General features: G+C 39.3%; 1 protein-coding gene and 1 long non-coding RNA gene across 3 annotated transcripts in view; one reads left to right on the plus strand and one right to left on the minus strand.

Moving 5' to 3' along the window:
* Positions 1-61,075: 61,075 nt before the first annotated feature.
* TRMT9B (tRNA methyltransferase 9B (putative)) lies at positions 61,076-118,674 on the plus strand. Of its 2 annotated transcripts, XM_007519961.3 has the most exons (5): positions 61,076-61,652; positions 105,728-105,908; positions 109,447-109,601; positions 115,101-115,274; positions 117,352-118,674. In XM_007519961.3, exons 3-5 carry the CDS (start codon positions 109,448-109,450, stop codon positions 118,338-118,340), a joined length of 1,317 nt encoding a protein of 438 aa, XP_007520023.1. In that variant the 5' UTR covers positions 61,076-61,652; positions 105,728-105,908; position 109,447; the 3' UTR covers positions 118,341-118,674. The 2 variants fall into 2 exon arrangements, with proteins under 2 accessions (XP_007520023.1, XP_060039225.1); XM_060183242.1 differs by lacking the exons at positions 61,076-61,652; positions 105,728-105,908; positions 109,447-109,601 and having other exon boundaries at positions 115,107-115,210.
* Positions 118,675-137,113: 18,439 nt separating this feature from the next.
* The window catches only part of LOC132536947 (uncharacterized), a 12,315-nt gene continuing 5,249 nt past the window's right edge, over positions 137,114-144,179 (minus strand). Inside the window, exon 3 of the long non-coding RNA XR_009548474.1 lies at positions 137,114-137,174. This is a non-coding gene — a long non-coding RNA (uncharacterized LOC132536947). The remainder of the gene's footprint in view (positions 137,175-144,179) is intronic.

The following is a 144,179-nucleotide window of genomic DNA, read 5'->3' on the forward strand; positions in this document are numbered from 1 at the left end:
CCTCCTCTGGATGGTCCCGCCATGCTCAACAGTGGCTTATGCAAAGCCCCACAGAGAAAAGGGGGGGCACAATTACAGCATAGAAGCTTCCTCTGATGAGGTGAGGACCAGGCTTGAGACTGGATCTTGCGCATAGCAAAGCAGGCACACGATCAAGGTAAGCAATGTACTTGGCTGGTTTTCATATATTTTAATCATAAATATCACTCTAATACCTGCTATGCTAAAATAATATCCTGTCTTGTAGTGGCTAACTCCTACTCAAAGATATTGAGCAAAGGTATGATAATACTACACCTAGGGAGTCGGGCAGGTAGCCAGCCCAGTGGGTTAAGAGCACCTGGCGCAAAGCGCAAGGACCACATAAGGATCCGGGTTCAAGCCCCCGGATCCCCACCTGCAGGGGAGTCACTTCACAGGCGGTGAAGCAGGTCTTCAGGTGCCTATTTCTCTCCTCCTCTCTGTTTTCCCCTCCTTCCTCTCTCGATTTCTCTCTGTCCTAGTTAACAACGACGACATCAATAACAACAATAATAACTACAACAATAAAACAACAAGGGCAACAAAAGGAAATAAATATATTTTTTAAAATACTACATCTAGGAGTAGTGCTTGGCGAAAATCTGCCCATAACATTTCCATGTTTCAAGAGTAACAAGAACATCAGAAAATTATATGCCATATCACTCTCTAGGCAGAAGTCTCAGCTAGTTTTAAAACAAAAGAACAACATCTAAAGCTTAAGGATACTAAACATATATCTACATTTCTCCATTTTCAGATACATAAAAATTTTTGTTGCATGAATAGTAGGGTATCATGCATCCCACTTTGTGACTGACTTGTAAGCGTCCTTTTACCACTTACATTTTTTCTAAGAGCAAAAGTGGATATTTACACGCCCACTTTCATAATAAATGATGACAAAAGAATATTTATCTGATGCTTCCTCTATATCAGATAACAATTTGTCTTTGCTAACTGAACTGCTATCTAAATTTTTTTTATAAAATCAGGCAGAATGGCAACCAAATCAAAACAGAAATTCTGCTAAGATAAATCCGTGTGTACATGTAATCGAACACATTGATGTTACATGAACATACATTTGTGTGAAGAACCTGGTTGGAGCCCCTGGCTCCCCACCTACAGGGGAGTTGATTCACAAGCCATGAAGCAGGTCTGCAGGTGTCTCTTACCTCCTCTGTCTTCCCCTCCTCTCTCCATTTCTCTGTGTCCTATCCAACAACAATGTCAATAACAACAATAGTAACTACAACAATAAAACAACAAAGACAACAAAATGGGAATAAATAAATCGTTTTAAAAATTTTTAAGTATATTTGTGAATACTCAAGCACTCTTATGCACACACGTGAATCTGTGTGAATGTATATAATATAACTGTGTCCTAGCTTTGCTCACAGAGAAAGCCCAGAATGAATGATAACCTCAGTAGCAATAAACAGCCTTGCATCCAAATCATGGTTTCTTAACAGAGATGTTTGCCCTTTCCTTAAACATAAGACTAAGAATCTAAAATTTATGGTGGTCCACTTAACTTTGTAGGTAGGCAGCTAATCAGGTAAAAACTTATGGCTAAGAAATGTGAAGGTGACAAAGACTCATTTAGCTAAACTGAAATTTGAATGAAGTTCTATCTTCTAACCCAGTCCCCAAACCATGAAACCTTGATAATTTTTGACAAAGGCATCTTTTTGTCTTGTTTAAGATCCACATGGATTATTCAATGTTGCCATATTGTGCAGATTATTAGCTTCATACTCAATGATATCTCACATTAACTATGAGCAACTTCAGTATCCCAATGATTTAAAAGAATGGGAGGAAGCAGGTATATAAAAAAATTGGTTTTGTTCTGAGGGTATTTCTAAAAGCAGCATTTTATTCAGCTTCTAAGAGCCTGAGGCTTTGCATAAAATATAAATCACAATCAAGAAATCATAAAATTAAGATAAAAAAGATTATTTTTGGAAATACAACAAAGCAGGTAGGGTTCAGAGTTTCTCCTATTTGTTTGTGAAGCAAGCCCTCTCACTTAAACCTGAACTCTAGATGCCCTCCTAAACCCCTTTGTGGGTTTCACGTGAGCAAGAAATAGATTTCTGTTAGGCAAATAAAATATTTTCAGGGTTATTCTTTGTGACATTTACTCCTTCATAATTAATACAGAAACGGGAAAGGTGAAAAGGGGAGCTGCCATAACAAAAATATCAAAAAATTATGAGTTAGCTTTTATCAGAGGGAAGTGGAGACTCTGTGGGCAGATGTTGGGTAACTTGGAGATCCAGGCTGTGCAGAGATAAAATATTTAAATATTACCTGGGAGGTAATCTACTAACCACCCACCTAAGCAAAGAAAGCTGAAAGTGAGGTTAGCAGAGCATGTGGGTAGGCACAAGCTGTGATTGCATAATAAGAGGAGAAAGAGCTGAGCTCAAATAATAGACTATTTTGTAAGCAGGAATGAAAGGGATGACCTAGAATGTTAAGAACTTGCAGAGTTTGAAAAGCTATTTTCTGCTAGACCTCAAACAGTGAAATAGAAACTGAGAACGATTTAGAGAAACAAATGTTCAGTAACACCCAAATTAATTGGACTTTATTTGATTTTTTTAATATTTTAACTTTATTTAATTTGATCATTGAGAGAGAATTGAGAGGGAAAGTATATAGAAACTGAGAGGAGGAGGTGAAGTCAAGATGGCTGCATGAAGACAATACTGAGGCTGACTCTCCTCGGGAAACCTCTTCATATCATGGCATCTTTAAATGAAAGCAGGATTTCTAGGGCAGCAGGAGAGAAACTAAAGATAAGAGAACAAAAAAGAAACCATGGTGGAAAATTAGAACCCATTTATGAACTGGCAAAAGGGTGCTGGAAAGGACAAAGGAAAGTTGAGCACTATTCTACCCATCTATTTCTCTCTTCAATTTGAACACAAAACCTTGCCTCTTCCAAAGAAAGTGGTGTCACCATTCGAACAACAGCTCCACTCACTCCTGATACACACCACAAGCTGACTGCCTTCCATAGTCCAGCAACCAGCTGACCAGACGCCACCTCACACCGGAACACCATACCCATACCCAAACAGCAACACCAAGGACACAAATTTCAAAAGACACCAAACAGAATGATCAAACAAACAAACAAAAAAACACTGTAGCAGTAAACCAGGACAGAAGTCTAGAAAAGAAAAAAGAAAAAAAAAAAAATCCAAACAAGCCAAGAGCAAATAAGAATGAGGAAAACATTCAAACATTAATTGATGCAGTAATCACAGGAGTGAGGAAAGTTTATGAATGGAATATTATCAGAAATGAGAAAACAATAAATGAGTCTCTGAAAGAAAACACAAATTATCTCGAGGTAATTAGAGAGCTGAAAACTGAAATAGCCAAGTTAAGAGTTAAGAGCCCAGGGGCCAGATGGTGGCTCACCTGGTTGAGTGCACATGTTACAGTGCACAAGGACCCAGGTTCAAGCCCCTGTTCCCCACCTGCAGGGGGAAAGCTTTGTGAGTGGTGAAGCAGGGCTGCAGGTGTCTCTCTGTCATTCTCCCTTCCCATCACCCCCTTCCCTCTCAATTTCTGGCTATCTCTATCCAATAAATAAATAAAGATGAAAATATTTTTTAAAAGAGTTGAGAGCCCAGTTAGCTGAAAAATCTAATACTGTAACTGAATATAGTAACAAAATAGCTGAACGACAGAATGGAGTTGAGGGAAATGAGAGCACAACTGAAGCAGAAAACAGAATTAGCAAGATTGAGGATGATTTAGAGAAAACTAAGAAAGAAATAAGATAATTTAAAAAAAGATATTAAGAGACACTGAAAACAACAACAGAGACATATAGTATAACATCCAAAGAAATAATATATACATCATTGGCCTGGCAGAGGAAGAAAAAGAAGAAAGGGAAGAAAGCAGACTAGAGATGATAATAGAAGAAAACTTCCACACTCAAAACAACAGAAAGAACATAAAGATTCAAGAATCCCAGAGAGTCTCAAACAGAATCAACACAAAGACATACATTATAGTTAAAATGGAAAGAAATAGAGATAAAGAAAGTGAGGAATATACAGTGGTGTCTGCAGCACCACTTGACCACTGATGAAGCACCCCCCCCCGCCCTCACAAAGTGTGTGTTGTAAATGATGCCCAATAAAAATTACTTATCAAGGCAAAAAATAAGGAGTTAAAGCAAGGCATTTATTAATTTATTCTTTTGCAAAAGGGCGTGCTGCCAACAGTGGCCATCAGGCAGCAGCGTGCCCCTTCACCCTTCTCCCATCTTTTATACCTGATGCAGAACTGTCTCTTCTTCCCTTAGGCTGGGTTTCAGAGCTCACAGTCTCCCCGTAGCCTAAATAAGGAAAGGAGGGAGAGAGTCTGAGGGTCTCTGCTGAGGGATTAGCAAGCACTGCAAGGAGCTGACCTAAAGAATACAAAACTACTGGACACAAGTGGTCATAGATAACAATTTGTAAAAAGAATTTTTGTACTAAACAGTTGTTCCATTCATATTATTTTGAAGAGAAGGCCTAACTATCTCTTACTGGTGGAGTTGGGGCTTGAATTCATATCCTTGCACACTTTAATGTGTGCACTTAACCAGGTTCACCACTGCCCAGCCCCTCAACTGCACTAAACAGTAATTAAAATAAACTTCTGTTCTGTCGGCCACTAAGTTTTGCGAACTATCAGAAATTGCAGTGCTGGTATATAGCCATTACAGTTAATCATTGGGACACCCATTTTCCCCAAGAATTCTATGTATATATTGCACGATTTGTAAAGAGGATTTATAAGAACTGTATCTTAGCTGAATGAAAGCGTTTGGTTTTTAACACTGTTAATGGTGCTATGTCTTGCTACCAGTGCCACTTAGAATTTAGTACTGAGATTGTTGTGACCCTTAATTTTAATATGCAACATCTTCTATTTTGAAATTCAGAGGCTCAGCTATTCAGCAATGTCATATATTCTGCTGCAGTAAAGAGAAAGAAATGTCATGTAAGTGGAAAAAATAATAATCTTCCTATTACCACATTTTATGTCTTTTAAACAAGATTGGATAGAACAATGGTAAATATATTACAAGAGAAAAGAAAGAAAAGACTTCAGAAAAGCGCACCATCAATTTCACTGTCAGTTCTGTGACCTTATGGCTCCAATCTGGCACTGTTTGAGAGATACAATTTCAAGGTTAAACATTCCTGTCAGGGTAGTTTTGCTCTCCAAGTTACTAATGTGAAAAGACTATTTTCTCATTACAGTGGTTTCTTCGCAGTGTGAGACGATGAAGCAATTTAGAAAAGACAGGGCTAATATGATCAATATAAATATTCAAACTGACAAACTATAAGATTTATTTATTTATTTATTTATAATGAAATTGGGGCCTTGTACACACTTTACCACGTCGGGATGCTTTTTCATTCAGATAGAGAGCCACAGTCAGAGAAAGAAACCAGGGGGAGAGCAATGGCATACCTGGTTCAATGCACATGTTACCATGCTCAAGGAGCAGGGTTTGAGCCCTGGATTCCTACCTGTAGAACAAACACTTCATGAACGGTAAAAATGGTCTGCAGGTGATGTCTCTTGCGTGCACCCCCGCACCCGTGCGTGCTTTTTTTTTTTGTTTGTTTGTTTCAGGGTTATCACTGGGGCTTGGTGCTGGCACTACAAATCCACTGCTCCTGATGGCCATTTTTTTTTTTTTTTGGATAGGATAGAGAGAAACTGAGAAAGGAAGGAAAGATAGAGAGGGAGAGGAAAAAGACCTTCAGACCTGCTTCACCAATCCCGAGACGTCCTTGCTGCAGGTGGGGAGTCCTTGAGCAGATCCTTGCACTTAGTACTATGTGCATTTAACCAGATGAGCCAATGCCCAGCCCCCTCATCCTCCCTCTCTATATCCGCAGCCCTTTCAATTTATCTCTGTCAAATAAAATTTTAAAAATAAAGTTAAAAAAAAATAGCTGCCAGGAGCCACGTATTCATAGCACAGTTCTGAGCTCCAGATAACCCTTTAGACAGTAAAAGAAAAGGAGAGAGAGAGAGAGAGATATCAGACCACTGAAACTTTCTGTTTGATGCTAGGACTGGAATCTGGGGCTAGAATCTCTGGTGCAAAGAGCAATGCAAGTACCCTACCCAGTGAGTTCTCTCTCCAGCCCAAAGGATAAACTTTGACTTTTTTATATATAATTAAGCTTCTCTCTGCAAATCAATATCAAAGCTCCCATCTATATTTTATCATTTTAATCAGGATGCGAAGTTGCAGTAATATCTTTATCCTAAAATAGTTATCTTTTGATCCCTCAGCTCTCTCCATTTACTGCTCCACTGCTCTGTAGTAGTATGTACAAAAGATTGGGGGAGAAAAGGTTTTCTATGATAACTATTCTTTGCCCCAAACACATGCTCTCATTAACCTACTCCAAATATGCTTTTTCTTTCATTTAAAAAAATTATTTATTTTCACCAAAAGGTCTGTGGAGATAGAGACACAGGCTAAACTTTGAAGCTTAGATTAGTCCAAATACTTTTTTTCAGATAAAGACAATTGTTTGTCATAATAACACAGTAAATAATTCAGAGACAGAAATATAAAAAGATGAATTTTTAAGTGTGTAAAAGAAAAATATTGTGGTCCGGGCAGTGGCACAGTGGATAAAGCACTGGCCTCTCAAGCGTGAGGTCCTGAGTTCGGTCCCCTGGCAGCACATGTACCCGAGTGATGACTGGTTCTTTCTCTCTCTCCTTCTTTCTCATTAATAAATACAATGTTTTTAAAATAATAAAAAAGTAAAAGAAAAATATTTTAGTAATTCTTTAAATAAAAATTATCTTCATTGGGACCAGGTGGTGACACACTGGTTCAGCACACACATTACAGTGTACAAGGACTCAGGTTCAAGCCCCTGGTTCCCACCTGCAGGGGGAGAGCTTCACAAGTGGTGAAGCAAAGCTGCAGGTGTCTCTGTCTCTTTCTTTCTCCATCTTCCCATCCCCTCTCAGTTTCTGTCTGTCTTTATCCAATAAATAAATAAAAAATAAAATAAATTTAAAAGAACACTCTACATTAAGAAGGCTACAGGCAGAAGCTGAAAACAAGATCAGAAGAGAAAACACAAGTAGAACCTGAACTGGAATTGGCATATTGCACCAAAGTAAAATACTCTGGGGTGGGTAGGGGGAAGAATACAGGTCCAAAAAGGATGACAGAGGACTGACCTAGTGGTTGTATTGTTATATGGAAAACTGGGAAATGTTATGCATGTACAAACTATTGTATTTACTGTTGAATATTTACTGCCGTGTGTGTATAGCTAGCTAGCTAAACTTTTAATGAAATTTGAACTTCTCCCTTATACAGTCCTTGCTACTGATAACTTTGCTTTCTTTTCCCCCTTTCCATAATACATTTTCACAGTCCAGCAGACTATCTGACTTCCTCATTATTGTTCCTACTCACATCCTTACTATAATGTAAGCTCCATGAGAACAGAAATTGTTTTGCTCATGAATCCTAAAAGGGCCTGGTCCATTGTAGACACTGAAAATTATTTGTGAACAAATGAAAGGGTTGTTTGACAATAAGCTTTTCCTTCTTTAGATTAAAATAACAAGTGTACCTCAGTCATAGAAAACACAGCATGTTTCCCTCTTTGTGAAAATGTGAATTATTAAAGCAAATAATTTTCCTGGTATCTTCATTTTATAAATGTTCGTCACTGGTTGTTTCCTAACTCAAGGTCATCAGATACTGATGTTCTTGTGTACTTGAGTTAATGAAAATATATGTGAGGTTCACTGGCATCACACTGATAATCTGGCCTTTTGATTTCATTGTGTTTTTATTTCATTCATCCTATTGTGGGTACATAGTGTTTTTAACAAGATGCTGATGAAGGAATATAACAAGATATTCTTATGGCTTGCAAAACTTTTTCTCCCATCCTGGTAAAATGTTTATTTGTCAGGTAAATGTCCTCATAATAACACAAAAATGATACTAGAAATGAGGCTCTTTGATACTGTTGTTTTGCTTCATCTCCTATTTATTTGTTAGGTTTCTCTCTTATTTATTCTTCTTTGATTTTAGGACTTAAAGTCATATATTAGTTTAATAATACTTGATTATTGATTTAACAAGAACTAACTGCCCATTTCCATATGTCCTCCAGAAAATCAAATTCAGTGTGATGTGTATGCATATTCTCACTTTGCTAAGAAATATAATCAGAAATTACATTCAGTAAAATGACAATATTAGGAAACCCAAAGCAGTTGTGTTTATATAACAACACACTTGGCCTCTATGAGAAGTTTTGAAAAGTATTGTAATGGCATAAGAAAGGGCAATAAGGTTCAGTGTAGCCTATAAATATTCCTTAGTACTCCATATTCTGAAGAAAATTAGAAAATATTTACATAAGTGTGTGTTTTTCTTTTGCCCACAGTGGCCTCACTTGTGCACCATTCCTCTGTTCCAGTAGACTGGCCTTTTCCCATATATATATGATAGAGAACCGTCATTCATACAGCTTCCCTTGGTGCCATTTACAGCAGGGGATGGGGGCTCAAATCATGGTCTTCCCTCATGGTAAAACACACACTCTACTGGGGGAACTAGCTTCCTGTCCCTTATGTTTTTTCATCTGAAATTTGTTTCTTCTTAGTTGGGATGGATATTGATTCTTTACTTAAATGTCAGCTGTTTACCAACTGGCGCTGATGCTGAGGAAGTGGCTCCAGATCTACAAACTTTTTTCCCTAGGGTCCGAATTTTGAGGAGATTGTGAGAATAGAACTGTTAGTAATGGTTGACTTTCTGCATATGCAGTGCATTCTGCTCAAGCTTGCCTATTTGTTTATTTTTTGTTATACTTCCTTCTGGCTTCTTTTACTATTTCTTCCTTTCTTTTTTTTGCCTCCAGGTTATCTCTGGGGTTAGGTGCTAGCACTACAAATCCACTGCTCCTGGCAGCCATTTTTTTCCATTTTACTGAATAGGACAGAGAGAAACTGAAAGAGGAACGGAGACAGAGAGGAAAAAAGAAGACAACTGCAGACCTTCTTCACCACTTATGAAGTGACCCCATTGCAGGTGGGGTTCCAGGGGCTCGAACTGAGATCCTTGTGTCAGTCCCTGTACTTCCTACTATGTGAGCTTAACCTGGTGTGCCACCACCAGACTCCCTCTTTACTATTACTTATGTTCTAGATTGCATTGACGATGAATTGTTACTAGTGTTCACTTTCATCTTGCTACTTCATCTTGCTATAACTGACCTACTATAACCAGATTTGGGTAGGTGAGTTCTCTTTGGCTGTTGTTGTTGTTATTGTTTGTTTGTTTTATGTTATTACTTTCTCTGAACATAAAAATGTACTACTGGCCTGAGAGGTAGTACAATGGGTAGAGTGGCACATTGCACACATGAGCTTCTGAATTCAATCTCCAGCACTGCATATGCCAGAGTGATGCTTTGGTTCTCTCTCTTTTTTTAATCCCTTTTTTAATGTATATTTCTTTTTTCTTGTAAATTTTTAAATCCTTTTATTATAGTTATTTATTATTGGATAGACTCAGACAGAAATTGAGAGAGGGAAAGAGACAGAGACATCTAAAGCCCTGCTTCACCACTTAGGAAGTTTTCCCCCTGGAGATGTGCTTTGCTTTTCTCTTCTTCATTCTCTCTCATAAAACAAGTAATATTTTCATAGGTCAGAGAGAAATTGAGGGGGGGAGAGATAGACGGACACCTGCAGACCTATTTCAACACTTGTGAATGAACCCCCCTGCAGAAGGGGATCTGGGGACTCAAACTGATACTAATTTGTAAATTACACTTTTTCACAATTATGTACATATAGAAAAAGATAATATACAGTTAGGGCTTAGTACTATATACAGTTGTCAGGCATTCACTAGAGTATAGGGCATGCTGATAAAGGCAGACTACTCTATACACATAAAATAAAATATTCTTTTAAATTTATTTATTGATAAAATGGAAATACTGACAAGACCGCAGGATACAAGGGGTACAATTTCCACCACCAGAGCTCCATATCCCATCCCCTCCCCTGATAGCTTTGCTATTCTTTAACCCTCTGGGAGTATGAACTCAGGGTCATTATGGGGTGCAGAAGATGGAAGATCTGGCTTCTGTAATTGCTTTCATGTTGAACATGGGTGTTGACAGGTCGATCCATGCTCCCAGCCTGTCTCTCTCTTTCCCTAGTGGGGCAAGGCTCTGAGGAAATGGGGCTCCAGGACACATTGTGGGGTCATCTGTCCAGGGAAGTACAGTTGGCATCATGTTAGCATCTGGAATTTGGTGGCTGAAAAAGAGCCATAAATTGTTGACTAGTCATGAACCTAAAGGCTGGAATATTGCAGATGAATATTTGGGGTCTCCATTTTGGAAATAGCTAGTAGGTCTATTTTAGGTATATTTCAAAGAGCCCATGAATATACTAGTTTTTTTCTGAGCCTGACATCTGACATGCAGGTGGACCCAAGTTATTATCTAGGGAGATGATGTCATGGCTGGAAAAAAGACTAGAAAGCTGGATCAGGGAAAAGAGTAGCTCCCAAATATGGGGAAAGTATATTAATATCATTGACTGTAAATCCCATCAATTTGATCTGGGGCCCATATTCAGCATAGGAGCCTATGTAATCTCTACATCTCTGTAGATCAGAGCTCACATTCTGTGGTCATCAGTAGGAACATTCCGAGTTGCAGCAATTTCAGGACCCATCTTCTTCAGGTGGTAGATAAAGTATATTATCCAATCCCCCCTTCGGAGGATGGAACATTCTCTACCATTGTTGATCCACTTTGAGGGCAAGGTCCTATGGGGGTCCCTAAAGGGATCCATTATGTTGTTCCTGAGGGAGATGACCAGTGATAATGGAGAGAGGGATCTATTTGAGGTCTAGACTCATTGTGTGTGGGGGGGAATCCCAGGACTCCCCGACTAGGACCCTAGCTGATGGGGTGGCCTGATAGTGTCTAAAGAGTCTCTTGCCCTTATTCAGCTTTTGTAGTCCTTACTTTGAGAAATTTAGTTTTGCAGTGACTGAGAGAAGTGTAATAGAAAGTAGATGAGGAGGGTGTCAAGGTCTAAGTAGAAACTATTTCATTATGTACTTTAAGGTGTTGTTTTAGGTCTTTCTACTTGTTTGTTTCATTTGTTGACTCACTGCAAGCTGTTGTGCAATCTTGCTTTAAGGTATATATTTTGCCCTAATTTATGGATACATGTGTACACCTGCCCTATCTCATGGGATCTGGTCTATATCTACGTTTTGAGGCTTTGTTAGGAAGTGTATCACCCAAATTTGAATTAAGGAGTCCTATAGAAAGGAAATGTCTCACCCGAATAATGGTGCTGAAGGGTTGACATTCCACGCCTGATGTCTCTGGACACATTCAGAAGTGAAGCATGCCGAGGTAGTACTCATTGCATTGAATAGGTTGGGATCAGCAGATGCAGTCCATACCAACTATGGTATGTATTGAGAGAAACATACTGGAAAGTGAGCCCCACCCTAGATGTTCCAGGACTGGGGGAAATAAAAACTCTATAGAGGAAGCAGAAGGTCCCTGCAATCTTAGGGTTTAAGAAGGCAGTAGGTAGTTGTTGCTATAATCCAATTATTTGGCAATTGGGTTGACTTTTAAAATCCCATTGTTAGGATTTGCTGTATCATACATGACCTCCCTATAACTTGTCCTTTGATGGTGTGTGTGTGTGTGTTTTATAAAATAAAGTCACAGGTTGCTTCTGCTCTCCTGGTCTACACTTTTAGGAGAGTTAACATTTCAAAGACTCAGCCTATGGTGTGTGCATTCAAAAGTTTGAGACATTCAATCAATTTTCCCCTCATATTAATTTAAAAGTGATTTATATTACTACAAGTTAATAGGAATGTCCATAAACACCATTCCCACCACCAGAAGACAGTGTCACTTCCCCAAGTGAAGCTGAGCATCCATCACCCTCACCCTCCACCCAGAGATTTTTACTTTGGTGCCCTACTTCAAACTCAGTCAGATCCTGCTTTGAGTTTCCCTTTCTTTTCTTCTTTCTCAACTTCTGTTTATGAGTGGGATCATCCCATACTTGTCTTTATATTTCTGACTTAGCTCACTTAACATAATTCCTTCTAGCTCCATCCAATATGGGTCAGAGAAGGTGAGTTCATTGTTCTTAATAGCTGCATAGTATACCATTGTGTATATATACCACAGCTTTCTCAGCCATTCATCTGTATAATTCTTTAGCCATAGAAAGGAATGAAGTGTTGATATATGCTGTGACATGAATGAACTTCCAAAACATTATGCTAAACTAAAGAAGCCATACGTGAAAGGCCACATATTATTTCCATTTACATGACATTTTTAGAACAGAAAGGTTACAAACAAGGATATAAAACAGACTGGCGGGTGTAGGAGGGTAGGCAAGAGGGACAGTGGGGAGAAAGTGCTTAATGAGTAAGCGTGTTAGAATGCAGTGATGGAGATGTTTTGGGCCAAAGTAGAGGTGGTGTTTGCACAATATTGTGAGTATTATGAAATGCCAGTAAATTTTTTGCTTTAAAATAAATAATTGTACGATATCTTATTTCACCTTTATATGTTATTTTTAACACACAAGTTAAAGTAGAAGTGGACATTTTATTTAGTTCATGGCCTCAGTGTTTGTTTTCCATGGAAGTAAAATGCTAGAAATGAATTGGCATCAGAAATCTCTCTTCAACTGTAATTTAACTATTGTCAGGCTTCATTCTGAACTTCTTTTTCCTTAGAGAAGTGAATAGCATTTGTGTCATTTGAATTTATCCAAACTAAATTAAAGTACACCTCTGTGGTGATAATTTTGTATATCAATTTGGCAAGAATACAATGCCCTGTTGTTTCATTCTGCTGTAAGTTTTTAGATGTGATTAACATTCATAATTAGTTGATTTTATTTTTATATGACTTTATATTACTGTTTTTATTATCTTTACTTATTGGACAAAGACCACTGAAAATCAAAAAGGGAGGGGGAAGATTGAGAGGTAGAGAGAGACAGACACCTGCAGCCCTGTTTAACCACTCTTGAAATTTTCCCCCTGCAGGTGGGGATCAGGGACTTGAACCCAGGTCCTTGGGCATTGTATCATGTACATTCAACTAGCTCCTAACTAGTTGATTTGAAATAAATTAGATTACCCTCCATAAACAATCACTGAATCAATCATTCAATTAGTTGAAGGCTTTAAAGACTGAATATTTAGTTTTCCTGAAGAATAAAAAAAAAATCCACTTCCAGACAGCATTACAAACAGTCTGCCTGTTTCTAGCCTTCAGAAAGACTATAATATTTATACTAAACTGAACATCTAAACTGTTTGTCCTACAAACTCGTGACTTCTGGGCAGGGGCACACCTGGTTAAGCACACAATTCACTGTGCAACAGGGACTTGGGTTTGAACCCCTGGTCTGCATTTGCAGGAGGAAAGCTTCACAAGTGATGAAATAAGGCTGAAGGAATATCTCTCTCTCTCTCTCTCTCTCCCTCCCTCCCTCCCTCCCTCCCTCAATCCCTACTTTCCTCCCCTCTCAATTTTTCTCTCTCTACCCAATAATAAATCAAATTTTTGCCATATAAAAAAGAGAGCATCACCAAAGGTTGATGAAAAAGCTCAGCAGACCCCTTTGGCCAAGGTAGTACACCATCATTCTTCCAAACATATAGGATGAATAGGAAAGACTAAAATTCAAATAAGTCATCTTCTTGCTCCCTTTTCTCCACATCTGCTCTTTGCACTGTATTTCTTACGTCTTCTGCTCCTGTCTAGTCTCACTTTCAAAATGGGAGGAAATCTATAGTGACTTATAGCTTCCATGCTAAAATGCATGCATTTTAATTATGGCTTTCAAAAATGAAAAGGCTTATCACTTTCACTGCTTTTATTACTAAGATCATAAATATTAACATACCAGGCATCATATAGTGGGAGAGCAGGCAGAGAAGGGTCTAAGGACAAAATGCATTCACCCCCCCACCCCAATCTAGAGTGAAGAGAGAGGATTATAGAACAAGAGTGTCTAAAAATTGTGAAGACCTAGCTCAAAGTGATCTACACCACCTAACAATACCCCCTCTCTGTTAAGTCCTTGAGACAGACTATCTCATGTATGAGCTGCACCTTTGGAAACAACCCAAGAGTTCAATAACAGAGAATAATTAAAGAAGTTGGGGCATATTTACACAGTGGAGTGGAATACTATGCAACTATAAGAAATGACAATACATTCTCCTTGCTACAACATGGATGGAACTAGCAAAAGATCATGTTGAGGTATGCCAGAAGGATGATTAATACTGCATGATCTCACTCACTGACAGGCTCTAAGAAACAAAGGATAATACAGGATGAACCCTCAACAGACTGTAGTCTATCTACTGCAGCAGATGCATGGACGGAGAAGGGGAAAGGAAGAGCACTAAGGTCAGGTTGGGGACCTAAGACCTGATGCTGGAATAAGACAATGGCTTGGCTAAGGTGAAATGTATGAAGAAGTAGCTCGGAGAAATGTAGAAAATGTACCCTTATGACAACAAAAATTTTGTAGATCAACATTTTCTCGATAAAATGATAGTGGAGTTGAAGAATAAAATAAAATCTCCTGCTATAAAAAATAAGTGCAAGCTGCTGCTAGAGATGTTTAATTTTAGCTTTCATTCTTTACTTTTAATATGATTCAGCCTATTTGTGTTTTGAGCTTTTGGCTTCAATTTAGGAAGCAGATGTTTAACCTCCTGCTCCCTGAGCTAGTAATCTCTATAATTAAGAGTTCTGAAAGAATACTGGAAGGGGTACAACCTAGTTCTTGGATAAAATTATAACTGCGTGGGAAATTTGTTTCCTTCCTATTGCTTTAATTATAATTTAGTGTCTATAGCATTTGTTTCACATTTAAATTCAAACAAAACTTCACTTGAAGAAAGAATCACAGAAATTCTTGAATGACTTCTCTCAAATTCATCTTTTATTTTCAGTTACATGTTTGCCACCAGTGGGTTATATGGATTATTTTCCAACTTTAAATGTTTAGCAGACTAAGCTAGACAACAGATCACCCTGCCACATGAATGGCTGATGCTGAGATGTTAGTTGATGTAGTCTGATAGCAGAACCAAAAAAAGTAAGGCATATCAGTTGTCTCTCCTTCATTTTGAAGTGATGCAATTTAGTGCACAAGGGCCCACATGGTCATCATGCAAAGGAGTGTTTGAGGCATTTTAAGGAACTTAAAGTGGCATACTTCACTTCCTCTCAGATTCTAGAAAAGGGCCTTACCAAGATCTAGCAGATCCTCTCCTAGGAATCTACCCAAAGAACACAAAAACACCTATCCAAAGAGATCTACATGCATCTCTGTTCATAGTGGCACAATTTATAATCATTTAAACTTGGAAGCAATTCAAATGCTCAGTGACAGATGAGTGGCTAAGAAAGTTGTAATCTATATACACAATGGAATACTACTCAGTCATAAGAAATGACGAACTCTTCTGCTTTTCCATACCAAGCTCATTCTTACTGTTGGCAGAATTCTTTGCCAGTACAGAACTGATGTCCCCCATTACTTTTCTGGTAGCCAAGTAGGTCTACTATTAAGCTCCTAGAAGTTTTTTTTTCCAGTTTTTTTCCATATGCCCTACTTATAGGTCACAATTTGAAGGTTTGCTGTCTACTAGGCCAACATGTATACACATGTCTTAGTCTTCCCTCTTCTAACAAAGAGCTCATGTGATTAGATTGAACACATCAGGATAAAGTCTCTATCTTAATGTCAGCTGATTTGGGACTTGAACTACATCTGTAATACTTCTGCAATACAGCAGTATATAGCTTAATATATGACTGAGTAGCCAGGAGACAGGAATCCTTAGGAATCCTTAGGATCCATGTCAGAATTCTACCTACTACAAAAATAGTTATTTTGTTTCATGAAAAAAAAATAGGCTGTTGGAAATATCTTTCCAGCTTGATAAAAACTGAATAGATGCTATAGAAGGCACACTATGAAGAAAGCATTGGAAAACAGAGGTGTGGTAATATGGAAATAGGCTGAAATATTATTGTGGTTATCAAAACAAGGTAATGTCACAATTTAAATTAAAAATATTTTATAATTTTATAATAATATAAAGGGCCCAGGCAGTGATGAATTTGGTTAAGTGTACCTGCTGCAATATACTAGGACCTGGGTTCAAGCCTCTGTTCTGCACTCAGCAAGAGGGTATGGGGGATCTTCATAAGCTGTGAAGCAGTGCTATAGGTCTCCCTTTCGCTCTCTCTCTCCCTCTCCCTCTCCCTCTACCCCTCTCTCTCTCTCTCTCTCTATATATATATATATATATATATATATATGTATATATATATATCCATTCCCTCCCTATTTCTCTCTGTCTTGTAAATAAAATATATTTTACTCTATATACATATATATTTTATTTGAAAATAGTTAAAGTAGAAAATTAGAACATTTCAGGGGTTTACTCCAAATATTAAGTCAGTTGTAGAAATTCAGGGCAAGTGGGTTTGCTCAAAAATAGATAATGAAGGAGAGAGAGAGAGTAAAATAGTTAATCAAATAACTTTCATGCCTGAGGCTCTGAGGCCACAGTTTTAATCCCTAGCATTACTATAAGTCAGAGGTCAAATAGTACTCTGATTAAATAAAGTAAAACAAAATAAAGAATAGATAATGAGTTTATCTTTCAGTATATTGATTTTGAGGTCTACTGTAGAGATTGTAACCAAAAAGTTTAAAATTTCGAAAATACACAGGGTCTGATGATACATATTCAAAGTCACCATAATGGATGAGATGTCCTAAATTGATGAATAGAAAACTAATGGAGCTGAATTAAGAATGATCTGAACAAGAGTATTAAAGTACACACAATGCCAAGTTAAATCCATAAAATATCTTACTTACTAGTACAGCAGATATTATAGTCAAATTTATCTTCATATTAAAGGATTTTATGAGATTGTGCCATGACATGCTTGCAGACTAACATAGAGACTTTGAGAATTGCATAAACATATGTATTTTAAGAGTAATTACTCATCATTTATTGTTAAAGGAATCAGTGGAAAAGGGCATTGATCTTGCAGGATATCTGAGCTTTTGCACTAAAACAGTACGCATACACACCTTGAATAAACAATGTCACATTACTTCTCAGCTCTCTGTTTCTCAGAGATATGAAAGTAACATAGTCTAAAATTTCTTTTACCAACAAAATTCTAAGAATTATAAACTGCACAAGGTAGAATTCATTTTTGCAAAGTACAGTTCTTGTCTTTGTTGTGTTTAACTACTTTTATCTGTGATTTGGGCAAGTACATGCTTAGCAATTATGTAGTTGCTACAAATCTAAGAGGCACAGATGGCAAAAATCAATATTAAATTGCTGGCAGGAATCTGGAAAGAAAAAAACAACAAATAATTAGCCAAAGCTATGACTAAATGAAGATCACTGTTAGAACTTCTCAATAAACATACTACAAAAGATTATAGTATGATTTTTAGGCCAAGCTCTGAGTCCTATTTGATCAATTCCTGAGTGTAATTTGCTCCTGCTCATATTCAATGAGGCTCCCTGAAGTGCGGTAACATCACCTACTATGATCTGAATGTGGTTGGTGTTAGTCACTCACAACTGGTCTCTAATCAGTTTCCACACTCTGCACATGCTTACTATCTCGTTTCTCTGCATGCTCTGCCTCTGACACTAACATTTTATTTTACAATTATCTCAAGTAGATGTTTTCTGAAAATATTTTGTTTTTTTTATTACAATTTGATTAGTGATTTAGCATTGGCTTAAAATTTAAAAAAATAATTCAGGGGTATAGTTTCACACTTGTTTATCTGTATGCACAACGTACTGCATCTACCACCAAAGTTCCTGCCCCAGTTCCTCCTGGTGACCACCTTACTTTTCACAGCCAAGTGACTATCTTGTTATCATTGTTTCCCCGGCAAACGCTAGAAGAATTGTTTGCCCTTTCTCTTCCTCCTCCTCCTCTTCCTCCTTCTTTACAATTTCATTTGCATTCGTTTTCTATATTGCAAATATGAATGAGACTATCTGGTATCTTTCAACACCACTTATTTCACTTAGCACAATCACCTCTAGTTCTAACCCTTCCCCAGGAATACAATATATTTTCTAGTTGCATGGTATTACTATTTTGTTTTTTAAATCTTTGGACAATCATGTAAACATGTTTGAAATAAAGTCATCAGTGCCTACAGTATTAAAAAATTTTTTAATTTTTATAATGAGAGACAAGTCCATAGGATAAGAAGGAAAGAATTACACACAATTCCCACCACCAGAGTTCCATATCCCATCCCCTCCATTATGAGGTACAGAAGGTGGAAAGTCTGACTTCTATAATTGTTTTTCCACTGGACATGGAGGTTGGCAGGTCAATCCATACTCCCAACCTTAAACAACTTTTTTTCCCCAATGGTAGAGTTGGGAAGTGAATTCAAAAGTCAGCATGTGGAGACAAAATGTCCTATAGTCAAAATCTTCATAGAAAATTCTGTAGGAAGACATAACACTAACCTATAGTTGTTGTGTAAGTCCAATATCTCTAGTCCCCTATCACTGAAACAGACTGTTGTTTCTTTAGTTAAGCAACAGATGAAGTGGTTGGCTTGCAGTCAGGGTCCATATTGAACTAAAAAATACACATCTTAAAAAACTTGAGACACTATCACAGACAAAGATTCTTTTTGTAAGCCACTTGGTCTTTAATTTTCACCACATCCTCATTATTAAAAAGAATATCTCTGAGTAATCTGTGACTGAAACTATTTGAAATCAGCATCTATCTCTATATCAAATGATCTTCTAATGAGATATCAATGTACAGGCAGGAAATTAAAGAAAAAGAGCAGACTAAGCAACTTTCTGGACCCATAGAAATGACATCATACACACACAACACAACACAACACAACACACACACACACACACACAACACACACACACACCTACCTAACCATTTCAAGAGTATATAAATAAGAAAGAAAGAGGAAGAACCACCCCCACCCCAAATGTCCTCTATTATATGTCTTTTCTTGTTACTGTTTATGCACAACTGTAGGCAGTTAATTTAATTCTATTGAATCTGTTTTCCTGCAGCTGAAGCCTGGAAGCACTACTGATATTTCCTCTCTGCCCAGTGGTGAGCCCCTGCTTAGTACAAAACTTCCCAATCAGAGAAGAAAGATGACTCAGGCCCTAAGTTTATCATCATGATTAGATTTAGAAATGAATGATTGCATTAAAGAAATCACAAATCTTTCCAATTACCTTGATTTAATCTCTTTTATTCACTTGAAAGAGCTCTTAGTCATGGGAATTAACCAGGAATTTTTGTCATTTGCTAATGACAAAAATTGTATCAAAAGTTAACGAGAAGACTATGACCCCAGTGAATGTACACAATTCTTGGGGCAGCATAGCAGCACAGTTTGATTAGTGCCTTTATAGACTTGAGAAGGAAGAAATGGAGGGAAAAATGGAAAGAGGAAGAAAGGGAGGGGATTAAAAAGAGAGAGAAAGAAAGAAAGAAAAAAAACTCAGCTCTTAGTCATAAATATTACTTTTTGTTGCTAAAATTATGCCAACCTTTTAGTGAAAATGTTTACAGTGTAATATCCTAGAAGCATTATCTTCCTAGACTACCCTCACTCTTTACCTCACACATGGATATGTCCTAGAGGGCTTATTTCTATATCTAGTATTTGGTTGAGGGTCCAAATAGTATGTTCACTGGACTTTATTATTATTATCATTATTGATTTAATAATGATTGACAAAATTGTAAGATAAGATGATTCCATATAACACCATCATAAACCCTCTTGTGGGCCTCAATGTAGAATAACAGTGGTAGAAATTATGGAACTCTAGTGGTGGGAATTTTGTGGAATTGTACACTTCTTATCCCTCAATCTTGTTGATCACTATTAAGCCACTAAAATATTTAATAATAAAAATAATAAACTTTTAAACAAAAAAATATAATTCCATGCAATTCCCACCACCAGAATTCTATATCTCCTCCCCTCCATTAGAAGGTTCTCTAATTTTTATCTTTCTGGGAGTATGGACCAAAGATCTTTATGGGATGCAGAAGGTGGGAGGTCTGGCTTCTGTAATTGTTCTTCACTGGACATGGATGTTGGCAGGTTTATCTAAACCCCCAGCTGGTTTCTATCTTTCCCTAGTGGAATAGGACTCTGGGGATGTGTGGTTCCAGGACACACTGGTGAGGTGGTCTGCCCAAAGAAGTCAGGTTCGTATCATGGTAGTCTCTGCAACTTGGTGCCTGAATAGTATTAAAATGTAAAGCAGGGTTGGTTAGTAGCACAGCAGGTTAAGCACACATGGTACAAAAAAAAGTAAGTATCCAGGTTGGAGCCCCTGGCTACCCATCTTGGGGGGGGGGAATCTTTTCACAAGTGGTGAAGCAGGTCTGTGGGTGTCTATCTGGCTCTCCCCCTCTCTGCTCTCCCAATTTGTCTCTGTCCTATAGAACAACAGCAACAAGGGCAATAAAATGGGGGAAATGGCCCCCAGGAGCAGTGGATTCATAGTGCAGGCACCGAGCCCTAGCAATAAGCCCTCCAGGAAGGAAAAAAAAAAAAAGATGTAAAGCAGGCAGAACAAAATGTTTAATAATCAGGAACCTTAAGGTAAGAGTATAGGAGATGAAATTTGGGGTCTTCGTGTTGAAAGAAGCTAGGAAGTCTGTTTCTATTTTAGGTATATTCCAATGGGCCCATGACTTTAGTAAATTTTGCTTGAACCTGACAGCTAACATGCAAATGGGCTAAGAGTATTATTTGAGAAGATGGTGTCATAGTTGGGAATAGGACTAGAAAGCTGGCTCAGGGCAGAAAAAAGCTCCCAAATATGGGAAAATATATAAATACCATTAACTGTAAACCTCATTAATCTGACCGATGGCCCATGTCTATGTATAGTTAGCACAGGAGGCTGTGTAACCTCTGCATCCCTGCCTGTCTGAGCTTGCAGTCCATGGCCACAGCTAGGAACATTCTAAGCTGCACTCATTTCAGGAACAGTCTTCTTTGAGTGACAGAGTATACTGAACCAGCCTCCCTTCAGAGAGTGGGGCAGTTTCTACCATTGTTGTTCTACATTGAGGGCAATGTCCTGTAGAGTCCCATAAGAGGGTTTTGAAGTTGTTCCTGATGGAGATGACCAGTGATGATGGAGAGGGGGATCTGTTAGAGGTCTAGGCCCATCATATCTATGCAGGAATCCCAGGATTCCCTGACTAGGGCCCTGGATGATAAGGTGGCCTGGTAGTAAGCAAAAGGGCCTTTTGACCATATTCAGTCTAAGAACTTAAGACTTCAAATTGGAAATCAGATTGAGTTTTGACAGTGGGTTCAAATTGTTAATACACTTTTAATAATGACTTTTTCGTTGAAATATTGTCTCCAAAATGCTTAGACCAGGGAGAACATAAGCAACTGGTGGCATTACTTTGTAAGATACAACTATATATAAATAGCATAAAAGGTAATAAATTATGGTGAGGTCTTGTATTATACAGCAAATCCTAACAATGGGATTTTCAAAGTTAACCCAAATGCCAAATGATTGAGTTATAGCAATAACTATCTATTCTCTCCTTCAACCCTAAGACAGCAGGAACTTTCCCTTTCCTCTATAAAGCCCATATATCTCCCAGTCCTAGAACCTCTAAGGTAGGGCTCACTTTCAAGCATGTTTCTCTCAAGTCATATCAACTGATACTGCATCTGCTGATCTCAGCCTAATCAATGCAGCTGGTACCACCTCAGCATGCTTCACTTCGGACTGCATACAGAGATGTCAGGTGTGGAATGTAAACTCTTCAGCTTCATTACTCTGGTGAGACCGTTCCTAACTCATAGGACTCGAACTCCATTTCGAGTGGCAAACTTCTTAACAAAACCTCCAAACCTAGACATAGACCAGGACCCATTGGACCAGGTCATATCCATTAGTTAGGGGAAAATATATACCTTAAAGCAAAAGTGCACACTAATTTGCAGTAAATCCAAAAATGAATCAAAAAAGTAGAACTAAAAAGACACCATAAAGTACCTAATGAAATAGTTTAAACCTAGATATCCTCCTCACCTATCTTCTATTACAAGTCCCCCAATCACTCCAAAGCTAACCATATTAGACAAAGTAAGAAGTGCAAAAGCTGAATAGGGGCAAGAGACCAGCATATCTTAATGATGACTCTTTAGTCATTATCAGGCCACCCCATCACCTGGGCCCCTAGTCAGGCAGCCATGGGTTTCCCACACAGACATGATGGACTTAGACCTCTAGTGGATCCCTCTCACCACTGTCACTGGTCATCTCCACCAGGAAAAACATAATGGACCCCTTTCTGGGCCCCTATAGGAACTCGCCTTCAATGTAGATCAAAAATGGTACGGAATGTTCCATTCTCTGAAGGGAGGTTGGACAACATATTCTACCTATTACCTGAGGAAGATGGGTCCTGAATTAGTGCAGCCTGAAATGTTCCTAGCCATGACCACAGAATGTGAGCTCAGACCTATGGGGATGCAGAGGTTACATAGGCTTCTGTGCTGAATGTGAGCCTCTAATCAAATTAATGGGGTTTACAGTTAACAATATTTATTCACTTTCCCCATATTTGGGAGCTACTCTCTTCCCTAAGCCAGCTTTCTAGTCCTTTTGCCAACTATGACACCACCTCCCCAGACAATAACGTAGGTCATCTGCATGCTGGATGCCAAGCTTAGGCAAACATTAGTAGGGTCATGGGCCCCTTGGACTATACCTAAAATAGACCTACTAACTTTTTCCAAAATAGAGATACCAAATCTTCATCTGCAATATTCTTGTAATTATGTTCATGATTAGTCAACAATCTGTTCTGTCTTCTATCTTAACTCTTTTTCAGCCACTAGGTTCCAGATGCTACCATGATGCCAACCAGACTTCCCTGGGCAGACAACCCCACCAATATGTCCTGGAGCCTCACCTCCCCAGGTCCCTGCTTAACTAACAAGAGACTAATCACCAAAATATACAAAGAACTCAGAAAACTTAGCAACAAAAAAGCAAATGACCCCATCCAAAAATGGACAGAGGATATGAACAAAAGATTCACTACAGAGGAGATCCAAAAGGCTAACAAACACAGGAAAAATTGCTCCAGGTCGCTGACTGTCAGAGAAATGTAAATAAAGACAACATTGAGATACCACCTCACCCCTGTGAGAATGGCATACATCAAAAAGGACAGCAGCAACAAATGCTAGAGAGGCTGTGGGGACAGAGGAACCCTTCTGTCCCACTGCTGGTGGGAATGTAAATTGGTCCAGCCTCTCTGGAGAGCAGTCTGAAGAACTCTCACAAGGCTAGACATGGACCTTCCATATGATCCAGTAATTCCTCTCTTGGGGATATACACCAAGGATTCCATAATACCCAACCAAAAAGATATGTGTACACCTATGTTCATAACAGCACAATTCGTAATAGCTTAAACCTGGAAGCAACCCAGGTGCCCAACAACAGATGAGTGGCTGAGAAATCTGTTATAGATATACACAATGGGATACTATGCAGCTATTAAGAACAATGAACTCAGAAGGAATTATGTTAAGTGAGCTAAGTCTGAAAGATAAAGACAAGTACGTACGGGATGATCCTACTCACAAACAGAAGTTGAGAAAGAAGAACAGAAAGGGAAACTCAAAACAGGATCTGACTAAATTTGTAATAGGCCACCAAAGTAAAAACCCTGGGTTGAGGGAGGGTGTGGGTGGATGTTCAGCTTCATGGGGTGGGGGGAGAGGGGATGGGAAACTGACTTTTGGTGGTGGGAATGGTGTTTATGTACACTTCTATTAATTTGTAGTCATATAAATCACTGAGTAATATGAGGGGGGAAAACTGATTGAATGTCTCAAACTTTTTAAAGCACAGACTGAGTCTTTTTAATATATAGGCTAAATCTTTGATATGTTGACTCTCTTAAAAGCTTAGTCCGGGGAGAACAGAAGCAACTGGTGGCAGAGCTATATATGTATATAAATTCAAAGGACATTAAATATGGTGATGGTGTGTATGACATCAAATCCTAATAAAGGGATTTTCCAAAGTTAGCCCAATAGCCAAACAGTGTAATTATAGCAGTAAATATCTATTGTCTTCTTAAACCCTAAGACAGCAGGAATCTCCCACTTTCTCTATAGAGCCTGTATTTCCCCCAGTCCTGGAACCTGTAGGGTGGGGCTCACTTTCCTGCATACTTCTCTCAAGTCATACCAAATGATATTGTATCTGCCAATCCCAACCTAATCAACACAACGAGTACCACTTCAGCATTTTTCACTTCAGACCGTTTCCAGAGACTTCAGCCATAGAATGACAACCCTTCACCCTCATTATTCGGGAGAGACCTTTCCTTTCATGATATTCCATTCCAGGTGGTTCACTTCCTAACAAAGTCCCAAAACCTAGATATAGACCAGGTCCCTTAAGATACAGCATATGTTCACATGCATCCATAAATTAGGGTACAATATATACCTGACAGAAAAAATTCACAATAGTCTGTAGTGAGTCAGAATCAAGTTCATAATGAATAAGGGAAAGAGATTGGCATACTTTAACTGGCATACTTTATCTCTTTAGTCACTATCAGGCTATTCCATCAGCTGGGGCCCTAATCTGGGAGTTCTGAGATTCCCAAACAGACTTGATGGGCCTAGACCTCAAATAAATCCCTCACTCCATTGTTTCTGGTCATTTCTATCAAGAACAACAAAATAGACCCCTTTGTGGGCCCCATAGGACCTTACCCACAACTTGGATCAACAATGGTAAAGAATGTTCCATCCTCTGAAGGGAGGATGGACAACATACTCTATGCTACACCTGAGGAAGATGGGTGAATATTGTGGCTGCTTGGAATGTTCCTACTCATGATCACAAAATGTGAGCTCAGATCTACAGGGATACAGAGGTCACACAGGCTCCTAAGCTGATTATGTGCCTCAGATCATATCAAATTGATGGAGTTTACAGTCAATAATATTTACACCCCTTTTCCATATTAGGGAGCTACTCTCTTCCATGATCCAGCTTTCTGGTCCTTTTTCCAGCCATGGCATCATCTCCCCAGACAATAACTTGGATCCACTGGCATATCAGATTTCAGGCTCAGGAGCCAAAAGAAAAAGGAAAAAAAAAAACTAGTATAGCCACAGGCTCTTTGGAATATAGCTAAAATATTCCTACTAGCTATCTACAAAATGGAGGATACCCCAACTCTTCATCTGCACTATTCCATCCTTTAGGTTCATAATTGGTCAACAATTTGTTTGGCTTTGTATGTTAACTTTCTTTTCAACCACCAGGTTCCAGATGCTAGCAGGATGCTGGCCAGGCTTCCCTGGACAGACAACCCCACCAATATGTCCTGGAGCTCTGCTTCCCCAGACCCCTTCCCCACTAGGGAAAGAGAGAGACAGACTGGGAGTATGGATCGACCTGTCAATACCCATGTTCAGTGGAGAAGCAATTACAAAAGCCAGACCTTCCACCTTCTGCATCCCACAATGACCTTGGGTCCATAATCCCAGAGGGTTAAAGAATAGGAAAGCTATCAGGGGAGAGGATGGGACATGGAGTTCTGGTGGTGGGAATTGTGTGAAGTTGTACCCCTCTTATCCTATGGTTTCGTCGATGTTTCCTTTTTATAAATAAAAAATAAGAAATAAAAAGAAGCATGGAATAGAACTGAGGCTGACAGGGCCACAGCATCAGTTTGTGTAATTCTGAGAGGTGGTGATTGTGACTTCCTGGAGGTATCATAGCTAGAAAGTGGGTAAAGGACTGTAGACCTGAACTTGTGATCACAGGAGCTTATCTGACTTGTTAACACAAATTCACTAAATTTAGTCTCAGGGCCACTCAAGTCAGCAACATCAGCTTCCCCTGGGAACCTGCTAAAAACTGCAAATGCTCAGGTCGCACATCAGATCTATGGAATAAATTCCCTTGGGATTAAGTCCAAAAAACCTGTAGCTTAATGAGCACTACAGGTGCCTATGACTCATATACAAGTTTGAGGACTATCCCTTAATACAGACTCTTTGTCATGCTGTCTTATCAGGGGTTTGGAGCCATAGGGGTTAATCCCTGCATCCTATAAATAGAATGCTAAGATTTGGGAAAGTAAATTGAGTTTGCCAAGGTCAAACAGCTGGTTTTCAAAAATAGTCACAGCTCGAACTCAGGGCTTTTGTTTTTGTTTTTTTTTTCCCTCCAGGGTTATCACTGGGGCCCAGTGCCGACACTACAAACCCAGAAATGGCTCCTGGCAGCCATTTTTTCCTTTTTTTTTTTTTTTTTGATAGGATAGAGAGAAATTGAGAAAGGAGAGGAGGGTAGAGAGGAGGAAAGAAGGATAGATTACCTGCAGAGGTGCTTCACTGCTTGTGAAGATGGGAAACTGGGGCTCGAACAGGAATACTTGCGTGGGTCCTTGCAGTTCTCACTCTGTGAGCTTAACCCAGTGTGCTATCGCTTGGCCCTAGACCTGGATGTGTTTTTTTTCTCAAGTTTTAATTTAAATTTCCACATTTTTGGCAAAGGTTTCCAAAAAGGAGGAACACTGCCAAGTCTAGAAGAAATGTCAATTCCATCTAACCTGACATCTTGAAAGTTTCTTTTTTTTTAGTAAATATTTATTTTCAAATATTTATTTTATTTATTCCCTTTTGTTGCCCTTGTTGTTTTATTGTTGTAGTTATTATTGCTGTTGTCGTTGTTGGATAGGACAGAGAGAAATGGAGAGAGGAGGGGAAGACAGAGAGGAGGAGAGAAAGACAGACACCTGCAGACCTGCTTCACCGCCTGTGAAGCGACTACCCTGCAGGTGGGGAGCCGGAGTTTGAACCGGGATCCTTATGACGGTCCTTGTGCTTTGCGCCACCTGCGCTTAACCCGCTGCACTACAGCCCGACTCCCGAAAGTTTCTTAAACTGATCACTTTTTCTTCCTAAATCATTTTCATCTCTTGGCTCTCATAACACCATACTCACCTATATTTCCTCTGAGCAAAAGATAAAAGTAGCCCCTGAACAAAATGGATGGAACTGGGGGTGATTATGTTTAGTGAAGTAAGTAAGTGAAAGACAGCTTTCCACAAATATGGGAAAAAATAATAGTCAAAATGTCTCCTAGATGTTGTGAGAATTTTGATCTTTGGTGGCTTATGATGGTTATGAGGTAGAGGGAACGTGGCATAACTAATATAAAATCACTAATAATACTTTTTAAGTAGTCCCTGACATCCTTCCTTCTCAACACATTTACTCATGAAGTCAATCATAGAATTATTTTCTCTTTCTAACAGCATTCATTCTAGTCTAAAAGCCCTGGTTTACTCTCAGAAACAAGTTCAAATTTTATAATAGTTTATTCCCATCTTTCTATTTAAATGTCCAGATTTCTGCACTATGCTCTCTTGTGCTTCAACGAGTAAGAAATCTAACTTTCTTCAGTTGCAGGTATGTTCTTACTGTCTGTGGCTGAAAAGCTATTTACATCATTTTTACATTTCTCTGTCTCTTGTGTGATCATTTTCTTTCAAAAGTATTGAGCTTCATTTTGCTAACTCTTCCTGCTCTCCTTCTCTTCACCTTTTCTCTCCTCTCTATACTTCCTCTATAAGCAATTGTTCATCCATAGCACTTATATACTGCTAAATTTCAGATATATTCCCACTGTGGACATTTTTCACAAAATTTGGTCTCTTGTGTTCATATTTTATACTGTATATGCACATAAATATCTAATAGACATTTCATAGTCGGCCACAATTAAACTCCAGACTTTTTTTATTTCATTATTGGGGGATTAATGGTTTACTGTCGACAGTAAAATACAATAATGTGTACATGCATAACATTTCCACATAACAATACAGTTCCCACAAGGTCCTCCTCTGCCATCATGTTCCAGAACCTAACCCCCTCCCTCACCCCACCCCAGAGTCTTTTACTTTGGTGCAATACAACTATTCCAGTCCAAGTTCTGCTTAGTGTTTTTCCCTTCAGATCTTAAAATTCCAAATTTCTTTATCTCAAACCTATTGTACCCAATCTTAGAAAATGGTGCCACCATTAATTCAGTTTGTCCATGCCAAAATGAAATCATCCTTGACAATTCTCAGTGTCTATCATAAACTATCCAATCCATTAAAATTCTGTGGGTTCTGCCTTTAAAATATATCCTGAATGCAAGTGTTGCTAATCATCACCCCCAACCTCTAACATCCAACGATCATCATCTGTCTCCCAAGGCCCCACGGCAGCCTCCTAAATTCTCAGTCTCCATCTTGAGTCTCTCTGCTGGAGACGAGAATGAAATCTAATATTTCCTCCTCAGCAGAAAGAAACTTCGTAGAGCTGTTAGAAGATAAAGCTCAGGTATATAAGTCTGTTTCTATAGATCATTTGTTTAATCTGCCAGGAAAGTTTCCCTTCAGATATTCATATTGCTGACTATGTGACTACTTTATATGAATATCACACCAAAAAGACCAATACTGTTTGTCTCCCCTGGCTACCCTAATGAAATAGCACTACTTCTCACATTCCAACTTTATCTTTCCCACCTCACACTGACCCCCTTGATCACACCACTGTCTTTTCTATATATGTATTCTGCTTTAGTTTTCTTTGTAGCTCTTCTATCAAATACTGCTTGGGAATTACATTTTGTCTATTTAAATGGTTACAACATATCTAATCTCACTAGAATGTGTGTTTTCTTTTGTTGTATTTACAACCAAGAACAACAGTGTCTGACTATATATATGTATATATTTCAAATAAACTTACCATTCAGTCCAACAAGGTAAATCACAACATATAAGTATGAAATTCAGGTTTTTAAATTAAATTAAATTTATTTATAAAAAGGAAACACTGACAAAAAACCATAGGATAAGAAGGGTATAACTCCACACAGTTCCCACCACCAGAACTCTGTATCCTCCTCTCCCCTGATAGGTTTTCTATTCTTTATCCCTCTGGGATTATTGTATATCAATGGAAAGGGATCTCCCTACTTACATTAAAACATAATACACAACTATAGCAGTTACTAACCTGCTAGATCATGGGTCCATCTGCCTAGTGAGAGGCTGAGGCAGAGAAGCTAAAGGTTACCTTCTCAAGAGGGAAACTAAGAGTTAATTTTCATGAGAGAAGCAAATGTTAACTTCTTAGTTGAAGTAAAAAGTAGTTGATGGCAATCTTCTCTCTCCTCCCAGCATAAACAGGGCTTTCTACTATTGTAGTCAAAGTGGTCTTGGCCAGAGACTGTAGAATCTACTACTTCTGCCCAAGAGTCTGCTGACAACCCAAACAAGTTATGCCCTCTTTATACAAAAAAGGGAAAAATAAAATGTTAAGCTTATTGCTATGAGTTATTATGGGAAGGCTGATTACCGTGTAAAAGGGCAAGCACCATTGTGATTAGGATCCAGTCTTTTGTGGACATGAGTCCAGTTGGGTCTGCCAGCATGATAAACACTGCTTCCTGCATTAACCTCAGTGTGCCTCATTCCTTTGCCTGACAATCCAATAACAAAGCAGCCACCACAGTTTCCAATTCTAGAACTGCGACCTATGCAGTATTGAAACCTACAATGTGGATATTGTATGTCTTCCCTTTTTTAAAAAAATAATTCAGCTCAAATACTAGTCTTTCTCAAATAACTACTATAGGTTCAAAAACCCAAATTATATGGAAGTCTTCAAGGAGGGTCAAATGGTCACTGAGTCAAACATTCTACTGTGATGATCATGAGGGACTATCTCTCACCATAACAACAGAAAATCACAGGCTGGGGAGGTGACTCCACAGACAGGACACAAGACTTGCAATGTGTAAAGACTTGAAAAACACTAGCACATCATACACCAGACAGTACTCTGGTTTGTCTTTCCTTAAGTAAGTAAAGCGTTCAAGAAAAGAAAAGATTAATGAGTTATTTTTCTAATTATGAAGACAAAGATTGCAAATGTAAAATACAAACTCCAGAAATCACTGTATAAAAGACTGATACCTTTAACTACCCAAATATTTAAAACTGGTTATATGATAAAAGATATACAGACATTAAAAAGGTTTGTAGGTTTTTAAATTTAAATAGAGAAAATATTTTCAAGTAGTGTCTAGTGTTTCTGAAGTTCTGTTAATATCACTAAGAAGACAGCTGAGCCAAGGATACAAAGGAAATGAACTGAATAGGCAACTTGCCAAAGACCTATATATAGCCAAAGTTGTTCAATGTCCTAATAATCAAGAAACTGAAAATAAAGTGAAAAGCGTGATTTTTTAATCTGGGAAATTATTTTTGAAATTATAAAGTTTTTTAAGTTTAAAATTGACACATTCATATAGTATATCAGGTATAAAAAACAGAGTTTTTATGCAAAGTCACTGAGAAAGACCCATTAAATCTTCTAATATATTATGAATATCCTTTGAAAATGATGTTGAATTTTTACTTTTCAATCTGCATAAACAATCATACAGGTGCATACACAGACTTACACAGTTATATTGTTATAACAGCCCATGGTAACTATTCAAAAATAATTCAAATGTCTATCAATAGGAAAGGCTTAAATAAAAAGTAGTAATCCGCATGATGGATACCACAGCATTTGTTTAAAATGATGAAGCAATGTGGCTGGGGAGGTAGTACAGTGGGTAGAGCCCCAGAGGTGCTCAGTGTGATCTCTGGTACCACCTATGCTTGAGTAATACTCTTGTTCTCTCTTTCACCTGCTCTACTTTTCTGTCTCATTAAAAATACAATAAATAGGGACCTGGTGGTGGCAAACCTGGTTGAGTGCACACATTGCAGTGTGCAAGGACCCAAGTTTAAGACCTCAGTCCCCACCTGTGGAAGGGGGGGAAGTTTCATGACTGATGAAGCAGTACTGCAGGTCTCTCTCTCTCCCTCTCTCTCTCTCCCTCTCTCTCCCTCTCTCTCCCTCTCTCTCTCTTCCCCTCTCTCCATCCAGCTTCCTTCTCAATTTCTCTCAATCTCTATCCAAAATAAGTAAAATATTGAAAAATAAAATAAATGTTTAAAATTATGCAAATCTGTATGTATATACATAGAAAGAATTTTTCAGGGTGAGGCAGTAGCATAGCTGGTTGAATACACTTTACCATGTGCAAGGATCCCAGTTCAATCAGTCCCCACGTGCAATGGGAAACTTTCTCACTCTCTATCCCCCTTCCCTCTCAATTTCTCTCTATCCAATCAAATATAAAAAGGAAAAAAAGGCCTCCTATAGTGCTGGATTTGTGATGTAGGCACTATGGCCCAGAGATAACCCTGGTGGCAATTAATAAAAGAAATATAAACAAATACAAATAAAATTAAAATTTAAAAAAAGAGACTTCCAACACCTTGGGCATGGAAAAAGAAAAAAAGAGTAAATAAATGAAATTATATGAAAGTAAAAGGCTTCTTCTACACATGAAAAACAAACTACACAAGGATAACCAGGCAGCCCAGTCAATGGGAGGAGATACTTGGACATCGCACAGAAGACAAGTGACTGATATCAAACATCTCTACAGAATTGGTACAAATCTATAAAAGAAGCAAAAATAAGTAAATAAACAAGTGGGATAAAGAATTAAAAAGTTTTCTAAAGAGGAAATACACATGGCCCACAGACACATGAAGGAATGTTCTACTTCACTCACCATTAGAGAAATGCAGATTAAAACAACACTGATGATGTGGGGGAGATAGCCTAGAAGTGATGCAAATTACTTTCTGAAATCACAGGTTCAGGCTCCTTCATCACCACCATAAACTAAAACCATGCAATGTGTAGTGCTCTGGTAAAAAATAAATAAATAAATAAATAAATAAATAAATAAACAAACACTGAGATCTCATCTCACACCTGAGAGAATGGCTTACATCGACAAACCAGGAAAGAGAAGGTGTTGGAGAGGTTGTGGAGAAAAGGGAACTCTGCTTAATTGCTGGTGGGAATGTAAACTGGTACAGCCCCTTTAGAAGACTGTGTGGAGAGTCCTTAAACAAATGAAAATAGAATTACCTTATGACCCAGTAATACCACTCTTAAGCATTTATCCAATGGACACTGAAACACTAATTCAAAGGGACAAATTCACCCCTATGTTCACAACTGCATTATTCACAATAACCAAAGATTGGAAGCAGCTTAAATGCCCATCAACAGATGACTGACTAAAGAAGTTATGGCATATATATTCCATGGAACAGTACTCTGCAATTAAAAAAGATACTATTGTGTCTTTTAGGACAAAATTGGTGGAACTGGAAGTAATTGTAGTGAAATAAGAGATGAAACAGAACTACCAGATGATTTCACTCATATGTGGAATCTAGAGATCAGATATACATGAACTTGAAAAAGAAAAAAAAAAGAAACAGAAGTAAGCAAACTGTTTCTTTTTTTATCAATTTCTTTATTGGAGAATTAATGTTTTACATTCAACAGTAGATACAATAGTTTGTACATGCATAACATTTCTCAGTTTTCCATATAACAATACAACCCCCACTAGGTCCTCTGTCATCATTTTTGGACCTGTATTCTTTCCCCCTACCCACTCCCAGAGACTTGTACTTTGGTGCAACATGCCAATTCCAGCTCAGGTTCTACTTGTTTATGCTCTTCTGATCTTGTTTTTCAAATTTTGCCTGAGAGTGATATTTTCACATATTCATTCTTCTGTTTCTGAATTATTTCACTAAACATGAATTTTTCAGGGTCCAAGAACTTCCAACGCTATGCTGAATAGTAATGGTGATAGTGGGCAGCCCTGTCTAGTACCTGACCTGAGGGGAAATGCTTCCCGTTTTTCACCATTGAGTATGATGGCTTTGATTTGCTACATATAGACTCCACTATCTTGAGGAATTTTCCATCTATTCCCATCTTTTGTAGTGTTTTGATCATAAAGGGATGTTGTATTTTGTTAAAGGCTTTCTCTGCATGTATTGATATGACCATGTGGTTTTTGGTCTTGCTTTTATTGATGTGGTGGATCACATTGATTGATTTACATATATTAAACCAACCTTGCATCCCTGGGATAAACGCCACGTGGTCATAATGTACAATCTTTTAATAGACTGCTGTATCTATTTGACTAGAATTTTGTTCAATATTTTAGTATCTATGTCCATCATAGATATTGGTCTGTAGTTTTCTTTTTTGGTTGTGTCCCTGTCTGCTTTTGGTATCAAAGTGATGTTGGCCTCATAGAACCTGGAAGGGAGCATTCCAGTGTCTTCAATCTTCTGGAAGATGTTTAAAAGTAGAAGTATTAGTTCTTCTTTGAAGGTTTTGTAGAATTCATTTATAAAACCATCTGGTCCAGGACATTTATTCTTGGGAAGGGTTTTGATAACTGTTTCAACTTCATTAGCTGTGATGGGCCTGTTCATGTTATCTAGCTCCTGTTTGCTTAATTTTGGAAGTTGGTAGGTATCTAGGAAATCGTCCATTTCTTCCAGATTCTCTAGCTTGGTGGCATAGAGTTGTTCATAGAAGTCTCCCATGATATGTTGAATTTCTGCAGTGTCTGTTGTGATATCTCCCCTTTCATTTATGATTCAATTTATTTGGGTCTTCTCCCTTTTTTATTTTGTGAGTCTAGCTAAAGTTTTGTTGATTTTGTTCACTCTTTCGAAGAACCAACATTTACTTTTGTTGATCTTTTATATGGTTTTCTTATTTTCAATGTTATTGATTTCTGCCCTAACTTTAGTGATCTGTCCTTCTGGTTGGTTTAGGGTTTATCTGTTCTTCTTCTTCTAGGTCTTTAAGATGTGCAATCAGGCTGTTTGTGCTTTTTCTTATTTCCTAATATGTGCCTGTATGGCTATGAACTTCCCTCTCAGTACTGTCTTAGCTGTGTCCCTGTTGTTGTTGCCAGGTGTCAGGCTGCACCACGAAGAAGAGAGAGAGAGGAGGTCTGGAGCAAGTGGGATACACGAATCTCTATTATAGGATGGGGGGGTGGCTCAGGCCACGTGGAGTCAGCCGACAATGGCCGTCCCCACTACCTCACCATGCAGAGAGAGACAGTGCGACCCGAAGGAGGGGGGTTGAGTGACCTTTTATTGGCCAACAACCAGGGGTGACATGTGGGGGCAGGATTGGTTGAAGGGGGCACTGCTAGGATAATGCGGGGCGTGGTAAAACCGGGGGGCGGAGACTGCATCAGAATAATTCCTCAGCATCATCTCCTCCTTTCCCTTTATATCTAAATGGACACAGTAAAGAAAATATGTTGGTATTCTTCGTGTTGGTTTGCCCCCCTTCCCCCTACCTCTGAGAGAATTGGTTTGGCCCTTGCTAGTTTCGCACCCCGCTTTCACCCCGCTCCCTATGCTAAGGACGTCCAGAGTCCCAGCAGCAGCCGCAGAGAAAGAATGATGGGGAAGCACATGGTGTGGTGATTTTCCCGTTCTTGAATAAAGATTAAACTGCAGCTTCTCAGCCCAGCCGTGTGTCCCCAAGTCTCTGGTCATCTCTGTCTACCGCTGCGAAGCTAGCCCTGCCTCCTGGAGCCTCCAAACTTTAACAACAAAATGAACTTCCCTCTCAGTACTGTCTTAGCTGTGTCCCACATATTTTGATAGTTGTGTCTTCATTTTCATTGAACTCTTGAAACGTTTTGATTTCTTCCTTTATTTCCTCTTTGATCCAGTAGTTGTTAAGTAGTGTACTATTGAGCTTCCACGTTTTGGGACTCATACTAATCTTTTGTTGATTGTTAAGTGTTAGTTAAATTCCACTGTGGTCTGAGAAATGCTTGGGATGATTTAAATGCTTTTGAATTTGCTGGTGCTGTCTTTGTGGCCTAACATATGGTCTGTCCTTGAGAATGACCCATGTGGACTTGAGTAGAATGTGTATTCCAGTTTCTTGGGATGAATGGCTCTAAAAATGTCCAATAGTTCTAGTTTATCTATCTCCCCATTTAGCTCTCTCATGTCTTCATTGATTTTCTGCCTGGATGATCAGGCAGAAAATCATCAGAAGATACATCAGAAGATCATCTAAATACATCAGAAGATGTTTGATGTATTTAGATGGCTTCTCATTGGGTGCATAGATGTTAATAATCATTAAGTCCTCTTCATTGACTGATCTACTGAGCATTAAGTAGTGTCCATCCCTATCGTTTGTAATTTTATTTATTTTAAAATCTATCATGTCAGATATGAGAATAGCATAGCTGTTTCTACCCTTTTTGTGAGCCATTGGCTTGTATGATAGTTTTTCATCCTTTCACTTTTTAAATTACTGATCTCTCTTGCCTGGATTGCCTTGTGTCTAAGTAAGGTAATTAAAGAGTCATAGTTGTGGAAATTGACAGACATTTTAATGTTATTTTAAATCCTGAGTTGGTTCTCAGTGGCTTAAAAGCCTCCTTTGTTTTTTTCTTCCTTGTAGGCTATGGGAGCCTGAGGGCTTTTAAACTATAAGTAGGTTTCTTAGCTTAATCACTGACTCCTGACCAAGAGATAAAGCAGGGTGGGGCAGAGATAATCCAGTGGTTTTGCAAAGAGACAGCCCCACTGCTAGGCCACTGAGGTATAGATCTTCTCCTGAGATTCCTGGTCAGTTCTCTGTCCCGTGGTGTCAGCACAGGGCCTTCCCACCACTGCTCCAGCTTCTGAGGGCAGTAGCAATGGAGACTCACAGTTACATTTGGTGAGTCTTAGGGGAGTCCTCTTCTCTCTTCAGCCGTCTTTTTGTTGGTGAAACAGACTGGAGGTGGTGTCTCAACTGGTAAACTGCTGGACAGTTACCAGTCACTTAATCTCTTCCTAGGATCCTCTCTGTCCACAAGCCACACGTGTTTGCACTCACCGGTGGTTTGGTGGGTTTCTGAAGTTGTTCTACTCCTGTTTTGTTGTGGTCCCAGGTGGTCTCCTTTGGTATTCCTAGTTGACCCACGAGAGGAGAAGAGAGAAACACAGCTGCTGCTGCTCCATAGCCCTGCCTCTGGAACTTGTATAGCAAACTATTTCTAAGACTTGTGAGAACTGTGGTGGTTATCTTTCGGAGGTAGAAGGATGGGAATAAAGAACTTTAGTGGTGGGTGTGGTATGGAACTATACACTGCAATCTTACAATCTTGAAACATAGTATTAATAACAAGGAAGAAGAAAAAAAAGTAAAAATTCTCCCCTTCCAAAAAAGAAAGTTAATTAGGTTTCATTCATGTCTTTGCTTAAAATGCAATGTACTTCAGTGAGATGACAATTATAATTTAGAATAAATTTTCATGTTTTTGCATAAACTGAAAAAGTCTTTATTTTTTCCTGTATGTAGATTTAAAATAAATATGCATGAAGATTAAAAAATAAAGAGTTCTCAAGCTAGAACTGCCAAATAAGGCGTCGCATAATATATACAGTGTGGTGACACTTAGGTAAAAACTGCTCTCCAACAGATCCATCATATTTGTGTAGGCAAACACATGTTGTCAATTGCTCAGAAGTCTATAATACATACTCTTAATAGAGGCCAATTTAGGAAAAGAGTGCACAGCTGAGGTAGGAAGGAAGGAGGTTGTCAGAACTTTTAGAAGCTGGGTGGGGGCACACTCCAATGAGAGCAAGTGTTACAGTGTGCAAGCACTCTTACTGAAGTCCCTGTCTCCACCAGCAGAAAAGAAGTTTCTCAACTGGAGAAATAGTGCCGCAGGTGTTTCTCTGCTTCTCCCCATCTCTATTCCCCCCCTTGATTTCTGTCTCTATCCAATTAACTAACTAAAAAAGAAAGAATTTTTATTCTTTAACCTTCCCTTATTGTTTATATTTTACCAACAGACAATTAGATATTAGTTATACAATTAAAATGAAAAAGCTTATTTTGATTTCATTGTAACATTTGGCAATAAACGCATATTTTTATAGTCCAAGACATAAGGCTATAATGTGGGATGTTTGGCATGAAACATCACTGTTGGGCACTGTCAGTGCTTAGTTGTCTTCTGAAACCAAGTTTTACTTATGATACTTTGGGTAGTTTCCATGTTCTTAATAATTAATTCCATATATTTTATGATCTTGCTTATCTGAATATGTGATACATATTTCTTGACTTTATAAATAGAAAATAAATATTTTCTTTTCTATTCATAGTACTAATAATTGGGCCTTCCACAATATATTGTAACTGATACCATCTCCCTAAATAACTGATAGTCTGAATTTTCTACCTCTCTACAGGCATGAATTTGTGCCCAATTGTAGAAAATTCAAGGATAAAAGAACATACAATAAGAGAAAAGGCTAAAAACCCTGTCTTTACTGAAATGATACCATAGTATTGATTTAGAGCAGTTGAATTATTATCATCTGTTCTGTAAATAAATCAGACGGACATAGCCTGCAGAACTGAACCATTTCCTGTTCAAAATTGCTGCAGCAGTAAGACAACTAAAAATCATAGAAGATTCAAAATTGCAACAGAAGGAATTTAGGTTAAGTCTAATGATAAATTTTCTATACGTTAATATCATTAAACATTTGAAGAGTTATAAAACTGTGGTGAAAACTTACTCTAAAAATAAAATAGTACTTCTCTCCATTCTCATTAACATACCTTAGTCACCCACAAGCATTTTCTGAGTGTTTTCCTTGTGCCATATTTTGACTCTGTCATTTGGGAAGTAGAAATATAATTGAGTCTTCATCATGACCAAATAGGATTTATCCCAGGAATGCAAGGTTGGTTCAACATACATGAGTCAATCAGTGTCATTCACAACATCAATAAAAGCAAAGCCAAAAACCACAAAGTTATCTCAATAGATACAGAGAAAGCCTTTGACAAAATCCAACACCCACAAAGTTATCTCAATAGATACAGAGAAAGCTTTTGACAAAATCCAACACCCATTCATGCTCAAAACCCTACAAAAAATGGGAATATATGGGAAATTCCTCAAAACAGTGGAGTCCATATATAGCAAACCTACAGCCAACATCATACTCAATGGACAGAAGCTGAAAGCATTCCCCTTCAGATGGGGGACTAGACAGAGCTCTCAACTATTACTATTACTCTTCAACATAGTATTGGAAGTTCTCCCCATAGCAATCAGGCAAGAGAACGAAATAAATTAAAGGAATACAGATTGGAAGGGAAGAAGTCAAGCTCTCACTACTTGCAGATGATATAATAGTATATATAGAAAAACCTAAAAAATCCAGCAGAAAACTACTGGAAGTTATTAGGCAATATAGCAAGGTGTCAGGCTACAAAATTGGTGTACAAGAATCAGTGGCTTTTCTTTATGCAAACACTAAATCTGAAGAAGAAGACATCCAGAAATTACTCCCATTCACTGTTGCAGCAAAATCAATAAAATACCTAGGAGTAAAGCTGACCAAAGAAGTAAAAGATATGTATACTGAAAATTATAAATCACTATTCAAGGAAATAGAAAATTATACCAAGAAATGGAAAGACATCCCATGCTCATGGATTGGAAGAATTGATATCATCAAAATTAATATTCTCCCCAGAACTATATACAAATTTAATGCAATACCCATTAAAGTTACACCATGCTTCATTAAGAGAATAGAACAAAAACTACAATCATTTATCTGGAAGCAGAAAACACCTAGAATTGCCAAAATAATCTTATGGAAAAGAAACAGAAATGGAGGCATCACAATTCCAGATCTCAAACTATATTATAAGGCCATCATCATCAAAACAGCCTGGTACTGGAACAAAAATAGGCACACAGACCAGTGAAACAGAATTGAAAGCCTAGAACTAAACCCCCAACCTATGGACATCTAATCTGATAAGGGGGCCCAAAGTATTAAATGCAGAAAGGATGCTGTCTTCAATAAATGATGCTGAGAAAAAACTGGGTGGAAACATGCAGAAGAATAAAACTAAACCACCTTATCTCACCAGAAACAAAAATCAACTCCAAATGCATTAAGGACCTGGATGTTAGGCCAGAAACAATCAAATACTTAGAGGAAAACATGGTGGAACACTTTCCCACCTAAACCTCAAGGACATCTTTAATGAAACAAACCCAATTGCAAGGAAGACTAAAGAAAAAACTAATCGATGGGACTACATCAAATTGAAAACCCCCTGCACGGTCAAAGAAACTATCACACAAACAAAGGTACCTCTCACAGAATGGGAGAAGATCTTCACATGCCATACATCAGACAAGAGACTAATCACCAAAATATACAAAGAGCTCAGCAAACTTAGCAAAAAAAAAAGCAAATAACCCCATCCAAAAATGGGCAGAGGATATGAACAAAACATTCACTACAGAGGTGATCCAAAAGGCTAACAAACACATGAAAAGTTGCTCCAGGTCACTGTTGTCAGAGAAATTCAAATAAAAACAACATTGAGATACTACCTCACCCCTGTGAGAATGGCATACATCAAAAAAGACAACAGCAACAAATGCTGGAGAGGCTGTGGGGACAGAGGAACCCTTCTGCACTGCTGGTGGGAATGTAAATTGGTCCAGCCTTTCTGGAGAGGAGTCTGGAGAACTCTCAGAAGGCTAGACATGGACCTTCCATATGACCCAGTAATTCCTCTCCTGGGGATATACCCCAAGGACTCCATAACACCCAACCAAATTCATAATAACTAAAACCTGGAAGCAACCCAGGTGTCCAACAACAGATGAGTGGCTGAGAAAGCTGTGATATATATACACAATGGGATATTAGGCAGCTATTAAGAACAATGAACCCACCTTCTCTGAACCATCTTGAATGCAGCTAGAAGGAATTATGTTAAGTGAGCTAAGTCTGAAAGATAAAGGTAAGTGTGGGATGATACCACTCATTAACAGATGTTGAGAAAGAACAGAAAGGGAAACTCAAAGCAGGATATGACTAAATTTGTAGTAGGGCACCAAAGTAAAAACCCTGTGTTGAGGGTGAGGGTAGATGTTCACCTTCATGGGATGGGGGGAAAGGGCAGGGGAGGGGGGAGGGGAGAGGACACTGTCTTTTGGTGATGGGAATGGCATTTATGTACACTCCTATTGATTTGTAGTCATATAAATCACTTTTTAAGTAATATGACGGGAAAAACTGATTGAATGACTCAAACATTTAAAGCACAGACTAAGTCTTTTTAATACATAGGCAGAGTCTTTGATATGCTGACCCTCTTAAAAGCTTAGTCCAGGGAGAACAGAAGCAATCGGTGGCATAGCTATGTACAAATAATATCAAAGGACATAAAATATGGTGATGGTGTGTATAATACAGCAAATCCTAACAAAGGGATTTTCCAAAGTTAACCAAATTGCCAATGTAATTATAGCAATAACTATCTATTGTCTTCTTAAACCCTAAGACAGCAGGAATCTCCCACTTTCTCTATGGAGCCTATATTTCCCCCAGTCCTGGAACCTTTAGGGTGGGGCTCACTTTCCTGCATACTTCTCTCAAGTCATACCAAATGATATTGCATCCGCTGATCCCAACCTAATCAATCCAATGAGTACCACCTCAGCATGCTTCACTTCACACTCTGTCCAGAGATGTCAGGCATGGAATGCCAACCTTTCACCCTTATTACAGTGAGACCTTTCCTTTCATGGTATTCTCTAATTCCATTCCAGGTGGTTCACTTCCTAACAAAATCTCAAAACCTAGATATAGACCAGGTCCTTTAAGATACAGCATATGTTCATATGCATCCATAAATCAGGGCATAATATATACCTGAAAGCAAAAATATACAGTATTCTGTAGTGAGTCAGCATCAAGTTCATAATGAAATAGTGTCTACATAGACTTAGATACCCTCCTCACCTAGTTCCTATTACAGTTCTCCCACTCACTCCAAAGCTAACCTTATCAAAGCAAGGACTGCAAAAGTTGAATAAGGGCAAGAGGCTGGCATACTTTAACAATAACTCTTTAGTCACTATCAGGACATTCCATTAGCTGGGGCCCTAATCTGGGAGTCCTGAGATTCCCAAACAGACTTGATGGGCCTAGACCTTGAATAAATCCTTCTCTCCATTGTTACTGGTCATTTCTTTCAGGCACAACAAAATAGACCCCTTTGTGGGCCCCATAGGACCTTACCTTCAACTTGGATCAACAATGGTAGAGAATGTTCCATCCTCTGAAGGGAGGATGGACAACATACTGTATGCTACACCTGAGGAAGGTGGGTCTTGATATTGGAGCAGCTTGGAATGTCCCTACTCATGACCACAGAATGTGAGCTCAGATATACAGGGATGCAGAGGTCACATAGGCTCCTAAACTGATTATGGGCACCAGGTCATATCAAATTGATGGACTTTACACTCAACAAATATTTATACCCCTTTCCCATATTAGGGAGCTACTCTCTTCCCTGATCCAGCTTTCTGGTTCTTTTTCCAGCCATGGCATCATCTCCCCAGACAATAACTTGGATCCACTGGCATATCAGATTTCAGGCTCAGGGACAAAAAGAAAACGGGGAAAAAAAAAAGCTAGTATAGCCACAGGCCCTTTGGAATTTAACTAAAATACGCCTACTAGCTATCTACAAAATGATGGATGACCCCCCTCCCCCAACTCTTCATCTGCACTATTCCATCCCTTAGGTCCATGATTGATCCACAATTTGTTTGGCTTTGTATATTAACTTTCTTTTCAACCACCAGGTTCCAGATGCTAGCATGATGCCGACCAGATTTCCCTGGATAGAAAACCCCACTAATATGTCCTGGAGCTTCCTCAAAGCCCTTCCCCACTAGGGAAAGAGAGAGACAAGCTGGAAGTATAGATAGACCTGTCAACGCCCATGTTCAGAGGGAAATCAATTACAAAAGCCAGATCTTCTACCTTCTGCATCCCACAATGACCTTGAGTCCATACTCCCAGAGGGTTAAACAATAGGAAAGCTAACAGACGAGGGGATGGGATAGAGTTCTGGTGGTGGGAATTGTGCGAAGTTGTACCTCTTATCCTATGGTTTTGTCAACATTTCCTTTTTATATATATAAATTATATATGTATGTATATAACTGAGACATTATTTTTCAAAAAACAAATTACAGACTTGTGGAAAAAAGTATGCACTCACCCCTCCATCATTTCATCCATTTGTTGGCAAGTACTGTCAAGTACTTGTAAATGTCAACCATTGGGCTAAGCATAAGATAACAGTGGTGATCAACAATCAATTATAAAATTGAGGGGTGGGGGGTAAGATTCTTTTAAAGTATAGAGTGGAGAAAATTTCTTTTTCACAACAAAATTTCATTCAAGGGATATTGTAGCTGAGTCATATGTAGGCATCAATAGGTAAAGACATTAATGGAGGGAATTTTAGGCTGAAGAAATGGAAGCAAAGGCAAAAGAAAGATGATAACAGAAAATACAGTGGCACACTCTCTAATGTATAACTTAAATACAACATATGATAAAGCAATGGAATATTTGGTGTTATAATAAGCAATCCCAGAATCGCAATGGTTCACATCAAAGCGAAGTTTAGTGGATAACTAAAGTCAAATAGTGGATCACCTCCCACACGGAAAGCCACAAACCCATGAATCTAGTAGTTCTGTCTTCCAAATGAAGTGTGCATGTGTACGAGAGAGAGAGATAGAAAGAGAGAGATAGAAAGAGAGAGAGAGAGAGAGAAAGAACGTGGTATCGTATCACAGAGGAGATCATATGGATTAAGGACCAGAACTAGAGGAGCATATTTGTAAGTCACATTGACATACTTTCAATTAAACATTGCTATGTAGTATCCCCATATGCTGAGTGTGTCAATAGACCTGTCTTGTTGATTATTTAACATTATCTCTGTGACAGAGATAAGGTCATCTGTAAAGGCTAATTCACTTAAGGCTCTTGCTTAGCATTTATGTTGATATACTTATCATAATCACAGTCATTCATACTGCAAGGAAACATTGTATAACTACTTTGAAAGACTCTGGAAATGCAAGACAAAATACAGCAGGTCCTTGGATTACCTAGTTTCTTTTTAATATTACTTCCTTTTAACATTGATTAAAAAAAAAATTTGATACCCTACTGGAGTCTGTATGTGTCTGTATAGAGTTTGCAAGCTGTCTCCATATCTGTATGGGAATTCTCTGGGTATGTCATAGCCTAAAGAAGTGCAAGCTAAATTGTCCCGATCTGACTGTCAGATGTATGTATATGTGTATGTGACATACCCTGTGATGGAAGAGTTTGCTGTTCAAGCTTGGGTCCTTGCTTGTGCCATGAACTAAGTAAGTAGGCTCTGGCCACTCCAACCCTCCACTGAAATAAGTGAGTTAAAAACTTAATTAATTAATTAATTAATAAGTGAATGAATGAATGAATACCAGTGATTGTTCAATATTACAAGTCTTTAGAGTTGTTTATTTAGATGCTTGGTGAAATTTCTGAGACCAGAAATATGCTGTAAGATCGTAGTTCTTGGAGCTGCACACCTGACGAGCACACGTGTTACAATGTTCAAGGACCCAGGTTCGAGTCCGCAGTTCCCATTTGCAAAGAGAAAGCTTTGTGAGTGGTGAAGCAGTGTTTCAGGTGTCTCTCTGTCTCTCTCCCTATCACTTCCTTCCCTCTCAATTTCTGGCTGTCTCTATCCAATAAATAAATAAAGATAATAACAAAAAATAGAAACTTAAAAAATTAATTTTTGTTTCTATTAATTAGTGATACAAAAAAATAGTTTCATTATATGTGATTTTACTTTAAATTTTTAGTTTTCAAGAATTTACCACTTACTGAAGGAGTTTTAACTTTAGACAAAGATGAGGATTTTTACTCAAAGAGGGAAATGGCACAATATAATATATGGCAAAGCACCAAAACAATGAGCACACTTCATAGGGACTTAGTTTGTGATTCTTTTATCTCTATGAGAAAGAGACAGATATAATGTTCTTTGGGTTTTCTTAAGACCATTATGGTTGGATTACAGTGTTCCCAAGGCAAAGACACATGCATTGCTCTTTAAAAGCTTAGAACAGAGTTCTGAAAAAGAAAACTGAAAACACTAAACACAAAGTAATCCTTGCTCTCTGAGGAAAAATGTAATTCATAGCAGCTGCCATAATGACTTTAGTAGGCTTCCAAAAAAAGCTGCTTGATCTAATAACTGAAGAAATAAGTTTTGGACATTTTATATGGCCATCTGTATTTCTCACATTGTGGTGCATCATAATCACTAAAGGATATTAGCATTACAGTTATTAGCATTACAGCCTAAATTATTTCATAGTTTTGTTATTCATTTGCTTTGTTCAAGTTATTCAAACACCTTTAATTTCAATATATATTATTTAATATAATTAATAATATATTTCAATATAATACCTATAAAATATTTTGAAGACAGTTTTCATAGAAATTAGACTGAAAAAGTATTCTTTTTTCTTACACTTTCTTTCATATTACTTAGTTAACTATCTTTTTTTTTTTTGCCTCCAGTGTTATTGCTGGGACTCCGTGCCTACACCATGAATCCACTGCTCCTGGAGCTTATTTTTTTCCCTTTTGTTGCCCTTGTCATTTTATCATTGTTGTTATTATTATTGTTGTTACTGATCTTGTTGTTGTTGGATAGGACAGAGAGAAATCAAGAGAGGAGGGGAAGATAGACACACCTGCAGACCTGCTTCACCACTTGTGAAGTGACCCCCTTGCAAGTGGGGAGCCAGAGACTCAAACTGGGATCCTTACCCTGGTCATGGAGCTTTGCACCATGTGTGTTTAACCCGCTGTGCTACCAGACCCCCATAAGTATTTTAATATGAATACTATGATGATGTTTAAATCAGCATATATATATATATCCTCCTGAGTTATATATCCTCCTGGGGCTCAATGCCCCTAAATCCACTGCTCTTAGAGGTCATTTTCCCTCTCCCTCTTTCTATTTTGTTTGATAGGACAGAAAGAAATTGAGAGGACTGAGGGAGATAGAGAGGGAGAGAAAAATAGAGACACTTGCAGACCTGCTTCACTATCTGTGAAGTCTCTCCTCTTCAGGTGTGGAGCAGGGGCTGGAGTTAAGGTCCTTGACCTCAACTGGGTGTGCCACAACCCAACCCCTAAATCACTCTTTTTGGAGATTATTTAACAATATAATCTGTTATACAAAGACACAATTTAAAGTAAAAATGGGAGGTTGTGGGAGTTGGTTGGTAGGGCACCCTGGTTCCAATCCCAGCTCCCCACCTGTAGGAGGATGTTTCAGAAGCAGTGAAACAGGTTTGCAGGTGTCTTTCTTTTTCCCTCCCTCTCTACTTTACCCTTCTCCACTCAATTCATCTGCCTTACCTTAAAAAAAAAAGGAAGGAAGGAAGGAAGGAAGGAAGGAAGGAAGGAAGGAAGGAAGGAAGGAAGGAAGGAAGGAAGGAAGGAAAGAGAACTTCCAGAGGTGGAACTAAAGAGTAGCAGCAGCTGTGTTTCCTCTCCTTGATCAACTAGGAATATCAAAGGAGACCACTGAGCCTGCAACAAGACAGGACTATAACTACTTTGGGAATGCACCAAATCACCAGAGTATCCAGAGATCACAACTCTGCCCAGACCTCCAGCTCAACTCTGCTAAGAAACTTCTCTAAAGAACAAGGAATATCAAAGATCACCTGAGACTGCAACAAGACAAGACTGGGACTACTTTGGGAACCCACCAAGTCACTGGTGAGTGAAAACACATGTGTCTCATGGACAGAGAGGAGCCTAAGAGAGATTCCTAGAGCTAAAGCCCATATCTACTCCTGAGTGGCTGTTAACAGTCTGGCAGTTTGCCAGTTGAGGAGCCAACTCCAATCTGTTTTACCAACCAAAAACTGCTGGAGGCACGAAAGGACTCCCCTCATACTCACCAAATGCAACTGTGAGTCTCCACAGCTACTGCCCTCAGAAGCTGGAGCAATGGGGGAAATCTCTGTGCTGACATCTGGGAACAGAGAACTGACCAGGAAACTCAGGAGAAGATCTACAGTCCGGTGGTCTAGTGGTGGGGCTGTGTAATGGGAGACTTTCCACATTGTTCTCCAGATGAGAATAATGCCTGTGATGAATAATTGCTCAGAATCTACAGGTTATAAATGTGACTTGTTTAGAGACTCACAGGGCCCAGCAGTGCTGCCTGGCTTGGCTCTGGCTACCAGCAGAGAAGCTGAATTAAGCCTGGAGCTTTGGATCCTTGGGACGTGGGAGTCTCTTTGCATAACCACTGTGCTATCTCTCCCCCACCCTGCTTTATCTCTTGGTCAGGAGTGAGTGATGAAGCTGAAAAACCTACTTATAGGTAAAAAGCACTCAGGCTACCATAGCCTTCAGGGAAGAAAAAGAACAAAAGAGTCTTTAATAGCCACTGTGCTTCAACTCAGGGGTTGAGATAACATTGAAACAACTGTTAATTTCCACAACTATGAAGTCTTTAAGTACCTTATTTAAACACAAGTCAGTCCAGGCAAGATTGATCAGAAAAACAAGATCAGAAGAGAAAACACTAAGGGGAACTTCGAATAGAGTTGGTGTATTGCACCAAATTAAAAGACTCTGGGGTGGGTGGGTGTTGGGGGGGGGAGTTCAGGTCCTAGAAAAGGATGGCAGAGGACCTAGTGGGGATTATATTGTTGTGTGGAAAAATGAGAAACATTATGCATGTACAAATTATTACATTTACTGTCAATTGTAAAACATTAATCCCCCAATAAATAAATTTGAAAAAAAAGAAAGAAAGAAAAGAAGGGAGGGAGGGGAAAAAATGGTCACCAGGAATGATGGATTCTTCATGCAGGCACAGAGTCCTAGTGATAACCCGGGTGACAATAAAAATAAAAAAATAAAAAGTCTTGGAAGGTGAAGGTAGGGGAGACCTGAAGATAGCTCACTTACTAGGATGTTTGAAAACCAGATTTAAGATCAGGCATTTGGGGGCCAGGTGGTGGCACACCTGGTTGAGTGCATGTATTACAATGTACAAGAACCTGGGTTTGAGCCCCTGGTCCCCACCTGCAGAAGGAAAGTTTTTTGAGTGGTGAAGTAGTGCTGCAGGTATCTCTCTGTCTCTCTCCCTCCCGATCATCCTCTTGACTTCTGGCTGTCTCTATTCAATAACTAAAGAAAAAGTTAAAAAGAAGGTAAATTTACCATTAAAAAAAAGAGATTAGGCATTATATGGAAACACCACAATATCCAAGTGAATACCATGTATGGTAGAATAGTGCTGTGGCGTCTCCTCTCTCTCATTCACTCTCTGTGTGTGTGTGTGTGTGTGTGTGTGTGTGTGTGTGTGTGTGTGTGTGTGTGTATTTTTCTCTCCCTCTTGATCTGTCTGTCTCTATCTAAAATTAAAAGAATTTAAAAAATTAGCCTGGGAGCAGTGAAATTATACATGCACAAGGTCCCAGATCTGCAAAATTAACAAATAATAATAAAGTAAAAATGAGTATACTGTCATCACAATTTTTATTTTTAAGGGGTCAAATAGCTTGATACAGAAAGGAAATGCACCAAAGTGCTAATCTAACAATGTTGTCTTTCTGTGGTACAACTATTTATTTTTTCACAAAACACTGACTTTTTAGATGTTTATATCAATAGGTTTCTTTCATATGCACTCTATTGCCTGAAAAATGTGCACACATAATTGCTTTACCAACATGTTGTGATCTTTCTGCTATTTTCTCATAAAGCAAGAAGACCTCCCCAAGGAAACTCTTTGCTTTACTCTGTGTTAGAATAATTGACCAGCAACATTAAAAATTAATCTGTTGAGAAGCAAAAATCTTTTGTTCCTAGATTCTTTCACTCTGTCAATAGTAGAAAACTAAAATATCTTTTTAAATTCTGTTTTCCCTCCTTCTTAACCTAAACTGAATACTGAATCAATACATATTGGAATAGTTCTAAATATTTACTAATGTAAATTTTCACTAACATTTGAAGATGACAATTGAAAATATAGAACTCCAAATCTCCCAGCCATGTCAAATTTTCTTTCAAGATGGAGCTAAAAAAAGAATTTATGAATTTAGGTACAGAGTGAAATTATGAAAAAATATGTGTACTTTTATTTTCATGCAAGATCACTTTCACTCTTACATGAACACTTTGTGGGGCAATTTAATCCTCATATAAAGAAATTTCGTGGGCACTCCAGCTTCATCAGCACCCAGAGAGAGGGAGAAAGAAAAGGAGAGGGACATATGGAGGTAGCCACAATGTTATGAGTGGCTTAGAAGGGAAGAGAGGATTGAATCAGAAAAAGAAAGGGCAACTATGTATAAATGAGGACAGACGTTGTAGAGAAGATGGTTGGCCCATGTCTACAACTTTAGGGGAACTGTGGTGGATTGCAGTGGGGAGAGTGAAGATTCAGAACTCTGGTGGTGGGAATGGTATGGATTCAAACTCCTATTGACATGTAATTCTGTAATATAAAAATTAAAAATAAATAAATAAATAAAAAGAAATTTCCTGGGGGAGGTGGGTGGTGGCATACGTGGTTAAGTGTACATTACATTGTACAAGGACATGGGTTCAGGCTCTTGGTCCCCACTTGCAGGGGGAAAGTTTCACAAGTGGTAAAGCAGGTCTATAGGTGTGTCTCTTTTTCTCTCCCTCCTCTCCCCCCCTCTCAGTTTCTCTCTGTCCTATCCAATAAAATAAATAAATATAATTAAATAATTTTTAAAAGAAAATTTTATTTTAATATATATTCAGATTGGATATAAGAAATGTGTACTTGATGTTTCTCTTGAATTATTCTCTTCAGCTTATACTGCTTTGACTTCTGCTCAGACAGACTTGTGCTCACAGAAGGCTCACAATATCATAGCACACTTGCCTCTATGTGGATGAACAGTAACTAAAAATAGTAAAAGTAAGTAGAAATAGAAAACAGTATAGTTTTTGCCTTTGAGAATGAAAAGAATCACTGTAAAAATGACAGATGAGTTACTCCTGCAGAAACAACATGCACAGACCAGGAACTTTCCCACCTCTTTGCCCTGTGGTAATAATTCTGACCTTTGGGCCATCTCACCAGCAATCTTCCCTTAGGAAGACATTTTCTCCCTATTGTGCTATTCTTGTTCCATGATGGCTGTATATTTTTGCACTAGACAAAGGTAAAAACCAGAAGACTCTCACCTAGTGGCTGTTTTGATGGTTTAGTTGGATTTTTATACTTTTAATCTCCTTCCTACAGATTCTATGCTTATTTTCTTTCTCTTGTTTCATGTTAAATAGGGGGAAAGTAGCACAAGATACATATCAGCAGGAATAAGCATTCTTATGCCAAACCAAAGACCCCATTCCCCCTGATTATTTATGAACATCTCCATGACCACAAAAGCATATTCCTTGGTTTGGTCTCAGACATACTTTTCAAATAATGGAATGAAACCAATTAACACAACTTTTTCCTGATATTTTATAAATTAATTTTACTATTATTTTCAAATATAACAAGTTTCCTTCCCATAATGCAGAGATAAAACCACCTGGAGAGGGAAACAGAAGCAAAAGTAGAAAAGGCTGTGTTGTTTAAAAAAAAACCAAAAAAAAAAACCTCATTCTTTGTCCAAACACCTGCAGAGACTTTGTATGCAAGTCAATTCTCAACACCTTTTGTCAACACCACATAAAAGAAGCTCAGCCAAGGAAAGAACTTGGAGGCGTGGCCTTTTATCTATATTGTGGATGTCTCTGCAAATATTAGTTGTATCTGCTAGTCTCTTCATCTGTCTTTCCGGAGACAAAGAACTGTATTTGTTTTGTAGGAACTCTGCTTATAGGTGGTTTAAACTTCAAAAACCTCTTCTTTGTGTTGAATCTAAATGTTCTTCCAACTGTGAATTTCTCTGTTGGTTCAAGTCTGCCCTCTGGAGCCTCTCAGAATGAGAGTCTTCTTTTTATTTATTTTTCTTTTCTTTTTTTTTCTTTTTTCTTTTGCCCCCAAGGTTATTGCTGGGAATCAGTGCCAGCACTACGAATCCACTGCTTCTAGTAGCCATTTTTTTTTCCATTTTATTGGATAAGACAGAGAGAAGTTGAGATGGAAGGGGAGACAGAAAGGGAGAGAGACACCTGCAGACCTGCTGATGAAGTGTCCTCCCTGAAGGTGGGGAGTGGGGGGCTTGAACTCAGATCCTTGAGCTTCGTACAATGTACGCTTTACCAAGTGCAACACCACCAGGACCTACCTTATTTTCCTTTGCATTTTTTACTTGATAGGAGAGAGAGAAATTGAGAGGGTGTGGAGAGACAGAGAAGAGAGAGAGAGAGAGAGACCCACAGCACTGCTTCAAAACTTGTGAAATCTTTCCCCTTCAGGTGGGGACCAGGGACTTGAACCCTGGTTCTTGTGCATGGTAATGTGTGCACTCAACCAGCACATCACCCAGATCCAGAACCAGTCTTCTTCCACATTGCAAGAGCTTCCTAAATTCTTCACATGCATGAGAAACTATTGTCAACTATTAATTCCAATCTTTTGCAAGTCAGCAAGGAAAATTGAAGCTTCCTATTCTATCAACCACTAGATCACAAATGAAAAAGATTTAAAAAAAAGGCACCAGATATTTTTCTTTATTTTACAACTTTCTAGAATCAGGTAAAAATGCTTTTTGTTTTAAGATCTATAAAAATTTTCACTGATCACCTAACTTAGCTTCCTCAGGTTACAGAAAAATAGTCTAAGATCCCCAGATGTGTTAAAGTCAGAGTCAAGGAACCATAATTAGTAGGTGCTCTACTAGTATAGAATTATAGTAGATTAGCACTATCTTACTTGATCCCAGAAAACTAGTATTATACTTTGGCAATTGAAAATAGTGTTCTAGTAAAGATTACTTATTCCATAGTTTTCTTAAACTGCTTTACATTAAGTTCATCTTTAGTCTGTTTAGTACTTAATCTTAAATACTAATTTGTCCATAAATTTTTCTAAATTTACACTGACCTGCAGTGCAAAAGATTATCACCAAAGAGGCATAAAACCAACTACCTCAAAAAAGTATTCCCTATTCTCCCAAAGCATTCATTCTCTATTTTCCAGAGTATTCAGATCTCTAGTGGTGGTATGGAGGAGGGGAGAAAGCCTACTACATTTTTCCAAGAGTTGACTTTATATTAACTCAGGATTATTATTGCCACTAGGTAGATGAAATCAAGATTTTTTTCCAAATTATTTTATCAGGAAAATGATGGTTTACAGGACAGTTATTGATACATAAGTTCAATTTCTTATCTTCCCACAATAAGCATCTGGAAATCAAGCTTCCTTTACTAGGAAGCTAATATTTGACTTTACCTAACAAACACAATGAAAATACAATAAACAATCCAGCTACACTTCAACATGGGGTACATATTATCTTTGATGTTGCCATGAATAGCATCTTTCTGGTAGGTAGAATGTTGTGGTAATTGTGATTTCTAGACTCAAAACAATTTGACTTACTTGCACAGCTGCAATTGACATTTTAAAATAATAACAAAGAAAAAGAACAAAAGCATTTTCCACATCTTGATATTGCTTTTCACACACTTGATTGGTAACAGCAGGGATGCAAATCTCTAAAATCCATGAGCAGAGAACTATGGATACATACAGATAGATGTTTTGCCCTGAAATTATGTATAGTCCCCTCATCTTATTAAGTATATACATAAAAAATGTGATGAGGGAAGTGACTCACCAGGTAGATTGTATGCTTTTAGAAACCTGAAACTATAGGTTGGACCCCTAGTACTGTATATGGAAGGAAGGAGTTTGGTCTGTTTTTATCTCTCTCCTCCTGTCTCTGTCTCCTTCTCACTCCCTCATTACTGAAATTTTAAAATACATAGAGAGAATATAAAAATGAAAATTTCTTTACCTAGAGAAAACCATTATTAACACTTTGGTCTATATGTCCAGATACAGATAGATAGATAGATAGATAGATAGATAGATAGATAGATAGATAGATAGATGAAAACTTTTAGCAATATTACATATTGTAATTTAGACTATTTTATTATCTTCACAAGCAAAATTTTGTATTTTCTACATGCTAGATTAATTTGTGCAGCCTTTTTCCATATTGTAATGAAGCCATCTTTCCCATTCATTGTCTATCCCAAGTTTTTAAAAAGCACATACCAGAAAAATTAGAGTTGAAATTCTGTCCAAGAGTGCTTCTTGACAAAGAATTATGAAGCAGCACAAGACATAATAATAATGTAATAATAATAATAGTAATAATAGCAAATATTAGACCAGGGGGCATGTGTCAGTCACTGTTCTAGCAAAAGTCTACCTCCAAAAATTAAAGGAGCACTAGTAGAAGATGATGAAAAGCATTATGACAAAAAGGAAAGAAAAAGGAAACGGGGGTAGGGCGATAGTGCAGCGGGTTAAGCGTACATGGTGCAAAGCGCAAGGACCAGCAGCAGCTATCCCTGTTTGAGCCCCCAGCTCCTCACCTGCAAGGGAGTCACTTCACAGGCGATAAAGCAGGTCTGCAGGTGTCTGTCTTTCTCTCCCCCTCTCTGTGTTCCCCTCCTCTCTCCATTTCTCTCTGTCCTATCCAACAACGAACGACATCAACAACAACAATAATAACCACAACAAGGCTACAACAACAAGGGCAACAAAAGGGGGAAAAAGTGGCCTCCAGTAACAGTGGATTTATGGTGCAGGCACTGAGCCCCAGCAATAAACCTGGAGGGAAAAAAAAGAAAAGTAAAGAAAAGAAAAGAGTAATAGGTTGTATTGTTTTGTGGAAATGTTATGCATGTACAAACTTATTGTATTTTACTATTGACTGTAAGTCATTAATCACCAAATAAAGACATTTAAAAAAAAAAGGAAAGGAAACAGAAACAAAACTTAAATAGCTTCAAAGCTGAAGAAGCAGTGGGAAAATGACACAAAGGGGTTGGAAGCAAAGGGGAAGTGACACAAAGTGGGGGGAATACAATGTTTTACATCTCCAGTAGGCTTTATATAAGGAAGAGGGATATTAGGCCTGTGTTAGTGATAGAAGCAAATTATTGTTGTGTTTAAACATTTTTGCTTATAATAAAGTATGTTTTTTATAATGCTATGAGGACAATAGCAATGGATATGCTGTTCTGCTTGCAAAGAAAACAGGATGCATTTGGGCTTTTACAGTAATGGGAACAAAAGCAAGCAGCATCAGTAGCAGTGCAGAGAGATCACCACTCCAGGAATACCTAGTGTATTTTATTTAGTATTGTGCAATACAGAAAAATGCATGCATTTCTGTGAAAAGTAGACTTCTGTCAGGAGTTTCCACAGAAACTTACTGAGCATGTCCACATGCAGGGCTCTGGGCTAGACTCTGAGGGGACCAAGATGAATCCTACACTTTTTTTTCTTCAAGGAGAGCTTTCGGATACCCAGGTTGTCATGACATTTTGTAACTTTCCTTCCAGATACTGTTTTTCAATTGTAAGTACACAGTTTGTTAGTGAGAGTCAGGGTTATTTAATTAATATGTTAGTTTAATATGTTCCATGAGGGCAGGCATTTTTTTGTTTTGCTCATCTTTGCTTTCCTAGAAGAGTAGGGAACATAACCAATATTCAATATGTACTTGTTGGATAAACAAATATGTACTCTTTAAAATAAGGGTAGTAAACAGTTTTATATGAGTTTTGCAGGTAAATTGTTAAATTTATCAGGGCAGTGGGATAAATTCCAGGTATAAGAAGAAAAAAAAAACTTTTATGGAAGAAATGGCCTTAAAAGTCAGGAGACTAGATTAAACAATTATTATATCATCTAGGTGAGAAATAATAGGCTATAAATTAGAACAGAAAGTATAAGAAGATATCTGGCAAAATAGTTCACTCAGAGGGTGCTCCTACTTTCCCCAAGTTTTGATTCAGGCACCCAACATACTGGAGAAAGCTTTATTGATATGAAGCCCCTGGCTCATATTTCCATCTTACTATCTGAAAAAATTCATCCAAGAGTGGCACAGTGTGTGTGTGTGTGTGTGTGTGTGTGTGTGTGTGTGTGTGTGTGTGTGTGTGTGTGTGTTAGAAAGAATAGAAGGGAGAGAAGTAGGCAAATGGAAGTATTACAAAGATTTTTTTTTAAAAAAAAGCAGGGAGGTAAGAATGCAGAAGTTGAATATAGCTAAAATAGACTTTCCTAGCTTCTTCCAATATGAAGACCCCAAATTTCATTTGCTATGTTCTTACATTTAGGTTCTTGATTATGAAAGAATTTATAACTTAATATATCTGCTTTATATCTTAATGCTTTTCAACCATCAAGTTGCAGATGCTTCCATGACACCAACCTGATTTCCCTGGGCAGATGACCTCACCAGTGTGTCCTGGAACCCCACCTCCACAAAGACTGGGTTATGGATCAACCTGTAAATGCCCATGTCCAGCGGAGGGAGAAGCAATTACAGAAGCCAGACCTTCCACCTTCTACAACCCATAAAGATCTTTGGTCCATACCCTCAGGAAGATAAAGAACAGGGAAGCCTCCAATGGAGGCGATGGGATGTGAAACTCTGGTGGTGGGAATTACGTGGGATTGTACTCCTCTCATCCCACAATCTTGTCAATCATTATTAAATCACTAATAAAATTTTAAAAAGAAGACGAAAGGCTGTTGTCAACTGCTAATGAAATATGAAAGACAAGGAGAGGCAAAGAGTTTATGTGTGGTTCAGATGACTGAAGGGTGGGGATCCATAGAAGAAAGCAAAAGACAGTAGCACTAGGTCCAGGGAGAGCACAGAGCCTCAGATCAAATGCACTGAGGTCACTATCAAGGAACAGGAATGTAAGCAAGTCCCTAGCAATGTGACTCTGGAGGTTTATGAGATGTCCAACTCAGAGACAGAGTTTGGAGATGAATGAAATCTACACTGAGATTTTGTTAGCAATTACACAGACTGATGAGACGGTCCAGAGAGAGATTATGAAGGAAGAAAAGCAGAAGATCACACACAAGTTCGTAAGAAGTGCTGAAGTAGGATCCTGGTTCGAGCCCCCAGGTCCCCACCTGTAGAGGAGTTGCTTCACAAGTGGTGAAGCAGGTTTGCAGGTGTCTATCTTTCTCTCCCCCTCTCTGTCTTCCCCTCCTCTCTCCATTTCTCTCTGTCCTATCCAACAATGATGACAACAACAATAACTACAATAACAATAAAAACAACAAGGGCAACAAAAGGGAAAATAAATAAATAAAATATAAAAAATTAAAAATATACATTATAAAAAAAGAAAACTTTAAAAAAAGAAGTGCTGAGGTTTTTGGCAGTGCTATGTATGCATGTTTTTATTTATTTCTTTTTATGATTACTTATTTTTTTTTAATAGAATGGAGAGAAATTGAAAGGCAGAAGAGGGATAGAAAAAGAGAGACATCTGAAGCACTGTTTCACCACCCATGAAGCTTCTATCCTGCAGGTGGAGAACAGAAATTCAACCTGAGTTCTTGTGCTTGGTTATATCAACCAGATGTGCCACCACCCTCCTCCCTTTATTGAGTTAGTTAGGTAGGTAGGTATGTAGGTAAGTAGTTTGCATAGAACTATCAGATAAGAATTCATTTTATATCCCACACTGGGAAGTTCACGGTTAATGAATGTCAAGATTTTCCATGCTTTCAACAACTATAAAATACCAGCTCCTTGACAATGACAGCTCCAGACAGTTTCTTTTTCTTTTTTCTTCACATAGAAGGTGAACAACAGAGAGATAAAAAAAAAGAAATATCATAGTACTGTTTTACCTCTTGTGAAGTCTTCCTTTTTCACGGTTCTGCTAAGTGGAGGAAAGGGGCTGAAGCTGGGTTCTTACACATGGTCAAATAAGCATTGTACTAGGTAAGTCATCTCTTGGCCCTCTGGGATCACAAATCTTAAACCCTGTCTATCCCTGTTGGTAAGCTGAACTCACTTCAGTTTGCTATTTTACCCACTGAGAGAGACCACACTTTCTTATGCAACATGATATGATTGCACTAAGCTTTATGTTGCACTCAACAGGCTTGGCAAGACAGTGCAATGGGATAGTGTACTGCTTTGCCTTGTATACAAACACAGGCCCCAATACATTGAAGGAAGCTTCAGTGCTGTGGTTTCTTTCCTCTTTGTATCTGCCTCAATATAAAACAAGCAAACAAACAATTCAATAAATATGGGATGATTTAGAAGGGGAAAGTCTACAGCCATACCACTCTGAACATGCCCAATCTTGTCTGATTTAGAAGGGAAAAAAATGTGGATAAAAATACAATGACATGTTTTTAAATTTCCATTAGAATGGTAATAGATAAGCAGTTGGGGGGGGGGCAGGTAGTGGTGCACCTGGACAAGTACACACATTACAGTGCTCCAAGACCCAGGTTCAAGCCCCTGGTCCCCATCTGCAGGTGGAAAGCTTCACAAGTGGCAAAGTAGGGCTGCCAGTGTCTCTTTGTCTTTTTCCTTCTCTATCTTCTCCTCCCTTCTCAATTTCTCTCTGTCTCTATCCAATAATAAATAAAAGATAAGCAGTCAGAGTAGTTAATAGCCAGTAATTAGAGGAGGGTTTATATGTAGTAAATGGTTACAATAGACATGAATGAAATAGTTACATAAGCATCATGCATTTTAAGCTTGAATATATGCAAACTGACTAATTCAAATACCAATATTAATCTCTAATTGTCATAAATATGATAGGCAATAAGGACACAGCAAGTAAAGGATAAAACTGTAGGAAAAATCATTTACATTAATTTCTTATATAAATGTCATAATTAAAAAAGAAAAAACTAGAAACATGACAATTAGGGTTGTAGAAGTTATGGACATCTCAAGATTTTGTTTGTAACCAGAGAAATTTTCTAGGTTGAAATCAGGATTTGAGTAGCACAGTATTATTCTGTTACGTGGCACTTGAGGTACTTAACAAACAATGGGGAGCTGGGAAGAGATTTCAAACAGGAGACACAAGAAATAACTTGGTTTTAATGCCTACTGTTTGTATTAGCCCCATATTTCCATTAAACGAATGGTTAAAAATAATAGCTACTAACATTTCAATATAATCTTCATAAAGGTTCAGAGAAAAGCATATTATTTTGTGGATAAGGATTTATTTGACTAAACAATAGGGAACTATAAAGTGGGACTTGATTTGTTTTCAGATGACATCTCTTTTCAGAGGAAGGAAGGTGACTAAAAAGGACGGTGTTATAGAAAGGAGAGTTACAGCTCTGCTTCCTGTCATCAAGGTGCTTATGGGCAGTCAGCTTGTTATCATAGAGCTGTGTTCATTCAGATTCTAAAGAAGAGAAACAGGCTATCTACAGTGAGATTACTTTACTCTGAAGCTACATGAGGAAGTAAGGGAGAATGATCAGTTGTCTCCACAGCAATAAGTAGTTCAGAAAGAAGTGAAAGGTCAATGAACAAACACTGCAGTCCCTGGTAGAACCTGGTAGAACCAGATGAGTTTCTCAGAAAACAAGGTGCCACTCCTCTTACAGTGTGGCTCAGTCATGCATGGGGGTCAGGTTAACTGTCTCTGGTTCTCTTGAGACAATGAGCAGAGTGTTAAGCACAGTGGGTAGAGTTCAATACCTGGCATCACATATGCCAGAGTAATGCTCTAGTTCTCTCTCTTGAATTAATAAATGGGTAAATAAATATTTAGGGGAAAAGGGAAGAACACAGGCTCTGGAGCACTCACTGCCTAGGTTTAAGTCCAAACCTTGCTTTGCAGATACCTGGGAAAAGATATGGGTTTTGTTGTTTCTATCCTGTAGAGCATCTACCAGTGTGGAAGGGGTCTTTCAGATGCTGCTTTGGAGGTGAGAGGATAAACCAGACAGCTCCTTAAGATGGGCACACATCCTGGGTTAATTTTGTCATATGATGGGAGCATGTGTAAGGAACCACTGAGGCTGCCTTTCTAGGAAGAGGAAAGCAGGTAATCTGGAAGCCACAGTGTGCTACTTCAAAAGGGGCAACCTAGTGGGTAACTAATAAAGGAACTGCTTACTAAGCAATAAGGTCATGAAACATAATATATAGTGATACACAGTATGCTGCACATCTATTACATATAATAGCAACAAAGACAGTTAACTAAGGGGGTCGGGCAGTAGCGCAGCAGGTTAAGCGCACATGGCGCAAAGCGCAAGGATCCAGGTTCAAGCCCCCAGCTCCCTACCTGCAGAGGGATCACTTCACAAGCAGTGAGGCTAGTCTGCAGGTGTCTATCTTTCTATTCCCCTCCTCTTTCGATTTCTCTCTGTCCTATCCAACAACAATGAGATCAATAACAACAATAATAATAACCACAACAATGATAAAACAACCAGGGCAACAAAAGGGGAAATAAATAGCCTTGAGGAGCAGTGGATTTGTGTTGCAGGCACGAAGCCCCAGAAATAACCCTGAAGGCACACACACAAAAAAAATACAGTTAACTAAGTACTATGAGAGGAAGTGTAAGTTTAGAAAAAAAAATTGAAGAGTACTTTTTCAGTATTCCATACTGGTCTAATTTCGATGAAAACTGTCTTTAAAATATTTTATAATTCATCACAAGAGAAAAATTTACTATTTCTATGTGGATTCTACTTATAAACAACAGTCTGACATGTAGTATCACTGGAATGCTTTCATTATTTTTAATATACAAAAATTCCACTTTAATAAGCCAGATTAAGAAAAGTCATAGGATTTGTAAAGTTTGAGGATAAAAATTCATTAACTTGTTTTCATAAAAAAATTGTCAAACATCACAAATATGGAGAATGTAAAGCAATATCCTTCACATTGAGTTTCAGCTTCTGCCAGTGTCTGTATAAAAAGGATAGAAATGTTAAATGGTTCAGGCTTAAAGAAGGAGTGCTACTCTTTCCTCGTGTACACATTTTCTTACAGCACACTTTTCTTTCCATCTCCTTGGTCATTACCCAAATTGTGCTGGTGACCATGGAGATGGATGGCCTCAAATAGAATAATCTCTTTATTTTTTTTCCCTGCCTCCAAACAAGGAAATAAGTCAGACTCACAGATCTATAGGGACTCTGAAATCCCAGAAAACGTATGCTAATATTTTTACCTTTGTTTAGTATATATGAGAGTGCCAAAGCTTATAACAGATTTTCACAGAAGCCTATAACCTGCAAAAGATTAAGCAACTCTGCTTGTACCATATTTGAAAGCATTGCAAATGCACACTCGTTTCCATTCCTTAGCTTATTCTTCGTATCAAAACCTTGTGATTGTCACCACATCCAGGCCATGACCACCTCACATTTATAACTGGCATCCTTCATATTCTCTTAAAGAATTTAAATCAGGATATATATATATATATATATATATATATATATATATATATGTCACTTCCTGTTGAGTTCCCATCTACTCGACAAGTATTAGACAACAATCATATGCCAAGCACTATGTGTTGTATTTATTTAGTTTTGCCTTGTCTCACTGCACTATTAAGAAAGACAAAGAATCTCATAGTTTTCAATGTGCATCCTGCACCCAGTGACATATTGTACTAGTGATTCTGCTGAATGGAAACAAAAATGAGCAGTGTTATTTCTGTGGGCTATCATTCAATTCAAGAAGAACATGTAAAATCAGGCTCAATAAAAAAAAAAACATCAAATGGGTAAAGAAGTCATTGTCAGAAAAAAGAAAATGTCAATTTGATTATCTCAAGCATAATGATGAAGATCTAAGCAAAGTTTCCTCTCCTCCCTCCCCCAATATATGTGGTACTGGAAAACTACTCAGAATCACAAATTATTGATAGTTTATCTTCACTTCCCTTCCTTATAGCATACAGCAATGTCTTTATGAGACATGTAATTGGGTCCCCACAAAAGACCATGACTTGGAAAAACAATCCAATGTTAAAGTCTTTCTCCACCTCATGCCTATGGAGCCATCAGCTTGAAGTTCTTATACAAAAGCAGCAGAGAAGTTACTGTCTATATTGAGAGCGTGTGTTTAAAAATAAAAAAAGTGCACAGACACTAAATGATTAATGAGTTATTTAATAATAGAAGTTGAGGAGTGTCACTCTAAGGAACTCACAGAGCATAGTTAATCCTAGTGGCACAGAAGTGGAGAAGTCTGGGTCTGGCTTTAGATAGTAACTTCTAACCTAAATTCAACTCCTCTTTCAGAAGGATGATCGTTTGATGAGGTTAGTTCTGCAAAAATCTTGAACCGAATTCTGCAGGCTGTTTCGGAGTCTAAGGAATGATACCTTAACCTTAACCACCCTCATCAGGAGGTTATCCCTTCTACTCAACGGGGACATTTCTGTTGATTGTACGGCTCAAATAAGAAACAATGGACTAAATTGTTGTCATGTTGTCAGTCCAGGTTCTGAGCTGCTGTGCTCCCGGCCGGCCAGGTGTTCTGAACTCGACAATCTCTTCAGGTAAGACAGACAAGGTTTGAAGGACTGAGGAGGTGGCGGGGAGGGCAGCAGTCAAGGTCATGGCTAGCCCCAGGGCGGATGGGGACGGCAAAGCCTCCCTTCCCCGGCACGTTCGGGCAGGGCGTTCCCTGGGGACACGGCAGGAGGCTCCACTCCGCTGCAGGCCGCTCACCCTCACTGCCCCCTGTGGCTCCGAGGCCCGGGGCAGTGGGGAACCTGAGCGCCGCCTCCTGCAAGGTGAGGGCTGGCCGGGGCGGGGGGGGGGGGGGGAACTGGGGGCGGGGAGCCGCGCTCTCGAGTCCCCACCCACTCACCCACCCTCCTCCGGGTCTTCCTGCGGCTTTTTCAGCGGCATCCCGCAGACCCCCGACCCCTGGTGCAACGCTTCCCGCGCGGAATGCATCTGGAGAACAGCGGGCGAAGCCTGGACTCCAGCCTCAGAGTGAGGAGGAGCTTACAAAGGGCCACCCCCAAGCAGGCCTCCCGGGGCCTCGCTGCAACTTCTCTTTGGAAGCTCTGACCCGCGCCCGGTGGGGGCGCGCGCGCTTCTTCTCCGCGGGCACGCGCGCGCGCACGCGCACCCTCCGTCTATTTTTGCTATTGTTTTCTTTCTCACACTCTAAAATAGGACAAGGAGTGGAAGTTACACCTGCTGCAGTCCTCGGCTCCATGCAAAAGCAGCTTTTCCTCCCTGGCTTGAAAGAGCCTTGCAACTACAACTTCCTACCCCTCCATACCTTGCAGAAAGCGCTGGCGACGGTGGCGCTGACAATGGTCTGCAGACCCGGTCCAGAAGCCTCTCTCCCATCCTAGTTTTTGCCGTCTCTTCTCGCGCACTGGGAGGAGGGGGCGCGACAGGTCGCCTCACTCTCGGGAGCCTGCACCTGGGGTCTGACCGCCTGGGTGAGTTCTTGCTCTCCTCCACCCCCTCCCTTCAGTCCAGTCACCATAGGTGACCTGTTTACCTTGTAAACTTAGACGTTATCAAATGAGCCTGCCTTGCTGTAAGCAATTGCAGGTTGTGCTTCCGATAGATGTTAGCACCAGGTATTTCAGAGCACAGGTGCTGGGGACATGTTTAGCGTTTTGAAAGGTGAAGATGAACATTTGTATTTTTATGGAGTGCATGTGCATCCTTCCCATTAGAAGTTGTCACGTAAGGGTTTAGTTTTTTAGCTACCGGAAAGTGGTGACCTAGAGTTTATTAAAACCAGAAAGTTGTTTTTTAGTTGATCTCAAAGAATTTACTGAAACGGTCAGTGTTAACAACAGCAACAACAAAAAAACGGGATATAAGAAGAAATGCCAAAATATAGTGGTTCTGATGAAATATTATGGTATTTGCTATATGTGTGATTTTTTTTTCATTAACTAACTGGTCCTTGGTCACAAAAGTTTAAAGTATACAAAACATACAAAGAAAGTAAGGCTGTATTTCCAAAGCGCAAGTCTCGATGTCTGTTGGTATGCGTGAACTTAAGTGTACACTGACTATTTAGTATGGGCAAAGAGCTAGAATATATATCATGCTGAAGTTAAGGTGGTTGGCAATACTACAGGTATTGATTGATTAGCAGATTACCCCTCTTTCAGTGGATCATTTTACTATATACATATGATTCCTTAATATAGCAAATCCTTGAAGATACTGGTAAATAAATGGCTAATTTAGTTCCAAGTTTAGCTAAGGGAAAACTGGTTTTTGTTTCCTTGCTGCTTGGCTGGAATTGCAGTGTTAACTCTCCAGTGTTTTTGAGGATGCCCCAGAATTGCTCAAAAGGGGGCTCATTTTAGAAGAACGAAGTGACTACTGATGACCACTGATTGCATAAAAAAACCTCTTCTAAAGAAGACCTTGACAAGTGGGAAGGTATCTCCTCTGTAAGGAAACTGCTCCAGAGAACTGCTTTATTAATGCATTTGGGCAGATTTGAAAAAGCAACCCTCCACAAATTCTCTTCTTTTTTAATTCAAAAGAAATCCTGTTACTAGAAAGATTCAATTAGTCTAATGATTTTCTTTAGAAATAACTTATCCTTTATATGTGTGTGTTTTAATGTAGCTAAAGTTACCAAGGTAATTCAGAGGTTTCAATGATTTTTTACTTATCAGTGGGATGTGAAATTCAAAGTTCTCTCTGCATGATTAATTCTGCCTTATACTGAAGGGAATTAACAGTAAATTTTAAATCTCTGTTTATATGTATCAAATATCACTGGAGATGCAAGAAACCCCAAAGAGGATATTAATTATTTTAGTCTTTTTGATAGGCTGTATATGAATGTATATACATAGTTCTCTTAAAAAGGTCTTACATGCAACTTTAAGGATCTAGCTCCTAAGACTTGAGATACATCATGATGACATAATACTGTTTTGAAGAGAATACAAAGGAAACAGGCCAGCTTGGCAATATACAGGAATTTATATTGAGAATGAAACACAACTAGATCTTTGTGTTTACTGCATGTTCATCTTCCAGTTTATATTTTTAGATAGGAATTGAATCAGGTTCCCACTGTAATTTAGCCCTTTGTATAATGCACTGTTGAGACAGCACTTGTCTGTGCAATCTTGCTTTTACTTGTAATTGTAGGAAATGTTCTGAAAGGAGTGCTGTGAAAGTATTCAGATGCTAGGAATTTATTTTAAGGATAGACTGATGAAACTGAGTCTGATTATGGCATAATTTGGTACCTGCTAGTGCTGAAGGTATAATAGTTCCAAATGACTAGTGCAGTGCCCATTAGTTTTTATGATTCTCTTCTCTTGAGGTCTTGGATGTACTGCAAAGAACTCTTTGCTGATACCATTCATTTTGGGTATATACTTCCAATCAAGAGAAATTTCGAGGAGAAGGAATTTGAAGTTTGAACTAGATCACCAAGAATGAATCCTAGCTCTGTACCAGTTCCTGTCTGTGAATAGGGAATCACTATACTTCCTGATGTGACTGTGAGGATTAATGGAATAATTGGTATAAAATGCTGCGCATACCATTTGCACATGATGAACAGTCTTACCAGAAGTAGAAATACAATGGCTTCACTATTTCTTGGGTTCAAAGAAGAAGTTGCTGCATAACTAACAACAGAAATGAATATTCTGGTAAACAGGTCATCTCCCAGCCTTGATATATGTACTATACTCTTAGACAGTACAGTTTACTCAAGATGTTGAAGTCAGTGTCTTTGGGAAACTAAAGACTCATGATGTCAAATATGCTTCTCCTCCACCTTTAGCCTTTGGGCTAGTTAGGATAAAGGCTCTGAACTTCAGCTCCATCAGGTCCTAGAGAGAGAGAGAGAGAGAGAGAGAGAGAGAGAGAGAGAGAGGACAAAAAGGGGAGCGATGTTTGAATGTAGTAATAGGGTTATATGTGGCTTAGAGGGGAAGAGAGGACTGGACCTCGAGGAAAAGGGGGGAATTATGTACAAATGTAGACAGATCACTGTAGAAATGACATTTAACCCATGTCTGCAACCCTGGGAGAACTGTAGTGGTTTGCAATGTAGGGACTTGGGATTCAGAACTCTGGTGGTGGAAACGGTCAAGCCCTGTTGACATGTATTTTTGTAAATCAATATTGAATTGCTAATAAAAAGATAAAAAATAAAATTGTCTGTGAGGGGGGCCAGGCATTGGTGCATTTGGTTAAACATACACACTGTAATGCATAAGGACCCAGGTTCAAGCCTCACCTAGAAAGAAAGCTTCAGGAGTGTTGAAGTAGGTCTATAGGTGTCTCTCTGTATCTTTCCCTCTTTGTCTCCCCTCCCCTCTCAATTTCTCCTTGTTGTTATCCAATAATAAATAAACAAATAAATTTAAAAGCAATTTTAAAAAAGAAGTTATTTATGGATTTGAAAATGACAAAAGATTAGGGGGAAGGAAGAAATGACTACTTGGAGCTCTAGAATTTAGACATTTAATCAAACTAGTTTTTGTTAATTCTACTGAAAGCATCAATTTAAAATGAGAATAATTCCTTGTTTGTTGTTGTTATTGTTGTTGTCTCATGGGCAGTTATGGATTTAGAAATGGACTTTGGTAAGAAGCAGCAGTAACATGTATTCAGTGCTACAGTCATTCAGCATTCCTGAGGCACCTAAACCATTATGTTAACTAAGCCTTTGGGATTAAACAGACCTTACCTTCAAGGTACATGGATCTGCTGGTAATAAATCAATAAATCTATGATTATTGCTGTGCTAAGTGCTATATGGTAAAAATGTCAAGAGCAAAAAAGGAGAGTTTGACTTATAGAACAAGGGAGTCAGGAATGTCTGATTAAGGAAGTGACATGGGGATTTGGAGTAAGATTCTAGGAAAGGAAGAGTATTTAATGTCTGGGAATAGCACTGCAGAGTTCCTGTGCACTTTATACTGGGAGGAGAAGGATGAGAACAGGTATCTTTAAGAAGGCGACAGTGCTGTGTGAATGAGGCTAGAACAGTCGGCCTGAGCCGACTGTTCTTTTATGTTAGGGACTATAGTCAGTGTGATTCTCAATTGTTTTTTGTAAACATCTCACCTTGGGCTTTCTTTTACCCTAGACTACACTGCTGATATCTATAATCATTTTTAGCCACTGAGAAATAAACTACAGTTGCCAAAATGGACTACTTCCTAGGCTTTTTGCATTATTATCAGGTTAATTTCCTCTTTTTATTCTAACAGATTTTGTTTCAAACACATATTTTATATATTTTTCTATTGCTATATAGACCTACATACAGGAATGCAATAAATATATAAATATATATATATATATATATATATATATATATATATATATATTCCCCAGTTTGAATCTATCTGTTTGTTAATTTAAAGAGCTGTAGGGCCTGACTTACCTGCTTTTCTAGTGTGGAAAGACTTCCTTTTGCCTATATTTGAGAACCCCTGAAATCAGCTCTACAAAGCTGTAACACAGGCACAGCAGGGCAGCCTTCACCCATGGTGGGTTGCACTGTGACACAATTAAAACCCAGATCACATGAGAAATCTGGGATATGATATGGTCCTCTACATCTTATAATTTTATTCCCTTTGTTATTCTCCCTTTTTGTCTTCCTTTTTCTACCCTCTTCCCTTACCCCTTTTATCATTTGTTTTCTTTAATGTATTTTTCTCTCTTTTTTCATGAGGTCTCATGATTATTTCCCAGTCTTATAATTGTGTTTTTGTTTCACCTCAGGCTCTTCAAGAGTGTTGTCCCTGAGTTGAGTAGTTCTGGATGATACTGATCTTCTGTGAGATCTGTCTCATGGGCATGACCTTTTTCCCTTTCAGGGTTCTCTCCAGAAAATAGCATGTTTTACTCATGCATTGAATGATCTCATTTCTACCCTGTCTTCTGTGAGCCAAGTTGCAGATAATAGAAACTCTCCTAGCTAATTTAAGCAGAGAGGGATTTTTAATATGGGAATTAGGTTCTCACAAGAAGGTTAGAAGGAAAGGTACAACTTTAAAATGAGGAGAGAACTCATGATATGCTGAGATTACTCTCAGAGAGAATGACTAAACCATGCCCCCAGAGTTAGTGCCATCATGGCCACAGTCTGGAGGCTAGAGGTTGAGCAACAAGAGCCATCACCACAGCTGTTGACCCCAAGAGCACACTTTTTAAGTTGTGGTCCAATCAAAGAAGATGCTGCCAAGTGCCACTCCACCCTGGAAAACAGTCACTGAACAAGGCTACTGGCAATATAAACAAGCCAGAAAATGTTCTCTTTCTATACCTACCAACCACACTTCTGATCAAGTTCATCTTCCTGGCAAATCTAATCTGTTTTCAGAACTCTAATTGCAAGGGACTCTGGGAAATATAGTTTATAGCCTTCCAGATTCAGAGATCAGCGAAATGCACATTTGAAGAAAACTGAAACAGTGAGTAATATCCCTTTGTGATAAATGCCTCTCAAACTTATTTTATCAGAAACTTAGCTATTTTACTGAAATCAAGTAGATGATATATATCACCAGAAAAAAAAAAAGTCCTACTTCTTTTCCATTTTCTATTTCAAACAGACAGATAGTATAGCATTACAGCTGAAATTGCAGAGAGAAACATCAAGAAAATAACTAAAAATTACCCCAGTGCCTGCCTTTGCATAGGATACTATCTTAGTATGAAAAATCATTCCATTGTTTCAACTCAGTAGTCAAAGTAAATTTCAGTAAAATTACTTTTCTAAAAGATCTTCACCCACCAAAGTATCAAATAGTTTACTTGTTTAATGAATTGCAACACAAAAAAGAACATAGTGTCCTACTAGAGAAATAATAGCACCTAACAAGCTGGTTCTCTCATTAGATGCCTTTCCTGGGTATTTTCTGGCATTTTGACTAAATCTTTCTTTACTCTGTACCTCTAACAATCTTTGAAAAAGGAATACAAAGATAGAAATGCCCTGTTAATTGGAAATTAAAACAAGAGTATGTCTTGATTCACTCTAATCATTTATTTCATACCCAGGCGCATATTGGATTCCTTTTTTGCAAACTATTAACATAGATATGATTGAATTTCTGCTATTACTAAGTAATAAATTATCAGTGTATTTTCCCTTAGAAATTACATTAGCACATCTAGGAATTAGTCTTGATTATTGAATATAATCATTTTATATTTGCCTCTGATGTCTGGAGCTAGAAAATGAGAGAAGAGTAAGTAGCTGGTGGCTGAAACAAACGGAATTACTTAATGAATTTGTCAGTCTATTATGCATTGTAATTGACTTTTATGGCTCAGAAGATAAGACTCCAACTCCATTTTGATATCTTTTCTGGTAGGTGATGATAGCATGTAAGTGCAAAATTACAAATGATGCCGGGGTAAGCCACACTATAATGGGACATTTCGAGTACAATGGTCACACCAAGAGTTTGACTACTCCAGCTCAACATGGAACAAAAACTGTGTTCTTGCTCTATAAACACAGATGCTAGATAAAGCCTCTCTATCCCATGTCAAGTCTTGACCAGGCTGAAGTCCCTAGACCCAACTTAGGGTATATTCTTAGGAGGATGCTGTTTAATCTAACATTATATTATTATTATCATTTGTTTCATTATAAGGGAAAATAGTATTAATATTTTGGTCTATAGTTTAATATGCACATTTTCATGCAAACACATCTCTCATTCCAGCTTTTCACTCTTTTCTAAGTTTCCTCCTTTCATTCATATTTCATTCATACTCATGAGAAAAATTTGGTTTCCTTCTTCTGGGTTATAAGGGTGATGAGTTCTACTTTGTAACTATATGAAATTGTGGGAAACAGCTCATTTTCTGGATGGAAAATCAGAATGAGTGTTGGGCAGTGACAAACTTGGTTGAGTGCACATGTTGCTGTGTGGAAGGACCTGCATTCAAGGCCCCAGTCCCCACCTTGCAGGGAGGAAGCAACACAGATAATGAAACAGTGATGCAAGTTTTTCTGTCTCCTCCCTATCTTCCCCTTCTCAATCTTTCTCTGTCCAATAAATAAATAAATATGAAAAGAAAATCAAAATGATGTTTTGATTTAACCAATGATATCAAGTAGAAGAGCATTCAAGGTCAGATTGCTCAACGAGAAGACACTTGGGTCTTGTCATACCCATAGTCCTAATTGGACTGAGCCCCCAAAACGCCATATGGAAATCACATGACCATGGGGAAAGCTCCTGGATGTCTCTCTCCCCCCACCTCTTACTCTTCTTCTTTCTCTTCCTCTTTCATTTTCTCTTTCTCCCTTCCCCAGGGCTTTACTGCTCCAAGATGGCTTTTTCAGATAGAAACAGAGATGGGGGAGAGGAAGAGATAAAGAGAGGTAGAGAGAATGACAGGGAGAGGGGGAGAGAAAGAGACTGAGAGAGATTGAGAAAGATCACAACATTGAAACTTTCTTCAGCATAATGGAGGCCAGGTCCTGGGTCCTGTGCTTGACAAAACAAGCATACTATCCAAGTGAGCTATTTTGCTGCCTGCCTGTCTGTCTGTCTGTCTTTTTTTTTTAATTTTTTTTATTTAATAAAGAATTAACAAAACCATATAGGAGGGGTACAACTCCACACAATTCCCACACCCAATCTCCGTATCCCACCCCCTCCCCTGATAGCTTTCCCATTCTCTATCCCTCTGGGAGCATGGACCCAGGGTCATTGAGGGTTGTAGAAGGTAGAAGGTCTGGCTTCTGTAATTGCTTCTCCGCTGAACATGGGCGTTGACTGGTCGGTCCATATTTCCAGTCTGCCTCTCTCTTTCCCTAGTAGGGTGGGTCACTGGGGAAGCGGAGCTCCAGGACACATTGGTGGGGTCTTCAATCCAGGGAAGCCTGGCCAGCATCCTGATGGCATCTGGAACCTGGTGATTGAAAAGAGAGTTAACATACGAAGACAAACAAATTGTTGAGCAATCATGGACCCAAAGCTTGGAATAGTGGAGAGGAAGTATTAGGGGGTACTCACTGCAAACTCTAGTGTACTTCTGCTTTCAGGTATATATTTTGCAGTAGTTTATGGATACGTGTGAACATATGCTCTCTCTCACAGAAACTGGTATATATCTAGGTTTTGGGACTTTGTTAGAAAGTGAACCTCCTGAGATGAAATTAGAGTGTACTATGAAAGGAAAGGTCTCACCCGAGTAATGAAGCTGAAGGGTTGTCATTAAAAAGCCAGTGGTGAAATGGAGGTCCTGGCACACACATAAGTCCTAAGGGATAGTACCAATATTAGTGCACCAAACTTTAATACCTGAAGCACCAGAGGTTTCACCTTTAATCCACAGAAAGCCAAAGGTGGAGAAGTGCACTCATTTCTCTCAAAAAATAAATGGGCTAAATAAAAAATAAATAAGTAGGGAGTTGGGCAGTAGTGCAGCGGGTTGAGCACACGTGGTGCAAAGCACAAAGGACCAGAGTAAGAATCCCGGTTCAAGCCCCAGGCTCCCCACCTGCAGGGGAGTTGCTTCACAGGCAGTGAAGCAGGTCTGCAGGTGTCTTTCTTTCTCTCCCCCTCACTGTCTCCCCCTCCTCTCTCCATTTCTCTCTGTCCTATCTAACAACGACAACATCAATAACTACAACAACAATAAAAATAAGTAAATAAGGGCAACAAAAGGGAAAATAAATAATATAAAAAATAATATAAATAAATAAGCATAAAAATAAATAAACACAGGCTGGGTGGTGGCACACCCAGTTGAGTGCACATGTTACAGTGCACAAGGACCCAGGTTTGAGTCCCTGGTCCCTACCTGCAGGGGGAAAGCTTTGCAAGTGGTGAAGCAATGCTGCAGGTGTCTTTCTGACTCTCTATCTCCCATCCCCTCTTGATTTATGAGTGTCTCTATCCAAAAAATAAATAAAGGCAATTATAAAAAAAGTAACAAACAAAACCAGTAACTTAGTTTTTGCAGTCTGAGAGACTTGTGGTGGGTAGAGTACTAGACTTGCTAGCATGAGATCCCAACCTTAATGCCTGAGGCATCACATGTGCTAGAATGATGTTCTCATGCTCTATCCCACGCCCTTGCACCTCCTTGCACCTCAAAAATAATGTTGGCCTATACTCCCAAAGGAAAAAATTCTAGAGGATGATGACCAGAAGGTCCTGACCCCAGCTTCACTTGGACCGGAACTTTTCTCACCAGGAAACCTTGTTTTGCCCCATCACTAAGAGTGAAGAGAATCTGTGGAACAACTGAGGAAATCAGGCCCTGTTTCCCTTACCTGATAAGGGTGAGGGTGAAGAAAGGACACCTGGAAGTTTTAATAGGTAGAAGAATGACTTGGAAAGGAAATGAAGGCAGGGCCTTAGAAGGGAATGAAAATGGGCATCAGCTTCCAGCATGGGGTCAGCTATCTTTGCCTGAATGGCCTACATACTTCTCTGGCATGTGCCTGGTCATTTTCCGGATTAAAAGTTTAAAAGATAGGAGGAGGTCTCACAACCCTGTGAGGAATACTTAGATAGAGTTGGGGGTGAGAGCATTTAACAAGGGAATAAAAATCACTCATCTGAGTTTTATAAATGTAAGGAAGAGGGAGTTAAAAAATAATATTGCAGGGCTGGGTGGTGGCACACCTGGTTGAGCACACGTATTACAATATGCAAGAACCCAGGTTCGAGCCCCTGGTCCCAACCTGCAGGGGAAAGTTTCACGAGTGGTGAAGCAGGGCTGCAGGTGTCTCTCTGTCTCACTCCCTCTCTATCACCCCATTCCCTCTTGATTTCTGGTTGTCTCTATCCAATAAACAAATATAATAAAAAAATTTTAAATAATAATATTGTGTCCTCTGAGACAAAATGGATAGAACCAGAGGTGATTGTTCTTAGTGAAGTAAGGAAGTGAAGGACAATTATCAGATGACCTCACTCATGTGTGGAATATAGAGAACTGAAACACACATGAACTTGAGGAAAACAATCAACCAGTATCTAGGAACTATCATGGTTATTGTTGTGTGGGGGTTCAGAGGGGCACAGAATTCAGAGGAAGTGATATATAATGTAGGTATAATAATACATCTGTTTATAATCTTGTGGATCACTAATAAAAATACAAAAATTTAAAAAACGAAATCTTACATAAATATGAAATCTTGATCTGGTTAGGTGATTGATGAGTTAGATTGAAGGGGGTGGGAAAGTTGCATAGAGAGAGCATAGGAGGGCTGGGTGGTGGCACACCTGGTTAAGCGCATGTTACAACATGCAAGGACCTAGCTTCAAGCCCCCAGTTCCCACCTGCAGGGGGAAAGTTTAACAAGAGGTGAAGCAAGGCTGAAAGTGTCTCTCTGTTTCTCTCCCTCTCTATTTCACCCCTTCTCTTTCAAGTTCTGACTCTCTATATTCTATAAAATAAATATTTTTAAAATTTTAAGAAGAAAGTGAGGGCATAGATAATATCTATATATTTTTAAATCAAAATTTAAGAACTAAGCAAAAGTTAAATTTGAACATCACTGAATAACTTTACTCACTGACTCAACAAGTGGCCTGTTTTGTATCAGGATTGGTATTAGATGCTAAAGGTAAAGATTGAGGTGGGGGAAGTGATTCATCAGGTAGAGTGCACACTTGACATGCAGAAAGACTTGAACTAGAACCCCTGGCCTCCATATGAGACTATCATATGGATATGATAGGGGAAATCTCACGTGTGGTGGAGCTGGATATAAAACTTGAGGTTGATGAACTGCAGCGAAGCAAAGGACTGGGAAGCTGTAGAAGAGAGGGAACTGGGGAAGGGGGCCAGGCTATAGAATTCTGGGTGAGATTGTGCGTGAGAATATTTATAAACACCCATCACATGGACCTGGAAAATTATACTTGTGTCAGTAACTGTGCTGTAAAGTTATGACACCATTAACCATTATCTCCCCCCCCCCAACAAAATAGGGGGAAAATCACTCAGATGTGAAGCCCCAGAAAGGCTCTGGTAAAATAAACAAACAAAATACACACACACACACACACACACACACACACACACACACACACACACATAGTTGTTTCTTTCTTTGCTTCTTTTTTGTGTGTGTGTGTGTTCCTCTCCCCTTGCTTTTTCTTTTTAGACATGGAAGCTTCCTTCAGTGTGGTAGGGGCCAGGCTCCAATCTGGGTCATCCAACTGAGCTATTTCATCACCACCAAGAAAGCAGCATTTTGCGTGAGAGAGGAGAATCAGAAGCCAGAGCACCACTCTGGTACTTACAGTGCTAGAGATCAAACTGACACTCTTTTTGACATGCAAGTGCTATGCTCTAGCAGTTAAGCTATTCCCCTGAACTAGTAAAATGGAATTTTATCAAAAACTTTACAAAAAAAAAGATTGGCTAGCCATAAAAAGCTAATGTTTCCAGGGGAAATATCAGTGTTGTTGAGTTATCATGAGAATGGAGATCAGTGGCTTTCCCCAAGAGAAAGTATATTCTTTCATGGTGAGGTTGAAGATGGAGTTAACTGAAACACAAATGTGGGTTTTATTTCAACAATTACTTGATGACTTTTTTTCCTTCTTTGTTATTTGACATGGCATGGGAAAAAATTGAGAGATAAGGGCAGAGACAGGGGGAAAGAGGGACACTTGCAGAACTTGCTTCACTGCCCTTGAAGCTTGCCCATTGTAGGTGGGGACCAAAGGCTTAAACTCCGGGTATTTGCACCTGGCAATGTGTGTGCCACCACCCAGCCCTACCTGATGATATTTTTAATAGCCAAGCAAAAAGCAAAGAAAAACACTGACAAAAAGGGCAAAAATGATGGTCAGGAAGGTATCTCAGTGGTAAAGTGTAGGGTTTACAAGTACGCAGTCTCAAATTAAATCCCTTGAACTGCATCAACTGTGTCTTTCAGAGTGATGCTCTGGTTTATTCTCATTAATATTTCATACTAAAATATGACATATTTTTAAGTAGGGAGAGAGAAACCATAGTATCACCAAATCTGTTTTAATATATATATCCACTATATATGGAGAAAGGGGGGGTTAAAACTGACCCCAAAAAAGAGGCAAAAGAAAAATGGCAACTGTCTAAGACCATGTCTATTCTTATTTGCTCACTTTAAACCAAAGAAATTGAAATAATTAAGCTTATTGAAAGTTAAAGGGTTTTGCAGCCCTGGAGGTGGAACAGTGAGTAGTGTATCTGACATGCAGGCCTGAAGTCTTGGATTTGATTATGCCAGAATCTCTTTATTTCTTTTGTTCCTCTCCTTAATAAGTAAGGGCTGGACCCTCACACCTATGGACAACTAATTTTTGATAAGAGAGCCCAAAACACTGAATAGAGAAAGGAAAATCATTTCAACAAATGTCATTGGGAAAATTGGACTGATGTGCACAAGAATTAAACTGGACAATCTCATATTACCATCCATTCCAAAGGGATCAGAGACATGAACATTAGACCAGAAAATATCAAATACATAGAAGGAAAAAGTGGCAGAACATTTCATGATCTATGCTTGGGGAATTTCTTTAAAGGCTCATATCTATCATCAGAGAAAACAAAACCAAAAATAAGCCAATTGAACTAACTACATCAAACTGAAAAGCTTCTATAGAAGAAAGTGTACAATTATCCAAGCAGGAAGACAAGCTACAGAAGGGGAGAAAATCTTTACACTTATGCATCAGATTAAGGACTAGTAAACAAAATACATAAAGAACTCATTAAATGCAGGGCGGATCCTGTTAAAATGAGGTGAGGGGCAGCTTGGAACGATCCTACTCATGAACACAGAATGTGAGCTCAGATCTACAGGGATGCAGAAGTCACACAGGTTCCTAAGCTGCATATGGGCCACAGATCAGATCAATTCAGCGGGGTTTACAGTCAACAATATTTATACACCATTCCCATATTTGGGAGCTACTCTCTTCCCTGATCCAGCTTTCTGGTCCTTTTTTCAGCCATAACATCATCTCCCCCAGACAATAACTTAGATCCACCTGCATATCAGATGTCAGGCTCAAGGAAAAAGAAAAAAAAATTAGTACAGTCATGGGCCCTTTGGAATATAACTAAAATAGGCCTACTAACTATCTACAAAATGGTGAACACCCAACTCTTCATCTGGACTATTCCAGCCTTTAGGTTCATCATTAGTCAACAATTTGTTTGCCTTTGTATGTTAACTCTTTTTTCAGCCACCAGGTTCCAGATGCTGTGATGATGCCAACCAGACTTCCCTGGGCAGATGACCCCAGTGTGTCCTGGAGCCCTGCTTCCCCAGACCCCTGCCCCACTAGGGAAAGAGAGAGGCACACTGGGAGTATGGATCAACCTGTCAACTCCCATGTCCAGCGAGGAAACAATTACAGAAGCCAGACTTTCCACCTTCTGCACCCCATAATGACCCTGAGTCCATACTCCCAGAGGGTTAAAGAATAGGAAAGCTATCAGGGGAGGGAATGGGTTACAGAGTTCTGGTGGTGGAGTTGTACTCCTCTTATCCTATGGTTTTCGTCAGTGTTTCCTTTTTATAAATATTTTTTTTTAAAAAATTGGGTGAGTACATGAATTAAATCTTCACCAAAGAGACCCAAAGGGGTCAAGAGAAATATGAAAATAAGCCCAGAGTCTCTGATTATCAGAGAAAAGCAAGTAAAGACAACAAGGAGATACTAATTTATACTTCTGAGAATGCCATACTTCAGAAAAGACAAAAACAAGTGTTGGTGTAGGGGAAAAGAAACACTTCTTTGTTCTTTATTTTATTTTTTTTATTTATAAAAAGGAAACATTGACTAAACCATAGGATAAGAGGGGTACAACTCTACACAATCCCCATCACCAGAACTCCGTATCCCATCCCCTCCCCTAATAGCTTTCCTATTCTTTAACTCTCTGGGAGTATGGACCCAGGGTCATTGTGAGATGCAAAAGGTGGAAGGTCTAGCTTCTGTAATTGCTTCCCGCTGATCATGGGCATTGACAGGTCAATCTATACTCCCAACCTGCCTCTCTCTTTCCTTAGTGGGTAAGGGCTCTGGGGAAGTGGAGCTCTAGGACACATTGGTGGTCTGCATCATGCTAGCATCTGGAACCTGCTGGTTGACAAGAGAGTTAACATACAAAGCCAAGCAAATTGTTGGCCAGTCATGAACATAAAGGCTGGAATAGTGCAGATGAAGAGTTGGGGGGGTCCTCCATTTTGTAGATAGCTAGTAGGCCTATTTTAATTAAATTCTAAAGGGCCTGTGGGTATACTAGTTTTATTCTGGTTTTTCAAAAAGAAACACTTCTACACTGCTGGTGGTAATTCCAATTTGTCTAACCCTTATGGAAAATAGTCCAGAGAATTCTTAGAACACTAGAAATGGACCTACCCTGTGATACAAGTTTCTCTTTTAGGGATTTATTCAAAAGAAACAAAAAACCTATATAAAAAGACCTCTGGTGGAGCTGGGCAGTGGTGTACTCGATTAAGTGCACATACTACCATGCACAAGGACCTGGGTTCTGTCCCCCTGTGTGTGGGGGGTTGTCACTTCATGAGCAGTGAAACAGGTCTGAAGTTGTCTGTCTTTCTCCCTCTCTGACCTCCCTTCTCTATTTCTAATTTTTTATTATCTTTATTTATTGGATAGAGACAGCCAGGAATCAAGAGGGAAGGATTGACAGAGAGGAATAGAGACAGAGAGACACCTGCAGCACTGCTCCACCACTCACAAAGCTTTTCCCCTACAGGTGGGAACTGGAGTCTTGAAACCGGGTCCTTGCACATTGTAACATGTGCATTCAACCAGGTGCACCACTACCCATCTCCTCTCCCATCCCCTCTCAATTTCTCTCTGTCCTGTCAAACAAAAAGAAGAAAAGAAAAGAGGAGGAGGAAGAGAAGAAGAAGAAGAAGGTGATGATGATGATGATGAATATGAGATGGTCTAACTCATAGTCAGAAGTTGAAAAAACAAATTCAGAAGGGAAAACACTAAGCAGAATTTGGACTGGAGTTGGTGTATTTCTGTTGCAGATAATCTAAAACTAACACTCAAATTCTCAAATCCCATCCCCACACAAGAAATCTAGGTTTTTTTTTGTCACCATTACCATAATGAGTTGAGGGATAGAGGCCTCTTAAGTGAGAAGAGCTGGCATCGAGAGGGCTGGAATCTGTGTCAAGTGAATGGCCACACGTAGAATCAGAAGATCAACAACATCAGGCTGAACAACAGAATGTTCTATGTGATATAAAACAATCTTTGTGATGAAGGGGAAAAAAACAGCCATCTGTTAATTTGGAAACTGAGATGAAAGGAGACAGACAATACAAAAATGTGAAACTTTGAAGACAAAGAAAAATGTGGAACTTGCAGGTATAAGGAAAATATTCTTCCTTTGCCTGTGGAAGTAGATCTCAGAAGGTCAACATAAAGAGCATTACTTCGGGGGCTGGGTGGTGGTGTACCAGGTTAAGTGCACACATTACAGTGTGCAAGGACCCAGATGCAAGCCCCTAGTCCCCATCTGCAGGGGGGAAACTTCACAAGTGGTGAAGGGCTGCAGGTGTCTCTCTGTCTCTTCTGTTTCCCCTTCCTCTCAATTTCTGGTTGTCTCTAATAAGTAAATAAAGATAATAAAAAAAAATTTTTAAAGAGCATTAATTCATCTGATTTCAAATAATCCCATGGAGAAATAGAAGCATCAGAATTTAACTCTTCATCTAAAATGTCAGGAAGTTTCATTTCCATTGCAATTTCATAGCCCTGGAAAGTAATGCTGGCATGTCTGGAATAAATAAGGAACTGTCACAAATACTGGTTTGGAATTACTTCCTTTCTTTGATCTTCTGTGGCAAGTTGTAGCCCTTTGTGTAATTAACAGAGGAAATTGATTCATCTTGAACAGCATCTTTGAAGGAATTCAATAAACTTTTGGTCATTAGTAATAGCCAAGCTTCAGAAAATGTATTTTGAAAAGCTATATGCCAATAAAAAAGTCCTCTTTCTACTATTATTTTTTTATACTGCACACTGGCTAGATTCTATCTGCAGGAATTTCTCGAGGTTTACATAGAGTTGGCAGAAATGACTACTTAACTCTTTTTGCTTTGTAAGCAAAGAGTGTTGTAGTTTCTACATGACCATGGAAAACTAGGTTAGACCATAGGTCATTTCCTTGTTAAATGTTTATTTATTCATTCATTTATTTATGTAATAGGACACAGAGAAATTGAGAATGGAAGAGGAGATAGAGAAGAAGGGAGGGAGGAAAGAAAGGAGAGAGAATGAGAGAGAGAGAATGGCAGTACTGCTTTCATCATTAGTGAAGCTTCTCTCTTCAGATGGGAACTTAGGGCTTGAACCTGGGTCCTCCTGCATTGGGACATGTGCATTCAACCAGGTGTGCCACCACCCAGGCTCTATTTCATTCCCTTAAAATAAAAACTGGGGAGTCAGGTGGTTAGCGCAGCGGGTTAAGCACACGTGGTGCAAAGTGCAAGGATGGGTGTAAGGATGCTGGTTCAAGCCCTCAGGTCCCCATCTGTAGGGGAGTCATTTCACAAGTGGTGAAGGAGGTCTGCAGGTGTCTATCTTTCTCTACCCCTCTCTGTCTTCCCCTCATCTCTCTGTCCTACCCAACAATGATGACATCAATAACAACAACAGTAATTACTATGACAACAATAAAAAGGGCAACAAAGGGGAAAATAAATAAATATAAAATGTTTTTTTTTGGTTTTCTTATTTCTTTTTTTAATTTTTTATTTATAAAAAGGAAACATTGACAAAACCATAGAATAAGAGGGGTACAGCTTCGCACAATTCCCACCACAGAACTCTGTATCCCATCCTCTCCCCTGATAGCTTTCCTATTCTTTAACCCTCTGGGAGTATGGATCCAAGGTTATTATTGTATGTAGAAGGTGGAAGGTCTGGCTTCTATAATTGATTCCCTGCTGAACATGAGCATTGACTGGCCAATCCATACTCACAGTCTGCCTCTCTCTTTCTCTAATGGAGAAGGGCTCTGAGGAAGCAGAGCTCCAGGACACATTGGTGGGGTAGCATCATGCTAGCATCTGGAACCTGGTGGTTGACAAGAGAGTTAACATACAAAGCCAAAGGAATTGTTGACCAATCATGGCTGGAATAGTGCAGATGAAGAGTTGGGGGGGGGGTTCCTCCATTTTTTAGATAGCTAGTAGGCCTATTTTAGTTAAATTCCAAAGGGCCTGGGGCTATACTAGTTTTTTTTTTCCTTTTTCTTTTTGCCCCTGAGCCTGACATCTGATATGCAGGTGGATCTAAGTTATTGTCTGGGGAGATGATGTCATGGCTGGCAAAAGAACCAAAAAGCTGGATTAGGGAAGAAAGTAGCTTCCTAATATGGGAAAGGGGTATAAATATTATTGACTATAAACCCCATAGGTACTTATAACTGTATAGACACATAGTTCTATAACTTTTTCTTGTTTTGGTCAGGGCTTTGCTGTTCCAAGCTGTTTTTTTTTTTAACCAGAAACAGAGAAAGAGACATAGTAGAAAAGGCAAGACACCACCACAACAATGTTTTAGGGACCAGGCTCAAACCAGTGTCCTGCAAAAGCAAAGCAGGTGCACTATCCAGCTGAGATATCTTGCCAACCCAGGCCATCTGTTTTATTTTATTTTTATTTTTAAGATTATTTATCCATCAATGAAGGAGGGAGGGAGAGAGGGAAGCAGAACATCACTCAGGTGTAGTCTATGCAAGGGACCAAATTTGGTATCTTATGCTTGAAAGTTCAACACTGTATCCACTTAACACCTTCGAGGCCACCAACTATTTTCCTAAAACTATTATTGTAGCCAAAAGTAATTTGTGACCTTTTTGTCTAGTAGCTTGCTACTTTTACTATTATAATGTGAGCCTTCTGAAATGTGCTGGCAGTGTGTGCATACTGATGCTTTTTTGGTCTCATTAAGATGATATGTTCTGGCATAAAACTGATGGCTTTATGAGTAGCTTATCATTTGAGAATAATAGTCTCTTTGAGAAACAGAAAGTACCAGAAGTCCCACAACTAAATGCAAGTTAATTTAACACTCTAGTTTTCTATACTGTAGGCAGGAGGGGTACAACTCCAAACAATTCCCACCACCTAATCTCCATATCCCACCCCCTCCCCTGATAGCTTTCCCATTCTCTATCCCTCTGGAAGCATGGACCCAGGGTCATTGTGGGTTGCAGAAGGTAGAAGGTCTGGCTCCTGTAATTGCTTCCCTGCTGAACATGGGTGTTGACTGGTCGGTCCATACTCCCAGTCTGCCTCTCTCTTTCCCTAGTAGGGTGGGTCACTGGGGAAGCGGAGGGGTATTCAGTCCAGGGAAGCCTGACTGGCATCCTGATGACATCTGGAACCTGGTGACTGAAAAGAGAGTTAACATACGAACCCAAACAAATTGTTGAGCAATCATGGACCCAAAGCTTGGAATAGTGGAGAGGAAGTGTTAGGGGGCACTCACTGCAAACTTCTGCTTTCAGGTATATATTTTGCAGTAGTTTACAGATACGTGTGAACATATGCTCTCTCTCACAGAAACTGGTGTATATCTAGGTTTTGGGACTTTGTTAGAAAGTGAACCACCTGAGATGAAATTAGAGTATACTATGAAAGGAAAGGTCTCACCCGAGTAATGAAGCTGAAGTGTTGTCATTCTACATGAGAAGTCTCTGGACACAGTCTGAAGTGAAGCATGTTGAGGTGGCAATCGTTGTGTTGGTTAGGTTGTGATCGGCAGATGCAATATTATTTGATATGGATTGGGAGAGGCATACGGGAAAGTGGGCCCTATGCAAGGGTTCCAGGACTGGGGGAAGTAGAGGCTCTATAGTGGAGATGTGAGGTTCCTGCTGTCTTAGGGTTCAAAAAGACAATCGATAGTTAATGTTATCATCACATTAATTGGTAATTGGGTTAACTTTGAAAAGTCCTTTTGTTAGGGTTTGCTGTACAGTACCCAGTATGTTGTATATAGCTGTGCTATTGGTTGCTTCTGATCTACTTGGTCTAGGCTTTTGAGAGAGTCTTCATATCAATTACACAGTCTATATATTAAAAATATTCAGTTTGTGTTTTGAAAAACTTCGAGACATACAATTGATTTTCCCCCTCTCATATTAATTAACTAGTGATTTATATGACTACATTTTACTAGGAGTGTACATAAACACCATTCCCACCACCAAAAGACTGTAACCCATCTCTCCCACCCACTACCACCCCTTACTGTCCCAGGAAGCTGCATGTCTACCCCAGACCACAGGGTTTTTACTTTGGTGCCCTACTTACAATTTGGTCAGGTCCTGCTTTTAGTTTCCCTTTCAGATCTTCTTACTCAACTTCTGTTGATGAGTGGGATCATCCCATACTCATCTTTATCTTTCTGACTTAGCTCACTTAACATAATTCCTTCTAGCTCTGTCCATGATGGGTCAGAGAAGGTGGGTTCATTGTTCTTGATAGCTACATAGTATCCCTTTGTGTATATATACCACAGCTTTCTCAGCCACTCATCTGTTGTTGGGCACCTGAGTTGCTTCCAGGTTTTAGCTACTATGAATTGTGCTGCTATGAACATAGGAGTACACACCTCTTTTTGGTTGCGTGTTATGGAGTCCTTGGGTATAACCCCAGGAGAGGAATTACTGGATCATATGAAAGGTCCATGTATAGCCTTCTGAGAGTTTTCCAGACTGCTCTCCACAGAGGCTGTACCAATTTACATTCCCACAAGCAATGCAAGAGGGTTCCTCTGTCCCCACAGCCTCTCCAGCATTTGTTGCTGCTGTCCTTTTAGATGTATGCCATTCTTACAGGAGTGAGGTGGTATGTCAATGTTGTCTTAATTTGCATTTCTCTGACAATCAGTGACCTAGAGCAGTTTTTCATATGTTTGTTAGCCTTCTGGATCTCCTCTGAGGTGAATGTTTTGTTCATATCCTCTACCCATTTTTACATGGGGTCTTTTGATTTTTTGTTGCTAAGTTTGCTGAGCTCTTTATATATTTTGGTGATTAGTTTCTTGTCTGATGTATGGCATGTGAAGATCTTCTCCCATTCTGTGAGGGGTTTCTCTGTTTGTTTAATAGTTTCTTTGGATGTGCAGAAGTTTTTCAATTTGATGTAGTCCCATTGGTTTGTTTCTGCTTTAGTCTTCCTTGCAATTGGGTTTGATTCATCAAAGATGTCCTTGAGGTGTATGTGGGAAAGTGTTTTACCAATGTTTTCCTCTAAGTATTTGATTGTTTCTGGTCTGACATCTAAGTCTTTGATCCATTTGGAGTTGATTTTTGTGTTTGGTGAGATAAAGTGGTTCAATTTCATTCTTCTGCATGTTACAAACCAGTTTTCCCAGGACCATTTATTGAAGAGAGCCTCCTTTTTCCATTTAATCCTTTGGGCCCCTTTATCAAAGATTAGATGTCCATAGGTGTGGGGATTTATATCTGGGCTTTCAATTCTGTTCCACTGGTCAGTGTGCCTATTTTTGTTCCAGTACCATGCTGTTTTGATGATGTTGGCTTTGTAATATAGTTTAAGGTCTGGGAGTGTGATGCCTCCATTTCTGTTTCTTTTCCTTAAGATGGTTTTGGCAATTCTAGGTGTTTTCAGGTTCCAGATAAATGATTGTAGTGTTTGTTCTATTCTCTTAAATAAGCTTGGTGGAACTTTGATGGGTATTTCATAAAATTTGTATATGGCTCTGGGGAGAATATTCATTTTGATGATATTTATTCTTCCAATCCATGAGCATGGGATATCTTTCCATTTCTTGGTATCTGTTTCTATTTCCTTGAGTAGCGACTCATAATTTTCAGCATACAAGTCTTTCACTTCTTTGGTCAACTTTATTCCTAGGTATTTGACTGATTTTGCTGAAACAGTAAATGGGAATGATTTCTGGATGTCTTCTTCTTCAGATTTAGTGTTTGTATAAAGAAATGCCACTGATTTTTGTACATTTTTTTGTAGCCTGACACCTTGCTATATTGCCTAATAACTTCCAGCAGTTTTCTAGTGGATTCTTTAGGTTTTTCTATTTATACTATTATATCATTTGCAAATAGTGAGAGCTTGACTTCTTCCCTTCCAATCTGTATTCCTTTGATTCCTTTCTCTTGCCTGATTGCTATGGCAAGAACTTCCAATACTATGTTGAAGAGTAACGGTGACAGTGGACAGCCCTGTCTAGTCCCCAATCTGAGAGGGAATGATTTCAGCTTCTGTCCATTGAGTATGATGTTGGCTTTAGGTTTGCTATATATAGACTCCACTATCTCTAGGAATTTCCCATCTATTCCCATTTTTTGTAGAGTTTTGAGCATGAATGGGTGTTGGATTTTGTTAAAGGCTTTCTCTGCATCTATTGAGATAATCATGTTGTTTTTGGCTTTGCTTTTATTGATGTGGTGAATGACATTGATTGACTTATGGATGTTGAACCAGCTTTGCATTCCTGGGATGAATAGTCGTGATGAAAAATCTTTTTGATATGTTCCTTTATCCTGTTGGCCAAGATTGTTTAAATTTTGGCATCTATGTTCATCAGAGATATTGGTCTGTAGTTTTCCTTTTTTGTTCTGTCCCTATCAGCTTTTGGTATCAGGGTCATGTTGGCTTCATAGAAGGTGGAAGGGAGTATTCCTGTTTCTTCAATCTTATGGAAAAGCTTAAGAAGTATGGGTACTAACTGTTTCCTGAAAGTTTTGTAGAATTCGTTTGTGAAGCCATCTGGTCCAGGACTTTTGTTGTTGGGGAGGTTCTTAATAATGCTTTCAATTTCTTTGTCTGTGATTGGTGCATTTAGATTTTGTAGTTCTTCTTGGTTCAGTTTTGGAAAGGCATATGCTTCTAGGAATTGTTCCATTTCTTCCAGATTCTCTAGCTTGATGGCGTATAGTTCTTTATAGAAGCTTCGCAGGATTCTCTGGATTTCTGTGGTGTCAGTTGTGATATCTCCTCCATCGTTTACAATTCTATTAATTTGAGTCTTCTCTCTTTTTTTTTGTTTGGTGAGTCTGGCAAGAAGTTTGTCAATTTTCTTTAATCTTTCAAAGAACCAACATTTGGCTTCATTGATCTTTTGTATGGTTCTCTTATTTTCGATGTTGTTTATTTCTGCTCTAACTTTAGTGATTTCTGTCCTTCTGGTGGCTTTAGGGTTCCTTTGTTCCTCTTCCTGTAAGTCCTTGAGGTGTGCAGTAAAGTCGTTCATTTGAGCTTCTTCTTGGTGTTTAATATGTGATTGTATGACTATAAGTTTCCCTCTCAGTACTGCTTTAGCTATATCCCAAATATTTTGATAGGTTATGTCTTCATTTTCATTTGTCCCAGGAGCATTTGAATTTCCTGCTTGAGTGAATCTCTGACCCAGTAGTTCATAAGGAGTATTTTGTTTAGTTTCCAAATTCTGTGACTTTTAATAATTTTCTGTGTGTTGTTAAATGTTAGTTTTACTCCACTGTGGTCTGAGAAGATACTTGGGATGATTTCAGTGCTCTTTAATTTATTGATGCTGTCTTTGTGGCCTAATATGTGGTCTATCCTTGAGTATTGTTATGTGGATTTGAAAAGAAGGTGCATTCCAGTTTTTGGGGTGAAGGACTCTGAAAATGTCCAAGATGTCTAGTCTGTCAATCTCTTCATTCAATTCTCTTGTATCTTTGTTGGTTCTTTGCTTTGTTGATCTGTCTAAGTGTGAGAGTGGGGTATTGAAGTCTCCCACTATTAATGTATTACTATTGATGTATTTTTGAAATTCTTTCAGTAAGTGCTTGACGTATTTAGATGTTCCCTCATTGGGTGCATAGATGTTAATGATTGTTAAGTCTTCTTGGCTGATTGATTCTCTAATCATTATGTAGTGTCCTTGCCTATCTTTTATTACTTTATTTAATTTAAAATCTATTGTGTCTGAGATGAGAATGGCTGTTCCTGCCCTTTTTTGTGGTCCGTTAGCCTGTATGATAGTTTTCCATCCTTTCACTTTAAGTCTGTGTTTATCTTGTTGTGACAGATGGGATTCTTGCAAGCAGCATATGGTTGGGTTATGTTTTCTGATCCATCCCCCCACTCTGTGCCTTTTGATGGGTGAGTTTAAGCCATTGACATTTATTGATATTATGGATTCAATGTATTGTAGTGCCATTGTTCAAAAAAAAATTTTTTTGTTTGCTCTGATATATTGCCAGTATTATAGTGATGTTCTTGTTTATAAGAGGTCTTTGAGAACCTCTTTCAGGGCCGGTTTGGTGATGGTTGCCTCCTTTAACTGTTGTTTGTCTAAGAAGGTTTTGATCCCTCCATTTAGTTTGAATGAAAGTCTAACAGGATATATTATCCTTGGTTGAAACCCTTTTTCATTCAGGGCTCGGTAGATATCTTGCCATTCTCTTCTGGCTTTTAGAGTTTGAGTGGAGAAGTCTGCAGATAATCTTATGGGTTTTCCCTTGTATGTGACTTTTTGTTTCTCTCTTGCAGCCTTTAAGATCCTCTCTTTGTCCTTACTTCTTCTCATTGTGACTATGATGTGTCTTGGTGTCTTCAGGTCTGGGTTGATTCTGTTTGGTACTCTCTGGGCCTCTTGAATCTTGATGTCCTTTCTGTTATTCAGGTCTGGGAAGTTTTCTTCTATTATTTCCTCTAGAATGTTTGCTTCCCCTTCCTCTCTTTCTTCCTCTCACAGGCCAATTATATGAATGTTACTTCTTTTGAGATCATCCCATATGTCTCTGTTGTTGTTTTCAGTGTCTCTCAATCTCTTTTTAAACTCTTTCACCTCTTTCTTCGTTTTCTCTAACTCATCCTCTGTCTGACTAATTCTGTTTTCTGCTTCTGTTAGTCTGCTTTCCCTTGCCTCAGCTTCTTTCTTCATTAAAGCTATTTCAGATTTCAGTTCTCCAATTGCCTCAATCAGTATTTTCCTTGGGGGTCTCAACTGTTGTTTCCCTAATACTGCCATTCCTTTCTTCCAATGTTGTTTTCATTTCTGTGATTAATATGTTTATTATTGCTTGCATACTTTTCTTATCTATGGTTACTTCTGGCTGATTTGAAGTTTCTTCTGGGCTTTTGTCTTCATTCATTGGAGTAGCAGTTTTATTTTTTGATCTACCCATTTTATTGATTTATGTGTTTCTTTTTTATACTCTGTTGTTCCTCAGTTGTTGTGTCTTGAGTACAAGCAACACTGTACTAAATATCTTTATGACAATTGCACTCGCCAACCTCAGGAATTACAGTAGCAACTTAAGCAAGTATTGGAGCAGTTTAATTAGCCAAACAATTTCTCCAGTCCATGAAAAAATAGTAACCAAATCCCACTGAAGAAGAAAGAGAAAAGAAAGAAGGGATAGCAAGAATAGACAGTTATACAAATCTACTATCCACTGTATATTCTAGGGGTAACAAGAGGGGAGAGGGAAGTAGAGCAGAGATACACACATAGAGAGTCCATTCTGAGTCAGATTTCTTCCACAAAATAATTCACAAATTCAGAAAGGCAAAGAGGAAGGAAGGAAGAAGTGTATGACAAGATAAAAAAAAAAGAAAAAAGAGACAAGTGAGAGAAAAGAGAAAAGATAAGAAAAAGAGCTGTAATTAAAGAGCAGTGAAAGGAAAGGGTTTTTTTAACTTTATTTTTAATTTAATTTAATTTACTTTTTTAATTAGCTAGGAGGAGGAGGGAGGGGAGAGTCTGTAGAGGAGGTAGGAGTAATGAGACAAGTTCCTCCCACAATAAATAAGATGCCCACTACCCTAGCAATGAAAGATACCCTAAGAGTTAATTCTGATCAACCTAAAGGGGGGGGAGATATATGCCTTTATATAATATTAATAATAAAATAGAGCAGGGTAAAAAAAAAACCCTGTCCCAGATTACCTCAAACCTCGTGATCAGAGGCAGCTGATTGTTAATAAAGAGAAAAAAAAAAAAAAACCTCAGGACTAGACAAGAATAGCTGAAATAGTTATGGAAATCTACTATCCACTGTATATTCTAGGGGTAGCTAAAAGTGGAAGGGAAGTTGAGCAGAGATACTCGCAGTGAGAGTCTACTCTGAGTCAGAATTCTTTCCCAAAATAATTCCCAAATGTGTATCAGTGAATTCCAAAAAACACACTGTTTGGTGGTGTGGGGGATGGGGCCTGTGGCTTGGGAAGCTGTAGGATTAAGGAAGAAAGGATGACAAGAATGAGAAAAAGAAAAAAAAAGAGAGAGAGAAAAAAAAGAAAAAGATAAGAAAAAGAACAGTCATAAAAGAACAGTGAAAGGAAAGAGTTTATTTATTTATTTATTTTTAATTATTTAATTAGCTATGTGGGGTGAGGTTGGGGGGGTTGGCTACTTAGAAAGAAAAAAGGCCAGAGGTTTCAGAAGGGTATAGACTTAGAATGAATGATACTCCCTGGTGGAACAGGAATCTTGGTAAAGAAAGAAGCTCAGCAGGGGAGCCTGCTAGGAGCTGGTCCCCAGGGACTGGTTATGGGGGGGAAGGGTGGGAGGTGTGCTTAATAATTTAAAAGAAAAAAATTTTTTCCTACTCTATTTTTTAACCCAATTTAAGTTATAGTCACCTCCTTGGTGTCACTGTTAGGACCCCTTATTGACTGGCCTACTAAAGGCAGAAAATCCTACCGTTTCCAGAAGGTGTGGTCAGAGCTCAAGTCACTAGCAGCTTCTCAGTCCACCATCTTTCGGGAACCCCCCAGGTTATAAACTTCTAACCACCTAATTTGCTGTTTTGATTTATTCCCAGTGCTTTGTATCTTGTGATCCATCTATTAAAACATGAAGTTGATGCATAATTTAGAGATGGAGGGAAATATATTTTTTTGATATAGAAGTGTTTATTATCTGGAAGTAGTAGTTACTGAAGCATTTATATAAGATATTGAATAATTGTGCTACAATAGCTTTTGTTAAGTCTGTGCCTATAAACTCTGTGATCTGTTTATTTAAAATAGACTGCAGTGTGGCTTGGTGGATGTTGGGGTTTGTAGAATCAATATATGGTACATGCTGTTTTTTAAAGTACATATAAAAATGCCTTTTTTAAAAAAATGTTTATTTATATAACCATACCTCTGCTCTGATGTATGGCTCTGCCAAGGGTCAAACCTAGGGCCTCTGGGGCTTCTGGGGTATCAGGTATATAAACTCTGTGCCCTAATGTTGAGCTAAATTCCAAGCCCATATTCTTTAAAAAGTAAGCTTATAGTTTCCTTAGTGTTGGCTTTTTAAAAAATATTTATTCCCTTTTTGTTGCCCTTATTGTTTTATTGTTGTAGTTATTATTGTTACTGATGTCATCGATGTTGGATAGGACAGAGAGAAATGGAGAGAGGAGGGGAAGACAGTGAGGGGCAGAGAAAGATAGACACCTGCAGACCTATTTCACCACCTGTGAAGCAACTCCCCTTCAGGTGGTTCTTCTTCTAGCGTTTGCCCTTCTTCCGTAGCCAGTCAACAGCATCAGGTTGAGCCTGATGTAAAGTTTCGAGACCTCCTTTGAATCTGGAGAGGTGGCAGTCGTTGACTATTTGGGTCATAGTCTGTCTGTAGCCGCAGGGGCAGTTCGGGTCGTCTCTGGCTCCCCAGTGATGGAACATAGCAGCGCACCAGCCATGGCCTGTTCTATAGCAATTGAGGAGGGCCCAATCATAACGTGCTAGGTCAAAGCCGGGTTGACGCTTGCAGGGGTCTGCGATGAGGTGTTTGTTCTTTACCTCAGCTGACTGCCAAATCTGTTTCCAAGAGTCTGGAACAGAGAAGTTCGGTGTAGGCATAGGGGACCAGATTGGGTGACGAGACGTCAAGCGTTGGACAGGATGGGCAAAGATATCCGCGTATATTGGCAGGTCCGGTCGAGTGTAGACGTGGGAAATGAACTTAGATGATGCCGCATCCCGACGAATATCTGGCGGGGTGGTGTTGCTAAGGACTGGCAGCCATGGAACGGGGGTGGAACGGATGGTTCCAGAAATTATCCTCATGGAGGAATATAATTTGGAATCGACCAAGTGGACATGGGGGCTACGGAACCATACTGGGGCACAGTTTTCTGCAGTGGAATAGCATAATGCCAGAGATGATGATCGTAGTGTGGAAGCACTCACGCCCCATGAAGAGCTGGCCAGTCTTGCAATGATGTTATTCCTCGCGCCCATCTTTGCTGCAGTTTTTATGAGATGTTTGTGAAATGACAGAGTGCGATCGAGAGTAACGCCAAGATAGACTGGCTGGGCTTCATGCCGGATTCTCGTATCGCCAAGCTGCACATTAAGCTCACGCGAGGCCGAGGCATGGTGTAGATGGAAAACAGATGATACCATTTTTGCAGTGCTAGGGATTAGTCACCAATTTTTACAGTAATCAGATATCAGAGACATGTCCTTCATGAGTGTTTCCTCGAGGATGTCGAACTTGGATACCTGAGTTGCACAGCAGATGTCATCGGCGTAGATGAACTTCCTTGAAGAAGTTTCTGGGAGGTCATTGATGTAAATATTAAATAGCGTAGGAGCCAGAACAGAGCCCTGGGGGAGGCCACTTGAGACAAGTATCCATCTGCTAGACTTATCACCCAGATGCACCCGGAATCTTCTGTTTTGGAAGAAGAAACAATATAGTGTTGGCTACCCATGGAGGCAGGCATCTTGAGATCTTGACTAGGAGACCACGGTGCCAGACCACAGTGCAGGTGGTGAGCTGGGGGCTTGAACTGGGATCCTTACACTAGTCCTTGTGCTTTGCACCACCTGCGCTTAACCCACTGTGCTACCACCAACTCCCCTAGTGTTGGCTTTAAACCTATATAAATGACACCAATGGCATCTGCCCTCACCTTTTATGACATAAAGCTGGTTTCTAAATACTAGTTTGGCTTGAGCGAGAGAATTATCTAGCTAACCCTCTAGTGCCTCTTTTCATAAGTACATTAATCCTTTGAATCTAGAGCCTTGCCTTCATGACTTTCTTTAACCTTAATTACCTCCCTACTATACATGAACAGCTGATATTTCCCTTGACTGCATCACATCAGCATGATGTCTGGCTGTCTGTTCTCTAGCTGCAAACACCGCTGCAACCTTCACACTACCTTAGTTTTGCCTTCATCTGAGCAGTATGTTATCAGTTTGAGGCTTCTTGCTGCAGAGTGAGCCCTGAATTAAAAATGACTTCAGAAAGAATTTGTTCTGACCCACAGAAGTGCTTATGGTTGGTTCCAGAGGTACCAGCAAAGACACTAGCCTGTGGAATTCAACCATAGTTTTGCTCACAAGTCTTGTTGCCATAAAACCCTGTGGTTTTATTGCTGGCTGAGGGTGAAATGTATTGATACCTATCTTGGGTAATTGTAAAAATATACCTTTGTGAAAAAAATTTAAAAAGTGATTGCTAGACATTAGTAGCAGAAAAACCTGAGAGACTTTTGAGACAGAGTGATGTTTCATGGCAGCTAGACAGGAGAGGGTTGAAAAGAGAATAAAGACAAAGACTGGGAAGTCTTATGCACCTGTTTGAGGACATAAGGCATTAAACAAAGTAGTCTGAAATGGCTTGCATTTATCTGTGGGTTTCTGTTTCCGTCTAAGGAGAAGAAGCACTGTGTCTGTATTGGATGAGAGAGGAGGCAATTGAAAGAGAAACTAAAGATGGAAAGAGAGAATAAACCCCAAGAAAGATGAGACCAGTAGGGGAGAGATGATGGCCTTTGAAAGAATTCTAAAATAAATGGGATCTACAAGATTGCCTTCATGAATTTATTTAACCTTAATTACCTCCTTACCATAATTACCCCTTTAAAGGTCCACTCTCCAAATGTACACACCAAGGGGAATAAAGGAGGTCTCGAAACTTTACATCAGGCTCAACCTGACGCTGTTGACTGGCTACGGAAGAAGGGCAAACGCTAGAAGAAGAAGAAGTGAGCTCCAACACAGGAAGGTGGACTCATACATTCAGTTCCGACAACCTGAATCCTGTTTATAAAATCATTACCAAGAAATATTTTCATGTCTTAAGAGCTTCAGTTCTAGTTGTATGTCTGTCTGTGTGTGTGTATGTGATGACTAGAACCTCACACTTGTGTAAATTCACCTCTCTGTGATTATCAGAGACAGAGAGGAAAGGAGAGACACTATAACACCTAAGACTTCACTGGGCCAGCACCTTCCATGTGGTGGACTCGAACCTAGGCCAGATGTGTACCTCTAGTAGCCAGATGCCATACCAGGTAATCTGTTTAGCTTGCTCTTTTTTTTTTTTAATTTTTAAAGATAGAATCATAATTCTGTATTCGACTTGATTTTTAGTAGATCATGATAAAACCTTCTGAACATTAAAATAGTATTATAAAAAAAAAGAAGTAATAGATGATATATCTTTTTATACTTAACTCTGAACATACAAATGCAGGGGGGGAAATGAATTCTAGAAAAATTAAGCTTTCCCAAACAGTCTGGTTTATTCTAGGCTCAGGCTTAATAATTTCTGCTGCTAGGAGAAATGCAATTTACTGCCATAAAAAAAGCTTAAAATGTCAAGCATATTCTTATAAAATACAATGCAATCTGCCTACAAATTAGACTATTCTTGCCCTGGAAAATGTCTTACTTCTGTGAAGCTTTTATAATTGTGCCACTTAGTTGAAACTGAAAGAGTCTTGTGTGATGTAAACATTCAAACGCTTATTGGTTTGCATAGATTTTAAGCAGGTGTTGGTTGCTGCAAGCAATGAAAGGAGCTAAAAGAGCTGAGCTATTACAGGTTTAAATGAAACAGAAGGAGCGCTGACGCCAACACACAGCAAGGAGATGGTTTCATAGGGGCTCTGGTTAAAAAGCAAAAGGTTTGAGCTGGCAAGACAGCTCACCTAGGAGGGTCCTTCCTTTGCCATGTTTCAAACTGTGACTTGAGGCTGGCCCCCAAGATACTGGGAGATGCTTCAGTACCCTGGTGTCTTACCCACTCTGTCTCTTCCTATCTGTCTCTGCTTTCTCTGTCTGAAAAAGTTCATCCAGTCCAGTAAAGCCCTGAGGATGATCAAGGAAATGGAGAGATAGAGAGAGAGAGAGATAGAGAGAGAGAGAGAGAGAGAGAATATGAATCAGAGAACCAGGACCCAAAAGCCATAGCAGGAGTTCACAAATACAACAAGCCTTTACTGAAAGCTTCATTACATATGTCACCAAACAGGTTTATCCAAAGCTGATTCTTCTGGTGACCTGAAAGCCTTCCTCTTATTATTTTAAGTAGGATTCTAACAGACCTAATATTTGTTTGGTTCTTTTTAGTCCAAAGCCAAATAGAGCCACTAATCAGAAAGTAAAAGAGCTTACTGGAGACAGAATGAAAAGGGACTGCCATCAGCAGGGGATGTATGAGACTGAACAAAGTTCTCCAAACAAGAAAACAGCTTCTTGTAACTCAGTGTAGCAGGTTAAACTGCTAAACTAAGCCCTGGAGAGCATCACTGCTCTACCTATAGTCATAATAACTTTTGTCATAACTATCCCCCATGTTGTCAATAAAACATGTGTTATTAATCAGTTATTTAGAATGACACAAAATGCATGTGGCATATGACAAAAAGATGTCCATAAAAGCACTTAAAGTTAACACCTTAGTGCTGAAAAAGTATTGACCTCAGCTATTTATAGTGTTAAATTACATGACACACTTTTTCTAAAAATTGATCTAAAGAGATCAGTACCTAATGATTTAGTATATGACTTACTAGACTATACAAAGCATGGGTGGTAAATATTAATAATAATGGCATCCATCGTTCCAGAATTGGAACAAGAAGTGGGTATGAGTGGCTCAAAACCACCTTGGCTTTTAAAGCATGGGATCAGAGGAGTCACCTTCAGCAGCAGACTAGAGGCTGTTTGCTCAGGAGTGGGCATCAGGGACAGGTGCATGGAGGGAGAAGGGCTGAAGACCTCATCCCCCTAGATGAGAGGAAAAAGAAACAGTTTATGAGACTTTTGATATATGGTTTTCATTTTTAAATAACCCTTTTAAGTTTTACATGATGGAATTGTTTGTAATTCAAAGGGATTTTAGATCAGGTTTTATTTACTGTCAAGAAAAACAGTAATGGTCACTACACAAGCAGTATAGGGAGTATTACAAATAGAATTCTAGGTAATATGAATGTAAACTTTTTTTTTGTCATTCTCTGGGCTTCAATGCTTTGGGCTGAATTTTTTTTTCTTTAGATAGACAAAGGCAGAGACAAAGATAAAGACACCAAAGCACCATAGCTTCCTCCAGTGTGGTGGGAGCTGGTCTTGAACCTGGGTCATGCACATGACAAAGCAGATGCACTATCCACAAGGAGCTATTTTGCCAAGATGTATGTAAATGTTTTACAGTACAAATATACATAAAAGGAACTGAGAAGCAAAAATGTCCTGAGGATTTCATGCTGAACTTGGCCTCGGGACTTCAAAGTCCAGTTCTTAACCTGCTCTACCTTATCACTTCCACTCAAAGCCTGAACCTCCTACAATGCAGTCACAGGTTGGTGACAATGGTTTGTTCATTCCGCAGGTTTCTTGTCACAAAGATATATAAGATGACTTTCTGGGCGGCACCTGATCAACTTGGGCCTTTTCTATTCAGATTGTTCTTAATTTTTTGGCACTTACACACCGTAACTAAGGATATTCTTTCTCATGAAGTTGGTTCCTAAACATTGGTAATTCCTAGGGAATTTATCTGATTTTTCAATTTTTTGTTTGTTTGTTTGTTTGTTTTTGTTAAGAGGAGTTGGTTGTCCTGACCTGGTCCTTGTGTATTCCAATGTGTTAAATATTTAGTGTAGCTGACAATATTAATATTATTCCACAGATGAAGTTTTTTAAAGTATCCTGCTAAACTGAAAAATATTAGTTTCAAAAAATTATAATTTGGATTGGAACTGGAAACAGGAAATAGGAGTTGGCACCAGAGTTTTTTATTAGACTGTGTGCTGTTGGTAGATTTCATACTTTCCCAGGCTCTACCTGTGCAGAGTAATATCCCTGGGGACTGTGATAAGAGGAAATTCAAGTGTGTGTATTGAATATTAATACTTCAAAGATACGTTGTGCTCTTGGAATGTCAAAGAACCATATATATATATATATATATATATATATATATATATATATATGAAAAATCAGTCTTCAAAGAGGAAATACATGCTAGAAATTACCTGTACTTCTTTAGATCTAAGAGGAAGTAAAATAACTAGGGAAGCTAGTGACTTGCTCTAGGTCACAATGCTGGGGGTGGGAAGGGAGCTGTGTGAAAGACCTATGCCAGGGTAGTCTCTCACTGCAACAGTTTTTCCATTGTGCCAAAAATTCCCCAAGTTCTACTTTTGAAGGGTTAATGTGAGCTTTAATGCATTTTCAATCTGTGAATTTTATGGAATGAACGTAATGGAAAACCACTTGTGTGTGCCTTCTCTACCCCATATTCCACTGCTTCATTTCTGGCCATGGATGTGTGGGATTTTTCCATGCTTTGAGAACTGTGACACCAACTGGGTGTCCTATAGTTTAACTCAATTCTGCTACCATATACCTGGAGCTAGTGTCAGATCTCTTAATTAAGAGCCCAGTTTCACAAGTCTGTACCCTTTAGGCCCATCTTCAGAGACCAGTTGCAGGCCTAGGTTGTAACCTGTGCTTTGGCTAACCAGTTATAAATTGGTGATTCCTACAATTCCTACAATTCCCTTCCTTAGGCCGGGTTAATTTGTTCAAGCAGCTCACAGAGCTCAAGAAAATATCACTTTATAGTTTCCACGTTTAATATAAATAAACTGATTAGGTTTAGGCAGGTAGAAGGATGCATAGGGCAAGATCTGGAAGCAAAATTAAGCTATTCACTTTCTTCTTGGGTTATAAGTATTTTTGTGGTTAAATTATTTGGTACTTTGATTAAATATTTTCTGTCCATTATCCAGCACACATGATTGGCACCTGCTGTGTAGGTCACGTTCAAAGAGCTGAGTGCATTCAGCAATGAGAAAGATCAGTCTTACTTTAACTGTTTACAAACTAGTTGGCAGGATGCTGACTGGAACTCTTTCTTGTTTTCATTTGTCACAGAGAAGTATAAAAATATCGTAATGTCATGGTCCGGGAGGTGGCGCAGTGATAAAGCTTTGGACTCTCAAGCATGGGGTCCCAAGTTTGATCCCTGGCAGCCCATATGCCAGAGTGATATCTGGTTCTTTCTCTCTCCTCCTATCTTTCTCATAAATAAATAAAATCTTTAAAAATATATAGTAATGTTAATCACTACTATTAGTAATTCTAGTATTAGTAGTCGTCAGGATTAGTGTCAACAGAGATAATTTAATGTAAGGAGTTAAACAGTTATTAGAGAACTGAAAATATAGAGGCCACAGAGGAGGTGAGAATAACTGCAAGAAGCAGCTGCTGGACAGGGGTAGATAGCATAATGGTTATGCAAAAGAGACTCTCATGCCTGAGGCTCTTAAGACCCAGGTTCAATCCCCTGCACCACCATAAGCCAGAGTTGAACAGTGCTCCGGTAATAAAAGAAGGAGGAGGAAAAGGAGGTGGAGGAGAAGGAGGAGAAGAAGAAGAAAAAGAAAAAGAAGAAGCTGCTATCTGATGATAAGAAAAAAGAGAAGGAACTAGGCTTCTCAAAACCTAGAAACTGAAGGAAGGTCCCCAGCTCTAGATCCTGGACTCCTAGACTTTTGGAAACTAAGAGCACTCCATGGAGTTGGGACTAAGACCTCTGAGAAGGTGCTAATGAAATCTCAGCAACTCAGAGTAAGACCCTGAGGAATTGGGACACATATGTCTTAGCTGGGATGCTGATTATTTGATGCAGGCATCTCTTAAGTGCAAAAGGGCTATTTCTGGGGAAGTAGATAAAACCAGGGAATTAACTTACTGTTATGGAAACAAATGCTGCTACAGGGGTGAAGGGCTGTTGCCAGGCAACTCTGGCAGGAACAGGAAGCAACCAGAAAAGACATGATCCTTTCTCCCTCCTCAAGCCTTCTGGCCTCTCTCTTTGCTATGCTTGGTCTATAAATCCCCCTGGCAAAGACATTTGTGCAGACACTCTAGAACACAAAGCAGTATAGAGCGACAAGTAGCTATGTCTCACGTGTTCATTGGCAACTACTCTTGTCTGGAAACTTGTTGCTACTCAAGTAGGACTTTGCAGAAGTGGCTGAGATTTATTGTTTTTTTTTAATTACAGTAATATATGCATGACTCTGAGATGAGTCTCCTCTGTGTGTTTATATATGAGAGATACAGACACACACACACACACAATTCCAGAGGGTGAGACGGGACAGATACATAAGGAAAGAAATATGGGTGGGAAGAAGGGATTGTATGTCCTTTCCAATTTTGACACTTTCTCAAACCTCTGAGTGCCCACCAACCTGAAAGCATTCCAAATCCTGTCGTTTTAATTTCTGTAGGGGCTTCATTACATAGGCACAGTTGACTAGACCATAGGCCTTTCTTTAGTAAATGATTCAACCTTTGGTCCTTCTCCCTTCTCCAAAGGTAATGATTTACTTAGAGAGAAGTTTATGGTATGTTTTGGTGGCCTCTTTCCCCTGTACATGTTCATTCCTTCTCCTTCTCCTCCTCCTCCTCCTCCTCCTCCTCCTCCTCCTTCTTCTTCTTCTTCTTTTCCCTCTCTCTCTCTCTATCTCTATCTCTCTCTTGAGAAGAAAGGAAGATTTTTTTTCCCACTGTCAAGTCAAGTGGTAGAGCTTCCCAGCATTTGTTTCCATAACAGTGAGTTAATTCCCTGGTTTTCTCTACTTCCCCAGAAAGGAAGATTTTTTTCCCACTGTCAAATCAAGTGGTAGAGCTTCCAGTGGATCCACAGAAAGCTCAATGTTTATTGCCTTAGCCTCACTCTATTTGGACACTTAATTCTTACGACCATAGATAATTAAATGAATTGATTTTTTTTTTGCCACTTGAAGCCATTGACCATTCTAGATTATTAATGATATTTACCAGAATCTTCATATTTGTGCATATAAGGTAAACAACAACTATTGATACTTTTGTCTTTTCAGAATGATTTCTTTATTAATGGGGTAGGGAGAGAGGGAGAGAAGGAAAGAGAAAACCAGAGCATCACTCTGGCACATGCAATGCCAAACATTGAACTTGGTTACGTTGTGCTTTAAAATCAAATGCTCTAGCCACTGTGCCACCTCCTGGGTCACAGGCACTCTTGTTTTTTAGTCAGTCATAGTTCTGCATTGCATGCAGTGAAAATTAATTCTGGACAATCTTAAACAGAAAAGAAAAATTTCTGTAATACACTGGGAAATGAATAAGATTAAAAGCATCTAGGCAGGAAAATAGATATGAACTAAGACAATCTGAGAAAGAGCCCCTTTCAGCTGGAATTCCCTGGCCTGCAAACAGCAGCCTGTGCTAGCAGCTGCAGTTGCTCAACACATCTCAAGGTCACCATCATGGTTCCTCTGCCCTTGAGTGTCTAGCTTTGGATTTAGAGCTCAAGATGAGAGTTCCTGATTGGCTGAATCTAGGTTACAGGACCAGGCCATCTGTATTATTGATCATTTCTTAGGGTTTCAGTACCATAAACTTAGCTAAAAAGAGAGAGAGAGAGAGACAGAGAGACAGAGAGAGAGATTTACTTTATCATAGTGCTGCAAACCTGATTTCCTAAGTCAAGTTGTTAGCAGGGTTCCTGTGGGAGGCTCTCAGGGAGGATTTTTCCTGTGCTCTTCCTTCTGTTAGTGGCTCTAGGCATTCTTAGGCAGGAATGTACTGTTACTTTAATCTCTGCTCTGTTCTACTTTCAATAGCCTTATATTTGTCTCTTCACTCTCTTGTATACACTTGTTATTAGATTTAAGGCCCATCTGGATAATCCTGGATGCTCTTATTTTAAGATCCTTTACTTAATTACATCTGCAAAAGACTTTTTGTTTTTCAAATTAATTTACATTCATGATTTCTAGAGGTTAGGAGTTGGGTATCTTTTGAGGGACTACCATTTAATCCATTATACCATACCTTATGGGCTGAACTTTATGCCCTACCCCAACTCATATGTTAAAAACCTTAATCTTCAGTACTTCAGAGTATTATGTATTTGGAAATAGGGTCTTTAAAGAGGTAATTACATTAAAATGGGTCATTATAGTAGGCCCTAATCCAATATAACTGGTGTCCTTAAGAGAAGAGGAATCTGGTGATGGTGTAACTGGTAGGGCACACACTGATAGGACTGAGGTTAAAGCCCATGGTCCTTACCTGCAGGGGAAAGCTTCAGAAGTGATAGGACAGTGTTGCAGGTATCCTCTCTTTCTTTTACCCTCTCTATCTCCCCCTTCCCTCTCAATTTCTCTCTGTCTCTATCCAAAATAAATAATAAATACAGAACAAACAAAGAGAAGAGGAAATTTGGACATAGGATCAGAGAGAAGACTATCAGATTATCTATAAATCAAGAAGGGCAGCTTAGAGCAGATCCTTCCCTTGTGAGTCTTGGGAGGAACCAAACCTCACTAGCATTTTGATGTCAGAAATTTTTATTCCAGAACTGTGAGAGGCTAAGTTTCTGTTGTGCAGGTCACTCGGTCTATGATGGTACTTTGTCATGATAGTCATACCAAAGTAATATACCATTCCTCTAGGAGGCTAAGGGATAGGAAAACCTTCCTGTCTATGGTGAAACTGATAAGTCCTAGCTGGGGAACTGGAAAGACTTCTCAGAAAATGTGATACAAGCTGAATCTTCAAAAAATTATGTCTATCAGGACGTCTAGAAGGAAAAGGAAATTACAGACAGATGAAGATATCAAATGTATAATGTATTTGAAAATCTGAGATTCTTACTGAATGCCACGGTTCAGTGCTTCTTACTCAGAAGGTAAGTGAATTCAAAAGGCAAAGGTAGGCAGATGCAAGGAAAATGAGCTTATTGTCAGCTGCTAGTAATCTGGCAAAATTGTAGATTCATGTCTCAAAAAAAAAAAAAAAAACACCATACACTAGCCCAGAGACTGCAGTTTCTATAAGAAAGAAAAGTAGTGGGTCAGCGAGAAAAAAAAGGTGGGGGAGGGCTAAGTTCTAGAGCCATCCAGCTTACTTTACTGATTTAATGAACCAGTAAAATAAAATCAAGGTGATCCATTCCCAGGGAAAACTTTGAGAGATGTTTCTATGCACCCTCTGTATTGTTTCATTTTCCTTTGTTTCTCCCCATGCGTGCATGACTAGTTCCTAGCTAAGCAATGCACACTACCTGGAAACAATCTTGCTAGTAAACCTCTGATAAAGTGAGAGCCATAAGGGAAAGGGAGGGATCATGGGAGAACAAGATGGAACTGATAATGTCTGCTCATTTTCTAATTACTGTGCACATACAAAAATCAAGAAGGCAGAACAATGGCATCAATATAAAGAGTGTGTGCATGAATATAAATCAGCCAACTCACTAAGTTGATTCCTTCAGCACAATTAAGAATTTCTTATGTGGGGGGAAGAGACAGCATGATAGTTATGCCAAAAACCCTTTCATGTCTGCAGTACCAAAAACCAGGGTTCAGTCCCTAATACTACTATAGGCCAGAACTGAGTACTGCAGGAGGAAAGCTTTGCCAGTGCTGCAGGTGTCTCGGTCTCTCTTACTCTCTAGCTCCAACTTCCCTCTCAATTTCTGGCTGTATCTATCCAACAAATAAATAAAGATAATTTTTAAAAATAAAAAAGAAGAAAGAATGAGAGAGGAAGAAGGAAAGAGAGAAAGGGAGGAAGAAGAGGGGAAGGGAATGGAGGGGAGTTTATCAGTGAAACAATCATTAATTTACATTTGGTGTGAAATTGTTACCTCACTGTAACTAGCAGTCCCAGAGAAGCCAACAAGCCACTTTGAATATTACTCCTATAACATGGGATATGGTGTCGGGCTGAGCTTCACTGACGGGAGACAGATGACCAGGGACTCATGGTTGAGCTGTACGCAGTATCTCTTTATTCATGCAGGACGCAGCACAATCTATACCAAGCTAGACTAAACTAACAACTAACTAAAACAAACAATGTTGTCTTTATATATACTTCCCAAGTAGGGTGTGACCAGGATGTGACGCAGAGAGGGTGGAGAGAAAAGTGACTGGTGAAAATCAGGGTGTGACAAGGAGAGGATCAGAGTGTGACAAGGAGAGGGAGTGGAGCAGGTGAGAATTCTACCACTAAACCACCAATGCCCTGGAGGGACGGTGGTGTTTTATGTAAATGTAAAAGTGATTTATGTAAATAGATGGTAGTGGTTATGTAAATAGAATGCAGTGTTAAGCAGGGGGGATTTAAACCAAATGAAACAGAAGGGGTTTTTTAAAGCAGAATTAGAAGATACCAACAATATGGAATGCAACAAGAACAATTATCCTATTTCCTGCAGTCCTAGACTTAACTTTTAAAAGATATTTAGAAAGATTTTCATGTGTTCACTTATTCATTTTTCATCAGAGAGTGAGAGAATGAGAGCAGAATACTACTCACTTCTGACATGTGCCAGCGCCAGGGATTGAACCTGGAGCCTCAGGGGCCATAGGTACGCAGGCCTTATGCTTTAACACCAAATTTATGTGTCTTTCAGATGTTGGGAAATCTGTGAAATAAATGCCCAAGAGCTCCACTGTTGACTTAGGTGAAGTAATGGGGACACAGAGATGAGATCTGTAAGATAAGAAGCTTTTACTGTATTTTTCATTAGTATGGACACATTTCCAAAAGTGCAGCTGTACATTTGGGTGCTACGTATTTTATATATTTAGTTGTGATTCCATGAATCTTAGCTTTGGGTCAACTGTACTATAGATATAGTTCACAAAAGATATTTTTATTCTTCCTCACATTTCTTCCCTTAATGCTATGCTTAGAAGATCATCACATGATTTATTATTTCATCGTTAATTACCATGGTTCTTCATGTAAAAACTCCTTCCTGAAAATCACTTAGTAGCAAAATGAATGGATTTTCATTTTCTTCAGTTATTTATTTGTTTTACTTATGCTATTCATTTATTTATTCTATTGAATTTATTCATTTCATTCCATTCACCTCACTAGCTCAGAGAAATTTCCTTTGAATTTGCCTTTCATAATATCCAAATTGTTATTATGAGGATCCGCTTACCTTTACCTTAACATACAGAGAGAGAGAGAGAGAGAGAGAGAGGACTGGTTTGGTCAAATTGGTACCAGCATCAAATATCTGGGAGAAAGCTAGGTGTTATATTTTCATTTTTCTTAAATCTCACATTTGGTTTTCTTGTTCTTTTCTGGCATGCTTTAATCTACAAAATCAAAATGAATTGTAATAGAGCTATGATGAATGGCCTCATCATTGCCAGTGGAAAAATAATCTTTCATAACAGATCTCATCATCAGTATTGTGCTGCAAGTTCTTGTCTCATATTTTGTGTTCTTTTCCTGTACCACTAACACGGGGGGGGGGGGGAGACATACACATTCCTCTACCAGCTTTATGGGTAATAGTGTGAACTCTGGAATCTGCCTTTGTGGTTATACACACATTCTCTCTCTCTCTCTTTCTCTCTCTTCTCCTCCTCCTCCTCCTCACTCGGATATCCCCCTCTATTCCCCTCCAGGTCCCTGGAGTTTCATAACTACACAATTCCACCCTTTGTGGGAGACTTTTTTTATTTTTAGATAGTAGTTGAAAGACAGGAATAGGCAGAGATTAAAGGAGGAGAGATACCACAGCACTGTTCCACTACTCATGAGCCTTACTCATTGGCTGTTTCTCCCATGTGGTGGCTGGGGGTTCAAATCCCATGGTAAAGTGTACACTCTACTGGATGAACTATTTCCTGTCCCTTTCCCCATATATTATATCACCTTCATTTTCTTTATAAGTTGGAGATACTCTGAAGTTATATTTTTAACTATCCTCCTCTGAAGATAATGTTCTACTTTTGAATGAAGTCAACTAAGACAGACAAGCTTTGGAATCTTTTAAGAAAAGAAAGTATTACTTGGGGATATACCTGTTCTTCCAGCCAGCTGTAGCAACAGCTGCCTTCTCTTCCTTTCCACCAATTGTATGGCCAAAGATGTGACTCTGGAAGCTACCTTTCTAGTTTCAAATTTGACTCTATCACTTACCAGCTAGATACTCTTGCAAAGGTACTGGTGTTTTCTGTTCATTGGTTTTCTGACTTGCAAAATTAGGTGAAGAATTGATTTATGTTTCCAAGCATTGCTGGGAAAATTCAATGGGTTAGCCTATCTGAAATGCTTATAACAAAATTTGAAAAATAATGAATATGTGAATACATATGTGTTTGTCCTGCTGTGTTGCTTCATGGATTTAAGTTGATCGTTGATGATGTACTCAGTTTCATTTCTCTTTTTCATATTCTATCTCTTATGGAAGTGGCCTAGAACAGCCATTTCCCCTTTATCTGGTTTCCCATAACTGTCTTCTGAGCTCCAGCTTGGCTGTCAGCCTCTTTGAGAAGTTTTCACTGCCCCTCCTTACTTCAGACTAATGATCTGTTTCTCCCAGGGGTATCTGCACATCTGTGCACACCTGGATGATAACACCCAGCCACCAGATGTAGACCTTGCATCTACAATTTTGAGTACTTGTGATGACCTAAAGATCTACAGTGTCTAGTGAGTCATAGTAGGGGTTAACTATAGTTAGATGATAAGTAAAATGACAGATGGTTGGATAAATAAGGATAGCAAGATATTATAAATATGAACTGCCGTATAAATCATATGATTATTCGGATTACATAAGACAAATAATAGATTTGGAGGGTTCAGAAACTCTTAGAATGTTTGCATTCCAATAGTCAAGTTTCTTTCAGACTGTAAGTTTTGTGTTTGTACATTTCCCATATGAAATTCTGAGTTCCTGAACTGGTGTGTATAAGGGCTGGGGGTATGGCTGTCTTCTCTCTATTCCTAATTCCTTACTAATACAAGAGGTTGTAATACTATCTTCTATGCCTAAATATGTATTTTATTTCACACAGAGTTATACTTTCAAACAAATCTTATTTTGTCCTTCACCCTCATCCCAACAATATACACACATAGCTAATTTCAAGATTTCAAATGATTTAAATTACAAACCTTTACCCTAGAAAATGACTTCCCGGGGCCAGGTGGTGACACACCTGGTTTAGTGCACATGTTACAGTATGCAAGGTCCCAGGTTCGAGCCCCCGGTCCCCGCCTGCAGGGGAAAAGCTTTACAAGTAGTGAAGCAGTGCTGCAGGTGTCTCTCTGTCTCTCTCCCTCTCTATCACCCCCTTCCCTCTCAATTTCTAACTGTCTCTATCCAACAAATAAATAAAGATAAAAAATTTTAAATGACCTCCCACTTATTCAAGGAGAGGTTTTCTGTTGTTTTTTTTTAAATGCTAGCTACTCTGGAGATATATGGTTGGTGAAAAGAAAAAGAGCTTATCTGATTTAAACTCTTTTTTAAAAAAAAATACATACCACCCTATTTTGACAAAGATATGTCATAACTTGGTAAATCTGTGCCAGTCAATCATATAGACATATGAATTCCAGAAGTATGACTTCAGGATATAGAAAGGCCTCCCTGCCTTTTAGTTTTTAATCATATTCCCACTCAAGTAACTCATATATGTTCTCTGTGGAACTGAAAATTATTTTTACTGCCTACACTTGCTCACTATCATATCTCAGAGGCCTAATTCACTTTGACACTAATACATGGAATAGAGGTACAGACATCGAGTCCCTAAGCCAGGGAATGAAGCAGTAAACCCAAGGGGGAGAGCATTTAGCATGGGAATTGGCACAGATGCTCAGTAGGTAAGCAGTATTTCCTTTATGGTTAGGTAGGAGGTTTTGTTTCGTCTTGTTCTTTGTCACCACTGACGATTCATTACTCCGGGCTAATTTTTCTCAGATATAGAGGAAGAGAGAGAGAAAGAGAGAAGGAAAGACCACAGTACCAAAGATTTCTCCAGTGTGGTGGAGGCCAGGCTCAAACCTTGGTTATGTACAGGACAAAGCAGGTGCACAACCCAGGTGGGCTATTTTGCTGGCTATAGATATGTCTTAAAATTGCAAGAGGGGAGTCGGGCTGTAGCGCAGCGGATTAAGCGCAGGTGGCGCAAAGCACAAGGACCGGCATAAGGATCCCGGTTCGAACCCCGGCTCCCCACCTGCAGGGGAGTCGCTTCACAGGTGGTGAAGCAGGTCTGCAGGTGTCTATCTTTCTCTCCTCCTCTCTGTCTTCCCCTCCTCTCTCCATTTCTCTCTGTCCTATCCTACAATGACAACAACAATAATAACTACAACAATAAAACAACAAGGGCAACAAAAGGGAATAAATAAATAAAATAAATATTTTTAAAAAACTGCAAGAGGACAGATGAACGCCTTTGAATAGTAGCTATTTTAAGACCTTTATTAATGCTCTTCAAAAGAAAAAGTTAGATTTCAAGGCTTTCAGCACTGCAGATCACACATCAAAATGTAACTGAAAGAAAACTGGATGAAATGCTTATGTCTAGGGGCTGGGAGACAGCATAATGGTTCTGCAGAAGACTTGCATGCCTGAGGCTCTTGAGGTCCCAGGTGTAATCCCTAGCACTACCAAAAGACAGAGCTGAGCACTTTGATCTCAATCTCTCTCTCTCTCTCTCTCTCTCTCACACACACACACACACACACACACACCTCTCCTCTGTGTGTGTATGTGTGCATGCCTTTCTCTCTGTATCTCTCTTACATTAAAAATAAACAGTAATATATAACTAAATAATTTTTAAAGTGTGTTTGTCTGTTTCAAATACCACAGAGAAGCTTTTCAAAATGTACCCAGATCATATTTCTTTGCCAACTTAGAGCCCAGGGCTCACTTATGCACAATTTCACTGTTTTCAGGCAGCCATTAAAGGGAGAGGGAGAGGGAAAGAGAGAGGGAGAGGGAGAGGGAGAGGGAGAGGGAAGGGATTGGGTGGTGGCGCACCTAGATGAGCACACGTTACAATGCCCAAGGACTAGGATGGAGCCCCTGACCCCCTTGCAGAGGCAAAGCTTCACCAGTGGTGAAGCAGGGCTGTGTCTATCTATCTATCTCTCTATATATCTTTTTCTCTGTCTCCTCCATCTTCTCAATTTCTGGCTATCTCTATCCAGTCAATAAATAAAAATAATAAAAAAATTAAATAAAAAATTAAAAAGAGAGGGAGACCATAGCACCAGAGCTAGAGTTTGAACTTGGGCCATGCCCTACTCATTAAGCTATCTCTCATGCTTGGTCAGTGAGTCGTAAGTGGAAAGCAAGATTGGGTAGGGCAGAGAGCAGGGGAACATTGGGAGAAACTCACTCCACCATCCTGAGAATCACTTTAGAGAAAATGTGATGTGTTTTGTGGCAATGAAGTATAAACACATAGGACATGAAGACTAGGGAAAATAGTTGAGAAATGCGATTGAGGTTAATGTCCATTTGTCTCATTAACGGAGGAGGCATCAGGCCCTGGATACAAGTATTATGGGATGGGCTTTTCCCACCATTCTGAGCACTTTTCAGACCTCACTTTATCCACTAAGATCTTGAAATCACAAAGCACCTTTAGGCATATCAGACCTGGTTTTGTTATTTGTTTGTTTTGTAATTAGGAACCTTTTAATAGGTTTTGTGACAGACTCATTCTATTATGACACAGAAAATAAACTAGAACAATGAAGAACTGAGAGCTCTTGTCAGAGAACATGAAAGTAGATGATAACATGAACAAATAGAGCAGTTAGATTGTACTAGGTTGATTTAATAATGTTGAGTAATTTTGTCTTAAATACTTAGTATATATTTAATTAAACCACCAGATGTAGAGTTACCCTCAATGCTTATAATTTTTTGTAGGAGAAAAGATGAAGTCATTCAGTTTAATTCTGAGAGAAAGTAGTTATGTTTTACATAAAGTTTAGGATTGATTCATTAATAAACTACTCTTATATTTCTTGTACACTCCACATATTAACAGGTTTTTGTTTGTTTTGGTTGGTATTGTTTTATTGCCACCAGGGTTAACTCTGGAGCTTGGTGTCTGCGCACTCCCAATAGCCATTTTTTTTGTTCTTTTTCTCCTTCTCCTTCTTCGTCTTCTTCTTCTCTTCTTCGTCTTCTTTCTTCTTCTTTCTCCTTTCTTTTTCTGTCTTCTTTCTTCTTTCTACTCCTCCTGTTCTTTCTATTTTATTTAATAATACAGAGAAATTGAGAGAGGAGAAAGAAATAGAGAAAAAGACACATACTGGCAGATCTGCTTCAATGCTCATGAAGTGCCTCCCCTGCAGGTATGGAACAGGAATAACAGTTCTTTTTATCTCTACTTGTGAAAAATTTATGGACAAGGATCAGTTCACCCTTTAGCTGATTTGGTGCTTTTATTTTTTTTTTTGTAGTAGGGCCTGTAGTCTCATCAAGGATTCATACATGTGGAAGATCTATTTGATTTCACTTCTACTTTTAATTTGTGTTAAATAATAATAAGCCAAGAGAAATAACTGTCACTGTTTGAAAGTGGAAGCTTCCATGATTCACAAAGACAAGAAGTGATTTGCATGTAATCACAAGATGACTCAGGTGAGTAGCTTGTAGCTTACTAAAAATAACGAGGGTTTTGCTTTATTTTATTTTATTTTATTTTTGCTTTGTGGTTATTCAATTAACCTAACTAAATTTATGACAAAATAATATGAAGAAAGCTGGAATTTACTATTGGACAAAAGGAATTTGAAAGCAGTTATACAGGGTAAGTAAAAATGCAAAATATTTAGTATTTTTTTAGAAAGCAAAATTCTTTTCCATGAGTTAAATACACTGTCATAGTTTCTAATCATACAAAAGTTTACAGTATAAGTTTACATGTAAATACTAGGCAGAGTGGTGGTGCATCAAGTTAGTGCATGTGTTCCCATACTCAGTGACCGAGGTTCAAGGCCCCACCCCACCCCCATCTGCAGGGAAAAAGCTTCACAAGTGGGGAAGCAGTTCTGCTGGTGTCTGTCTCTTGCTCCCTCTTTATCACCCTTCTCTCACTCAGCTTCTCTCTGTCCTATCAAATTAAATAAAGTTTTTAAAACTCTTTAAACTATTATGTACACACTAAAGTATTGCCTTATTAAAAGGTTTTAAATATACTATGTATTCTCTAATGAGGTATTTTTATAATATAAAACATTTGAACTGTTCTGACCAAATTCTGTTTTCACTGTAGAATTATAGTGCATCTTTGAAAGAAATGTTAGTTTCATTCTATTTCCTTTTTTAATATTTTATATTCTGAGACATTTATAATGGAAGAGCAACCTACAATATTTACACTTGTATTTTTCTTAGAAAAAAACATGGCTACTGCATGCCTATAGTATAGATCTAAAACAGGTCTCTGTAGGACAGGGAACATGAAGCCTACAGCAAGCCTTAGAAAGCTTGATCTGGGTGGGGGGGGGGTGGTTAAGTGCACATGGCCCAAAGGACAAGAACCGATATAAGGATCCTGGTTCGAGCCCCCCACCCCAGCTCCCCACCTGCTGGAGGGGTCACTTCATAGGTGGTGAGGCAGTTCTGCAGGTGTCTGTCTTTCTCTCCCCCTTTCTGTCTTCTCATCCTCTCTCAATTTCTCTCCATCCTATCCATAGTTCAGGCACTGAGCCCCAACGATAACCCTGGAGACAAAAAAAAAAGAAGGGGGGTGGGGAGAAAGCTGGAATACCTAGAGGAAATCCATGTGCAAACTCCAAACAGTCACCCTAGCAGCAAATTGTTTTTATCCATCAATGTTATAACAAAATATCACTTAATGAAATAACATTATTTGTATATCTGATATAATTCTGTCCTGTAAAGTTTGGAAACAGCTCATTAATTCATTATATGTACAGTAAATTACTGACAGCTGTATTTATGATTGTGCTAGCACCATGACATACATATGTTATGTTTGTGTTTATTATGCACACATATATAGACAGACAGACATATCTACATATATTTGTCAAAATTCCATTCCTGACCTCCAGGAGCTTCTTATTTCCTTGGGAAGATACAGAGTAGAGAGTTTAAGATGGTATCAGGAAAAAAAATGTCCTAAATGATAGAACACATACATATGCAATATACAGAAATTATTTTATAGAAATTATTGTTATCTTTAACCACAAAATCTTTATGGGGCAGGAAAGAGAGCTGTTAGATTTCTCACATTTCAGGTGAGAAAGGATAGCTTCCTGACTTTAGCAAACATCTGAATGAGTTGCAGTATGCAAGGCACAATTAAGGAAAGATATATAGAGCTTTTTGGGTGAAGCTGGAAATTAGATTATAATAATTATAAAATAGAAGATATAAAGAGAGATAAACCAAAATGAAAGAGATGAATACCAAGTGATCTCATTCATAGATGGAACTTAAAATACAAGGACAAAAAAGGAAAACACAAAGTAAAATAAATGTGGACTGAGTTTAGTGTACTGCACCAAAGCAAAGGGAAAGGAAAAGAAGGGAGGGATCAATGGTGGTGTGTGTGGGGGGGGGGGGGCGGGGGTCTTGGTATATGATGATGGAAAAAGACCAAATTTATGGTAAAACTGTTTTGCAGACACTTATCTCAGGGAGATGGAAAATGACGCTTATGTGTCAACAAATGCACTGTAATCCACTAACTAGGAAGGAAGGAGAAAAAAAAGAAAAAGAAAGGAGAAGGGAAGGAAGAAAGAAAAGAAAGGAAGAGGGGAGAAAGGAGGAAAAGAGATAATCTAACAAGGCAAATGCTGTTTTCTGCACGCAGACTTGGATCCCATTCTTGTTATGCTGGTTCATTGTTCATGTATTGTGGGTCTGTTCTCTTAACTACTGTAGATTTCAGCATTAAGTAAGGCAAAACTTTGTTCCTTAGAATTTTCCAGCAACTGCTAGTGGAGAAGTAGAGGTATGCATGGGTTTCAGTAGGAATCCAAGGGCGGGACTGACCTTTGGTTTCATGATCAATAGGGCCAAATGGCTTCTTATATGATTTAAAATGCCATCATATTAATCAACTAGAAACCACAACCTGAGCCCCTGGCCACTTCTCTTGAATATTCTTCACTCATATGTCAATTAAAAGTCTAAATCTAAAAAAGCAGAGACCTCTATGACCTGTTCTTATACATTTTCTACTCCTTTCTGCCCTGCAATCAAATCATAAGCTTTTTGGAGGAGGTGATGTCTGTGCTAAGAATGAAGAGAGTTTAACCAGGAAAAGCACAGCACCTGTCCAGGCACCTGGTAAAGAATGTGTCCCTTTGAGAAAAGTGGGGTCACGAGTATTTATTACATGTTCATTAGATGCTGAGAAAGGATGGTGAGAAATTGTTTCAAGAGAGAATTTGAGATCAGATCCTAAAGAATCATTATGCCCTCCTATGACAACTGAACTTGATCAGAGAAGCTATAAAATGCCTTTGAAGAAGTCTTAAGATTTGAAGCAACATAGTCAGAGTTGTTTCTGAAAGAAAAACAAAAAGGCTCATAGCATAATTTAACTGAAGGAAAGGGATTGAAGTGCCAGAAATAACCTCTTTACAGGATGATGGAAATAGGTGGGTAAGAACCGAGTACCTTTCCTAAACTAGAAACAGTAGAGATGTGGGAAATTGTTGGGGGCTCAGAAAAAGTAAAAAGAATGGACCATTAAGAAAAAAAAAAAAAGGACCATTGACTTTGTGACTGAATAGAGTGGTGAACTTCCTGTTATGAAACTGAAATCTACTATAACATCAAAGCAAAGGTTTTTAACCCAAAGTGGACCATTTGTGGAGTTTTGCATCTGCTTCCAAAATTAAGAGCAGATCTTGCACTGGAATACATAATGATTAGTTCACTTCCAAGCCACTTTATTTATTTACTTATTTATTTATGTATTTATTTTTAAGATATATACAGGCTAGAAACTATGCATACACTAGTCTTTTGACAGTTATGGTGAGGTTACAGTCAGGGTTTGTTCCTTGCAGCTTATAAGAAAGAACAAAAATGACACAACATTTGCAGCTGTAGATTAAGGAAACCAGTTTTTCCCAGTTTTAGGAAATCTATACCCTCCTTCAGAGCACACTCTGAGGGGCCCTGTTTTCCTCAGGATGGATCATGAAGCCTCCCAGCTGGAAAAGCAGCATGTGCATGACGTGTACGCGAGCACTGCTCCTTACTTCAGTGACCTGCAGAGCAAAGCCTGGCCGCGTGTCCGCCAATTCTTGCAGGAGCAAAAGCCGGGCAGCCTCATTGCTGACATAGGTAACTACGGTGTCTCAGAATCTGAAATAGATCCCATAATACCTTTTTCTCCCCCTCCACACAGATTTATTTCTGTTCTATCTAGGAGTGTGAAGTTGTATTTGGAATAGTCTCACTAGGACCTAGATAGTGTCAATCTTGTCAGAGTCATTGAGTATACTCCCCAGCAAAATCATCCTGACATTGACTGAATAGATGAATACTGAAATAATCACTTGTGAAATTGATCAGGGTTTTTGTTTGTTTTTATATTTATTTAATGTGCAAGGGAGATGATCATTTTAAATTCAGAGAAATCTACCATTTCTGTAGCTCACCTTGAGTGGTTTTTATGCCTTATGCACAAGAGACAACTGTGGGTTTAGAGAAAAGGTCCGGGACCAGGTGGTGGCACACCTGGTTAAACACACATTACAATGTGCAAGGGCCCGGGTTCTAGCCCCTGGCCCCCACCTGCAGGAGTAAAGCTTCACGAATTGTGAAACAGGGCTGCTTCTGTCTTTCCCTCCTTCTCTATATCCTCTTCCCTCTCTAGTTCTCTTTGTCTCTACCAAATAAATAAATAATTTTAATTGACTTATTAGAAAAAGGAATCATTCACTAAATGGCTTTGAGACAATAATGAGTACACACACACACATACACAACTTTCTCATACCTTATGGTGCACATTCTAAATGAACTAAGGATTTAAGCATTTGGCTTAAGTATGAGTAAGTGTCACCTAGATTACCTAAAAAATACTCTCAGAAGCAAATGACCTCTCTACATATGACACCAAATAAATTATAAAATATAATACAACTGATTGCCACTGTTCACAGTACTTATGATTTTTAAAATTGCCATGAATACTGAATTAGCAGATCATTGCCCCTTGGGAAAATAAAAGGTTAAGTTCCCATGACTCTCTACTCATAACATTTTTGTCATCTGATCAATACCTAACCTTATTTTATGTCTGTTTCTGTCTAAAGACACCTTATTTACTACACATTGCTAATTCATTAACAATGAATTTAGAGCCAATAATCAATAACTCCTATTTGTCCAAAGCTGACATAACACATAATTTGTCCAGAAGGCAAACCACAGTCTGCATATGCTTAGAAGACCTAGCAAGCGCTTCAGGTGGTAGTGCACTGAGTTAAGCGCACGTTGGACAAAGTGCAAAGACCTGTGCAAGGATCCCACTTGAGACCCCTGCACAGGGGTCACTTCCCAAGTGATGAAGCAGGTCTTCAGGTGTCTCTTTGCCTCCTTCTCTCTGTAGCTCCATCCCTCTCTCAGTTTCTCTGCCTTATCAAAAAAAATTTTTTTAATGGCCACAGTTAGCAGAGGAAACCAGTACTATTAGTCTCTTCTTGTATAATTGAGATCTTTTATGTAAACAAAAACATAAGGACAGGGGTTCATTCCCTTGGTCCCCATGTGCAGGGGAGAAGCTTCACAAGTAGTGAAGCAGGTGTCTCTGTCTCTCCATTTTATTTTATTTTTATTTTATTTTATTTTATTTTATTTAGACTCCATGGTTATCACTGGGGCTCAGTGCCCACACTAAGAATCCACTGCTTCTAGAGGCGATTTTCCCATTTTGTTGCCCTTGTTATTGTTACTGTTATTGTTGGTATTGCTACTGTTGCTGGATAGGACAGAGAGAAATCAAGAGAGGAGGGGAAGACAGAGAGGGAGAGAGAAAGGTAGACACCTGCAGACCTGCTTCATGGTTTGTGAAGCTACCTTCCTGCAGGTGGGGAGCCGGCAGCTCGAACCAGGATCCTTATGCCAGTCATTGTGCTTTGTGCTATGTGTGCTTAACCTGCTGAATTACCACCCGGCCCCTTATCTCTCCCTTTCTATCCCCCTTCCCACTCAATTTCTCTGTTCTATCAAGTGATATAAACAAATAATTTTTAAAAGATTAGTTCTACTATGTGCAGGCTTCATGCCTGCAGCATAAAACACAGTTTCTCACATGCAACATCAAAATAGATACATACAAATATACTACAGCTCTTTTTTCCACATGAACAGGAAATTTTCTTTCTTTTCAATAACACCTTCACATATAACTTAATTTTCTAAATGTACTTGTTTTTTTGCCAACTTCAGAAGGGACATTTATACTTTGATTAAGTGGACATTTGTTTATTTTTTAATATTTATTTATTATCTTTTGTTGCCCTTGTTGTAGTTATTATTATTATTATTGTCATTGTTGGATAGGATGGAGAGAAATGGAGAGAGGAGGGGAAGACTGAGAGGAGGAGAGAAAGATAGACACCTGCAGACCTGCTTCACTGCCTGTGAAGCGACTCCACTGCAGGTGGGGAGCCGGGGGCTTGAACCGGGACATTTATTTTTTACCAAAGACTTGCTCTCAACAAGGAAAAACATGTTGTTGAACTGAGGCAATTATCTGTTCTTCTTTTGCCATTGTGTGTGCAATACACAACAGAGGAGACTGTAAATATGCAGATACTTTGTGTTATTGCTTCAATACTGGGAAATGCTGTTATTTACTGAGATTGTATAAAGAAGCACAATTGTTGTGTACTAGGGCTTGTCAGAGTATCAGACAAGATTCTGAGTTGTTTCTTACACATGATGATAATGAGGTAACTGGGCTTAACAATAGACTTGATTTTCTTCCCCATAGGATAATATCTTCGCCCCTCTCTATCATCTCTGTATATGTGCTAAAGAATTGTATATTTGCATCATATTTGGGAGTTCTACTAGGAGCCTTAATAACAGATATCATTAGAAACTAATGTGTAATAAATCAAGGGTTCCTGAGACAGTGGACATGTTCTAGGAAATCTGAAGATAAATCAGTTTCCTTTTTACTACAAGACACTCTCAGAACAGTTCCTTCTAGCTCTAATACCTGTTTGTATTAGTACCTCTGAGTAGGCTTCCTTTGTATCGGATACCTGAAGACCTGCTTCATCACTTGGGAAGTGACCCCTGTGCAGGGGTCTCAAGTGGGATCCTTGCACAGGTCTTTGCACTTTGTCCAACGTGTGCTTAACTCAGTGCACCACCACCTGAAGCGCTTGCTAGGTCTTCTAAGCATATGCAGACTGTGGTGTGCCTTCTAGACAGTAATGACTAAGGAAAGGAGTTTGCAACAATTTCTTAAAATATACCATCATCTTTAAAATATTCATGATTTCAATTGAAAATACATATATAAATTCTAATTTTCTTATGTTTGCCTTCAAATATCAGAGAATTTTTCTCATAAGCATCCATAGACATAATGGCTCTGAGACCTAAGATATGTATAATAGCCCAGTCATTTACATTGAAATAATATTGTTAAATCTTATTTTCTCTTCAAATACTCTCTGCTATCTCAACTGCTATCAATGAACATTAATTATGCCTTTAAGGTCTCCTGTAAGTTTTGAACAGCACTTACTGAATTGTTAAAAATATCAGTGTGGGGGACTGGGTGGTAGCACAGCAGGTTAAGCACACATGGCACAAAGCTTAAGGACCAGCATAGTGATCCCGGTTCCAGCCCCCGGCTCCCCACTTGCAGGGAGGTCACTTCATAAGTGGTGAAGCAGGTCTACAGATGCCTGTCTTTCTCTCCCTCTCTCTGTCTCCCCCTCCTCTCTCGATCTGTCTCTGTCCTATTCAACAACAATGACAGCAATAACAATAATAACAAGGATAAACAAAAGGAAAATAATGGCCTCCAGGAGCAGTGGATTCATAGTGCAGGCACTGAGCCCCAGCAATAACCCTGGAGGCTATATATATATATATATATATATATATATATATATATATATATCATAGTGTGATGAGGAAGACAGCATAATATTTAAGTAAATGCCTTTCATGCCTGAGGTACCTACCAGAGGGCCCAGGTTCAGTCCCTGGCCCCACCATAAACTAAAGCTGAATAGTATTCTGTTTTGTTTTGTTTTTTAAATGTTGTAGTATGTTTCAGCTGCAACAAATGTTTTTAAATTATTTTTATTATTATTTATTTTCCCTTATGTTGCCCTTGTTTTATTGTTGTTGTAGTTATTACTGTTGTTGTTGTTGATGTCATCGTTGTTGGATAGGACAGAGAGAAATGGAGAGAGGAGGGAAAGACAGAGATGGGGAGAGATAGAGAGACACCTGCAGACCTGCTTCACCGCTTGTGAAGAGACTCCCCTGCAGGTGGGGAGCTGGGGGCTTGAACCGGGAGCCTTATGCAGGTCCTTGCACTTCGTGCCATGTGCACTTAACCCGCTGCGCTACCGCCCAACCCCCAACAAATTATTTTTGAATAGTAATGCACTATGTATTTTTTCAGGAAAATATCAGGCACAAAAATCTATTAGTAGGGGCCAGAGGTGACACATCTGGCTAAGCGCACATATCACCATGTGCAAGGACCAACATTCAAGCCCCCGCTACAGAGCTGCAGGGAGTGGGCACTTCTCAAGCGCTGAAGCAGGTCTGCAGGTGTCTATCTTTCTCTCTCCCTGTCTTCCCCTCCTCTCTCCATTTCTCTCTGTCCTATCTAACAACAATGACAGCAATAATAAGAACAATAATAAATACAACAACAATAAAAAACAACAAGGGCAACAAAAGGGAAAATAAATAAGCATAAAAAATTAAAAATTAAAAATATCTATCACTGACATGAATATATAAAATATATAGACTGACTATAAAGATGCTAAAATCCCTGGTTATTCAAGTTTAAATTTTTTGAAAAGCTTGTTTTATTATATAATCTATTTTTGATCCACTGAAGAGTTATTAGCAGTAACTTGCTTGGCATATCTAGCGAGAGGTAGATAAGAATGTTTGGAGAGATAGCAAACTTCAAAATATATGGCTATACACAGTGAAATAAGTATGTGAAAGTGAATATATATATATATATATATATATATATATATATATATATATATATGTGCATTTGATTGCTTGCTTGTTTGGTTTTGGATAGAAATCAAGAGGGAAAGGGGAGGAGAGGGTGACAAAGAGAGATACCTGCAGCACTGTTCCACCATTTTTAAGGCTCTCCCCGCTACACAGGTGAGGCCCAGGGGCGTGAACCCAGATCCTTGTACATGCTAACATGTGTGTTCAACTGGATATGCCACTGCTGGGCCCCCATGAAGGTGACTTTTGTAAAGAGACTATATGCTGCCCTGCAGTACTATGAAACTATCACTTGCTACCTTATGTCAGCTAGCATTTCTGGGTTTTGCTAGCATGCTAAGCACTATGGGTGTCACCTCACAAAATACCTAATGACTGTTATTTCTTTTTCCCTCTTTGATTATACAGGCAAATATAAATGTTCTCTGAAGTCTTGCTTTTCGTTTGCTTTTGTGTGTACCTTATTGCCATGTTGTATTGTTGTATTCTCTCTTGGTAGTTATACAATTATTTTCACCCCTTGTTATCAAATAAGTAGTTCTCCACTTTCCATAAAAGATAACATGTAATGTGTTGTTGTTTTTTCTCTAATAGGTTGTGGGACTGGGAAATATCTTAAAGTGAACAGCCAGGTCCATACCCTGGGCTGTGACTACTGTGGGCCACTGGTAGAGATTGCCTGGAGTAGAGGATGTGAAGTCATGGTATGTGACAACCTTAATCTCCCCTTTAGGGATCAGGGCTTCGATGCCATCATCTCCATAGGAGGTAAGGCAGCCCAGTCATGTGTTTATGCTTCATCATGAAAATAATGTACAATAGTTTAGTCCACACTCACAACTCAGCATCTATTCTCTATAGGAACTCTTACACAATTCAATTTACGTGTGTGTGTGTGTGTGTGTGTGTGTGTGTGTGTGTGTGTGTGTGTATTCCAAGTGGTTGAATTATTTAGCTAATTTCAAATGTGCTTGATTTTTTTTAACTAATTAAACTTTCCAGTTGTTGTTGGATTCATTTTAAAGATTCATTCCAATTTAATCTTTTACTTAGGAGTGCAAAGCTTACAGAGAATTTTACTTATTGAAAATAGTTCTTTCCTATATTAAAATGAAGTCAAGAGTCTTCTAATGTGAAGTAGATCTCCAGAAGTCATGTTGCCATTTGTAGACCACAGATATGCCCTTGACTAACTATAAGTGTAGTCATTTGTCTTGTGAAAGAATATGTCATACAATCTGTCACTCATGGGTACTCAAGTCACTGGAGAAGATGGCACCACCTAGTCCTATATTGCATGCTTTTATAATATCACTGTGCTGTAACTGGCAGACTTGTGCAGATATCTAAAGAATGTGCTCCTTCTATTGTCCCTGCAAGTGTGCCCATAAAGTACACATGACCTGAACAAAATGAAACAGTAAAAACCCTTGCCTGATATACACACAGGTAAAGCTCTTTTTTTTTTAACCCAATATAGGTATTCTGGTAATCCATTGTCTTAGTCACATTTAAATATGCCAAGGAAACTTACTATTTATAGGGATCTTAAGCCAGGTTACCTGAAAAAGCAAAAAAATAAAAAAATTACAAAGAAAATTCTGTGTGCTAATACATTTTACAGTAGTATTTTTGAGCATGACAAGCCTTTCAAAGCAAAGTGATCATATGTGCATTGAAAAGATAGCTCATTTGGATATTGTTCCCATTTTGTCATGTGTACAACCTGAGTTCAAGTCTGGGCATTGCCCTGGAGGAAGCTTTGGTGCTGTGGCATCTTTCCCTCTCTTCTTTTACATCTCTGTTTCTAACTGAAAAAGCCAGTCTAGAGAGGTGAAGCCCAGGCATTGACAAAAAATAAAGATTAAAGGCTGGAGAGACAGCATAATGGTTATGCCAAATATATATATTTCATGCCTGATGCACCAGAGGTCCCAGGTTCAATCCCCAGCACTATCACAAGACAGAGCTGAGCAGTGCTCTGGGGGGGGGGGGTGGAGTACAAAAATGCAAAAAAGAAAAGTGTGGCAATAAATAGACCGTGAAAAGGACATCTGTTAGCAGCTTAGGAGCTGAGGACACCGGCTTGGTTCTGTCATGCACTGGGAGCATGCACTGTGGGAGGCCCAAGTGCTTCCACTCAGTTCATGTCCAGGAATGGCCACAAACATATGATTTGAGAAAACTGATTTTGGGCTGCAGATAAATTCTTATGAGTAGTTAAATTTGAAAATAGAGAATTCACAGTTTACAAAGATCAGATATATATAGCCAGGTGGTGGAGCACCTGGCTAAGTGTACACATTATAGTGCACAAGGACCCAGGTTCAAGCCCTTGGACCCTACCTGCAGGGGGAAAGCTTCACATGAGGTGACACAGGGCTGCAGGTATCTCTCTGCCTGTCTTCCTTTCTATCTCCCCCTCCCTCCTCAATCTCTCTCTGTCTCTATCCAATAGTAAGCAAATAAATATTTTTTTAAAAAATATATATATGCATATCCACCATAGCTACAGCATAAATTGGATGAAAGCCCCAAGCCTCCACCTGAAGGGAGCAAGCTTCACAAGCAGTGAAACAATGCTGCATGTTTCTCTCCCTCTTTATCTTTTCTTTCCCTTTCAACTTATCTCTGTTTTGCCAAATATGAGGGAAAAAATATATATATATATTATGTGAGCAGCAGCACTGTCCTAAGTCTTACTCAGTTCTGGATCCTTACTTCATTTGGACTCCATTTGGTTCAGTGACTAAAGCCCTCTGTCTAGAAACAAATGCTTATTAATGTGTAAATTATGTATAAATGAGTAGCTACTAAGATCTGTTGCTTGTTTCTTCTTTTGCAGTCATACACCATTTTTCTACAAAACAAAGAAGAATCAGAGCAATAAAAGAAATGGCCAGAGTTTTAGTTCCAGGAGGTCAGCTGATGATTTATGTTTGGGCCATGGAACAAAAGAACCGGCACTTTGAGAAGCAAGATGTGCTTGTTCCATGGAACAGGGCCTTATGTTCCCAACTCTTCTCAGAAGCCAGCGAGCCTGGGAAAAAGAAGCAGCATGGACACCTAGAAAGAAGCCACCCCTACCCTCCTCCTTGCATTGAGAGTGGCTGTCCTGTTTGTTTTAAAGAGCGATGTGGTGCCAGACGGTCCCACAGCATAGACTATGAGCCTGTTATGGCTGGAAACTGTTGTATGGCTATTCCTAAGGAAAGTGAGGGGGAAAATGGATTCTATAACGCATTAGGAAAGTCTTTTCGTTCCTGGTTTTTCTCCAGATCATTAGACGAATCAACTTTGAGGAAACAAACTGAAAGAGTGAGACCCTTGAAAAGCACAGGAAGTTGGACCAGCAGCACGGTATCAGTCCAGCCTTCTAGACAGTCTAGCTTAGACTTCGATCATCACGAGCCATTTTCCACCAGAGAGCAAAATTTAGATGAGGAAGTGTTTGTAGAAACTTCTCAAAAACATCTAGAGTGGGTGAGAGCACCAAGGAGACATCTAAGTGGAGATCATCCAGAAGTTAGAAGTCATGAGAATCGTGTAGCTGCAGGTAATTTAGCAGAAGGAAACCCTTCTGCTAGTAAAATAATGAGGAGGCTTTCTGCTATCAATTCTACAGATTCCAAAGCAGATGATGCAATTTCTGTGAAAGAGCAACAGCCTGACAGCTTGGATCCCAGAGCTTTTATGCGCTATTACCACGTGTTCCGAGAGGGGGAGCTCTACAGCCTGTTGAAAGAGAATGTGTCAGAGCTCCATATTCTCAGCTCTGGAAATGATCATGGCAATTGGTGTATCATTGCAGAAAAAAAGGACAACCATGGTTGATGGATTTTAAATGATTTTCTAGTGGTAACCTACCAGTCAGTCTCATTTTTATATAGACTATGCTAAAAAAAAAAGTTCTAGGATAATCAGTACAAATGCATACACAGAAAGTGTAAAATATTTCTGTAGAAAGGAATCTGAGACAGAATTATTTTTACATAATTTTGACAGGCCTATAAATTAGAAAAACACTAATAACAGCAGTCATTTACTTTTCATCTCCTAGCACAAGAACTCTATGCATCTATATATTATTTTGTATGCAGACATTAAACTTCGTGGCTGATACTTTCTCTCTGGGATATTCATGTAATAAATACTCTTAGAAATTCCACTAGTGTGAATATCTTGATCATGTAAAAGTCTTACCTTTAAGATTTCTTTCAAAAGGGACTCATAAGTGGGTTTAAACATATACAGGTTATTTGTGAGTATTCATTCTGCCTTAACCTGATCAATTACAACTTTTACTGATCTGTCTGAAGTGATCTGAATACCCAGACTCCATGATCAATTCTGGATCAAACAGTGTTCCTCTGGTTCCTTTTCATTTACTCACTGGTGTCACTGAAGATCCCCACTGACTGAGAGAAAGGGAAGACTTTGAGGGGAATCTTTGGAAGGTCCTTAAACACTTTAACTGGTCCACTGATGTCTTATTGTCCTATTTAAACAATTTCATATCACAAAGTAACATGGGGAAAGCACATTAATGTGGAAATGTGATACAATCAACACATTGTTATAAGGTCTATTTAAGTTATGTCTTAAATGTCACTATAGAATTGAAATGACATCAATATGTCAAGTAGCAAACAAACTATCAAATATCTTGGAGAATACCCTTAGTTTGGTGGTTCTTTCTCTTCACACATTCCTTTGCAGAACAGTATTAAGTTTCTTGTTTCTAATTTGACTTTCTGTGTCCTTCCAAAGTCTAGTTGTCAAGAGATTCTCTGATTTTTAATTGACCATTCACTAAATAGGCAAACATTGGAGGTAATATAGAAAGAAAATCCAAATGTAAATCAACTAGAATAATAATCTACTTATATATTTATGATGGAGTTATTAACTCCCACATGTGCAGGCATGGATCCCCAGTGAAATGTTGATGAAAAAAAAAAGTATTTAACTCCAAAACATTCTGTGATGACTTTTCCCCATCTCTTTAATCCTTTAAAAACTGTAACACCATCTTCTCATTTTACAGACAAGAAAATAGAAAGCTATTCAGCTATCTCATTCATTCATTCATTTGCTAATCAAGCTTTCTACTATATGCCCCATACATATAAAGCAGTGAATTTCAGAGTGCAGAGCCTATTAGAATTAGCTGGTCTAAAATACCAAGCTATATAGCATTCTGTGTACATACTAGAAAGTTATATTGCTTAGCTTTTTAAAATCATAGAAAATCCACTCTTTTTTAACTTTTTAAAATATTTATTTATTTATTCCCTTTTGTTGCTCTTGTTGTAGTTATTGTTGTTATTGATGTCGGAGTTATTGGATAGGACAGAGAGAAATGGAGAGAGGAAGGGAAGAGAACGATAGACACCTGTAGACCTGCTTCACCGCCTGTGAAGCAACCCCCCTGCAGGTGGGGAGCTGGGGGCTCGAACCGGGATCCTTACACCGGTCCTTGCTCTTTGCACCATATGCGCTTAACCCACTGCGCTACCGCTCAACTCCCCTTTTTTAACTTTTTTTTTATTGGATAGGGGCAGAGAGAAAATGAGAGAGATGGGAGAGATAGTGAGGGAGAGAGACAGAGAGACACCTGCAGCCCTGCTTCACCACTTGTGAAGCTTTCCCGCTGCAGGTAGGGGACCAGGGGCTTGAACCTATGTCCTTGTGCACTGTAATGTGTGCTTGTGCTTAACCAGGTGCGCCACCACCTGGCCCAGAAAATCCACTCTTCAAAAGCCTCAATACATATTAAGATATGTAAGGCCTACCCTAAATAAACTTGACTTAATATAACTGAAGCAGCCATAGACATATTAGCATTCTCTAGCACATATCTAAGAAAGTAATGTGGCAGGACTGAGTGGTGGTACACTTAACACACACATTACACAGTTAGACAAGAACCCTGGCTCAAGTCCCCAGCCTCCACCTACAAGGGGGAAAGCTTCACAAGTGGTGAAGTAGTGCTGCAGGTATCTCTTTTCTCTCCCTCTTTCCCCTTCTCTCTTGATTTCTCCCTGCCAATAAATTAAAATCTAAAAACTTAAAAAAAAAAAAAAGCAATGTGTCCTCACGTAAAAATGTAAACTCCTTAAGGTGGCATCCAAACCCTTTATAAACTAACTATTTTTCAGCCTCCTCTCCTATAATTACACCCACTTTTTAAAATTTTCTGCCATCTGCTATTTTAAGCAGCATTTCCCTTAGAAATTGCATAATGAGATGTATTTATCACATCCCCTAGCTACAAGTTTAAATTTCAAAAGCCATAATTGTAATACTTCGCACAAGAAAAAAAATTGAAATAAGATACACTTCATCAGTCCAAATGGCATGTGAGATAAATGCTATTACACACCCATCCAACAGGTGGGAAAACTGTGTAGATGGAAGGGAATTACAGAGCCATCAGCAAACTCCAAACCAGGCTGATCAACTCCTCTCAATCTTAACTCAAAATTTTGATTACTACTTGGCTGTTATAAACACTGTATCTGCAACTTCAGTTATCTACAAAACTGAAGTGGGGTTATTTTCAAAGAATCTTCATCATCTAAGGATTGAAACTGTACTGCAAACAGAAAGCACGTGCTGTTGTATGGAAAGCATAAATATGGAAATCTGGGAGCTAATCAAATAGAAAATACTGACTGTGAGTTGCCCTATTTTTGATTTCATCATAGCGATGAATTAGTCGGAGCATAAATCATTTCATGTATAACACACATTCTGTCACTCTCTAGATACAGCTTTTCCACAATCAATTATGCAGGAATAACCATATTGTCCGGATGGGATTAGAGCTACTGGTAGCATATAATCTCTAACAGAACACTTGTGAGATCTGTTCTTGAAGGCAGACCGCTAATTTAGAAGGTAAACACATATTTTGTCCTTTCTAAAGACAAAAGTTGATCTCCAGTCCAATTGTTAATTAATCTACATGAAACAGTATTTTTTCTTTTTCTGTAGATATTACCTCCACAGTGATAAAAATGTGAGTCAATCCAAGGTGGAAAAAAATTTTTTTTCTACAACATGCAGTCACTTTAACTTTCCCTTGAAGAAGCTAGCTAGTTTTTAAAAGCACAAATTGATGTAAAATACTTTGACTGTTATAGTAATTTAAAGATACTCTGTATTAAAGAATGAAGTGTAAGGTTTTTTTTATAATAAGCAGTATAAAATGGTGTAATTTGTATGCTTATAAAATGTATTGGATTCTCTAACTTACATAGAAATATAATTTTAGAAAATGTTACTAGACACAATTTTGTCTTTTATCTCCACTCTGAGTGTGACAAGACAGACATTGTTCTTATCCTCTAGCACTTCAGACATCCCATTCTCCTTAGACTCAAGAAGAACCAGAAATTCATATTTGAAATTTGGCATTTTTCCCTAATGGAAACCAATCTAGCCATTTAATAGTAGACTATCTGTACTGGGTTAATAATGGAATATTAGGGGATGGGATATGGAGATTGGGTGGTGGGAACTGTGTGGAGTTGTAAGCCTCCTATCCTATGGTTTTGTTAATGTCTCCTTTCTTAAATAAATAATAATGATAATAATGCTAAAATAATAAAATTGCCAAAAAAGTGAAAAAAAATGGAATATTAACTGGAAAAGACATATTTTAAGATAAATAAAATGTATTTGACTATCAGAAAGTGGGAGTGTGGGAATATGATATTAGTACTGAATAGCTATCGTTTTATGTTCTTCAAATACAAGTGTGCTTTTCTGTGGTCATATCACGTTCCTTTTGAAATCTATCATACATTTATTCCCTCATCTTGTCCATGCTCTTATCAGAGACACTTCAGAGCTGTACAGTGCCTAGCAGAGCCTGACCCAGCCAGGAGTGCTTAGGAAAGGGGCTTATTTTTGCCAGGTTCAAGCTGGAAGGACACTGAGAAAAAGTTACAGAAAACCATGAGTCCAGAGGACAAGAAGAGAGATATCACAGCATGTGACACAAGGCTGGACCCTCACAGACAGGGAATCAATTACTAAAGCAGTGCAGAGAGGAAGCACAGAATAAATTACTGATAATGATCCATGGAGATTCCCATGTATCTTATGGTACTATGTGCCAAGTACTTTTCACCTCTGTGATTTTATTTACTTCTCCAACTAGTCAGATGAGATGCTATTTTGGATCCTCGTATACAAATGTGAAAACAGGGACTAAGGTCAGGCTACTTGCAGAGTTGCTGGAGAGTGAAGGCTTTACATGTCTTTACCCTGCCCTTGAGAAGCCAACTTTTATGAGAGGGAGTAAGAGGACTGAGAAAGGACTGGGGAGGCAACTCAGTTGGAGAACACAGGACTTGATACTCCTGACACTGCATATGCCAGAGGTGAACAGTGCTCTGCTCTCACTCTCTCTCTCCTAAAATCAAATAAAGAAGTCTATGAAAAAGCAGAGAAAACTGAAGGAGGCTGCAGTTTGACTCACAATCTTGAATACGACCCTAATGAGTATATAATGTGAGAGAGCCTTTGAAGGATTCTGAGCAGATGCTTCAGCAAAGTTACTCTGGAGCGGAGGGAAGTGAGAAGGAGTCTAAGGCCAGAAGAAGAGTCTAAGGGCTGAAGAAGACAGAGGAACTGAAGCAGTTGAATTTGAAATGAAAAGTATATAAGCGCTAAGGTGGAATGAACTAGAATCTGATTAGAAAGTTAGCAAGATGAAAAGAAGAACATGTCTCCCATGTTCCCACATTTGCCTGCGAGGCTGTGAGTCCTGGAGCAAACATGAAAAACCCTGCCAAGGAGGAAGCGCCTGAAGAAACCCTGGAACAAGTGGGACTAGTGCACCCTCTGCTGGACAGCAGAAACCAGCTGCTGACTGACTGGAACCCTTGTGCTCTTTAAATATTTTTACTGAATCCATAAAAGGAGTTTCAAACGCCCTGTAATAAATGAGTTAGTTATCAGGTAGTAATTCAAACATATCAGGTTGTGCCAACACAACCAGAGATTGCTGCAGCAAGTTATTTCATCTTCTAAATGCAAACCATTTTCAAATTTGGAAGTAGTGCCAGGATCACACACACACAAAAAAAAGGGATTCTATTTGAGAGAAAGAAATAAGAATGTCGTCTGTGATCTGTGGGAGGCATGTCAGTGATAGAATGCATGTCTTCTGTTTCTGAAGCTCTGGATTCCATCTTCCACACCATATGAGAGCAGCAAGGATAACTCCATGAAAGGTAAAGCAAATCTTAGTGTCCTCATTCCCATCTGCCCCCCCCCACCCCCACCACACATTCTCTATCCCTCAGCTCAAAAGGTTGAGCTAGTGGACTAGTCAGCTAGCTCACCTGAATAGTGCACTGCTTTGCCAGCAAGTCTTGGATCTCTCCCTCTCTCTCTCTCTCCCCCTCCCCCTTCCCTCTCCCCTTCCCCCTCTCCCTCTCCCTTTTTCTCACCCTCCCTCTCTCTCCCTTTCACTCTCCCTCTCTCTCCCTAACCTTCTTCCCTCTGCCTCTCTACTTTAAAAAAAAAAGTTTGGCTGTAATTTAGTTCACTGTTAAAAAATACACATTAATTCTATCCTTAAATTCCATCTCTAATACACATAATATATACACAGAAGGCATATCTCCAAAGAATATTAAATAAGGGGAGTCGGGCGGTAGCGCTGCGAGTTAAGTGCAGATGGTGCAAAGCGCAAGGACCGGCGAAAGAATCCCGGTTCGAGCCCCCTGGCCCTCGCCTGCAGGGGAGTCACTTCACAAGCAGTGAAGCAGATCTGCAGGTGTCTATCTTTCTCTCCCCCTCTCTGTCTTCCCCTCCTCTCTCCATTTCTCTCTATCCTATCCAACAACGAGCAACATCAATGACAACAATAATAACCACAACAAGGCAGCAACAAAAGGGGGGAAAATGGCCTCCAGGAGGAGTGGATTCATGGTGCTGACACAGCCCCAGCAATAACTCTGGAGGCAAAAAAAAAAAAAAAAGAATATTAAATATGTTCAGAAGTGATAAAGGAACAAAATGATAATGATCTTTGTTGGCTAATGCTTTACTGGAATACTTAAGGCTATTGAAATGTGAGGATTTAAAATAATTTCAAGTACTAAAGTACTGCATGTGTGTGTCAGCTGGCAAGACAGCTCTCCTGAATAGTGCTCCTACTTTGTCATGCACATAACCCAGGTTTGAGCCTCGTCCCTCTGCACTGGAGGAAGCTTTGGTGCTGTGGTGTCTTTCCTTCTCTCTGTGTCTCCTAAAATGTCACCATACATGCACACACAGTCCTGCTCTTCCATGTGCCATTTATACCCACAATCCTTAGACTCTTTATACATTTGACTTGTGTTCTCTTTTCTCAGTCCCCAGATGTCATGCTCCCAAAAGGCAGGGATTTTGTTTTGTACTCTTTGTCTTTTTTTTTTCTTTTTCATTTATCCGTATGAGAGGAAGAGCTGTCAGAGCTCCACTCAGTTCTGACATATGTGATGCTGGGAATGGAACTTGGGACCTCTTATTTGCAAGCACCCTGTGACTGCTTCACTAGCTCCCCACAATATCATCTTGTCTTCATGTCCAGTACTCTAACTCCACCATCAAAAAGAGTTCTTGGCATATGGCTATCACTCAATAATGATTTGGTGGATTATGATCAATTCTTGGCTCTTCAATATCCAGTCTTCTCTCTTGTGGAGACAACATAGACAACCTGGGCCTGATTGGCCAGGAGTAAGCCACTGAGTTACTGGAGCCTTCAGCTACCACTCCTGATACTTCTGCTTTCTGCTCTTCCAGCCTAGGTGTCTAGTGGAAGGGTGAGGAAAGTACATTTTGCCTTTCACCTAGACAGAAACCTGTTTTAGGGTTAGAAAACCAAAAATTGGGGGGGGGGGGAGGCTGGGTGGTGGCACACCTGGTTGAGCACACATGCTACAGTGTGCAAGGACCCAGGTTCAAGGCCCTGGTCCCGACTTGCAGGGGGAAAGCTTCATGAGTGATGAAGCAGAGCTGCAGTGTCTCTCTCCCTCTCTATGACACCCTTTCCTCTCAATTATTTCTGGCTGTGTCTATCCAATAAATAAATAAAGATTTTTTAAAAAGAGTTTTAAACAAAAGGAAAGAAAGAAAGAAAAGAAGGAAGAAAGAAAAGAAATGAAAACCAAAAACTGGCTGCCTTGGTTATCAGATTGTAAAAGAAATCTTTCTTAGCAGTTGAGTGTGATTTCCCTGACTATCTACCCTACAGAAAGTCCTCAGGCCACAAGCAGAAAACTATAGAAACAAAGGTGGGATCAATTTCCCTGTGTCCTAACCCTCCTCAGTTAGGTGCTCCCTCTCCCACCTCATCCCTCCCTGCACTGTCTCACTCACAGTCTATCCACATGACAACCCCACTCTGATGTTTCCTGAATACACCAGTGTTTCATGCTCTGGTGGTTTTCTGCCTCCCTCTAGGGTCTGGGATCTGACTTTTATTTATTTATTTATTTTCTCTTTTGTTGTCCTCTATTGTTGTGTTAGTTATTACTGATGTCATCGTTGTTAGATAGGACAGAGAGAAATGGAGAGAGGATGGGATAACAGAGAGGGGAAGAGAAAGATAGACACCTGCAGACCTGCTTCACCATTTGTGAAGCGACTCCTCTGCAGGTGGGGAACCGGGGGCTCGAACCAGTATCCTTCCACCAGTCCTTGTGCTTCATGCCACGTACGCTTAACCCGCTGCGCTACCGCCCGACTCCCAGGATCTGGTTTCTTAAAACACAGTTTGTAGGGCAATAGCATCAACCTTAGTTGGGAACCCAGAACCACAGAATCAGAATCTGCATTTTAGCGATCTCTCTAGCTGATGTGTTCACTATGAAAGGGTGAGAGACACCCTCACTCTCAATTCTCTTCCAGCTTGCATCTCTGGAAAATTCACACTCATACTCCCAAACCTAGCTCAAATGAAGTTCTCTTCTGGAAGTTTCCCAGCCTCACCCTCCTTATTGTTAACATCCTTGAAGGGGTGATAATCTTTCCTTCTTCATAAAACTACCACTTGTAGGGCTGGGTGGTGGCACATCTGGTTGAGTGCACATGTTACAGTGTGCAAGGATCTGAATTCGAGCCCCCAGTCTCCACCTGCAGGGGGAAAGCTTTGCAAGTGGTGAAGCAGTGTTGCAGATGTCGCTCTGTCTCTCTCTCTCTCTCTCTCTCTCTCTCTCCAACCCTCTTCCCTCTCAATTTATGCTGTCTCTATTCAATAAATAAATCAAGATAAATTTAAAAATAAAAAACTACCACTGGTGTAGTGCCCAGAAAACTGAAGCCAGCATAATTTCCGGTACCTGCGTCCAATAGTACTAGGACCACACAAAAATATCCTAGCCGTTCATTTCAGGAAATCTATGTTTCTAGAAGCAAAGACTGGGCCAGCTAACGGCTTACTATGAAAGGCTCTCAGCTTGTGTATAAAGAATGACTTCAAGCAGCTGGAGAGACGACTATAAATGCCCAGGAGGGTGCTCTGCCCCCACCACTTAACAAGTAAATATTTTTAACATGACTTCAAGACACTTATTTCATGTACCCATCAATCCGAGAGAACTATGAAGGCAAAACTACCTTTACCTTAAAACGTTTACCTTTACCTTAAAATCACCTACCCAAGTGCCCTGAAATCATATAAATCCTGCCCTAATTTCCTTTGTTGTTGTTTTTTTTTTTTTGAAACACGACTAAGACTTCCAAAGTAATGATCTCCCTACAAGAGGTCTAATAAACAGCTTTGTTGAATCACCACATTTTTCTTGTAGCCTTTTAGACAGCTGGCAGGTAAAACACCAAGCAAAGTCTAATGCAATGACTCATTGTAGGCTGGATACCATTCCACTACTGATGCCCCAGAACATGCTTCCAGAAGCTGTGGCAACATTCCCAGCTGATTTGTACAAATATTAAAGTTTGAGAAACACTCCAGATTTTCCCCGCAGCTTACATCTTTGGAAAGTTCACATTCATGCCCTTAGCCCTAGGTCAGTGAATGTTTCTGTAAAGTCTTTCCTGGTCTCATCCTCCTTATTCCTAACCTTCTCCAGGGTGTGTACACACACACACACACACACACACACACACACACACACACACACACACGTGGAGTGGGGCTGGGGGAAATAAGAGAACTTTGGAAAACAATCTAAATGAAGAAAGAATTATCTTTGTAGCCTGATCTTACAAAGGAACAATGAATACTGGCAAGAAGAAAAATACAATTGTCAGGGGCCAGGTGGTGGCACACCCGGTTTAAGTGCTCACATTACAATTCACAAGGACCCAGGTTTAAGCCTCTGGTCCCCACCTGTGGAGGAAAGCTTCATGAGTGGTGAAGCAGGACTGCAGATGTCTCTCTGTCTCTCTTCCTCTCTATCTCCCCCTCCTTTCTCAATTTTTCTCTGTCTTTATTCCATACATAAATAAATATTTTTTAAAAACCAAGAAGAAATCTCCTAGACTCATAGGACCTTCCTCCCACAGAGCTCAACAGTGCCCCAACAACACCCCTCCCTCACTAACCCCCCTCCCCTTATATACACATTCACACCAGAGACTCACAATAGAGCTAAATGATTAGAAACCTGATTTGCAAACAAGAAAAAAGAATGAATGAAAGGAAGGAGGATCCTGGGAGAAGTTAAGAAGAGAAAAGGGACTACAAAGAAATTCCCCTGTCAGTTACAGCAAAGTTACAGTCCCACTCTGATTCCTTCCTAGACTCCAAGCCTCCAGTCCCTTCTCTCTACCGGAGCAGAAGACAACAAACAGCATGAAGCACAGTAGAGAAGACAGTTTCAAATACAATAATGACCTGTGGGAATCTTTTGTTCTTTACTAGGGGAATAATTGTTTGCAGTCCACAGTAAAATGCAGTAGTTTGTACATGTGTAACATTTCTCAGTTTTCAACCTGTGGGAGTTTTAAAAGATTATTAATTTACCTATTCATTCATATGGGTAGAGGAGAAAAACAACATCACTGCCACATGTAATGCATTGGATTGAACTCCAGACCCCATGCTTTTATGTTCACTGCTATAACCACTGTACTACTTGTTGGAATTTTTTTTATTTTTTAATTATTTTTTAATTTATTTACTCCCTTTTGCTGCCCTTGTTTTATTGTTGTAGTTATTATTGTTGTTGTCGATGTCGTCGTTGTTGGATAGGACAGAGAGAAATGGAGAGAGGAGGGGAAGACAGAGAGGGAGAAGAAAAGATAGACACCTGCAGACCTGCTTCACCGCTTGTGAAGCGACTCCCCTGTAGGTGGGGAGCTGGGGCTCAAACCTGCGTCCTTACACTAGTTGCGCTACGTGCGCTTAACCCGCTGCGCTACAGCCCGACTCCCACATAAAATTGTTTCTATCCCTACAACGTTTATATGATATCTCTGTCCTCCTTTCCTTCCTTCCTTCTTTCTTCTCCCACCCCCACTACTCCCCCTCTACACTCTGCAGTACCTGGAGAGTTACCAAATCTTTAAATAATTTCTGTCTGTTTAAAGTCCTGTGAACTAAAGACATTACCTAAAATGTCTTTAGTCATCCATGTGCGTAACAAATAGCTCCAATGTCTACTAGCTTAAAGGAACAAATATTTATCCTGTTTCTGTAGGCCAGGAATTCAGACATGGTTTTTTTGGGTGCTTCTGACTCAGCATCTCTCATGAAGCTGTGATCAAAATGTTGGCTGGGCTGTGTCATCTGGAGGCATGATGGGGCTGGAGAAACTACTTCTAAGATCATTCAGTGGTATGACTATCATCTGGATACCTCAGTTTCTCACCATGTGGACCTCTCCACAGACTGAATGGGGCAATCCCCATATGACAGGGCAGGGAGCTACCGAGTGAGCACAAGCGTACAGGAGGCAGGACCCACACCATCTCATCAGACAGGTCAGCATACACACTACTGAGTTAATGCAGAAGTTGGGCAAGAGCACTGTGTGAGGATCTAGATTCTTAGAAGGTTTCTAAGTCTTCACATGGTCTTCAGCGGGGAAGCAATTACAGAAGACAGACCTTCCACCTTCTGTACCCCATAATGACCAGGGGTCCATACTCCCAGAGGGTTAAAGAATAGGAAATCTATCAGGGGAGGGGATAGGATACAGAGTTCTGGTGGTGGGAATTGTGTGGAGTTATATTTCTCTTATCCTATGGTTTTTGTCAGTGTTTCCTTTTTATAAATAATTTTTTAAAAAAGTAATGAAATGGGACCAGATGGTGGTGCATCTGGTAGAGTGTACATGTCACAATGCACAAGGACCTAGGTTCAAGCCTCCAGTTCCTACCTGCAGGTGGTAAGCTTCATGAGGAGTGAAATAGCACTGTAGGTGTCTCTCTCTTTTCCTTTACCCTTCCACTTCCTTCTCAATTTCTCTGTCTCTATCCAGAATAAATAACTTAAAAAATTTAAAAAGACAAGTTCCAGATGCCATCAGGATGCCAGCCAGGCTTCCCTGGACAGACAACCCCATCAATGTGTCCTGGAGCTCCGCTTCCCCAGAGACCCACCCTACTAGAGAAAGAGAGAGACAGACTGGGAATATGGATCAACCTGTCAACGCCCATGTTCAGCAGGGAAGCAATTACAGAAGCCAGACCTTCCACCTCTGCAACCCACAACGACCCTGGGACCATGCTCCCAGAGAGATAGAGAATGGGAAAGCTATAAGGGGAGGCGATGGGATATGGAGATTGGGTGACAGGAATTGTGTGGAGTTGTACCCCTTCTATCCTATGGTTTTGTTAATGTCTCCTTTCTGAAAGAAAGAAAGAAAGAAAGAAAGAAAGAAAGAAAGAAAGAAAGAAAGAAAGAGAAAGAAAGAAAAAAATTTCTGGGTATCATGAGAACAGGGATCAAATTAACTGTTCTTACTAGATGTTTGGCGATTGAATGACAATGGATTGATTAAATGAGAGTATCTATGGGAAAATATCACATACGGATCCAGGTATTGTGGGTGTGTGTTTATCTTTGGAGTTACAGAAGCCGAACAATTGTAAATCCCACTTCTTTTCTTTGTTTTATATTTATTTATTTTCCCTTTTATTGCCCTTGTTTTTTTATTGTTTTTGTAGTTATTATTGTTGTTGTTAGATAGGACAGAGAGAAATGGAGAGAGAAGGGGAAGACAGAGAGGGGGAAAGAAAGAGAGACACCTGCAGACCTGCTTCACCACTTGTGAGGTGACTCCCCTGCAGGTGGGGAGCCAGGGTCTCAAACCTGGATCCTTATGCCGGTCCTTGCACTTAGTGCCACATGCACTTAACCCCACTGCACTACCGCCTGACTCTCTAAATCCCACTTCTATATACTATGGTCTTGGAAATACCACTGACCATCTCTAGAATTTCATTTCCTCCACTTCAAAAACAGTACAATAACAGCTTCTCTGGCAAGACTGTATGAGAACTCAACAAGGATAAATAGCAATTATTAATCAATTTATAAATGGAAACTACTATAGCAATTACTTTATATTCATGGTAATGGTAACTGAGTTAATTTTGTTTTGTTTTTGGCAAGTTTTACGTTCATAAAAAGGCAACTTTTCTCCTACTTAATAGCTTCTAAAACCATATGTCAGAAAACTAATTTTAAAAAATCATCCATTCCTCTGCAACTCTAAAACAACCTTACCAGTATCTCTCCTTCCAGTTTTCTTCCCGATGAATAGTTTCCCCTAATTGGAGTCAGAGTGTACACAAAAATTTGCTTCATTTTTTATATTTATTTATTTATTTATTTATTTGCCTCCAGGGTTATTGGTGGGGCTCGGTGTCTGAGCTACAATTCCACTGCTCCTGGAAGCTCCCCCCCCCCCCCCGCTTTTGTTGCCCTTGTTGTTTTTATTGTTGTTGCTGCTATTATTGTTGTTGCTGTCATTGTTGTTGGATAGGTCATAGAGAAATTGAGAGGGGAGGGAAAGACAGGGAGGAGAGAAAAATAGACACCTGCAGACCTGCTTCACCACTTGTGAAGCGAGCGGTGTGCTGAAACCAGGATCCTTACTCCAATCCTTGTGCTTTGTGCCGTGTGTGCTTAACCCGCTGCACTACCGCCCGGCCCCCTGTTTTATTTTTTTTCATGTAACATCTTAATCTAGAAACTTCTTAGAGTGTGATACAGAAACTTATTCACTGTGTGTCAAGCTCAGAGCTAAGGGAGGAGTGAGAGGAGAAAGAAAGGAAATGTCAGAGGTCAAAAAATGATCAACATGCCAGCACCAGCTGAATGAAGTTTTGAGAAGCCAAGATCCTTCAGAGAGTATCAAAGGTCAATGAGAGGAAACAGAAGGAGGTGCTAAGTGAATCTGCCAGTTGTGGTTGAGTGTTGCTTAACCAGTCTTTGGCTCAGTGGCTCTGCTGTAAATCATAAATGTTACAAGCACCTACCTACCTTTATAGTTTGGGAGAATCCATAAAACTAGTATATGTAAAGTTCTTGGCACGTAAAAAATAAATAATAATAATAATACTGAAATGGTAAAATTCAATAAAGCAGCAACTAGTACTTTTTTAAAAATTCAGCCTAAGAACTTTATTTATTTATTTTTAAGATGTGCTTCTTTGTGGTGAAAGAGAGAATGAGAGAGAGGACCAGACCTGGTATATGGTGATGCCAGGGGTCATCTGTTGGACTCTGGAGCCTCAGGCTTGAAAATTGATGCTCTAACAGGATGAGCAAATTTCTCAGCCCCACCCTGAGAATTTGTCGAAATATTTCTTAGGGGCCAGGTGGCAGAGCACGCAGTTGAGCACACACATCACCGTGCATAAGGACCTGGGTTACAGCCCAGTCCCAACCTGCAGGGTGGTAGCTTCTCAAGCAGAGTTGCAGGTGTCTCTCTTTCTGTCTCTCTCTTTATCTCTGCCTTCACTCTTAATTTCTCTCTGTCTCTATCAAATAAATAAAATTAATGAGATAAAAATATAACAATTTTTAAAGACACTCTACAATTAGAATTGTTGGGGCATGGCAAACTGCTCTGGGCTCTATACTATAAGTGGTGTTGGGATGAATTCTAATGGTGATAGCATATTTCTCATTTGTTTCTCATTTTATTTAACTAGATTAGAAATAGAATAGGGGGCCAGGCAGTAGCACAGTGGGTTAACCACACCTGGCACAAAGTGCAAGGACCAGCACAAGGATCCTGGGGTTCCAGGTCCCAGCTCCCCACCTGCAGGGGGGTCGCTTGACAAGCAGTGAAGCAGATCTACAGGTGTCTATCTTTCTCTCTCCCTCTCTGTCTTCCCCTCCTCTCTTGATTTCTTTCTGTCCTATGCAACAACAATAGCAATGGCAACAATAACAATAACAAGAGCAACAAAATGGAGAAAATGGCCTCCAGGAGCAGTGGATTCCTAGTGCAGGCACTGAACCCCAGTGATAACCCAGGAGGCAGAAAAAAAAAAGAAAGAAAAGGAAGAGAGGAAGGAAGGAAGGAAGGAAGGAAGGGAGGAGGAGGGAAAGAATGGAGAGTAGGTTGTGGTTATCTTAAATCCCTGTCTGTTGTGTGAGCATAATATTTACCTCGCAGAATTTTGTCTGACAAAATTTTTAAAGTATAATTAAAAACTGAGGATGTGTGATGTTTCTAAAACAATATCAGATGTGGCAGCTGGAGAAATAGTTACGAAAATAGAATGAAGGACTTGTATACCTGAAGCTCCAGGTCCAATTCCTGTAGCTGCACATGATGGAATTATTCTCTAGTGCCTCTCTTTCTCTCTCCTTATTTAAATGATAAAACAAATTTTCACAAAGATCAGAAAGTCAGTAGTGCACCCCATTGAGCACACACATTACCATGCACAAAGACCGGAGTTCAAGGCCCCAATTCCCCACCTTCGGAGGGAAGATTCAGGAGCTGTGATGCAATAGTGCAGGTATCTATCTTTGTCTCTTTCTCTATTTTCCCCTTTCCTCTCAAGTTCTTCCTGTCTCTGTGCAAAATAAATAAATAAAAAATTTTAAAGATAGGAGAGACATAACAGTACCTATTAGATGACAACTAATGCTAATATCATTGCCATCTATCATTAACATTCAACTGAGAGTGTAAACAGTCAAAGATTTGTTCAAAGTATGTGAATTCACAAGAGTAAACACCAGAATTACCATATTTATAGTTCGCCGAAAAACTTTTAAGGGTTCTTAGAAATTATATTTTGGGGGCCAGGCAGTAGCACAGCAGGTTAAGTACACGGTGGCACAAAGCGCAAAGACCGGCTTAAGAATCCCAGTTCCAGCACAAGGCTCCTCACCTGCAGGGGGGGTCACTTCACAAGCAGTGAAGCAGGTCTGCAGGTGTCTATCTTTCTCCTTCTTTGTTGTCTTCCCTTCCCCTCTCAATTTTTCTCTATCCTATCCAACAATAACAACAACAAGGGCAACAAAAATGAGGGAAATCGTCTCCAGGAGCAGTGGATTCGCTATATAGCACAGATACTGAGCCCCAGCAATAACCCTGGAGGCAAAAAGAAAGGAAGGAAGAAGGGAAGGAAGGAAGAAATTATATTTTACAGTGTCAGGAGACAGCTCAGTGCTACCCAGGTTCAATCCCTGGCACTGCCATAGACCGAAAGACCAAAGCTGAGCAGTGCTTTGATCTCTCTCTCTCTCTCTCTCTCTCTCTCTGTCTCTCTCTCTGTGTGTGTCTCTCTCTCTGTCTCTCTCTCTATCCCTTGCTCCCTCCCTCTTTCTCTCTCTCTCCCTCTCTCTCTCATAAAATAAATAAATAAATAAATAAGTAAATCTTTTTAAAAGGCATTTATTGGGGTTGGGCATTGGCACACCCGGTTAAGTGCACACGTACCGTGTTCAAGCCCCAGGTCTCCATCTACAGGGTGGGGTGGGTGGGGGGGGAGGATTTGCAAGCAGAACAGCAGCACAAGAGATGTCTCTCTGTCTCTTTTCCTATCTTTCCGTTGCCTCTCAGTTTCTCTCTGTCTTTATCCAATAAATAAATAAATAAAATATTATTTTAAAAGGAAAGTATCTTTTACATGTGATGAAAAGGGAAACTGGGGCTGGGGGAAAATTAAATAATTTTTTTTGGAGTATAAATTACCAACACCCATCATCTGGGTCCCATGCTAAATACACACACACACACACACACAAATAAATCTTACTGAAAAGTTAAGTACTAAACATGACTCATCTAAAATGAACACACCAATAAATCTTCAACTCCTAGGATTCCAGGATTATGTAATTTACACACATTTACACAGTTAATAACAAATTTGAACTTTTGGTGTCCTATGCAATCTCCTGCAAATGTTCCCAGTGCTTTGTTTAAATCCCTGTTTGATTATATTTTATCATGGCCAGCTGGGCTTTCCTCCTCAACTTTGTCAAATACTGTGAAGCAATCTGGCAACAAAGAACCATTTCATCCCATCACTAGGTGGCGCTAAGCCCGTTGGTGGAAGGTCTGGGGAGGCCAGCAGAGCCTCAGAAGGCAGGAGCTTGTAGCAAACAGGCTCTTAAGGTGCTGGTCCCATTTTAAATATTCATTCTCCAAAATACATGAAAATAGATCAATTAAATATGCCATTATCCTGTATACTGTAAGTCTAACTGGATTTAATAAAAATAGAGCAGAGCTAGAAAAGTAGCTGACAGCCCTGCGACTCTGGACTCCACCAGGGACTAAGGGTGGATCCTGATGGATTCCAATCTTCAAGCTCTAGACACCCCCTATCACAACAGGAAGCAAACACATTCTGGGCCTTTTCACCAAGATAAAGTCAACCACTTCTAATATTATTTTACAGACAACAGGGGTTGAATACTAAAAGCTGATGGAGGAAGACCATATTGAGAAGAACTTAAATATGCAAGGCTATATATAATGTGGGAATAATAAAAGGAAGTGCTAGAGAACAAAGAACACATGGGATGTAAAATCAGAAAGAAGAAAAACAAATGTTTCTGAGCACTTCAAATGTGGGAAGTTGAAAAGTGAGGCCTGGAGTAAAAGCCCAGTGCTGCATGGTTTCAGAGCTGCAGTATCCTTAAATGGAAGCAGAATTGGACTTTAGCACTATTATAAATAATCTGCAAAAAGACAATAAAAACACAGATAATCAGTGACAGGCGAATAGCTGGCTCTGTATTTGTGCTCACCAGAGCTCTTTTCCCTAAAACTTGTGGCCCTCTTAATGTCTCACTGAAAGCCCTTTTCAAAAACCTTGAGAGAAAAATCTTCTCCCCTATGCCTTTACTCCCTCCTCTGTCTCCACATGCACATGTGCACACACATCCACCATTCTACAATACAGGAAATTGAAGGAAGCCATCTGAAACTTCAGCACCGGGCACAGCCACCCCCAGATAACATATCAAACGCAAGGCTGGAAGTCAGCACTATTCACATTCACACAGGAAGCCCAACTCAAGCTGTTTGACCCTATTTAGTAATCAGTTCCATGCTCACAAAAGAATGCCAGACAAAAACAGAAGGAACACACACACACATACACACACACACACCCTTTTCCTTAGGAAGAAGTATTATTCCAAGAAGTTTAAAGAGAGGCCCAGCTGGTTTACAGTTTTACAGGAAACTGGGTGACTGTTCTGTGACACCATTGTCTTGACCAGGCCAGGAAAGTAACACTGTGGCGTACATACTCCAAGGCAGTCACCAGGATAATTCAAAAAAGCAGTATGTCAGCTCAGTTGTGCTTATATTTTCGGTGAAAGTATTTTGGGTGTAAATATCTCCAATAATTATCAGATGCATTGTGGTCTGATGATAGACATGTGGTTTTGCCATGCTATTATCAGCTGTGCGATCTCAGACAAGATACTTCACTCTTCTGAGACTCTTTCTTCTATCAAAATGGTGTTAAATAACTATGATCTCATAGGATTTTTCTCTAGAAAAGCCAGCGGTTCTGTGACACAAAGGAGCACCTGCAAATATTAGCCTCCTTTCTTCAGTTGAGTGTTTTAATGTGTCTCATCAAAGTGAGAGGATCTTGCCTTTCCTTTGGACTAGCAGTGGTGAAGACTGCCCCATGCTCAGAAGGAAAGCTAGGCCAGCCTGTTCTGCCATTTGAAGACTTGTGCTGAGATGAGTGCAGCACAGAATGTTGTCATCTGTTATCAGGGAATGTGAGTGCAATCTGACAAGGATTCGGAGTTTATAGAGGCTCCTGTGGACCCCAGTTCAGATCAGTGTGGTAAACAGTTAATTGCATATATATTTTTTCTTCAGATTTGAAAGTTATTCTGCACTCATCTGGCTGTCTTGTTCTATTCTCAATTCTGACATCATCTTTCCAGACAACATTTCTAGCCCACTTCCATGTTAACTAGCAAGCTCAAGCAATGATTACTAAAGACATGGGCCCTTACGAACATACCTAAAATAAACTTCCTAGCCTCTTTCCACCTTCATGTCCCTATTCACATCCACTCTATTCCCAATTTGTGCTTCCTGCTTATTAAACACTTTGCCCTGCTTTATATCTTACTACCTTTCAGCTACCAAGTTGCAGATGCTACTATGATTCCATCCCGACCTACCTGGGCAGATGACTTCAGTATTATGTCCTGGAACCTCACCTCTCCAGAGCCCTATCCCACTAGGGAAAAATAAAAACAGAAAGGGGATATGGATCAACCTACCCGTGTACATGTCCAGTGGAGAAGTAATTACTTAAGTCAGAACTCCTACCTTCTGCACCCCAAAAAGAATCATGGTCCATACTGCCAGAGCTGTAAAGGACAGGGTCAGAAAACCAAATGGCTTTGAATCCCAATTCTACCTGGACCTGAAGCATTTGTCACCAGGAATCTTATTTATGCACCATCAAAAAAAAAAAAATGAAGAAACTCTGGAAAACACCAGAGGAAATCAGATATTGTTTCCCTTATCAGAGAGAAAGGAAAAAAATGAAGGACACACTCAGAAGTAGGAACAGGTGTGTGACTTAGAAAGGACCTGAAGGCAGGAATGTAGAAAAAAATGGGCAAATGTATACATATATATGTAGATAGATATAAATTTAGTTATAGATATAAAGTCAACCCATATCTATGACCATGGGAGAACTACTTTAGTTTCCAGTGGAGGAGGTGAGGACACAAAACACTGGAGGTGAGAACATTGTAGAATTATACCCCTATTATCTTACAAGTCTTTGAATATTAAGTCACTAATTTATTAAAAGAGAGGGAGAGAAGTGAGAAGAAAAGGTCTTGTTTCTATTGGAGCTACTGCTGAGTTCTCTGAAGTCTCATCTTGGCCAGAGGTTCTCCAAAAATTTTAGCCTCAGAACCCACTTATACTTTAGTTTTGGCAGAGCAATGTGTGATTTTATCAGTCCTAGGCTTCTTCTCATTCAGAGAGAGAGAGAGACCCCAAATGCCATGGCGCTCCATGCCAGGACTCAAGCCTGAACCACACACATAGCAACGTATGTACCCTGCCCAGGAAGCTATCTATCTGGCCTCCACCTACACTATTAAAAATTAAGGTTTACAGTTTATTTTTTAATGTTGTTTAGCATTATTTACCGTATTAGAAGAAATTAATAATAGTAATTTCAATAATACTTACTATAAAATACCAATGCATTTAAATAGCAATACATAGTAAATCATTATTTTTAAAACCATAAAATATTTAATGAGAAGAACTATATATAGCTATTAAATAGAAACCAGCTGAAATTCATAGTTGTTCTGTAAATTCATTCTCTTATAGAGTCTTGCTTAGTCTGAACTTTATAAAGAACTAAATGGTCTCTGTGGATGGGAGGAACATTTTAACATTTTTCAAGATAATTATACACAGGCTTTGTGATAGTACCAGTGGTAACAGAACAAACTTTCATGCCTGAGATCCCAGAGGTCCCAGGTTCAATACCTGGTACCACCCTAAGCCAGAGCTGAGCAGTTTTCTGGCAATAATGATGATAGTACAAATAAAAGCAAATATAATTATCTATATTCACTGATGTCATACACAGTAAGTACTAGTTTTTTAGCATTAATTTCATGAAACCTGCAACTTTATAATCAACTTTTTAAAGTTTCCTATGATATCTATCAATCTATTTTTCACACTGAGATTTATTTATTTATCTACTTAATGAGAGAGAGAGGGAGAGAGCACCAAACCTCTGTTTCTGAATATATGGTGTTGGGGATTGAACTCCAGGGCCTCATTCATTCAAGTTCTACACTTTACTTATTGGGTCATCTTCCCAATCACCTATTTTTCACCTACATGAATCTTTCACTCAGACATAATTCTGTTAACATATGAAAATATATAGATCACTGAAATATGTAAGTCTTCCCCAGTTTGGCATATTTTTTAAATATCTATTTATTTATTTATTCCCTTTTGTTGCCCTTGTTTTTTATTGTTGTAGCTATTATTGATGTCGTTGTTGCTCAATAGGACAGAGATAAATGGAGAGAGGAGGGGAAGACAGAGAAGGGGAGAGAAAGATAGACACCTGCAGACCTGCTTCACCACCTGTGAGGCGACTCCCCTGCGGGTGAGAAGCAGGGGGCTAGAACCGGGATCCTTACGCAGGTCCTTGCACTTTGCGCCACGTGCACTTAACCTGCTGAATATTTTATTATTCAATATCAGTTAATGGATCTCCATCAACCTCAGAGATTAATCTCTATAAAGGAATCTGTCAAGCTCACTATAGTGATTATAAATTCCTACAATTCTAACTTTCTCTTGAAAGTTTGTATTTTATCATTGACAAATAGTAGTGTCAGCTGTTTTATTTGAGGTGATAAGTACACTTTAATAGTGTTTAAGAAAAAAAAAGACTAAATAACTATAGTTTATCTATATCCTTTAAAGTAAATATGGTGTTCCATGAAAATAAAACAGGTAATTCAGCACACTACTCAACGGACTGCCAAGTGTTTATCTTAAAGAAAACTAAAAGACTGCGCTGTTCAACTGAAATGCTTTGTGTTCCAGTCACCTCACAACCAGAAAATAGTGTCCCTAAGGAACTTCTTGAGGGGCCAGCAAGCTAGTTCAGCTAGCTGAGCACATGCTTTGCCCAGAGAGAGTCAGGTTCAAGCCGTGGCACCATATGAAAGACACCACAGCACCACAGAGAAACTAGGAGGATGTGGTATCTCTCCTCTTTCTCGCTGAATGAAAAAAGTTGGTTCAGTCATGATACTGCACCATATCCACAAAAGAAAAGAAAAGAAAACCAAAAGAAAAGAAAAAGGATAGAAACTTCAAAACCTTTTGAAGCTGGAATGATATAACATGAAGAAACAATTACCATTCACCTATCTGAAACACTTGTTGAGTGTTCCCAGACCTGAGAATAACCTCCAAGTCATACCAAACAACAAGTAAAATTTAAAATAATACCAATATCTAGTAAAAGTAGGACTGATGTGATAAATGCACAGCCTATGGAAAGTAGAAATAACACACAGTATAGTTAACACCAGAGCTGAGAAGGCAGTGAGCACACTGGAAGGCTGGGGGGTGACAGTGGTGATGTAGTCTGAGTCTTCAGGGTGTTGAAAGTTATAGGACACTGGGGAGGAGGAAAAAAATCAAAAGGTCATCTATTAATGTCTCCTCATCATCTGAAACTAGGGTCTACACTTCATATCTGCCTGTCTACCTGCCTCCAAGTTGAACTATAGTCTTTGTCTGTGGTGGATATGGTTGAGTATGAGGCTAAAATAGGACTACGTGTGACTGCTTAACACATAATTTTCCATCAAAAATCCTTTGCGGGTATTGAAAGCATCTCACATGCCCTAAGCTTTAGGTGCCCTTTCAAAATTAAAGACATACTCTTCTCTTCTACACAAGTCTACTCTTCTACTTATACGTTGCTGGGCTAGCTCCGCAGGCAGGAGAGAGAGACGACCAGAGACTCATGGCTGAGTGGTACGCAGTTCAGTCTTTATTCATGTGGAATGCAGCACAATCTAAGCTATCTCTAATCACAATCTTATCCTTATATATCCTGGGGCTGCCAGTGCAGATCAGCTTATAGGCTCTCTTGGAGCCTGTTGGAGATGGAAGTCCTGGTGAAGTGCTTCTGATGATTCTGGTGACAGAGCAGCTGTATATATACTCGCCAAGTAGGGTGGAAACAGGATGTGACACAGAGAGGATGGAGCAAAAAGAGATTGGTGGAAATCAGAGTGTGACAAGGAGACGGGGCGGAGCAAAAAGAGAGTATGAACCAGCAGGATTAAACCAATGCCCTGTAGGCAGGGCGGTGCTTAGTTAACAGTGGTTTATGTAAATAGATTCCAGTATTAAGCAGGGGGAATTAAACCAATGAAACAGAAGGGGTCTTAGAAGCAGAATTTAGAAGCATACCAACAATACATAGGCCAGAGCTGAACAATGCTCTGATAAATAATAATAATAGCCATACTGTTCGGATTTCTTGGGACATAAATTGAATTGGCTATATAAATAGATCAAGATGAAGTACAGAGGCTCACAGACACTGTTCAAAGTTAAGTTGCTGAGCCAAGTTCTCACCATGGCTCTAGGGTTAACAGCAAAAGAGACACTGAAGGAATTGGGCGGTGGCACATATATTACCATGAGTAAGGATCCAGGTTCAAGCTCCCAGTCCCCACCCCTAGGTTGTAAGTTTCTCAAGAAGTAAAGCAGTGCTGCAGAAGTCTCTTTTCCTCTCTCCCCCTCTCTCCCTCTCGGTCCCTCAATTATCATTGTCCTATCTAATAAAATTTTAAAAATATTTTAAAAAGTAAAATAAAATATCAAAAGGAACACTGAAAACTAGGGCCACTTTGTGACATTTGTCCCCAAAACTGACATACTTTTCATATTTGTTTAAGTTAGTGAAAGGAGATCATAAGGTCGCTATTTCATAAAATTGAAGTAGGGTGAGTCCTTTCCTTTCTCATAGGGTTCTCTAATTCCATTTCAGGTGGTTCACTTCCTAACAAAGCCCCAAAACCTAGATATAGACCAGGTCCCATGAGACAGAGCATATGTTCACATGTATCCATAAATTAGGGCAAAATATATATCTGAAAGCAAAAGTGCACAATAGTCTGCAGTGAGTCAATAAATGAAGCAAGCATGTAGGAAGACCTGAAAAGACACCATAAAGTACCTAATGAAATAGTTTCTACTTAGACCTAGATACCCTCCTCACCTACTTCCTATTACACTTCCCTCAGTCACTCCAAAGCTAACCTTATCAAAGTAAGGACTGCAAAAGCTGAATAAGGTCAAGAGACTGGCATACTTTAATGATGACTCTTTAGTCACTATCAGGCCACCCCATCAGCTGGGGCCCAAGTCGGGAGTCCTGAGATTCCCACTCAGACATGATGGGCCTAGACCTAGAATAGAACCCTCTCTCCATTGTTACCAGTCATCTCTATCAGGAAAAACACAATGTGGGCCCCCATAGGACCTTGCCCTCAATGTGGATCAACAACAGTAGAGAATGTGCCATTCTCCAAAGGGAGGCTGGACAACATACTCTATGTTCCACCTGAAGAAGATGGCTCCTAAAATTGGGGTAGCTTGGAATGTTCCTAGCCATAACCACAGAATGTAAATTCAGACCTACAGGGATGCAGAGGTTACATAGGATTCTAAGCTGATCAAATCAATGGGGTTTACAGTAAACAATATTTATACACCTTTCCCATATTTGGGAGCTACTCTCTTCGCTGATCCAACTTTCTAGCCCCTTTTTCCAGCCATGACATCATCTCCCCAGACAATACCTTGGGTCCACCTGCATATCAGATTTCAGGCTCAGGAAAAAACTAGTATAGTCATGGCCCCTTTGGAATATAACTAAAATAGGCCTACTAGCTATCCACAAAACAGAGACCCCAAATCTTCATCTGCAATTTCTTGCTTTTAGGTTCATGATTAGTCAACAATCTGTCTGGCTTTATATATTAATTCTTTTTTCAGCCACCAGATTCCAGATGCTAACATGATGCCAAACAGACTTCTCTGGACAGACAACCCCATGAATGTGTCCTGGAGCCCCACTTCCCCAGAGCTCTGCCCCACTAGGAAAAGAGAGGCAGGCTGGGAATATGGATCAACCTATCAAAGCCCATGTTCAGCAGGGAAGCAATTACAGAAGCTAGACCTTCCACCTTCTGTATCCCACAACAACCCTGGATCCATACTCCCAGAGAGATAGAGAATGGGAAGGCTATCAGGGGAGGGTATGGGATATGGAGATCGGGTTATGGGAATTGTGTGGAATTGTACCCCTCTTATTCTATGGTTTTGTTAATGTCTCCTTTCTTAAATAATAAAAAAAAATAGGAAAGCTATCAGGGGAGGGGATGGGATACGGAGTTCTGATGGTGGGAAATTTGTGGAGTTGTTCCCCTCTTATCCTATAGTTCTTGTCAGTATTAATTTTTTATAAATAAAAAATTTTTAAAAACTGAAGTGAGGAAAATCAAACTTTCAAAAACCAGGAAATGTTTGTATTTTTCATTTCATCATGTAGAATATTAAATAGGACTAAACTTAAAGGTTGAAATTTAATTAAATTAATGTTCTATTTACTAATGTACCAAGGACATCCTTAAGTGAAATTGGAATCTGCTTTCTGTAAGTGGTGACAATTTGGTGGTACTATCTCAGCTTTCCAGTCCCCTCTAGTTACTTTATGCTCCCCTATAACAGCATTTAATAAAATAACCTACTTGGGTTTTTTTTGCCTCCAGGGTTATTGCTGGACCACGAATCCACTGCTCCTGGAAAATATTGTTTTTCCATTTTGTTGCCCTTGTTTTGTTATCACTGTTGTGGTTATTATTGTTGTTGCTATTATTGATGTTGTTGTTTTGGATAGGACAGAGAGAAATGGAGAGAGGAGGGGAAGACAGAGAGGAGGAGAGAAAGATAAACACCTGCAGACCTGCTTCACCACTCATGAAGCGACCGCCCTGCAGGTGGGGAGCCAGGAGTTCGAACCAGGATCCTTATGCCCCTTGCGCTTTGCACCGTGTGTGCTTAACCCACTACACTACCACCCAACCCCCCTGCTTGTTCATCTTATCTAACTTACAGTACTCTATATTTTCAGGGGGAAAAATGCTACCCATGATCCATCATTGTTCTAAGCACTGAAAATACACAAGTCAATATAACAAGATGAGCCCTTCGCTCATAACCCTTAAATTATACAGGGGAAAGAGTAGATACAAACTCATAAATAAAATGATATGTAAGATCATTTCAGACACTTTTAAGCCCTGTGGCAACTATAAAATTATCTCAAATTGATGTGTCTGAGAGAGACACTGCATACCAGTTGTGAGATGGTACCAGACTGAAAGGTACATGAGCCATGTGAATAATGATGACTCATATGTAGAGTTAGGGATGAGTGGAATTTCCAGTAGCTAGGTCAGGGCAGGCTTGGAATCCCCGACAGCTGGGAAGAGGCAAGAAGGTACATCTTTTTGTACTTGAAAAGGTTATCACCTTACTCTTTCTGAAGATGAGGGTACCTTACTGACCAGTCCTCCCAGGAGAAACAGCAAGGCACTGGAGGAAATTACTTACAAAGGACTGGGACAGGAAGCCATTCTACCCTATG

Source organism: Erinaceus europaeus, chromosome 2, assembly GCF_950295315.1.
Source record: "Erinaceus europaeus chromosome 2, mEriEur2.1, whole genome shotgun sequence".
Lineage (NCBI taxonomy): Eukaryota > Metazoa > Chordata > Mammalia > Eulipotyphla > Erinaceidae > Erinaceus > Erinaceus europaeus.

Bases quoted from the DNA above. Each gene is read 5' to 3' on its own strand.
- TRMT9B (XM_007519961.3), top strand. From the start codon at position 109,448: ATGGATCATGAAGCCTCCCAGCTGGAAAAGCAGCATGTGCATGACGTG. The intron at 109,602-115,100 runs GTAACTACGGTG...TTTCTCTAATAG, and splicing joins CAGCCTCATTGCTGACATAG to GTTGTGGGACTGGGAAATAT. The intron at 115,275-117,351 runs GTAAGGCAGCCC...CTTCTTTTGCAG, and splicing joins TGCCATCATCTCCATAGGAG to TCATACACCATTTTTCTACA.